This window comes from Eulemur rufifrons, chromosome 8, assembly GCF_041146395.1.
Source record: "Eulemur rufifrons isolate Redbay chromosome 8, OSU_ERuf_1, whole genome shotgun sequence".
Taxonomy (NCBI): domain Eukaryota; kingdom Metazoa; phylum Chordata; class Mammalia; order Primates; family Lemuridae; genus Eulemur; species Eulemur rufifrons.
The window spans coordinates 66,130,072-66,274,250 of record NC_090990.1 but is presented as its reverse complement, the minus strand read 5'-3'; the positions used below and the strand labels follow the sequence as shown (position 1 = coordinate 66,274,250).

The following is a 144,179-nucleotide window of genomic DNA, read 5'->3' as shown; positions in this document are numbered from 1 at the left end:
CTAAGTATTTCATTAGTAAACATATGATAATATTTTGGAGTATAAATTTTTACCACTACAGAACTGAAATGAAGATAAATAAAAATTTGCAAAAGCAATATTGGCAAATAAGGGAGGCAGAAAATGATGCATTATGCTTGCAAGTGAACGTGGGGATTAAGGAGAGTGAATATTTGAAGATTCTAATGAAAACTTGTGGCCTGCGTAGGCCACTTGTCCCTCTCCACTAATGGTCGGCAAACCCCTAGTAGAGAACTCCTGCTTTAGTAAACATCTTCATGACTCTCTGCTACACCTGTTGTATGTGATTCCAAGTGGAGTGGGCCTTTAGGGAATGTTGGTATCTGATTGGACAGTTCTTTGGTTCTTTCATTTATTCAACAATCATTTGTTCAGAACATACCCCTAAAAGCTCACAGACCTGTAGAGAGACAAACATATAAACAAATAATTATAACACAGTAAATAAATAAAAAATAGAGGCATGTGCAAGATATACAGTGGGATACTGAGTTGAAGAAAGGAAGTGGTGGAGGAAAAGTGGTAGAGAGAAAAGGGTACCTGAGAGGCATCCCTAAAAGAGGAGGCGTTTGAGTTGGGTGAGTTCTCCAGGCAGACAAGGAATAGGGAAGAACATTACAAGCAGAAGGAGTAGCACATGCAGAGACTTACGGATATGAAACAGGATAATGTGTCCAAGGAACTGCAAGTCCCTTAATATTGTGGGGACATAGATTCAGAGAAGGAAGGGAATTGAAGATGGAGCTGAATAAGTAGGCAGAGACTAGAAGAATATGAAGGAATTTGGAGCTTTATTGGAAGGATGAACCAATGAATAGCTGTAAGCAGGACAGTGACACAATGAATTTAGTGCTCAGACAAATTGAACCCCAACTTTTTCCAATTTATTATCACACATGAGCAATGTATTAAAAAATAATTAAGCATATGAGATTTTTATATCTCTAAAGTGGCCATGTGTAGTTGGCATGTATTTTTATGCTTGCCTAGCATCCATTCTTTTTTTTTTTTTCTTTTCTTTCTTTTCTCTTTTTCTTTTTTGGTAATAGAACCTGATTTTCTTTGGGGGGATTAGCCATCCCCCAGTGCCTACAGTCTCCTACAACTACCGAACAAATTGTCTTACTTTCCTTGGCTGAAGTTTGGGCAAGGGATCTGAGCCAGGATCCTTCAACTCCTCCAGGAACTTAAATTTTGTGAGGAGTGGCTCAAGAATGGGAAAAGACTGGATGTGATCCATCTGGTATCAGCACACTAAAGGGATGGCCCTGCACTTTCTGTTACCCAGGTTACTAAAGTTACTTCAGTCCTCCACTTTCTGAAGCTAGGTATTCCCAGATAGACTTTGATTCCCTGAGCTTCCCCATAACCTTCCCGTAAATTTCATTTTTGTTTGTGGTAACAATTTCTGTTCAAACCAGGTGCAGTTTGCTTCCAAGCTAAGAATCCTAAGTTATATATCACCTGGGAAGATGATCTTACTTTTAACTACTGAAAGTTGCAGGACATTTTTGTACTAAGGTTTATGTACTCCAACCAGCCTTGACCCAGTTGGCAGCCCGGCAGCCCCTCTCCCTCTGGGTCTTGACACTGTACCAGTGCACTGGCAAGAAATGGGCTCAAGTTTGCCTTGCTCTCAGAACCTACAGAACTTTCTCACTCTCCTTCTCTTCTCCTTTCAGCCACCAACCTGGAAGAGGAGGAATCTCTACTTGTAAAAGCCTTTTTCACTTTATAGTTTTGACTAAGACACTTTTTCTATGTTTAGCATAGAAACATCTCCTTTATATTAATAAAAAACACCTATGTTCTCCTAAGAACTTGGAAGAATAATGAAAAAGACTTGGAGGCTTCTGATTTTCATCTTGCACTCCCACCCCAGCCAAGCTACTAAGAGCATAAACACATAATTATCTATATGCTTGAATTAGAAGGCAGGTTAAAGATAGAACAAAAATGAAAAGGCACAGAGAAGAAAATAAAACAAGTTAAAAATTCCAAATACTCTAGTGCTTTAGTAATAAAATGGTACCTTTCAACATATCATTGCTATCATTCTTTATAGCTTTTTTGTTTTTATTTATTTTTTATTTTATATTTTACTCACAGATGGAGAGTATAGATTTATTATTAGATACATGTATTGGGGTTGTTTTCCTGGGTACAGAGTGGCTCTTTTTAGTCCCTATAATGCCAGCAATGATTGTGCTTGTGTCCAAAGATGAACAATCTTCATGCATTTTCCAAATTATCTGAAGGTGCTGTTGGAAGTCACACTTTCCATCAGAATATATGAGATGTAGCCTGTACATCTTCAACACTGGCTTTTGAGTCACTGGCTAGGTGTTGTTACTTAGTCATCTTTTTCATGCATATCTCTGACTCCTGACATGCAAAGCTTTCTGTATGCTTTTATGTAACATGAAGCCAGATGACAGAACATACCGGAGTGCAATAAATGACTGTGAGTGTTTTAACATGTTTCTTGGTGGAGTTTCTTTCTTAAGTCTCCATCTCTGCTACATTCTGCAATAATTTTCAGCAGGTTAAATAGACACTCTGTTAGAACCAGGGCTCAAGGGAGATAAAATGGTTCCTCCTCTAGTCCTGATCACACTCTCATTCTCCTTCCTCATATCGTTTCTTTCTTTGCTGCAGAAACTTGGAGTTTCACAGTACAGAGAAGATCAACACAATAAGGAGGAGAAAAGGCACGGAAACAGCAAAAAGCCAGTAAAGGAAGCTGGAGAGTAAACTGAAAATTTGAAAAATTGGAAGGAATCAATACCCTTAAAATATTTCAAAAGTATTCCAAAGCAAAGGATTAGAATCAGTCAACAAAAAATACTAAAGAGTGGCACTTATGCCTGCCCCCCTCATACGTCTTACCCCACCCCTCCCCACTCCCCCAATCCACCTCTTCCCCAAGTCTTTCTGAGACAGGTTGTTTCAGCTGCTTATGTTGTGTTAGAAGCCATTTCATTAAAGTCACATGGTCTTGAATATGTTCTTTCAATACAGGTCTTAGAGCTATTGCTCATTATTACAGTACCTTGGATTCCTCTAAGTCAACAGAGAACTGCTTCTGGCGGCTTTGTCAGTACTAAGTAGCGAAGTTCTTTCTCTTCTCAGGGACTGCCTGAGGGGGTAACCAAAGACAGGAATCAAGATTTGAACCCACCTCTTACTGTTATCTTCAGGATGGAGGTAGCTTGTATTCTGGACCTCATAGATCCACTTTCCATTCTTGTTCATGTTTATATTTTGTTTTCTGTGATTTCTTTTTACCTGTATATCCTTGGTAGTAGTGTTTGGCTTCAGTTGAGGTTTTTTTTTTTTTTTGGATATGAATGTAGCTGATAGTAATATAAATGGTAGTTTGCTCAAGCGATGGCAAAGAAAGCCTAGTTCATTCCTTTTATTGTATGTTTGCCTCCTAAGAGGAGGCTACACTGAGATGAATTTAGCATTATTTATGCTAACAAATGCTTGTGCTGCTCTGGTATTTCTTTTCTCTCCCTCTTTTCTTTCAACTTCCTGATATAATAATAAATCCCATTCATCCTTCATCCAATTGGCTTAGACGGGGAATGTGAAAGGTGACTTCAGCCAATGATGATATTTCTTTCCTTGGACATTTGTTTTAATAATTACCCAGGCTTTGATGTCCATAATTCCACATTTGCTGCCATTCCTTGATGCTACAGTTGATTTTCCTCATAATCTTTTATCCTCATAACTTGACTTCCCAGAGGCAAAGGGCATGCTCTGTACCTGACTGTACTGGGAAACACCTGATTTGTCTGACCCACCCCTCCACAGGCTGCACCACCCAGGACACTATGAAAATGAAGTTGCCACTGACTGGAGGTGAGCGATTCTGTACAGGGTCCCGATGAACTTAAGCCAACATGGAACCCCCAAGGACAGGCCCTAGAGGATCATCTCTGAACCTCCTCAAAGTAAGTTTTCAGCTAGGTTATTAAGTATTTTAGTGTTCGTTTTAGATGCCACTTCATTGGGTCTTTAAAAATTTGATGCTTGGCATAGAAGCATAAGGTCTCTAAATGTATGACTTCATAGAATGAGGGTGACCATTAGCAGACTCTCCCTTGTTTACTCTTCATAAGAGCCTCTTCCTCTTTTGCTGATATTGTATATTCTGTGCCGTGGAAGAAACACTTCCCAGGAATTATCTCTATTTTATTTTTTAGCGTTCTGGCCAAAAAGAAAAAGGGGACTTGACAGGGAATGGAAGTGAAATTCAAGGATTAATGAATAAAATATAAAAATATTGTCATAAGTTTTATATGGCTCACAGACCATCTGTATAATATAGTTTGTCTGATTCCCACAGATTACCCCAAATACCATTCATTCATTCAACAAACATTTATTAAATTGGGCACTTTGAAAATAAAGAGGAGAGATTTTCAGACTAGAGTAAGAACAGAATTTTTGTCTATTTTGTTCACTGCTGTATCTCTGGCACTCAGAACAGTGCCTGGCACATAGAATGCACTCCATAAATATTTGCTGATGAATAAATAAATGAATGAATATTAGTGTGATTTTAAAAAAGAAATTCATTTTAGAGTAAGAGGTATATTATGTACATCAGATATGGAATTGTGAATATAATTAAGCCCATCATTTAGAAAAGGGCCCTAGGAAGATTTGAAGCACTTTTACGTTTAGAGTGGGCAGCTATATTATGGTCCAGATTGCTTTTGCCTCAAAGGAGGCATCTGGTTAATTTCATCTTTTTCATTTTCAGAATAAGAAGGTGAAAAGACTCTGATCCATAGAAACAGTGAATTCATTCTAATTATTAGTCTTTTCTGTGCTCATTTATTACCTGTCTCTGAGGAATCCCAAGGTATTGGGCAGGTGATCTTATTAAACCTCACAGTTCAGCATGGAGGTTGTGAGCAGAGCCAGCCCTTGGGGTAGGCAGTGTATACTTCTGCCCAGAGCTCCTTACACAATGCCAACCCTATTTTTACTAGAGTGTCTGTTTTCGAATTTTGTATTTGTTGTTCCTCTATTTCTGTATCCTTCTCAGGGCCAGCAGTAAAGAGACCAGGAATTAAATATGGAAATCTGGAATATTGCTGGAGAACTTAGTTGGCACCCTCTGTCACCCGCCTTCTTTCTTATGTGCCTAGCTCAAAACATCTTTTTCCTCCTTTGCTCCTCTAGTGACAAAGTCAATGTGAGCACCATATGCAGACTTGGCTGAGTGTACTCCCAGGTGGGGAGGGAACCATCACCTCCCTTTTGTAGTCTAAGGAGCCAGGACTTCGGAGTGACCTTTTGGAGGTTATGCTGTGTCTGTGGCAGTGAGATCAAAAGTTCTGTCTGAGGCTTTAGCCATTGCACTGTGCTGTGAAAAACATGTAACATAGTCCAGTACTTTCAGGTTGCAATTGAAGTGTTATGGGATTTTTTTATATAAGAACTTAAATCCAACACGTAAATCTCTCTCAGGTCAGCCAGGCTTTGTGTGTTATTTTTTTTTTTCTCTTATAACTCATTCTGAGTTCATCAAAGGAAAACATTTCCAAACTAGCCAATTAAAAAAGACACTATGGTGTAGCAGGAAAAGCGTAAGATTGCAAATCAGGACTCAGTGCTAGACTGGACTTTGTTGCTAACCAGCTCTTTATCCAGAATGAGTCAAGAGCTAGTGTCTCACTTTCTTGGTTTATAAACTAAGGGAATTGCATGAAATAAACTGTAACACTACTTTCTGCTCTAATTTATTTAAGCTCAAGACCTTTTGTCCCTCCTTTCTACCTTTTAAAACAATGAAATATAAAGAGTTGGAAAGAACCCTAGCATACGGTCAGTAAACATTAGTTAAATCTGAGTTAAATGAAATCTAGCCAATTCACTTACTTAAAAGAGGAGGTAACTCAGTGAGCTCAGAAAAGTCGAGTTACTTGCTTAGGTCACACAACTGATTAATGACAGAAACTTGACATTTTTACCATCAATTCTCAGTTTTTTCTCAGAAAAATTCCCATCATTTCATTTTGGTGAAGTTTGCACAAAAAGGTTAAACTCTTCTGCTAAGCTGGCATTGGGTATTATATTATGATAGTCCCTGAATATCTTATGCCAAAATGTTGGCTATTGTGCAGGAACATGTTTTGGCTGCTTTAGGATTAAACACAGACCAGAAACTCCTGGAGAAAAAGACCACCCTTTTCTTTGAGAAACGAATACCTTTCTTCAATTTTTCCTTCTGATTTTAAATTTTAAAATCATGCTGATTGTTCATATAGTCGAGGAGGTCAGAAAAATCCATTTAGGCAGGCAAGAACCAGGAGCTCCTGTTCAGCCCTGCGCGGGCGGGTTTTGGAGAATCTGGATAGACAAGTGACATAAACGAAAGTGAAAATGGCAGCTCTTGTCTTCGTCTTCCATTTCTCTGCCTAGGAATGAGTGTTGTCCAAGTATGAACTCTTCCTCTCGGAGGCTGGGCTTTTCCTGACTTCTGTATTTCTCTGAACAGCTTCACTATTCTCCAAATGACTCACACTTCAAACCTTAGTCATCTGTGACTCCTCCCCTTTCTTTGATACACTGAAACAGTTGCTAAACTCCATGAATTCCTCCTTTGCAATATGTCTGACATCAGTGTTACTTCTTCATTCTTATTATTTTTCACATACGTCACATAAAGTCATATTTAATGAGTGGTTAAGAACATGGGTCTGAGTCCGGCAGAATTGGGTTTGAGTCCCAGCTCTGCCACTTACTACCTATGTGTCCATGTCTCCCTATGTACCCATACGTCTACCTATGCTTAATCTCTCTGACCTTCAGTTACTTTATATGTAAAATAAGGAAAATAATTGCATTGACCTCAAAGAATTGTGAGAATTAAATGAAAGAATGCATGCAAAATACTCAATAGAGTGCCTAGCATCTAATAAGTGTTTAACGCTTAATGGTAATTATTACTGTTCACCCATCCTAGTCCATCCTACTTCCTGCTAGCAGGTCAGTCCCACTAAAGCCTTGCTCTGACATTGTCTCTTCCTTACCCTCAAAGAAAGGCACCATTGCAGGGTTGTTAAAAGTTGGCTTCTGCAGCTGCACTGCCTGGGTTACCATTTACTGCTTGTGTGATATTGAGCAATTTGTTAAATTCTCTTTTTTTTTTTTTTTTTTTTTTTTTTGAGACAGAGTCACTTTGCTGCCCGGGCTAGAGTGCTGTGGCATCAGCCTAGCTCATAGCAACCTGAAACTCCTTGGCTCAAGTGATCCTCCTGCCTCAGCCTCCCTAGTAGCTGGGACTACAGGCTGACTACAGGCACTCGCCACAATGCCTGGCTAATTTTCTGTTTCTATTTTTAGTTGCCTGGCTAATTTCTTTCTATTTTTAGTAGAGACAGGGGTCTTGCTCTTGCTCAGGCTGGTCTCGAACTCGTGAACTCAAGTGATCCTCCCACCTTGGCCTCCTGGAGTGATAGGATTACAGGTGTGAGCCACCATGCCTGGCCTTCTTAAATTCTCTGTGCCTCAGTTTTCTTATTTGTAGGATAGGGATAAGAGTATTTACCTCAAAGGGTTATTATGAGCTTCATATTATTTAGTATTAATAGTTAATATTTTTAAATGTTTAGTTCCTGGCATAGAGTAAGTCAATATTAGTGTTTGATAAAAAACTTATAATTACTTCTTATTTTTGTTGTTTCATAAATATGTTTGGTATTTCCCTGTATTCTTTCTTTGTTCTTACTGTTTCTTCCACCTACAATGCAGGGTGGGTTAGTTGAAAGAGTACTTCTAGCCATGGAAGAGTAAATAGTAGGCTTTACTTATATGCTAGTTTTGATTTATTAATAGTAGCTACCTGGAGACCTGAGGCTTTATATGGTTCTAATGGGAAAGATTGGCTAATTGTGCTTCTCTTGCGCCCTGGAAGAAGAAGTGGAGACATATCCATATATTTTACCACAATAAAGAAGAACATTTTACCACAATGTTTTCATAATAAAAATAATACAGTTTTAGGGGCACAAGGTAAGTTTTCTTGAGGGTAATAGAAAATACTGAGGGGTTACAGACATTGGCCTAGGCAAAGAATTTATGAAGAAGACCCCTAAGGCAACCACAGCAACAACAAAAATAAATGAATGGGACATGATTAAATTAAAAAGCTTTTGCACAGCCAAAGAAACAGTCATGAGAATAAACAGACCACCTACAGAATGGGAAAAAATTTTCACATACTACACATCAGATAAAGGACTGATAACAAGAATCTATTTAGAACTCAGGAAAATCAGCAAGAAAAAATCAAACAACCCTATCAAGAAGTGGGCAAACGACATGAATAGAAAATTTTCAAAAGAAGATATGAGTGGCTAACAAACATGAAAAAATGCTCAACATCTCTAATCATCAGAGAAATGCAAATCAAAACCACAGTGAGATATCACTTAACCTCAGTGAGAATGGCCTTTATCAAAAAGTCCCAAAACAATACATGTTGGCGTGGATGCAGAGAGACAGGAACACTCATACACTGCTGGTGGGACTGCAAACTAGTGCAACCCCTATGGAAAGCATTATGGAGATACCTTAAACAGCTTCAAATAGACCTACCATTCGATTCAGCAATCCCATTATTGGGCATCTACCCAAAGAAACATAAGTCATTCTATGACAAAGACACCTGTACCTGAATGTTTATAGCAGCACAATTCACAATCGCAAAGATGTGGAAACAACCCAAATGCCCATCAATTCATGATTGGATTAGTAAATTATGGTATATGTATACCATGGAGTATTACTCAGCTATAAGAAATAACAGTGATATGACATCTCTTTGGTTCTCCTGGAGAGAGTTGGAACCCATTCTATTAAGTGAAGTATCCCAAGAATGGAAAAACAAGCATCACATATACTCACCAGAAAATTGGTTTCCCTGATCATCACCTAAATGCACATTTGGGAATGATACCAATTGGATATCAGACTGAAGTGGGGGGTGGGGGGAGGGGATGTGTGTATGCCTACATGATGAGTGCGTTGTGCACCATCTGGGGAATGGTCACGCTTGAAGGTACTGACTCAGGGAGGGGGGTGCGAGGAGGGGATGGGTGTATACCTACATGGTGAGTGCAATGCGCACTGTCTGGGGAATGGACACACCTGGAGCTCTGACTTGGGGGGACAGGAGGTACATGGGCAACGTATGTAACCTGAACTTTTGTACCCCCCCCATAATAAGTTGAAATAAAATAAATAAATAAATAAAACCACAAGAAAAGATGTCAAAAAAAGAAAAAGAAAAAAGAAAATACCGAGGGTTAAAGAAAAGGATTTTCCATGGCTTTTTACATATCATAAATAACATTCTTCTAATTGCTCCATATACTTGAATTCACTAATTCCTTACAGCCTTCTCTGGGGTAGGTACTATTACTGTCTTCATCTCCTTTTTAGAGACAAAGAAGCAAAGGCACAACACAAGGTTAAGTAACTTAGATACAATCATACAATTAATAAAAGATGGAGCTGGGATTTCAAACCTGGGCAGTCTAGCTCCAAAGTCTATATTTTTGGCCCCTATACTAAATATGATTTTAGATGGCACAGGTCCTTGGGTCACTTTTAAGTAAGTTTAATTTAATTTTAAAATAAGGTACCTCAATGCAATTTGAGTAAATTTGATTTGGTATTTTCAGAGAACTAATTCTACAAGGACCCAAATCACTGTTCCAATGTGTACCTCTCTGATGAGTTGGCTTAATCTAGCAACAAAATTAAGAATGTCTCAAGCAGTGAATTCAAACCACTTCCTACAGTGCTCTAGGGTTGGACATAGGTGTTTGTGGGGTTTGAGGGCTAGAAGTGCTGGGTGTGAAAGAGGTCTGAGCCTCCACTCCCACTTCAACCAGGATACCCTTGTTTTATCTATTTAAAAATCAGGGTTCTAAATGGGATTTACTTTGAAGAAAGAGATCTCTGCCTGTAGAAATTTATTTGATCATAGTTTTACTGGACATGGGAACATTCAGAATGAAACCCCAAAGATACAGGGAAAACTATCCATTTTTATGCCTAGGTTCAATGAAATATGGACAGCTGTGTGGAACTGTGATTGGACAAAAAGAGGATGGTCTAATGCTAATAGACTGAGTGGGAAATTTTTTCTTGGCCTCTCTGCAGCATTCCTTCCTTCGGGGTATGGGTTAGGACCTCTCTGGAATGAGGGTTTGAATTTCTTCGTGGCCAGCTGTTACACAGAAAGGTGGGAATGGGAAGGATTAGAGTAGTATTTTTAGGCTTTATGGCTGACTTTGGGGAAAAGTGGAACTGGTTTCTATGACCCATCTTGGGGATGAGGGATTCTAGTTTCTGTGGCTTTCCTAGGGGGAGAATGAGGGGTGACAGACAGGAGGGCAGGGGAAGGCCAGAGAGAGACTTTGCTTCTGAGGCTGCTTCTTAGGCTTTCATTTTGGGGTATTGTTATCTGAGCCCCAACATTAGTCAAGAGCACATGGTTAAGCTTTTTTTTTTTCATGTGTAATAGTACAAAAATACAATATCTGGCTTCAATGGATTTTGAAGTATTTTGAGTTTTCAATTTTTAAAAAAATACTGCTTTTTAATAATAAAGCATGCTCAGGTTATCCTGATATCTGAAAAGTTTCCTGAAATCTACTTTTCATCAAATTCAAATATGTGTCAACATCAATTTGGCACAGAAGGAAGAACTGAAAAAGAGGTGAGATGCAACCATCTAAAGAGTGCTCCATGGATATCGTCTGAGAATCCAGGGAAGGCTCTACACATAATCCTATTCTTCTCTGGAAGCCAGTTTGTAAAACGCAAGCTATTGGGTCACCCAGGCTCCTGGATTAGGCTTTAGGAGTATGCCTAGAAAAATATCATCTCTCTTCAAGAAAGGTCCAATTCTATTAGCAATCAGTGTTTGGTATCATAGGAAGTATTACTAGTACTACGGTGCAAATCATTCAAAACTTTGAGCCAGCAGCTCGTTTGGCCTTGGGATATGTCACATTATTGTCCAGTAGCAGATTTCTCCTCCTAATTATGATTTGCTTTAGGCAAGTGGCATTTAAAATAATTTTACTTTGGGAAGCATGCACCACCTGGAGGTAGGCTGAGTGGGTTTGGGAGAGCACTGATAGCAAGAGAAAGCCAACCTGGTTTTACCCTTCCACATGAAAAATCTATCAAGTGGTAATAATTGAGTGTTGATTTAGCAAGCAAAACTCATTACTCCAGTTGATTTGTGACTTTGTTGAGCTGTATAACTCTAATTTCCATGGCACACCTTGTTAATACCTTTATCTGTAAGAGTGAGTTTGTAAGATAGTGGTGGAGTACCAGAAGGGAAATCCTAAATCCTCAACATTGGTGTTGTTGGTAAAGCCCTGGACACCTGCAGACTCCATTTAAATGAAAACTTGAATTACGGCTGAAACAAGTTTAACGCTTCAAAAGTTGTAAAATTTAAATGGTAGTAGGAAACTAGCTGCTGTTTTACATTTAAAGTTACCTTTTTAAAAAAGCTTTCCTGAAAGAAAATCTTATGGAAGTTCCCGTGGAAGGCAAAATCCTGGTATGAGACAAGGTTGCATTCTGAGTGACTAGTCAAACAGAACACTTCCCAGTGGGGTTTTATAAATGCATCTGTGTTGGGCTTCTTGCGACATCAAGTTTTGTTGAAAAGATAGAAAGTTTTGGAGAAGTTGGACCAGTAGTCATGTGGAAAATTATGCTTTTTTTTTTTTTTCTGCAGTGGTTTTGGGTGTGTGATGATGATTCATATCTGTGACTTAGTTAAGGAAGTAGAATCTTTAGTTTTTCTGCACAACACTGCCTCCTTGTGTAATGAGAATTATTTTCTAGCCTGTGAGTGTGTATACACATATGTGTGTACACACACATATATACAACACACACATATATATACACACACATATGTATATATTGGTAGATCCATTTGAATTTAGTGACTTCAATAACTCAGATCAGATAGGCTGCCTCTTTGCAAAAAATCCCTTTGTGCCCATCTGGAACAGAGTGAACAAGGGGTAGCATTGTAGGGGATGAGGCCAGACAGGATCTTAGAAACCCTGTAAGCATTTGGCATTTTAGGCTATTGTGAAGTTTTCAATAGAAGAATAAAATGTTCTTCTTCTTCTTTTTTTTTAATAGGCTACAGTGTTAAGAATAGAATGAAAGAAGGCAAGGGTGACAATAGAGTCGTTAGCTAGAGGGCTAGATTTTGATTTTATAATCACCCCATCATCTATTCTGGAATAGACATGGCCCTCATGAACTGAGAATTTGTTACTAATGTACAGGGGTATTTGTCATGATCATGGTTTGCTGTTAATAATGAATTACCATATAGTAAAAAAGTTAAACACAAAGCAGGGAATAATTTTTAGAACATTGAACAGTTGGCTCAACAGTAATGATCGGGTTATGAAAACAAATGATCAGATTTTGGAACAGAAATGCAAACATGATTCTAATTAATATTTTATGTTTGTACAAATTTATCCCATTTTATAAAATTGTGACTTACATAGAAAGAAATTTAGGACATTTAGGTGTAAGAGAGCAGCACATCCCTGATTGTGTTAATCTAAGTTCACAAGATTTCAACTAGCAAGATCTTTTGACATGAAATACTATAAAAACTTGCTTTCTTTTCTTTTATATATAGAAACTTAGCTTTCACACCAGTCCTACTTTCCAGCAAAGTCTTTATTTACATTGTGCTGTTTGTGTTTTCCTAGAATTACAAGAAATGCACTGCATTACTATCATAATGTAATAATGATAGTTATTCACTTCATTTTTGTAACTAATGCTAGGAAAACTTCAGCATTATTGCCCCGAAAGCTAGTCCCTGACAGCAGACTGTGGTTTCTATGTATACTGCTAGTAAGCAGCTTAGGAGATTTTTAGATTTCCATGGATTCCTTATAGCACCCTTGCACACAGGTATCGTTAACTTGCATATTAAAGTCTATAATAGTGTTGAAGATGTTTCACTAACACTGATATGAGGACTCCCAAGGATCTACCCTGTCTTCCCACCCCCAAAGACTCTATCAGTTGCCCAAGGTAAGAAAAGCCTTCAATGAGGCCATGGCTTGATACTCACAAAAATCTTTCATTATTTATTCATTCAACATAAAGCTATTGAACACCTACTACATGTGAGCTGCTATGGGAGGATACAGCTATTTAAGAATCAAAAGAAATAGGCTAGTGAATGTATGTATCTTTAATTTATAGTTTTCTACCAGTAACAGCTTTACCCCTGTCCTTCGGCATTATTATTCATAAAATAAAAGCCAATCCTGGCTACATAAAATATTACAAATATGTACAGAACGTCATTGTTTCTTTATTGAGTGTGGATTTTAGTATCACTGTCTTCTCTCCTTCTCAGGCTTACAATAGACAAGGATCTATTTTCACTTTCACTTTCCATCCATTTCCAAAATTCTTAAACATTTATGTCACCTTGTATGATTATAGATTCCGAGTCCCTCTAATGAACCAGACTTGTTTATTTGACACGAACCTGGTAGTTAAGACTTTGTGGAATATCTCTGTCAATTCTAGGAAGGATTATCACCTGTGTACTCTTAATTATATTTCCCTGGATACCAGAAATCCAGATTTTTGCCTACACTGGGTTTAGGGCCAGTTTTAGCTACAGTGTGGAAATTTCTCAAACACCCCAAACTCTTGTTCAAAGTCCTTCTCCCTTGCACGCCCTGAGGTCCTCACCTTGCCCTTTGACTCCTTGATGTTCCCTCAGGGTCACTTGACAGACCCCTTCCTCCTCAGAGCACTCCTAGCTGTCTTTCCTCCTTCAATCCTCCATCCAGAATCTTACAGGATAGATTTTTGAACAAACAGATCCTTATGGATCTTCTCTAACTGCAGCAAATGGCAGCATTCCACCTTTGGGGTAGCTGCTCCATAGAATTATAATCATAGTATATATTTTCAGAACTATAATAGAAAGAGCCTTAAAGCTTATCTGGTTTTGTTTAATAATCAGCATGAGCTTTGCATAAAAGAATCCTTATTTGGAAGCCCAGTTTATAAAATGAGTAAGAGTAGAGCTGTGCTGGGGGTGGGGAGGGAATGGGCAATGAGTCCCCATCGCCCTTGAATTCCCAGAACAGCCTGGAGTCAACATAGGTATTTCACTCCACAGAGGACCTCTGAAAACTGCCTGATTTGCTAGATGAAGATTGCCAAAGAGTTTCACTTTATACTTCCTCCTTCCCTTGGAGGTCTGATCTCTGTTCTCATGAACTTAAAACTATTATCTACCTGCCCCCAACCTACTTGGAAGGTGAGATGTCAGCCCCCCAGATACCCGCAGTCACAGGTTGAACAACACTTTGCATCAGTGAGTATCATGAGGCTACGTTTGATTGATGAGGGTCCTTAAAAATATTCCAAGAGCCTGCACACAAGTGCTAAGTTTTCTCTTATTACAACATAACACTCTTAAAAATATTTAGCAAAAATAGAGACTTGTGAAAATGTTCTCCTTTCCAGTGACTGTGGTGAGAAAGCACTTCCCTGTGAGTTTGCCAAGACACAAAGCATTTCTCATTCTCACTTCAGCTTTTGACCAGCAAAATCCTGCTGAATTTCCCTTCATGTAGATTGTCTCTGTCCTCAGAGGAATCTAAACTCATTTTTATTGCTTTAATGGGAGCAGAGGAAGGATTGGCATGAAGCTGATAGTTGCGACAGTTTTTGGAAAGGTCCATGTTAGAGAAGAACAGATTGCTTTATTTACGTGGCCCATATGACAATTTAGGACAGATAGAGGATAACAGGGAAGGCTTGATAGAGGAAAGTTAATTTAGCTTCTTAGGCTCTGGTTTAAAAATAAAGCCCTGTGTTTAATGATGGGGGAAGAAAAGGGAGCAATTGGAAGGCTCCTTCATGTTTTACAACTGGTAATTAGATTTTGCCTCCTGTTAGACCAGACCCTTTAGTGCATAGAGGAAAGCATGTGGGCTTTCAAGACCTTCCTTCCTTCCTTTCTACATTTTTTGTCATGAATTTATGCTTTGCTTTCCTTCCTTCTTTGACAATTTTTTTCAGCTCCTAAAATGTGCTTGGCATTCTTAGCTGCTGGGGACACAACACTGAACTACATAGTATGGAATTTATAGTCTGGGAAGCATTCACATTCCATTTTTGTCATTTACTGGCTGAGCGACCTTGTACAAATCACTGACTCTCTGAGCTTCAGTTTCAACTTCTGTAAAGTGAGAGTAATACTAACTTCTCATAGGGTGGTAACAAATAAATGAGAATTATAATAAATGAGCATATTACCCCCACAGTGGGAGCCCATTAGAGATCCCCATCTTTATTGTTATTATAACCTGATCTTTAGGTTCATATTCCCACATTCTACAAGGGTTTTGGCATCAGGCTCTTGGTTCGCTGTGCCTCAGGGAGCCACCTGATCATTTTCTCCGCAATCTGCAGACAAAGAACTGCTCCATCTTAGGGATCCTGAATTCTCAAAACCCCTTCCAGATTCCAGCTTCTGTGCTTTAACCTCCCTCTCTCAGGGCACTCTCCCACTGAATTGGCTTTTCAGGTCTCTCTGGTCTCTGGACCCCACCTTAGTTACCTAAACTGGCAGCCTGACCCCTCCACCCTCCACCCAGTTACTAGTTCTTCCTTCTCATACCTTTGGTTTATCTGTTGCTGCTAGAGAAAACCACTGGCTCGCCTCCTTCAGATTTATACTTCCAATCTTACTGTTCCCTCTATACTGCCTAAAGAGGCTTTTACAAATTTTTAGTTGGTTTGATGTTCATTTCCCTCTACAGCAACTTCTCAGCATAAAGCCCTTACCAGTCTCCTGGCCTCATGTCAGTGCTGTCCTCCTGAAATCACCCACTACCAGTCAAAAATAACTTGTACATCTTTTCCTGCTTTCCAGTGGTCCCAGAAGAAAATGTATTCTTACTCTTTTCCAAGACTCAACGTGTGCTCTCAATTCTTTCCTCCCTCCCAACTTCTCTTGAACCTGGTTGAACCAATCGTTTCTTTTCTCATCTGTCTGTCTCTCCCTCTTCATTGGCTTTTCCTCTTATCCTTCAAACATGTTCAAGTCAGTCTAAATAAGTGTTACTTATCCTCATTATTTTTACTTTACCATTTATCATTTAAACTGCCACTAAAATTGAGCTTTCATCCCCACCACTGCACTGAAACTCACTTGGGGTCACCAGGGACCTCCCCAATAACAAAGCCGATGGTTAAGTTCTCATCCGTCTTGGCATCTCTTTGGTTTTTGACACTGTTGACTTCTTTTTTCTTAAAATTCTTTATTCCTTTGGTTTCAATCTGATAATAATTTTTCTTAGTTTTCCTTCAAAATCTCTGAGCATTCTGTCTCAGTTCACATTAATGGTTTCTCTTCTGCCTATTCTTTAAATATTGGCATTATTCTCCAAGTTTGCATGCTCAGCCCTCTTCTCTTCACTTTCTACATTCTCTCTTAGGACGATCTCATTCATACTTATGATTTCACCTCAGACATATAGATTGATAAGTTTCAAATCCATAACTCCATTCCCCAGCCTTTCTCCTGAACTCTACTCCTTCTGGTAATAGCTAACTGGATAGGTTGTAGGCACCTCCCATTCAGTGGGGCTCAGCTGCCCGTCCATAATCTGACCAGGCCACCCCTACTGCTTCTCAGCTTTAGTGTTAGATGCATTAAGTAATTCTCATGGTGCAAGAAACTTAAGACCTGTGTGGAATTCTCTCTTTCCTTTTCCTTCATTTTAAGTAACTCGTGATTAGCAAAAGCCACTAGTTTATATTATAAGCAGTTTTCTGTCCAGGGCCGTTTCAAAACTTCAAATGGCACCCAAAGAGCTTAAATTATCTAGATGAAAAAGGTCTTAGTTACTAGGCTCACCCTGAGTTAAAAGAGAGGAAACAAAGGAATAGCCCCAAGCAGCGAGAAGCCTGGCACTTGGTCAGGATTTGCCTTATGTCTCATCGCATGCAGCAGGAAAGAAAATTTCCTGTACCATTTAAATAGGTTTCTAATATCCTTGGAATACAATTTTTCAGGTAAAGTACAAAGTTATTTGCTAAAGATGTCTAATTGTCTTGTTTATTTTGTTTTAAACTGAAAAAGAGCAAAACAAAGCAAAACAAAGAAACAGCAGCCTGGGCTTCTTGGTCAGCAGGGGGAGCACTGTTGCTTTGCTCTGGGAGATTTTCTCCAAGGCAACAACTATCTTTTAATATAGACCGCATCCTAGCAACAGGGGGGAAAAACAATGATCGATTGATACGTTTGCTCCCACGTGGTTGCAATTTTTAAACACAGCTTCTTTTAGCCTTCGTAATTGAAAAGTGTTTGCTTAGGAAGGGGTCATCTGCTGTCTTTTCATCTTCTCTGTCCTTTCTTTAAGTCACTTACTAATTAGAGAGAGGTGTTTAATCCAGGAGATGGGGTTTAAAATGGGTCGTGGAGGCTGGTGTTACAGCACCTAGTCAGTATTTAGGCTGTGCCTATGTGACACAGAAACAAAGAATGATTTGGCTATTTTATTTAAACTGGCCAATACAGTGAGAGAAATCAGTCAAGCTGGATTTCTGTCTAAAATGACCTTTTGTTTGAGTAAATTGATTCAAGGAGATTGAAATGGGGATGTGGTGTCCTTCTCAGACTCAGCCTATCAAGCGAGGGTGGCAGCATCTTGAAAAGGAAGAGTCAGGCTCTCATCTGGATTCCGCTCTGTGATCTCGGATAGAATATTTAACTTAGCTCTTTGCACCATGATTTCTTCTCTTATAAACGTCACACACTTTTATGAAAAGGAAATGACAAAATGAATTTGAAAACACCTTGAAAGATCAAGAAATATTTATATAATAATTTACACAAAAGACCTAGTATGACTCGTATATATCCAGACATATAAAGGCTATAGAGGCATATCAGGGGTATGTAAACCCTATGTGCGCATATGTACACACATATATATGTGTGTGCATAGCTAATGCATAATTTATATCTATGTTATATATATATGAGAGAAATCTATACACGTACAGGAGGTATAGAAATGAAGACGATTCTTTCTGAAAGTATTATACTATTTATAATAATTACTCCACTTACTCATTGAGAATCATAATAGTTCATAGGCAGAAATAATAAAAAATCCAAGACTGTTTTGATAATCTTTTACTTCCTGAAATTCTTATTTGGTGAGGAGACGTTTATACCACTTATTTCTGATGCACATTTTATAAGGAAAGAATTAGGGATGTTGCTTTAACTAAAGCTCATAATACATACCTATCCTTATCTAATAATATACATGATTAAACACTCTGGCGGTTCACTATGCTCTCATCTCATTTGTACCCTGAATGGGAGCTTGGCATCAAAATATTTTTGTAAGCATTTTAAGAGAAATAAATGAATAAGGAGAAATCTAGTTTGGGACCCAAAAGCATGCATTTTATTCACTCAGCTTCTACAATGGCTGATTTTTTTTCAGTAAATCTTTCTTTTTCCAAATGACAACAAATAATTTAACTTGTAACATTAAGATTTTTATTTTTTAAAGTGATGAGTTTTAAAGAGACCAATGGAATAGCTTTCATTTTTACTCATATATTCTTCCATTATAAAGTGCAATTTGAGGCCGGGCACGGTGGCTCACGCCTGTAATCCTAGCACTCTGGGAGGCCGAGGCGGGTAGATCACTCAAGGTCAGGAGTTCGAGACCAGCCTGAGCAAGAGTGAGACCCCATCGCTACTAAAAATAGAAAGAAATTATCTGGCCAACTAAAATATATATAGAAAAAATTAGCCGGGCATGGTGGCACATGCCTGTAGTCTCAGCTACTCGGGAGGCTGAGGCAGTAGGATCGCTTAAGCCCAGGAGTTTGAGGTTGCTGTGAGCTAGGCTGACGCCATGGCACTCACTCTAGCCAGGGCAACAAAGCGACACTCTGTCTCAAAAAAAATAAATAAATAAAATAAAATAGAGTGCAATTTGATCTATTCGATCTGTGGCTAGAACTCAGAGGTTCAGAGTGAGGTCCTAATGAAGTCAAAGTAATAAGTTTAATTTCTGTGAAGTTTAGGTTTACTCATTACCCTGACCACAGATACATCCTAATCCTAAGTAATCGTTCTTTTTATTAAGACAATTTATTATTGCTACCCAGATCTGAGACCAGGAGATGAAATATCATCTAAATAAGGCCAAACTATTCTATTGATAAAGGCCAACCAAGTTCTTTACTCTACTTCTAAGTGTTTTTGGTATCATCTTGAGACAGTGCATTCATTATTATATTTTATATTTACATAGTGCTTAGGGAAGGTTATAAGTTGGAGAATCCTAGGTATTTTAATTAAATTCTGTGGAAAACTGTGACATCGTACCTGACAAAACGCTGAAGTGCAGTGAAAAATATCCAGGACTGGAACTCAACACACTGTGTTTGAATCCCAACTCTTCCATTTACCAGCTCTTAGCAAATAGACAAGTCACTTAACCTTTCCCAGCTCCCATTTCCTCATGAAAATAGGGAAAGAAATACCTATCTCCCAATTTTTTGTATGGTTTAAGTGACTTAATGTGTGAAAATATATGCTGATATATGTAAATGTGCTAATAACTACTTAGCCTAATGCTTGGCACATAGCAAGTACTCAGCAATTTGTGGTTATCTTTATCCTTCTTATCATTATTATAACTCCCATGTAAGAGATATTATAAGAATTAAATGAATATTGAATATGGACCACATTTTCTTGAGGATATTTTGTTTACCATTAAGCATTAAATTTATGTAAACTATTACTATCTTACTAGGAAAAATGATGTCTTTATTCATTAATTAAAAATTCACATGGCAAGTTATTGTGTATTATGCACAAAATATTGAGATAGGTATCACAAGAAATTCTTAAAAGTGTGAAGATGAAACTGCCACTTCTGGAGTCCATGGAAGGCTAACACTCCCAGTGCAACAACTAGGATAACCTGGATAAATGACAAAAATCACATTTTGAAGGTATCAGTTTTCTGTGGAAGTGCTAAGGAGGATTAGACGAACTAAAATTTCAGAGATGGTAGCACCTTTCCAAGGTGAACTGACACCACGATTTTTTTTTTTTTTCACCAGCTTGTGTGCTGATTCTGAATATGGATTGAAGGGTTTGCCTAGACAGGGAAACCTCTGCTAGGGCAAAGAAAAACCAGTCAAGTTCTTGGCAGTTACAAAGGGATGGTGTGACAAATAGGAAGAAGGAAACTCAAACACATGACTGATTTTCCCGTAACACATGTGCTGACTTCTGGTGCTGCACAGCTAGGAAAAACCTTCTAACAGAGAGTGAAATCTATCTCCCATAGTCTTGCAATGCTTAGAAAACAGGGCCTCTGGAAACCTTGCCTCAAATATATTAATATAATACCTCCAGTCTTTCCTCAAGACATTTGTCAGATATGAAGCTGTGGGGGACAGGAGGCTAAACATCTGGGCTAGAACTTCTGGATCCCCTGCAGTCTTACAGGATTGAGAAGGTGAAGACTCCGAGGCTCACAGTCACAAGCCCAGAAGTACCAGGCCCTGGAAGAGGGGGAGATCAGAGGCAGAACAAGTCTTAGTAAAACTGTAATCCACACCCACCCCACCCCAATTTCTCATGTAATTGAAATGACCAACCCTTTACTCTCTCTGCCTAACAGAGGAAGATGGGAACCCTCTCTGGTAGAAGGTAGCATTTAGAATCGTTATGATATTTTTTTATACCCAATGACTGACATACAATAAAAAATTAGTAGATATATGACAAGACAATAAAATGTGGCTAACAATCAAGAGAAAAGGCAGATAATAGAAGCAGATTCATAGATTACCTAGATATTAAAATTAGCAGATAAGAACTTTAAAATAATTTAGGACATAGGGTGGAGGCCAGAAGAGGAACCAACAATTTTAATACAGAGTGATAATTACTTATGATTGAGCTATGGTTTGTAGAGGGGTGTCCTTCATTAGTAGAAATTTTCCTGTTTTTCTCCCCCTTATTGGGGGAAGGGAGGCCGGTAAGAGTAGAGGTAAAGTGGTCCTTGGGTTGTGCACCAGGACCAGGGCCTCGTGGCCTGGATTGTGAATGAGAAAAATTGTTCTAGAGTTCCAGGACAGTGGTGGTGAGGATTTTATTTTCAAAGTGGGGGAGACTTGAAGCTATGTATACGCTGAAGAGAAAGAACTACTAGAGCAAGTGGCTAAAGATGTGGGAGGAGATAAATAATGGTATCAGGTCCTGGAAGAGGTAGGAAGATATGGGATCTAAAATAACCAGTAGTGGGATATGACTAAATAATACATATATATGTGGGCATGTACAAGTGTGTGTATGTATACATATGTGTATATATTTATATTAATACATATATGTGGGCATGTACAAGTGTGTGTATGCTTATGTATGTGTATATGTATTTATATATCAGAAAGAACATATAGATAAAAATCAATTCTTTCTGGATGGGATTTTTAGTATTGGAGTATATCTAATATTTTAAGTGGAGGTACTATTAATAACCAATATAATATAACCTAAACTTAAATACCAATTAAAAAATTTTATTTTGGAAAGTGATTTTTCCAAAAAATGTTTTACGTAGTATTTTGCCTTCTTAAGCAAAATGTTCTGAATACAATTTGACCTTTTCTTGATGTCTCACTTTGAACATCAATCATTGCCCAATGCTGCGCCACCACCCGTGCCCTCAGGAGTGAGTAAGGCCCACAGGGCTCCACAGGCTGTTAGCCCCATGCTAAATGGCTACAGGCAGCTGTACTTTTAGAGTTCTTCTGTCTCTCCACCATGCCATGTGTTACTTCTCTGCTGTTTTCAATGTGCCTGGAGACTTCCTGCTTCTTATGTGTTGCCTTCACTTTGTATAAACCTTCTCGGTAAGGACCCGAGAGAAGCTCCAGCTATCTCCAAAGTGCAGACGTAGACACAGAGACAGCTTGTTCAGCCACTTAGGTGCCTTTTTGCAGGGCTCGGACCCAAAGTAGCTTGGACCTTCCTGCCTCTAGGTCTCCAGCTAGGCCCAGGAGTGAGCTGAGGTTAATGGCAAAGTCTGATTTCCTGGATATAGGGACACAACTGGCAAGCTCTGCAGCTTGGACCAGTGTCTCCCTGGTCACCAGGCACTCCTCCTTCCCACAGAGGTGTGTAGACCTGAGTCGTCAGCAGACACTGGCCAGTGTTTGGTTTTTGTTTTTGTTTTTCTGTCAGCAGGGCCAAATTATTTTGTCTCTGACAAATGTGACTAGATTTTTACATCTTCTTTTCCCGCTAAGAACCAGTTACCCTAAAGAGAGATTACCCTATGGTTGGAATCTTTGTCTAACTCCCCCAGGAGGAAGTACGACCTCTCTTGGCTGGCTAGCCCACCTGCACACACATGCACACGTACCCACGAGAGCAGAGGCAAGAGCCAGGTGGTAATGCTGCTGTTTTCCCTGCAGTCGGGACTTTAGGCTGACATCAGTATTAATCGCAGGGCTGGTTTTGCCTTAACATCCCCTGGCTCCTTCCTTATTCCTGGGGCATAAGATTGAGCTAGCTCTCAGGGATTCAGAATTACAACCCTCCGAAAATGATAGCTTCGGATGAAGTGGTTAGAATGTTCTGTTGTCCTTTCCTTTTAAGTGTCTGGCAAAACTGCAGATACAGAGGGCTGTGTAACAGGCACAAACATACAGGTGGAATGACATTTTCAGAGGCAGACGTGACGAAGTCAAGGGTATTGGCAGGAGCCACCCGTGGGTTTGTCGGCAGTCAGTTGCCACTAAATTACCCATGGCAAACGTTGCTATACAATGTTTATATAGCAACACTCTGCCTGTTAAGAGTGCAGTGGTTGTTAAATCATCATTAATATGATCCTGGAGGCTGTAAAAGTCAAAATAGCTTCCTGTTTCTCTCTCCCCAAAGCAATTTTCCCCCTTGGGTGTTATGTAATAAGCTTTGTGGGGGCAGCTGCTTTTGGTGGTAAAAGCTTTCAGAAAAGAGAGTGAAAATTGAAATAGGTAAAAACCAGTTACATTTGATCAAAAATGATGCCATTCTTTGTGTAAACACACAAATACATGTACATATAGATGTATAGAAAAACATTTAAAAGAATGTACATAAGAATATTAACAGTAATTTTGTATGGGTGATGACAGAGGCACTTTGAAAAGGAATTAATTGATTTTATAGAGGCATAATTTACATACCACAAAATAGACCCATTTTAACTATATAGTTTTGATGAATTTTGGCAATGTATACACACTTGGAACAACCACCACCACCACGATCAAGACATTAAACATTTGCATCTCACCAAAAAGTTTCTTCATGCTCCTTTTCATCAATTCTACCTGCCCCAACCTCCAGCTCAACTACTGGGCTGCTTTTTTGCAAAAGTACTTTGAATTTTTTTTCTTGTGTTTATCTGTATCCTATTTCCCAGTGAACATATATGTTTAATAAAGAAAAAAGCTATTAATATTTTTAAATTTTAAAATAATATTTAAATTTATATTTAAAAACAAAAAAGAGTAAAAAATTAATTTATGGGATAAAGATTTTCAAAATTAATTTATATTATATATTTCTCACCCATAATACATACATGAAAGGGTGGGATTCCATTTTCCCACTTTGCCCCCTGACTCTAAACTATCCTCTTTGGTCATTTGGCTGATCCAGTTTCTCAGACCAATCCTACCTCCAAAGTCAGCAGTTCTCCATGCCCCTCATGGAGAACTTTTCACCCAAATGGAAAAAAGGGGAACAGCCCCCTTTTCTGAAGATGGTAGGTACATGATACTGATATCAATTTATTGTTTAGGACAATCGTTTACACCTCTCCTTCAATTCTATTTTAAATACCTTCCAGCCATACAGTCATAATTTGAACATTGTGGAAGCTTAACACAGTCCAAATATATCAAAAAGATTGCCTTCTGTGGATAGCTCGCCTGTCAAACCACCTGAAACTTCCTGATACTATGGGAAATGAAGAAAAACAGTGATGAATGAAAGAGACAGGATATTGGGATTAGATTAGGATACTGCGGTGTAGAACTAGGAGACTGGTGGCTTCTGTATCTACAAAGGTTATGAAGAAGGTCCTAGACTGGGTATCAGGTACACAAAGTACGTCCATTAAAGCCAAAACAAACGATCAAATATTTATCGAACACCTGACTGCCTAATATCCAGATACAAAGTCCTCCTTTGTACCAAAGCACCATGTGCTTTACATGTTGCAGCCTAGAAACCCTGATCAGAACACACAGTTTTATTTAGCTAACATTGCCCTAAGGGGTAGGATTGCAATATACACTGCCTGCTCACCTTGTGTAAGAATTTTACATGTATTATTTTTCTTCATTTTCTGCATTTTACAGATGAGAAAACCAAGCCTTTGAGGGAATAAATAAATCATCCGAGACTGCATACCGAAAGTGCCAGAACTGTACTTTAAACCTTCAAAACCCTGCGCTCATGGCCTCAGGCCTGCTTGCTCTGCAAATAATTGCAGCAGCACCCTGTAGTTGGCTCATAAAGGCTGTATCAGGGACTTTCTTTCGTTCTACTGACAGCATTCGAAAAGAACGTTCACGGATGTTTGTAAGGCTTATGCTTGTAGCTGCCTCTTCCTTGAGAATATTTCTTCCATTCATTTCCTCTTGATTCCTCAAGTGTAAGATAAGGCAAAAAGTGACTGGTTTTTATTTATTTGTCTGTTACTGGGGAAGTACTATCACCGTGGAGAAAGGGAACAATTCAAATAAATAGTATTCTCAGCTCTTTATTTACACCAATCTGTGAGACTGATTTCTTCATGGAATCGAGCAGTTGTTAGACTGTGGTACAGACAGAGCATTTGCTTTCCTTCACCCTCTGAATTAATGTGATTAATTGACAGAGTTAATATTTATTATTGTTCTGGCAGTTTAAAATGAAAGACAAAGTTTTTATGTACTAGACATTGAACTAAATGTTTTAATAGACTATCCTATTATTAACATTTTCGTTTTTCAGTTTAAAAGCTGGCTTAGAGAGGTTAAGTAATTTGTTCAAGGTCACACAGCTGGTAATTGCTGAAGGCTGGCAGAGCCAGATTTGCAGCCAGGCTGTATGATTCCAGAGCTGTTATACTGTACTATGCTCCCTTCCAAATTCAACTTGGCTTTCATGGGGTGGCATACTTAATTGATTCAAATAACACTGTTATATATTTAACATTTCCTTCAAGAAGCTTTGCAAAAAATATGGGGAAACAACAAACAAACAAAAAAATCAAGCAATATTAGGAATAAATGGGGCATGTGGAAAGAGAAGAAAAGAGGAGCCAGTTAACAAGGAAGATTGTGGAGGGGTTAGGGATAGCCTGGATCTTGGTCTCTAACCATCACTGCCTAAGGCGGGGAGTTGTGTTGATGCTTTAAAGGGAGCTTGGCAGAGAGTCACATGGCATGGCATTGCCTACAGAGCGATGAGACATTTTTCTTGTTTGGCTGGTTTGTAGCTTCTGACAGCTTTTTCTAAAGAAAAATATCAGAAGTATGGAACGAAGGAGACTAGGGGATGGGCTTTTAAGGTGATTAACAGGAAAGAACTATATCCATATAAGTGCTGGTGAGATGATAAGAAATCATTTGAATTCCTTTATGGTGACGCCTCATACAGGCTTGGTCTGGTTGCATCAGGTTATAACAGCTGGTATGTATGGAACATGATTCTAATAAGATCACAGTCATATATGTCACAGAGGCTGTCTGTTTACAACAAAGGACATCTTTTCCACCTGACTGTGATGAGCTAGTCACCGGCAGGACACTGGTGACAAAGAAATCTGAATGAGAGAGCATATGCCAATCCATTGCTATTCTGACACACAGTCTTGCAGAGAGCTTTCCAGTGTTCAATAACATGATCTTTTAAAGGTAAATAAACCAATATTTATTGAGTACCCGCTGTATGTTGGGTTCCCATTATGGAAATAGCTATAGATATTATTAATTTAGGCATGAAATTTGTACAGCTGTTTTTGGGAAATGTCTCTCACATTGGTCTTTTTCTGTTTCACTTGTTAATAGCCTGGGCCAGGACCTCATCCTCTCTCATCAGGATTGTGGTAAGAGCCTCCTAAAATGGAATAGAATAAAAAAGATTAAAGTGTTTTAGAGCTGAAGAGACATGATGTAGTTCAAATCAATTACAGGGCTCAGACAGACCCTGCCAGAGATTAACTTCCTTAATCATTGCCTTCATCTTGGTATTCCTCTATCCCCTCAAGAATGCTCAGGCTTTGCCCATGGAGTTTAACTCCTTTTTTGACTTTAAGGTCCCACCTTGCTTTGTGGCCCCACTCTACCTGGCCATCTCGTTCTTCTCAATTTCCCAAACCATATCCTCTCCTTTAGTCAAGCCAAGCTCCTTGCAGTTGTCTCCTCTTCATATAGGTACTTAGGTCGCCCCTGAGACTGTGCTCATGCTATTCCTTTCTTCTAGAATGTCTTTCCTTCTATTCCAAAGGTCTAAATTCCACCCATCCTTGAAGAGCCCTCAATTTCCACCTCTTCATTGAGAGCTTCTTGACTGTTCCAGTCTTCATTAATCATATCTCTCTGAACGGATAGCATAATTGTAATGCTTCTCACAATTTTGTACTTTATTATAGAATTTTAGCATTGAAAAGGATTTTAAGATCATCCTCAATCTATACATGAATCCCCTCTACCATAGCCTTCTCAATGAGCTTTGGCTTTGCACTGAAACACTCATGCAGGCAGATCCTGTCATCTTTTACATTCATTCATTCAACCAATATTTACTGAATGACTAATGTTTCAAGAATTGCACTAGGGACTGGGGATTCAACAGTAAACAAGTCACAAAAATCCATGTTCCCTTATGAAGATAATATCAGATAATGGTAAGCGCTAAAAGAAAATAGTGTGTTGTGTTAGAGAGTGACTGGAGATGCTAACTTAAATAGAGTGACCAGGAAAGGCATCTCATGAGTAATTAATTTAACACTGAGGGCCTTAATGATGAGAAGGGGGCAGATATATGCATACCTGGGAGAAAAGACTTTCAGACGAGAACAAGTGCATGATTTTGAGGTGAGGCTGAATTTCGTGAATTTGTGGAATAGGAAGAAGGACGGTGGGTGAAATGTGGGTGGGAGGGCGAGGGATGGAGGTGTAGCTGCAGAGGGGGCCCAGGGTAAGTCCTGTGGTGTTCATAGGTCATGGCAAGAGATTTTAACACAGTTTACACTTAGTTTGAGCTGAATCTGGCTCACTCGATTTTTCATTCCTTTATCCTAGCTCTATTTATAGGCCTCTTATAGAACTAGTGTAGACCCTCTTCCACAGAACCATGTTTTATGCATTTGCAGGCACCCATCCTGTCCCTAATGAGCCTGTTCAGGGATAAATATTTTCATTTCTTTCTACGATTCCTTCCACAGTAGAATGATGTCTCAGGAGCCATCCCCATTCTGGCTAATTCATTCTGTATACTTCCGTTCTTTCTATATTTCTCGTAAAAGTGGTGCCTTGATCACTAACACAGGATGGAATAGGCCTACTTCCTCACTCTTTCTAGTGTATTTTCTGTTTATAAAAGTCAAGATTGTATTAGCTTATTTTTTTCCAGCCAATCACACTGTTTAGTCATGTTGAGTTTTCTGCCAAAATCTCTGGATTATTTTCTATATCATCTGCTACTAAACCATATTTACCTTCAACTTATGTCTTCGTGATGACCATTGTGTTTTGTTTTGCTTTGATTCAAAGGAAGCATCAAGAATCTTATATTAATCTTTATTATATTTAGTATTATTTGATTTAACACATACACCAGCCTTTCAAGATCCCTTGGGATGCCAATTTCATTACCTGCTGGATCTGTTATTTCTCTTACCTGCTTGTCATATACAAATTTAATAAATGTATCTTCCAAATACTCACAAAAATCATCTAAAAATGTTTTTAGAAGAGGGCTAAGGAAAGAGCCAACTATAAGATAAGGACAGAGACCGTCTTGTTCCTTATTGTTCCTGGCTCATTGCAGTGCCTGCTGTGGAGTGTGTTTAATGCATTCAATTGGAAAAAGTGTTTGGGGTGTGCTATTGCTTAAATATCTTCTCCAAAATTCATGTTGAAATTTAACGCCATCGTGATGGTAATAAGAGGTGATTTGGTCATGAGGGCAATGTATTAATGCCATTATTGTGGGAGTGGGTTAGTTATCATGGGAATTTGGTCCCCTTTTTTTCTGTTCTACTCTTAACTTCTATGAGATCATTATTTTAGGTTCCACATATGAGTGGCATCATGTGGTATTTGTTAATATGCCTGGCTTATTTCACTTGGAAAACTGAGTATTCACATGAAAAGAATGAACCTTGACCCCTATCTCTTACCACATACAAAAATCAACTTGAAATGGATTAAACACTTAAAGGTAAGACCCAAAACTATGAAACTATTAGAAGAAAACACAGGAGAAACAGTACATGATGTTGGTCCAAGCAAGGATATTTTTACACAAACGTGAGCAACAAAAGCAAAAAGAAACAAATGAGACTACATCAAACTAAAAAGCTTCTGGACAGGAAAGGAAACAACAACAGAGTAAAGAGACAACGTACAGAGTGGTTGAAAATTGTACATCCGACAAGGGTATAATATGCAGAATTTATAAGGGACTCATTAGCAAAATAACCAAATAATTTAATTACAAAATGAGCAAAAATGCTCATATAGATACTTCTCCAAAGAAGACATACAAAGGGCCAACAGGTATATGAATAAATGCTCAGCATCACTAACCATTAGAAAAATGCCAATCAATACCACAAAGATGTATCACCTTATACTAGTTACAACAGCTATTACCAAAAAGACAAAAAATAGCAAATTCTGACAAGGATATGGAGAAATGGGAATTTCTTTACACTGTTGGTGGGAATGTAAATTAGTGCAGCCATTATGAAAAACAGTATGAGATTTCATCAAAAAATTAAAAATAGATCTGCCATATTATCCAGCAATCCCGCTGCTGTATATAGAGCCAAAGGAAATGAAATCAGTACACTGAAGAGACATCTACACTCCCATGTTTATTGAAGTACTATTCACAATAGTCAAGGTATGGAGTCAACATAAATGCACATCAGTGGATAAATGGGTAAAGAAAATGTGGTTTGTATACACACAATGGAATACCAGTCAGCCACAAAAAGGGATGAAATTCTGTCATTCACAACAATTTGGATGAGCTTGGAGGACATTATGTTAAGTGAAGCAAGTCATTCCAGTATTTTAAACCATGGTTTAAAACTTAGATCTCACTCATTAATATGTCCCATCTTCTTCTCTTTCTCCCAAAGGGAATCAATAAAAACATCCCCTATAGTTTCCTTCCAGTGGTATCATTCCCTAAAGATCCTTTCTCAGTCTCCATGTGGGTATCAGTATGACTGGGTAGCAGTCCTGGGCACATGCTTGAGAAAGATAGTACTACTACCCCTCTTCGGTTTATTGTGGCTGCCTTTAAGCTCCACCATAGGCAATTATCAACACCAAGATATATCCACTCCCCTCCCAGGATTTGGTATTCTTGAACTACTAGGGCTGTTCAGTTTCTTTTCAGCATGTTTCCTCAAGGGGGGGTCCTTGGCCCCCTGAAGACTCACTGAAAACTACTGACATGAGACAGATTGATTAATAAGAAAAACGGCACATAAATTTATTTAACATGTATACCTAGGAACTTTCAAATTATTGAAAGTCTGTAAGCCTCAGTTTTCTTGTCAGTAAAATGAGGATAACAGTTCCCAAGGCACAGATTTGTTATGAAGATTACATAAGAATTTCATTAATTTTGAATTAATTAATGTGGGTTGAATGTTTACTACATAGTAAATGCTCAGTAAATGCTAGCTCTATTTATTGCTGTGATTACTTTTGTTAGATTGTAAGCTTCTTGAAATTGCGAACCATACATGTCTCAAACTTTATTAAGCAATTACTATTTAACACAAGTTTATTGTTATTCATTGTAGGGAACAAGGCCCTTGGCCCCCTAAAGGTTCATTGAAAAATCACTGACATTGAGGCATATTGATTAATAGGAGAAAAGGCATATACAAATTTATTTAGTGTGTATACATGGGAGCCTTCAGAATAAAGACCCCATAAAGATACAGGAGAAATTGACCATTTTTATGCTTAGGTTCAACAGAGTGTGAACGCCATATAGAAATATGATTGGACAAAAAGGGTATGACCTAATGTTAATAGTCTGAGTGGGGAAACCAGCAAGGCCTGTATAGATTCCTCATGTCCTCTCTGAGCATGTATTCCTTCCTTCGGGATGTGGGGCTGGACCCTCACTGGAATGGGGGTCTTATGACCTAGAATCAAACAAAGGAGGTCAGATAATTCCTTTATGGCCAACTTTTATACAGAATAATTTAAGGTTTCATGGCTGACTTTCAGGAAAAGGGGGTTTGGCTTTTATGACCCACCTTGGGGAAAAGGGACGCTAGTTTCTATGGCTAGCCTCATGGAACAATGACACAGAGGCAGGAGGACAGGCAAAGGTCAGAGAAAACTTTTGTTTCTGAGGCCTTCATTTTGGGGTACTGTTTTCTGAGCCCCAACATCATTTATATAATAGTTATGTTTAATGATAAGAATGCCAGAAAAAGAAACATACTGAAATTAACATTATTAGATTTGATTCTAGTGTCATGTGACACTTTATTTCCTTCAAATTTATGAGTTGCGCTACATGCATTTTTTTCTCCTATTCTGACTTTAAAATTTTTCTTTAAAAACATTACTCATTTCTGAAACTTTCTTTTATCTTTTTTTTTTTTTGCTGGGTGGGTGGGATTTAAATTCAAATTCCACCGGTATTTTTAAGTGTCAACTATGTTTTAAGTGTCAAACTATGTGCCAGGCTTTGTGCTAGGTGCTTGAACATACCTAGCTATTATCTCTCTTTCATAGATTAAAAAAACCAACTCAGAGAATCCAAGTGAATGGCCCAAGATTATACAGTTAGTAAATAGCAGCTGCAAGAATGACAAATAAGCCTTAACTGTAAACCAGTGAGAAAGAACTTTAGGTGAAATACGACCAAACGGTATGGAAGTATAGAGAGAGCTGGATTTTTTCTTCAAAAAAGGGTGGGGAGGAAAGCCAGGGAAATACTGAGAAGATGAAATTTAATCTATGAGCAGGCCAATCTATAAACAATTAGAGTTGACTAATCTGGAAAAAATATTTTTTACTTCATTTCCTCTGTTCTCATGTTAGTTATATACAATAGTTTATGTTTATGGTATACAAATGCAAAATAGATAAATTACCACTAACTAGAAGATAAAATGGTAAACATGGGAGAAAAGTATTTTATTTTATAATATGCGGATTATGAGTATATTAACAGGCTTTTAATATATAAAGAATGACTCCCATGGAAGAAAACCAGTTATCAGCGTCTTCAGTGATAGTCCATGTGTCCTTTTACCAAAATTAGTTACACATTTCATAATATAAAACTAATCTTTGAAATGCTCGGTAAATATGCTGATTCTGGGTACAAATGAATCCTCCACTTCTGAAGGCTTGGGATGCGCTCCGATTTATGTCTCCAATGCACGTCCAGTGATTTTTGGTGCCCTTTTGGGAAATACACCACTTGGCATGATCCTGAGAAGAATTGAAATAAGATTGTTGAGACAACTTAATTGCTTTGATATTGTAGACATGGTAAGTAAGGGAGCAGTTTGAAGGAAGCTCTTGTCCTGTTCGTTGCCAGGTTTCTGTTAGCAAGTGTGTCTTCAGCTTTGGAGCCATCCAGGCTGCAAAGATGTCTAGGGTTTAGAAGGAGAAAGATAGGGAGGTTGGTGTTTACAGTTAGATAAGTCCCTGAAAATATCCTCAGGAGTGGAAATCATCATTCACCCCTGATATGTGAATGTCACTAGTACAATAATAACAACATAATTGAGATAGTAGATGAGAAAATTTTTTGTAAATGCTAAAGTGATATGCAAACAAAGTTATCATTACTATGATGATGTTGGTGTCTGCACACATCTTCTGTGCCACACAAATAAGGGAGCGATACATGTTTTTGTCCTGAAAAGACCTTTGGAAAGAATAAGGCTAGGGAAGTAATTAGGGGCCAGTGTCTAGAAATCTTTGTAAGCCATCCTAAAATGTTTGGATTTTCCTGAAATCATTAGGGAATTTGTAAAGGAATGTTAGTGCACGATTAATAGAAACTGATTTCTGATCATAAGTATCAGTTGAGAGGCAATGTGCAGAATGAATTGGGAAGCATGAGTTAGAAAGTAGATAGGAAAAACATAAGGTTGTCACAGTAACTGTGACAATAAGCAAAGGTGTGTGAAGTGGCAGAGAGTTGGGAGATGATAAGATAAATGTGAGTGTTATTAAGGATCTGGAACTGACTGAATTTGATGGGTTGACAGAGGAGTGAGAAAAAGAAGAGATCTAGAACACCTGGGTGACTGTGCAGAGTGTAAGAGAAAGAGTAGGTTTGTGGGGGATGATGACGAGTTGAGCTTGGTGTGTTGAATTTGGTGTGGCTGTACCACTTCCAAGCGGGAATGTCCCACGCACTGCTGAATACATCTGCCAGTGTCTGGGGTAGAGATCCAGACTTGGGGGTCACCCGAGGGCTGACTGCAATTGTCCAGCATGGGTAGGTAGACTGAGAGGAGGGAGGGCAGAGGACCACCTGGCAGCCCAGTCACCTAAGGAGTCGTCAGAGGAGGAGGACCTGGCAGAAGAGACTTAAAAGAAGTGGGAGGAAGACCAAGAGACTGTATACTCCCAAAAATCAGTGAAGGGGAGTGTTTCAGAAAGGAAAGGGTTTCAACAATGCCAAATTCCGCAGAGACTATTTCTATCCTGTTAAGTTTTGGATTTCTAGTGTCTAACACAGGGCTTGGCTAGTGGTAGCATTCAGTAAATTTTATTCAACGTGTAAGAAAGGAAGGAAGCAAATAAGCAAGGAAGACAGCGAGGTGATCTAAAACAGCCATTGGTGATTGGGGAGAGTTTAGAGTGTCTACAGACAGAAGGAAGCCTGCAGTGAAGAAGCACTGAGCAAGTGAGGTCCCTGAAGAGTTTTTGAAAAAGAAATCTGGAAGAAGGGGAACAAATGGAAACATCGAGGCTTTAGAATTGAGGGGGGCAGTGTTGAGGCATGTTTGTATGCTATGAGGAAGGAGTCTGGAGAGTGGGAGAGTTGAAACAGAAGAGGGAGAATAGATCAAATGGACACATCAAAGTATTCGGGGCTGGGATAGGTTCCAGAGCACAGGGGGTGCATCACTTCTTTCGGGATGGGAAGAAATTTGGTAAAAAGGAATGGAAACAGGTAAGATCGTTGGAGGGGTGGGGGTGTGATATCAAAGCAGTTTCTCCCTAGTGATCTTTGTTCTCTTTATGAAGGAGTAAGTGAAGCTATGAGTGAGGGGGTGTAAAGGACCTGAGAGCAAGGAAGGCTTAACGTAGCTGCTTAGGGAATGGGAGAAGAGGAAAGGGCTGTGGCCCCATGCCAAGCAGAGGCTGGGGACTGAGTTTTCACTGGCCCTGGCTGAACAGTTGTGAGAAACTTTCGTGGATGCATCAGTAACCATGCTATTCAAGAGGAGCAGGCAGATGTTTGAATTGGTCCTTGACTTCCTTTTTCTCTTTCCTTCCTCTTTTCTCTCTTCTTTTCTATTTCTCTTCCCCTGAATAATCAGACTATTTCCTCTAAGCAATCCACAGTGAATCCAACAGTGGAGTTATATAGCATATTGTTTGATAATGGGTTTTCATACCATCAAGAAAAGAATTAGACTTTGCAAAATGGAGGAAACTTTCTCCCTGGGCTGACTGAAGCCTGGTGAGGTGCCTGCCAGGGATCTTTGATGAGCTGGACCTGTTGCACAACTGCGACACATGAATGAGCTTCTGGTGAAAGGTGGCTGGGATGGAACAGCTATAGATGTTTGGGTTGCAGACCAAGAGCTGAGAATCTGAATCAAGAAACAATTAAAAAAAAAAAAAAAGAATTAAGACACAAATGGAAATGCCTTTTGACATTATAGATCTTGTTGTGGATTAAAAAACAAAATGAGGCAGGGTGCAGTGGCTCATGCCTATAATCCCAGCACTGTGAGAGGCCAAGGCAGGAGAATTGCTTGAGGCTGGGAGTTTGAGATCAACCTAGGCAACACAGAAAGACCCTGTTTCTACAAAAAATAAAAAATTAGCCGGGCACAGTGTATAGTCCCTGCTACTTGGGAGGCTGAGGCAGGAGGATTGCTTGAGCCCAGGAGTTTGAGGTTGCAGTGAGCTATGATGATACTACTGTACTTTTTAGCCTGAGAGACAGAGTGAGACCTTGTCTCAAAAAAAAAAAAAAAACAAAAAAAACAAAACAAAAAAAAAAACAAAGCAAACCAATAAAATGAAACAAGAACAAAAGCATTCCCTTCTTTAAACCAATGGCCTTCAAATGACTTAGGTTAAAATAACTGACATCTGTTGAGCACTTCCTACTTTCTAGATACTGTTCTATAAGTTTTATGTGGGTTTACTCTTTTAATCCTCATAACAACCTTATTATTAGGTAAGTTCTGTTGTTATCATTATTCTCATTTTATAGATGAATTAACTGAGAATTTATGTTATTACATGTCCAAGGTTATAAAGCTTGTAACTGAGGGAGCTGGCATTCAAACCCAGGCAATCTGGCCTTGGAGACTATATGTTTTTTTCTCCTAAATGTACACATACAAAAATGGAGAACTCCATGCATTGATCACCCAGCTTTGAGAATAATCAGCCCAATCTCTTTTATATTCAGCTCTCTGATCATTACGTGAACTCAGCTGGTAACTAGAGCTTGACTTGGGCAAGAAGCTCAGTGATCCTTGCCGTAAGATGGAAATTCCATGAAAAACATTTTCTAACCTCCTGTATCTAGAGACAAGTCACTCTTCACTGCTATTTAGCAACCAACTTTCTCAGTAAAAAGTGATTGGTAGAGCAGTGTTCCTACTTTTCCTCTCCCACCATGGTTTTCCAAATCTAAGTATTTTTGGCTATTTGAGCTTGAGATCTTAAAGAAAGATTATCTGGCTCAGAGGTGTCATGCTGGCAGCTTATAGGCAACATGTGGTCTGCAAATTAAAAAAAAAAAAAACTAAGATTGAGCCTATATTTAAAAATCAGGAGTTTCTCTCTCTCTCTCTCTCTCTCTCACACACACACACACACACACACACGCACACACACGACATACCCCCTAAGTTTCTGTTTCCTCATGAAAAATATGGAGATCTGTAATCATAAGGTCTATATTCCAATATAGCTGCAACACCACGGACTGAGGCCTTTGAGGGAAGCTAGGGGAGAGTCAACACCCCATTTTGTCACTATCCCCACTGCCCATGTAATATCTGTCTGTTTCACTCATTTTTGTTATCTACCTGGCCCCTGAATATGTTCAAAATTACTGCCCCAATCAAGTTTAACAACTTTATTGGTAGACTAAAAACCAAAGCCCAGTAAGTGAGCCTTACCCAAGGCCTTACCAGGCAAAGTTAGTATTAGAATCTAGCTATCAGTAGGTCTATGAATAGATTAAAAAATGGAATGATACATTCATTAATACATTTCCAAATCCCTTCTTCAACATTGCTATCTCTTTTTTTTTTTTACATACTCTAATTTTACCTATTGCTTCATACTGGTTGTACTTGAATGTTATGCAGATGCCACTTTGTCCATTTCGTCTCCCCGTGGGTGGATAATCATAGCCTTCTTCAGGAACTGGAGGAAACAGGGGAATAGAATGAATCAGCCAGAACCCCTGGACTCTGTTCCACAGCATTACACCTATCAAAGACACATTTAATAAAGACAAATCAGAAAAAAAAAGCGCCTTTTAAAACAGGGTTCAAAGTTGCAACATTTAAGCCCATTTATGCTTTAGGCTAGTGTTCTGTTAGGGCCAAGAATCACAAGGATCATGCTCATTTTTCAAAGATTGCAAAAACAATTCTGCACACATCACATTGCCCCAGAGCTGATAACAAGGCACCACACAAAGGGAGCCAAGGCAGCCATCCTGTGAAGAGTTAAGAGGAATCTCATATTGAAACCACAAGGAAAATTTGTTTGGGCAGAATGCAAATTTGCTAAATTGGAATTTGACCTTGTTAAATTGTACAGTCACCTGGGCAAGATTTAGATAGTATCTTCACCGCTGAGCAGCTAAGCTATTTTCAAAAGCTGGCTAAAAAACAGAGTTGAATGAGAAAATGTCAAATGAAGAAATATACTTGCAGTAATTTGTTGTAAAGAACTGATGGTCATTTATTGGTGGAAGAGTCACCTAATTATATAAGCCCAATAAAAGAGGCAAAGAAAAAAAAAGGATGCCTTGCTAAAGCATCTCAGTTAACTATGTTTAGTAAAAATCTCTAGAGCAAAATAACATGAAGGCCAGAAAGGAAGAAGATAGAAATATTTTATTATCTTGTTACATGCCAAAAAGAATCCTGTTAAACAGGTACCTATGACTATTTCTGTGTTTGTCAATATTAATATATCAGGTAGGTTTGGTATGGTAGCTAGACTTTCCAGTTTGCATTTGACCATGAAAGCATAACATTCATTTATGTTTGCCTTATTGTTAGAGTGGAAGCCAAATGCCTGCTACTTATTTCTTTTTCAAAGAGCACACCTTAAGAAAATGTTCTGTTGCTCTTCCGGTGGAAAAGTAATCAATACCTGTGTCATGCTGGAAAATATTGAAAGTTCTGTTGCCTCATAGAGCAGGATGACCTTCAAGATGAGTGTGCTGTTTTGCTGGAATCCTAACCTCCTAGCACAAATGCCATAGGATGCTAGGGCATCTGTTGGCAAAGGGAGCCCTCCCCACGACATTGGGCCCCACTCCTCTTATAGCCTTTTCTTTAAACCTCTGCAGCAACTAACAGAGTAGAGCAGGAGTAGTGGTGGGAGATTGTTGGAGGATGTGGCATGTTATAAAAACTGTTGGGTTCTCTGTAAATAGGGCCATCAGGAGAGCAACTTGGCTAAAATAAAAAGCTTTTAATGCTCATAACCTTTGACAGACATTACAAATTATATTCTTAATCACAGGCTGCAAAGGCAGCCCATGGGGCAAATCCAGCCTGTACATCCATTTTATTAGGCTTGCAGAATATTTTTGTAAAAAAACTTTGGACTAGTTGCCAACATTTAAAAACTGAGGAGATTTTCCACAAATACTAATTTTCAAATCTCTTGAAAAATTGCATCCCTGTCAGGCAAGCTGAATAGAAACTCTCTCTTATAAACCAAGTTCTAGTTCAGACCACTTGGCTTGCTGACATCACTTGCCTGCTCCCTGAAGCCATTTGCGTTTGGAATCTTTTGAAGAATATTTGTTGCCATGGAAAGTTATTCATAATATATTAAATTGAAAAAAGTTTGAAAAATAGTCATTACAATACTTTTATAAAGATGTTTTAAAATATATATTAATATTTTAGGAAAAATAAAAAAGATTAAATGTATTTATCTAATGGGCACTGGGATTACAGATTTTATGTTTACTTGCATTCTGAATTTTTCTATAATGCATAAACATATATGCATAGTTTACAAATAGAAAAATTATAAAAGTTAGCACAATAAAAATTACTACATATGATAACAATGTATAATAGCAATGTATAACAAAATGTATAATAATAAAATTACTACAATATAAAAAATGATTTAAAAATGCTTTTTCATTGCAAAGGGAAGTCTACATTAAGGAGAGTTAATTTTACTGTATGTAAATTATACCTCAGTAAATTTGACTAAAATGTGTGTGCATATATCCACATATATACATATACATGTACATATATATAGACTCATTGGTGTATATATATACTGTCTGATATTCCCAGTAGTCAGTACTTGCTGTAAAGTGTATATTTAGAAATATATTAGAAATAAAATAGGATTTCTAAAAGTGGAATTGTCAAGTCAAATTATATAATCAATTATAATTTGTTATATTGAAATACACTTAAACAACTCAAAATAAGCAGTTAAGAAGGAAAGCTATTTTTTTTAACATGGAATGTGAGAATGTTCAAGATGAAATGTTTAACAAAATGTTGATTTCCAATAGGAAAGAGAAACAAAGAGCCTTTGTCATACCTTTGGTGTGTCCATACTTTGTGCTATAAGTCACAGATTTAGGGACTCCATCATTGTATATTAGGTAGGCTGTGTTGTTACTCTGCAGGAATATATTAAGGTTACAATGGTGTAAATCTTCCACTCACAAATGCTCACAACATTTCTACCAGCTACCCAGCCTGCAATACAGAGCTTTCATTAATACACATGAGAAGTCATCCGTTCCCCTAATAGGCATCTTCCCCATCAGTATGAATTCTGTGACATGCAAGACAGGGGAAAAGAAGTCCATTCTCAACCACGCACGATTTCGACTCATGTAAAAGGAGCCCTACGCATTGTGATGTGTGTGTGTGAGGGCAATATTCCTATTTCTGTTGGTTATTTTGGAACCAGGTTTCTGATTAAGCAACCGGTGTACGATAAAGAAGTACTGAATTATTTGTTCAGGAAATGAAGTAGGAACAACCAGCCAAGGATTACACCTGGGTTTTTTTCCACTGATATTATAGGCACAGTGGTGCAGAACTGGCTGTCAGGATCTGATTTCCTCTGCCTACTTTGGGTTCACTTCACTTGGTCATAGCTTCGTACTTAATCAGGAGTCCTCATTATCTGCTCTCCTTTCCTCCTCAATATGGGAGCATTTTTCTGCAATCTATTTCTCGCCATCACTTCACCTTTCTAACTTGGTATTTCCCTGCTTAGAAAAAGTGTTGAAATTTCATGTGTGATATTGGATTTCCTCTGGTAAGGCAGAATGTGAGTCAATTGTCTAAACAGCCAAATCTCTGAATCAAAGCTATTATTTTGATAGTGTTTGTTTGTCATGTTTTGGAAACTTGCTAATATTTGTGCTGGGTAGTTCCATTTCATTTGTGTCATAATGCAATGGCTTTTATTGGAGCCAATAATAAGGTTCATATTAAAAAAAAAAAAAAAAAAACCTCAGTGACATAATTAAAAGCAGGGAAGGACAACCAATCTCCTTTTAAAAGACCCTTGCAGGCGCCCAGCTAGCTCAGTTGGTAGACCATGAGACTCTTAAAAGACCCTTGCTTTTCTCTCAGGGAAAAAAGTTGATAATGGAGTCTCTCACAGTTGCTTAATTATTTGATGTAATCAAAAACATTTGAAAAATGCACAACGTATTCTGTGTAGCATTCTTGGCTGCTGTGTTTAGGAATATCCAGGAAAGTAAGCTTTTTCTTACCCTCATTTTCCATAATTGACCATAGCTGCAGAATGGCATTCACATTGTCCTTGTCTGGAGAACTCTAACAGTTAGTTACTCTATGAGCCAACGTTGAATTTGGAAATGAGGCCATTTGTGTGCCTTCGGGCTACAACATGGAGGGACTCTGAGAAGACCCAGCAAGGAACTTCATAATAGATAAAATTTATTATTCTAATCAGGAGTGTAACAGCCAACTAAGGTTAAACGGGTTGTAGACTTAGTGGGAAGAGAGGCTATTGATAAAGGGAAAAGATCATGGGATTTGAGAATGGGTAGATATAGGAGTGTGACTTTGGACAATTTTATTCCTTTAACACATTCTTTGGGTATTGTTTTGACCATTGGATATTAAAAAGTCAGGTACAGTCTCTGCCTTCAGTCTAGCAGGAAATACAGACAGGCAAGTACAGGCCACTGCAATATAGTCTGGTGAGTGCTTATGAAGGTTCTTATTTGCAGAGGCAAAAGAAGGGAAACAATTCCAAATGTACCCAGCTATTGTCCTTGGTCATCTTGACATTTGAGATTTAAAACCAGTTGGTCTGATCTTCATTGCACTCTCTGTCCGAAGTTCAATTCCAGGTCAGGGGGTGGGGAAGTTATGCTCTCACAGTCACTTCTGGCACATAATTCCAGCTTCTAAAGAACACTCAGTCTCACCTGGATATGACCCACTGCTGTTGTTCTCTTCTTTTGGCTCCATGGCAATCAGACAGGGAAATCAGTACCCTCCCCCCTTTTTGGTCATTTTTTCCCCCAGAACCAATCACTCAAGACCATGTGTATGAGCAGATTTTACTGAAGGTAAGAAATTTTGAATGGTTTCACATCACCATTAGGCCATACCCCAGCCTCCGTCGATATTTATTACACTTTTTAATTCCTGGCTCCCTTCCGCCCCTTTTTTTGTTTTGCAGAGCAGTTTAGCTCCTTCTCCTTCCTAGAGTCTGGGGCTACCTTTGAACCTCCACTGATTATTATTGTACTCTGCCAAACTAAGAGCCATCTACTCCAACTAAGGTAAATGACAGAGAATGGTGTTACTCTTTCCTTTTTCCTCTTTCAGCAATCTCTGTGATGGAGATGGGAACAATGTAGGCATTTATTTTCTCACTAATAGGTTATACTCCTGGTCCCCACCCTCAGTCTTGGAAAGCAGAAGCAGCTGCAGGCAGTTTTCATTTTACATAATACAGTTGGCTTTTGAACAACACAGGTTTGAACTGCTTGGGTCCACTCATATGCAATTTTTTTCCAACAAATATATTGGGAAATTTAGGAGGGGAGATTTCCAACAATTTGAAAACACTTGCAGATCAACTCCATATCCTAGAAATATTGAAAAAATTAAGAAAAAGTTAGGTATGTCATGAATGCATAAAATATATGTAGATATTAGTCTTTTTTATAATTTACTACCATAAAATAGATACAAATCAATTATAAAACGTTAAAATTTATCAAAACATATGCACACATTTATAGACTGCACATGGTACTGTTTGCCATAGGCAGTGGAGGGTAATGTAAACAAATGTAAAGATGCAATATTAAATCATAACTGCATAAAATTAATTGTAGTACATTCTATACAACTGTAATAATTTTGTAGCTACTTTCTGTTGCTACTGAAGTGAGCTCAAGTGTTGCAAATATCCCTTTAAAATGCCATGTGACACTAATCATCTTCACATGAGCAGTTCATCTCTCCAGTAAATTGCACATTATAGCAAAAAGTGATCTCTCACGGTTCTTGAGTATTTTTCATCATGTTTAGTGTGATACCATAAACCTTGAATAACAAAGAAGAAGTACCACTAGTGATGCTGGAAATGCTCCCAATAACCAGAGAAAAGTAATGACTTTACAATAAAAGCTGAATTGCTTGATATGTACCATAGGTTGAGGTCTACAGCTGCAGTTGCCCACCGTTTCTAGATAAATGAATCAGTGTAAGGACCATTGTAAAAAAATAAAAGGAAATTTGTAGAGCTGTTGTTGCAGCTATGCCAGCAAGACACGAAAACCTTGTACTTCTTGTGAAATACCTTTTTATCTCATATTGAAAATGCAACCTTTATGTGGGTACAGGATTGTTATAAGAAAGGCTTACTTACAGACTCTAATAGGATTTGAGAAAAAGTGAAATCATGATATGACCACTTAAAGCAAAAGGAATGTGAAGAATCTAAAGCTGGGGAATTTAATGCCAGCAAAGGATGGTTTAATAATTTTAAAAAGTGGTTTGCTTAAAAAAAAGTCAAGATAACAGGAGAAGCACTTTTGCCAACACAGAGGCAGCAGATGAATTCTCAGACACCATTAAGAAAATCACCGAGAATATCTGCCTGAACAGGTTTTTAATGTAGATGAGAGTGCCTTATTCTGGAAAAAAAAGTGCCACAAAGTAAGGAAGAGACATGAACGTCAGGATTTAAAGCAGTGAGGGATAGACTAACTGTACTGTTTTGTGCAAATGCAGTTGGTCTGTGATCAGGACTACCCTTATCTATAAAGCTGCTAACCGTCCAGACTGGAAGGGAAAAGATAAATACCAGCTGCCAGTCTTTTGAGTGTACAAAAAGAAGGCTTGGACAACAAGGACCCTTGTTCTGGATTGCTTCCATTAGTGTTTTGTCCTTGAAGCCAGGAGGTACCTTGCCAGTAAGGAACTGCCTTTTAAAGTTCCTTTGATATTGGATAATGCCCCTGGCCACCCAGCACCCCATTTCAACTCCAGAGACATTGAAGTTATCTACTTGCCCCCAAACACAATGTCTCTAATTCAGCCTCTAGATCAGGAGGTCATAAGGACCTTTAAGGCTCATGTTACACATGATACTCTAGGGAAAGGATTGTCAACACTATGGAAGAAAATCCCGATAGAACATCATGAAAATCAGTAAGGATTATACCATTGAAGATGCCATCATTGTTACAGGAAAAGCCATGAAAGCTCTCAAGCCTGAAACAATACATTCCTACTGAAGAAAACTGTGTCCAGATGTTGTGCATGATTTCACAGGATTTAGAATGGAGCCAAGCAATGAAATCATGAAAGAGATTGTGGATATGGCCAAAAAAGGTGGGAGGTGGTGAAAGGTTTCAAGGTATGGATCTTGGAGAAATTCAAGAGCTAACAGACACCACACCACAGGAATTAACAAAAGATGACTTAATGGAGACAAGTGCTTCTGAACCAATGAGGAAGAAGTTGTAGAAGAAACAATGTCAGAAAACAAACTGACATTAGACAATCTACCAGAAGGGTTCTGATTATTCAAGACTGCTTTTAACTTGTTTTATGACATGGACCCTTATATGAAATGGGCACTGAAACTAAAGCAAATGGTGGAAGAAAGATTGATACTACATAGAAACATTTTTAGAAAAATGGAAAAGCAAAAAGTCAGCTGACAATATGATCTTATATCTAGAAAACCCCAAAGACTCCACCAAGAGTCTCCTGGAATTGATAATTAAATTCAGCAAAGTCTCAGGTTATAAAATCAATGCACACAAATCAGTAACATTCCTATACACCAATAACAGTCAAGCTGAGAGTCACATCAAAGACTCGATACCATTCACAATAGCTACCAAGCAAATAAAATACCTAGGAATATATTTAACCAAGGAGGTGAAAGATCTCTACAAAGAGTACTATGAAATATTGAGGAAAGAAATCACAGACAACACAAACAAATGGAAAAACATATCATGCTCATGGATAGGTAGAATCAACAGTGTTCAAATGTCCATACTACCCAAAGTGATTTACAGATTCAATGCAATGCCTACAAAATGCTAATGTCCTATTTTACAGATCTAGAAAAAAATAATTCTATGCTTCATTTGGAACCAGGAAAGAACCCAAATATCCAAAACAATATTAAGCAAAAAGAACAAATCTGGAGGCATCACATTACCAGACTTCAAACCATACTACAAGGCTATAGTAACTAAAACAGCATGGTATTGGTGCAAAAATAAAGACACAGACCAGTGGAACAGAACAGAGAACCCAGATATAAAAACACCCACATACAACCAACTGATCTTTTACAAAGCAGACACTGGGGAAAAGAAACCCTATTCAATAAGGAAAATTGGATAGCCACATGCAGAAGATCAAAACCAGATCCATATATTTCACCACTCATAAAAATTAATTCAAGATGGATAAAATCCTTAAATGTAAGGCATAAAACCATAAGAATTCTAAACGAAAATATTGGAAAACCTCTTCTAGATATTGGCCTATGCCAAGAATTTATCTAGAAGATCCCAATGGCAATCACATCAAGAATAAAAATAAATAAATGGGACCTGATTAAATTAAAAAGTTTCTGCACAGCAAAGGAAATAATAAACAGAGCAAATAGACAACTTACAGAATGGGAGAAAATATTCGCAAGCTGTACATCCAATAAGGGGCTAATTGCTCGAATCTACAAAGAACTCAAGCAAATAAGCAAGGAAAAAACAACCCCACTAAAAGTGGGCAAAAGACATGAACAGAAGCTTTTCAAAAGAAGATAGACTAACGGCTAACAAACATATGAAAAAAATGCTCAACGGTCACTAATTAGCATAGAAATGCAAATTAAACCCACAATGAGATATCACCTTACCCAAGTTAGAATGGCTTTTATTAAAGAGTCCAAACAATAGATGCTAGCATGGATGCAGAGAGAAAAGAATGCTTATACACTGTTGGTGGGACTGCAAGTTAGTACAACCTCTATGGAAAACAATATGGAGATTCCTCAAAGAACTAAAAGTAGGCCTACCATTTGATCCAGCAATCCCACTCCTGGGTAATCACCCAAAGGAAAATAAGTCATTTTACCAAAAAGATACCTGCACTTGAATGTTTATTGCAGCACAATTCACAATTGCAAAGATGTGGAATCAACCCAAGTGCCTATCAATTCATGAGTGGGTTAACAAAGTGTGGTATATATATGCTATGGAATACTACTCAGCCATGAAGAAAGATGAATTAAGGCCTTTTGCAACAATTTGGATGAACTAGAAACCATATCCTAAGTGAAGTATCTAAAGAATGGAAAAACAAACACCACATGTACTTGCTATTAAACTGGAACTAACCGATGAGCACACATGTGCACAGAGGGAAGTAAAACTTAGTGGAAATCAAGCAGGGGCGAGGGGGAAGGAGGAGATGGGCGAAAACTTATCTAATGAGTACAATGAACATTGCCTTGGTGATGGGCACACTTATAACCCTGATTCAAGCATAACTAAATTGATACATGTAACCAAAAACATTTATACCCTCATAATATTTTAAAATAAAAAAAATTAGGAAACATGTGGTGGTCAGGGTATAAAATGCTAATATGGATTATTGAGTAAAGCTGGGGATATGTAGGACTCTACCAAATTTCATAAAAACATGAAAATCTAAAACAGCATAAATTTCCAAAGTAGAATATGTATTTGTAACCCACTTTTAATAATTATAATTAAAGAATATCATTCTTTAAAAAAAAAAGCAAAAAGTCAGACAGAAATCACAAAGCATTTCCATAAAGTCACACCGATTGTGCCTGCCTCTCCTGCCTCCCCTTCCACCTTCTCCACCTCTTCTGTCTCTGCTACCCCTGAGACAGCAAGAACAACCTCCCCTCTTCCTCCTCCTCCTCAGCCTACTTAACATGAAGATGACAAAGATGAAAACTTTATGATGTTCCATTTCCACTCCATGAATAATAAATATATTTTCTCTTCCCTATGATTTTCTTTTTTTTTTTTTATTTCATCTTATTGTTATGGGGGATACAGAATTGCAGGTTACATACGTTGCCCATGTACCGCCTTTCCCCCCAAGTCAGAGCTCCAGGTGTGTCTGATCCCCAGATAGTGCGCGTTGCACCCATCATGTAGGTATATATCCCTCCCTTCCCCACCCCCCCTTCCCGAGTCAGCACCTTCAAGTGTTACTATTCCCCAAACGGTGCGCAATGCACTCATTGTGTAGGCATACACCCCATCCCCTCCCCCATCCCCCACCTCAGTCTGATATCCGATTGGTGTCGTTCCCAGATGTGTATTTAGGTGATGTTCAGGGAAACCAATTTTCTGGTGAGTACCTGTGATGCTTGTTTTTCCATTCTTGGGATACTTCACTTAATATAATGGGTTCCAACTCTCTCCAGGAGAACCATAGAGATGTCGTATCTTCATTATTTCTTAAAGCTGAGTAATATTCCATGGTATACATATACCACAGCTTACTAATCCAATCATGTATTGATGGGCATTTGGGTTGTTTCCACATCTTTGCTATTGTGAATTGTGCTGCTATAAACATTTGGGCACATGTGTCTTTGTTACAGAATGACCTTTTTTCCTTTGGGTATATGCCCAATAATGGGATTGCTGGATCAAATGGCAGGTCTACTTGAATCTGTTTAAGATACCTCCATAATGCTTTCCACAGGGGTTGCACTAGTTTGCAGTCCCACCAGCAGTGTATGAGTGTTCCTGTCTCTCCACATCCACACCAACATGTGTTGTTTTGGGTTTTTTTGATAAAGGCCATTCTCATTGGAGTTAAGTGATATCTCATTGTGGTTTTGATTTGCATTTCTCTGATGATTAGGGATGTTGAGCATTTTTTCATATGTTTGTTAGCCATTTTTATATCTTCTTTTGAGAAGTTTCTATTCATGTCATTTGCCCACTTTTTGATAGGGTTGTTTGATTTTTTCTTGCTGATTTTCCTGAGTATTTTATTTTCTCTAGATTACTTTATTATAAGAATACAGTATACAATACATATAATGTACAAAATATATGTTCATCAACTGTTTATGTTATCAGTAAGGCTTCCTGTCAATAGTAGGCTATTAGTAGTTAAGTTTTTTGGGGAATCAGAAGTTACATGTGAATTTTCAGCTGCATGGGGCAAGGGGTCATCTCCCCTAACCCCTACATTGTTCATGGGTCAACTGTAGTCTGTTTATTCAAAGTAGGGTTGTTCTTGAGATTAAATAATTTTTAAAAAGCACCTAGAACAGTGCTTCGCACATCACATGTACTCAAACAGCCTACAAATAAGTTTTAACATTGTAATGCGGCTCTGAAGGCTGATCTTAATGTCAGGTGACTAAAGTGAATATTACCACACACAGTGACAGCTCTCTGTACATTTTGAGTAAATACTCAGATACACCTGTGCTGTAGGGCTAGAGGCTAAAACAGTATCGTTGTAGGCATTACATTACTTGACATAGGTAAAGGCCCAGCACAGAGCCCAGCATATTATAGAAACTGAGTCATTTTATATATTTACTTTTCTATAAGTTATTGTTAGGAAATATATACATGAGTGTAATTGGATGTTAATTATTGCTCGATTTTACTTGTGATCCCTGGTTGGAAAGCAGTATCTTGCCACTGAACAACAGATGGTGCCTGGTACATTGGGAGGCTGCCCACATTAAGCCAGCAGGCCTATTTACCTATGTCTTTTTGGCTGGTTAGCTCATTCATTGCCTGATGAAGTCCAGATAGAGGTTTAATCTCCATTCAGGCAAGTTACTTCTAAGGCCTTGAACTACAGACCTACTTCTCAACCTACCATTTTGAAAATAATTAAGTCAAAGGAAGAAGATCTTTACTTAGATCACTACCACTCATTAACACCATGACATAAACAAATCCATAACTCCTAGCATATTGACCATGGATTTCTGTTGCCTTGCAGCAGCAGAGAAGACTCTTCTTCCTACTTCTACCAGATGAATAAAATAACAAGTACTGAGTGAGCTGGCAGAGCTTTTGGCAGCCAGAAGATTTCAATATACAATTAGTTCACACTTTGCCCAGTGATACCATTGGACATGGTGCCAAGTGAACCAACAATATGCCATTGCTGTAGAGTATGATGATATATTTCCCAAAGTTGTGGTCATATTTATTCTGATAGTCGTTTTGGGCTACTTCTGAGCTAGCTTACTTCAATATGCTAGGATTGGGGGTTGGGTGGGTGAGTAGGAAAAATCTTTTGAAAGCTTTGGATTCTGTTCATGAATTTTCTATTATTTAAATGAGTTATTAACCTTAACATACCTTAGAGGCATATGCTTCATATAGCTGGTGTAATGTCCTTCCCAAAACACTCTTTGTGGTATTCATTGGCTGCTTACTCCTCCTCCAGCTTCTAGTTGTAGAGTCTAGGTACAGGTACTCCAACCCACTCCCTTTACTTTCCTTGTCTTGTCTTTTAACTTGTATAGGTAATTTATAAAAGGTAAACCTAACAAAGGAAATAATTATGAATTATTAACATTTGTTGACTGCTTTCCTAGTGGCAGTAACCATTACATACTTTAATATACCTCTCACTTATATGTCACAGAGGGCCTCTAAGGAAAGGGATTGGCTCAAGCCTCTGTCTCTTTCTCTATCTTTCTTTTTGATTCTTTCCAGAGAAGGAAATATAAATCTGACTGGATATCTATGTTCTAAGACATTTATTGGCCTGGTGGGTGGGGTCCCTGAAATGGATGTCCATGGACTTTGAGAGTGGCTCTCTCTGTTGTTGCCTCCACAGTCCATATGGTTGCAGTGGGGAGAAGGCCCAGGCCCAGACCTGGAATGAAGAAGTCTGGGGTTCTCTTGTAAGTGCTTGGCATGATCATCTCTTTGCAGCTGGTTGGCTGGGTATGAGATTTGGGTTTGGGCTTTAGGGTAGGTGGAGGCCTCCTTGATCCTCTGGCCTAAGCTCAACTAAGTAAGTAGGCTCTTTCTTTCCTTTACTATTTTTTTCTATTTATATGTCTCTTTTGGGTATCTCACAGGGAGGAGAGATGCTTGGGCCCATCTAGCATTCAGGCATTCTTGGATTACCCAGCACAAGGTCTCCCAATGTGCTCTATTCACATTGTAAGCCGGATCACTCTTGGGTTGTGGGAGCTGTTCTATGCATTGTAGGATCTCTGGCCTCTACCTATTAGATGCCAGTAGTACTCACAAGTTGTGACAATCAAAATTGTCTCCAGATATTGCACAATTACCCTCAATTGTGAACCACTGCTTTAGCTGAAAGCTTTCTGATAGCACAAGAGCCACAATTAACCCTTAAACATAGTGCTCCAAACTTTATAATATACACACTATTACCATACAACAGTGTCTCACACTGCCTATAAAAGCTTCCCACTCTTCACTTGGTTCTCTTCAGTCTTATACTTTCATTTAAGTGAACTTTTTCCTGGCCCGCCTTATGCTTTCTTATGCACAGGGCCAGATCCTCATGTGTTTGCTCCAAACTTTATAATATACACACTATTACCATACAACAGTGTCTCACACTGCCTATAAAAGCTTCCCACTCTTCACTTGGTTCTCTTCAGTCTTATACTTTCATCTAAGTGAACTTTTTCCTGGCCCGGTTTATGCTTTCTTATGCACAGGGCCAGATCCTCATGTGTGGCAGGAAACGTGAAATTATTCTTCGGTGTTGATTTGATGGCCTCTGCCCTTTAACTCTCTCAGTAAATTGTAGCATCTTGGCAACAAGTTGCTTATATTCTCTCTGACAGATATTGTTAAGTAATATATCATTCATTTGTGCCAAAAATAAATTTTATATATCCATCACAATTTAGTGGTCCACCAGCGAAGAGTTTGTGAACTACCAGTGTGCCATGGCATACCAGTTGACAGCTTTTAAACATTTTTCCTGGATGACCATCTTTAATTATATTCTGAAGATTCCTGAATCTATTTCTAGCCCAGACCTCTATGCTGAGGTCCAGATAAACCTAAACACAAAGATATCCCAGAAACCTCTCACTCTATGTTTTTGAAACAAAGTTTATAATATTTTGCTCCAAGTCTACTCAACCCATATTATTAGGGAACATATCCATGCCATCATAGAAGCCAGAAACCTCAAAGTCATTCCTAACTTCTCCCATTCTCCTGCCCCCTGCAGACCGTCCATTACCAAGTCTTCTCAGAGTGTTCCTCTCTGTTTCACCACAACTTCTTTAACCCAGGTCTACACGTCTTCTCACCTGTAATACTGCAAAAGTCCTAGTCTCTGAGACTCCAGGCTCGTCCTCATCCATCCAGCCTTCACAGTACTGCCAGTGGGCTTCCTAAAATGCAAATCTGACCATATCACGCCCCTGCTTGAAGTCCTTCATTAGCTCCCTTTCTGTGTCAAGTTCAAATCCTGCGGCTCAGCACACAAGCCCTTTGTGACCTGGCCCTCACCTACCTCACTACCCTTGCCTCCCGCCATTTTCCAACATTCTCCTGAAGGTCCAGCAATACCAAACTACTTGCAACTCCAAACTTTCTATGTTGCTTCTTGCCTCTGTATGCTCTCATTGCTCCTTCATTGGCTTGAGATGCCCTTGCATCTCTCTTCTTTTTCTAGCTACTACATAATTGTCCTTTTAAAAAAAAATTTCAGAATATTAAGGGGGTACAAACATTTTGGTTACATGAATTGCTTTTGTATAGTTTGAGTCAAAGTTATAAGTGTGTCCATCACCCATATAGTGTGCATTGTACCTGTTATGTGTGAATTTACCCATTGTCTCCTCCCCCTGCCACCTACTTGATTTCTGTTGAATTTTACTACCATATGTGCACATGAATGTTGATCTATAAGTTTCAATTTAGTAGTGAGTACATGTGGTTTTTGTTCTTCCATTCTTGTGATACTTCACTTAAAAGGATGGTCTCCATTTCCATGCAGGTTTTTAGAAAAGGTATTAATTAGTTCACCATTTTTTATGGCTGAGTAGAACTCCATGGTATACGTATACCACATTTGATTGATCCACTCATGTATTGATGGTCACTTGGGTTGTTTCCACATCTTTGTAATTGTGAATTGTGCTGCTATAAACATTTGAGTGCAAGTGTCTTTTTTTATAAAATGTCTTTTTTTCCTTTGGGTAAATACCCAGTAGTGGGCTTGCTGGGTCAAATAGTACATCTACTTTTAGTTCTCTGTGGTATCTCCATACTACTTTCCATAGAAGTTGTACTAGTTTGGAGTCCCACCAATGGTGTATAATAAGTGTTCCTTCCTCTCTGCATCCACACCAACATCTTTTGTTTTGGGACTGTTTGCTAAAGGCCATTCTCACTGAAGTTAGGTGATATCTCATTGTGGTTTTGATTTGCATTTCCCTGATGATTAGAGACATGGAGCATTTTTCAAATGCTTATTGGCCATTAGTCTATCTTCTTTTGAAAAGCTTCTGTTCATGTCTTTTGCCCACTTTTTAATGGGGTTGTTTGATGTTTTCTTGCCGATTCACTTGAGTTCTTTGTAGTTTCCAGTGATTAGCCCTTTATCAGATATATAGCTGGCATATATTTTCTCCCATTTTGTAGGCTGTCTATTCGCTCTAATGGTAGTTTCCTTGGCTGTGCAGAAGCTTTTTAATTTAACCAGGTCCCATTTATTTGTTTTTGTTGTTGCTGTGATTGCCTTTGGGGTCTTCTGCATAAATTCTTTGCCTAGGTCATTAGCTATAAGAGTTTTTCTGACCTCTTCTTCTAGAATTCTTATAATTTTATGCTTTAGGTTTAAGTCTGTTATCCATAATGGATTAATTTTTTTGAGTGGTGAGAGGTGTGGATCCTGTTTCAGTCTTCTACATGTGGCTATCCAATTGTCCCAGCACCATTTATTGAATAGGAATTCTTTTCCTCAGTGTATGTTTTTGTCTGCTTTGTCAAAGATCAGATGGCAATATGATTATGGTTTTATATCTGGGTTCAGTGTTCTGATCCATTGGTCTAGTTCTCTGTTCTCATGCTAGTAACATGCTGTTTTGGTTACTATAGCCTTGTAGTATAGCTTGAAGTCTGGTAAAGTGATGCCTCTCAATTTGTTCTTTTTGCTTAAGGTTCTTTTGGCTATTCGGGGTCTTTTCTGGTTCCATACAAAGTATAGAATTATTTTTTCTAGACCTTCAAAAAATGACATTGGTACTTTAAAGGGATTGCATTGAATTTGTAAATCACTTTGGGTAGTATAAATATTTTAACAATGTTGATTCTGCTAATCCATAAGCATTATGTGTTTTTCCACCTGTTTACATCCTCTGCAATTTCCTTCCTCAGTGTTTTGTAGTTCTCCCTGTAGAAGTCTTTCACCTCCTTGGTTAGATATATTCCTAGGTATTTTATTTTCTTTGTTGCTATTGTGAAAGGTATTGCATCTTTGATTTGATTCTCAGCTTGACTGTTGTTGGTGTATAGGAATGCTTCTGATTTGTGTACGTTGATTTTGCCAGACTAATATCCCTTACGAATATAGAGTTCAATAAAATCAGCAAACCAAATTCAGCTGCATATCAAAAAAATAATCCAGCATGATCAAGTGGGCTTCATCCCAGAGATGCAAGAATGGTTCAACATATGCAAATCTATTAATGTGATTCACCACATAAATAGAAGCAAAAACAAAGACGAAAGGATCCTCTCAATAGACGCAGAAAACGCATTTGACAAAATTCAGCAAGCTTTTATGATAAGAATTCTTAAGAAAATAGGCATAAAGGGGACATACATCAATATTATAAAAGCTGTATAAGACAAACCCACAGACGATGTCATACTGAATGGGGAAAAACTGAAAGCACTCCTGCTTAGAACTAGAACCAGACAAGGCTGCCCACTGTCACCACTTGAGTTCAACACAGTGCTGGAAGTCCTAGCCAGAGCAATCAGGCAAGAGAAGGAAATCCAGGGTATCCGAATGGGGAAAGAAGAGGTCAAACCATTGCTCTTTGCTGATGGTATGATCTTATATCTAGAAAACCCCAAAGATTCTGCCAAGCGACTCCTGGAATTGATGAATAAATTCAGCAAAGTGTCAGGCTACAAAATCAACGTATACATAATTGTTCTTAAAACTTAGCTCAAAAACTGCTTCCTCAAAGAAGGCTTCTGAGCTCTATGCTCCTCAATGTTCCACCTATGCCCTTAATACATAATTGTGAGCTCCCTGAGGGTAGAAACTATGTTTTGTTCATATTTGTATTTTCACAACTCAGCACAGAGACTGGTATGAGCTCAGCAACTGCTGAAAGACTGGCTGAGTGAGAATATGTATTCTCTAGCCTGCAATTTATACAAAGCCTGACACCAACCACACTGGCAGATGTAAACATCCTAATTAAAGAGTGAAAAAGTGATCAAAGTTTTAGGAGAATCCATGACCATAAAGCAACACTGTGTTTGGTGGCTTTGTACAAGAGGCCAGTGACCTACCACCCACTCCAACAGCTGCTTGTGGTGCCAAACAAACAAAGGTTAGCCGAACAGTGCTATATATGATCAGGTGCTCCTTCTCCTTCTTGTAAGGAGGAGTGCGTGCTCCAGTTTCAGAAAAAAAGTAATCTGCCTTCTCTCCTTGGTCAATCTCTAGAAGGACATTGGAAGAGTTGTTAGAAAAGCTACAGTGTAATTAAAGGAAATTGCCATCTGACAGAAGCTGTCAGCTCAATCCACTTCTGTGGCTACTGGCCTTGCCCTGCTGAGAGCAGTGAATCAGGCCCAAGATGGGGGTGGGGGCTGCTCAGCCCTTTCCAGGAGGGCATTCTCTCACTCAGAAGCCTACCACTGTCTGGGAATTTGGCCCATTTGCACACTTCAACTCTGTTTCTTTTTAACAGGTAGGAAGCAGGATGGAAGTTCCCCTTAGGAACTGCACAGTGAGCCCGTCTGTCTCCCATACTCTGACTTTCTATTTGCATCCACCAATCCTTATATTTCATTTACCTACCAATCCACAGCTTTCCCTTCTTCATTTCTGCATGATATTTTTGTTGCCTCCAGCACCTCAAAAAGGGCAAGGAAGAGCAAAGCAAGGGATGTTTTCAGAAGTCTTGCTGTCATTTTCTGTCTGTCTCCTTTATTCCATGCCACAGCAGGAAACTTTCCCCATAGATTGGGGAGTCTGAGTTTCGGGTCTCTCTCAGGCTGTGCTGGCTTTGACATTTGAGTCCTTTTACCTCTGCTGTTCGCTGTTCGGGCACTTTCAGAATGGGATGAATCGCATGTAATTGTGTGATCTGTCACAACATGCCAGCGTGACTCTGGATGTCTTTGTGCTGAACTGTTGACTGATTTGCAAAGTCATCAGAAGGTTCTGGAGAGAAAACAGAGGATATGTAGTTAACTCTTTGGAGTGAACATTGTGTGTGAAACTCAGTGGACAGGGGAACTTCATGTTGATAAGTAGATGTTAAATTAAATATATTTCATGCTTTTTTCTCTCCTGATTGACTCTCTATGAGTGAGAGCAAATGCATGTGGCTCACTCATTAAATAGAAATGACAAAACCTTATGTCTTAGTAATAATTAGTATCTGTCATTTACAATAATTTCTCTCTTAAGAAAATTGTTGTAAAGCGTACTTCAAAATAAGTGCAATTCAATTGTTTTTTTAACCAAAGATATTTACATATCCTCTCCACCTCCCTGGTTTTAGCCACTCAATGTGGTGCTTTACTTCAAAGAGGCCTTGGTGTCCAATTGGCTGCTAGGCAATCAGGTAAACATATTGATCACCCACTCTTCAGGTTAAATAAAAACTATTTCAAACATCTGTTTTGTCCAAACTATTCTTTCTCATTCTTGAAACTGAATCTGAAGTTGAAGGCCAAGAGAAAATGGCCCATTACAATAACGAGTATAAAAAGGTGAGACCATTCTCTTTTTGAAGGAGGGAAGGAGTAGATAGACATATGAAAAGAATTTCTTTAATGCATGATAATTTTGAACCAATAATTACAGATGCTGTGAGAATAAATAGCAGTTTGTTTCATGCCTGGAAATCATGATGGCTCTAATCTGCTCCTCTGATGATGGATCCAGACCTTGTAAATCAGATCACTTCTCGGGTTGTGCTGGAGTTGGTCAGGATTGTTAGGGTTATAGGACAGGGAGGGCAGGTGGCTATGTTTCTCCTAAAACAGAGTTTTGTAAGGAGTGCTCTAGACCACCTTCCCATGTTGCTTGTGGTGCCTGCAAAACAGGCAGAATACTGGGCGTTATCTCAAACCTGCTAAACCAGAATCTTTCCAGTTGAGCACAAGAATCTATGTTTTTAATAAGCTTATTAGTGATGCTGGTGCACAGCAAATTTTGAAACTTGCTGCCCTGAGGCCAAGGCTATGCTGTATCTGGTAGATTCCCAGCCTTCTACAGGGAGCAGACCAAATTGGCTAAACCAAGAAACATTTTTCTTACCATTTCTCCATGGGTAATAATTTTGTTTTATGTATACTTTTATTTTGTTCAGAAAAAAGAATTTCAACAACCTTAACCTCTTTGGCAATTTAAAAAAAAATTTTATCACGTGAAGTTTACTCTTCTCTGTTAAAATGAAATAAAATTAATTTTATTTATTTATTTACATTTTACCTTGTGAAACTTTTTGTTATTATAATGGGAATAGCTGCACACACCAGAGTAGGATTTATTGACGCATTTAGAGAATATAAGCAACTTGTTTTCAGTTATGTAGACTAAAGACAGTTTTTTGAATAGTATAAAATAATTTTTGTTTTCCTCTCCTTATTACATGCTTAGCATAGTGCCTGGTCATAGTAAATGATTTATTGATTCACAAATGTTAGCTGAGATTATTCTTACTACAACCTGAGCTCTTCCTGTAAGGTGGCTGGGGACATCTGTATTAAGATGGTGTTTGCTAAATCCAATTTTATTTCAAGGTCTGGAAAGACAAGGTTAGGTTGGTTTCTTTCACATGGCTTAACTCCCATTGTTGCAGACCTGATCACGCTGATTGTCAGTCAACAACCTTTCTTAAACAATCACTGCTGTGTCTAACACTGTACCAGACATTGAAGGTCTCCGGGGGTTTCAATGTTACCCTAAAGCCTAGATTCTAGTGTGCCTTGGTTTTCACTAAAAGCAGCAAATTAATTTAGCAAGAAACCCATGAATTTGGCAGGTGAAGAAAATGCAAACTAGACAGAATGTTTTTCACAACATTATTCACTTTTGAAGCCTGAGTAGTACAATATTATGAAAATATCATGGCTCCTGATTACCTCTAGAAATAGAGGAGGTTGATTTTATTGTAACTTGGCCAAGTACTCTAAACGAACAAGTAAGAATTCTTTGAATGGGCTTCTTGTTTTATGGTTGAAGGTTTGCATTCAGTCATCAAATAATTCTGGAAAATCTCAGCCTTGATCTCTTCAAATAGTGCCTCTTCCATATCTCTTTATCATCTCTTTCTAGTACATTTTATGTCTCTTTCATTTACTGTAGCTCCTTGTGTGTCTACATTTTTTTTTTTTTTTTTTTTTTTTTTGTTTTTTTTTTTGTTGAGACAGAGTCTCACTTTGTTGCCCAGGCTAGAGTGAGTGCCGTGGCGTCAGCTTAGCTCACAGCAACCTCAGACTCCTGGGCTTAAGCGATCCTACTGCCTCAGCCTCCCGAGTAGCTGGGACTACAGGCATGCGCCACCATGCCCGGCTAATTTTTTCTATATAGATTTTTAGTTGTCCATATAATGTCTTTCTATTTTTAGTAGAGACGGGGTCTCGCTCAGGCTGGTCTCGAACTCCTGACCTTGAGCAATCCACCCGCCTCGGCCTCCCAGAGTGCTAGGATTACAGGCGTGAGCCACCGCGCCCGGCCTTTGTGTGTCTACATTAATCCTTGATTCTTTATTTGGATCCATCTTCCAGTTCTCTAATTCTCTCTTTGGCAACATTAATTTGCTACTTAATCTATCTCTTTGAAATAATTAATTTTTCCTTATTTTTATAATTTCTTCAACATTTTTTAATTGTCAATTGACAATTTGTGTTTAATCTGTTTCTTAATTTGCTTATTAATGCATTTATAGAAGTTCTATTTTTTTTCCCCAAATTTACTTGGTCTTTTTTATGGTCTCATTTCTTGCTCATATGTTCAATCTTCTTCTTTATTCTGTGAAAATATAAACTATATTATTTTATATTTTTGTATCTAATTCTAACATATGAAGTATTTGCAGGTCAGACTTTGCTATCTGTTATTTCTGCAATTCTTTCTCATGTTACCTTGCTATTGTATGCATGCTTGAGTTTTGGCTGTGAGTTCATATTCCTTGAAGCTTTATCTGTGAGAATTTTTTGAGATTGAGATAAAATTGGGTTTCTCTAGAGCCTGGTCTGTACTGGCTTCACCAAGGTTCAGTCATCCTGTGAGGACTCCTCGGAGTCAGGCTGCTGGCTTTATTTATTTATTTTCAATAGCTTTTTAAAGTATGATTTAGGTACCATAGCATTTATCTGTTAAAGTTTAGCTTTACTTTTGTTCACACTTTTACAAGACTGTTGATGGACTGAGTAAAATCCAGAACTTGACATACTGAAGGAAAATGTTTATGTACTTGTGGGAGAAAGGGGAGAGGACTTGAATTATTTTGATGGAAAGAAATGAGGCAAGCAAATGACTCAGGTATTTGTAGAATAAAGAATTATTCTTTATTCTTTATTCATGGGAAATGTGGTCAAAGGAAAACATAAGTAAATAGGTGGAAGAGGACTAGAAAATTATACTTGGTTGATTCTTTCTTATCCTTCAGGTTGCTTTGAGAATGCCAGTTCTTCCTGGAAGCCATCCTTGACCTCTCGTAATCTGGTTTAGGTGTTCCTGCAATACATTCCCAGAGCTCACTGTATGTTGTCAGTTAGAGTAATTACCACAATGTGTTACTAATTACTTGGTTACTTTTCTGAGTCTTCCTCTAGAGAGCAGGAGTCAGAAAACTCCTGTGGGCCAAACCTAGTCCACTGCCTATTTTTGTAAATAAAGTTTTATTGGAACACAGCAAGACCCATTCATTTATGTATTCTATATAGCTACTGTCATGCTATAATGACAGAGTTGAGTAGTTGCAGCAGAGACCCTACAGCCTGAAGAGCATAACATATGAACCGGTTAGTTCTTTATAGTAGAAGTTTGTTGTAGTATATAATCTCTGTGAAGGCAGGACAGTGTCTGCCTTGTTGCATCTCCGGCATATACCACAGTGCTTGTCTCCTAGTAGGAGCTAAATAAACACAAGTGAATGTGTGGACTGAATGAGAAAGGTTTCAGAGACTTCTATTTTGGGATTATGTGGAATTTTGAATGAGTTAAATCTAATCAGAAAAATAAAGTGGATATGTAGTAGGTAGAAGTCCATTAGAAAGAATTTTTAAATATGTAAATTAACTATTTATTAAACCATAGGAAGGCCATGGACCTTATCAGCAAACTACAGGAAAATTTCCCAGGGGGTTGAATATGGAAAGGGAAGGAACTGAATTAACCCACAACACGAAATAATACACTGTTAACTCAAAAGAGCCTGCACTGTTAGCAGTCCACAAGAGAGGGTTTAGTTTCATCAAAACACCACCATTCATACTGTTAATATTAATTTAAAGTTTATTAGTATTGTAGTTTTATTGTTTTAGAGAAATTATAAGCTTCAGGAGTTTAAACTGAACCTAGTGTGGATTTAAATACATTTTAGAAAATTATAATAAAAATAATTATGTCAACACTTGCGGCGTGTCCTTACTTAGCTTTCTTTTAAGAGAGTTCCATTGCTTCCTAAAGTTTGAGAAACTCCTTTTAGGATCTCTCCCTCCAGCCAAGGGCCTGCTTTACAGGCTGTGGGAATCCATTTTAGTGGACCCCCTGGCTTCCATCTCCCGGGGCTCCCATAGGCCAGATGCACTGGACGTTTTCCGAATTCGGTTTCTACCTGCACTTCCACTTTAACATCAGTGGCGTCTAAATCACTGTCACCAGCCCTCAAGCTTTACAGAACCTTTTCGAACTCAGATCCACGCCACCCATCCCATGCCCTCAGCCCCACGGCACCCCCTCCCCGTGTTTCCCTTCTTGGAGTAGTTTCCCAACCTTGCCTGATCCTAACCACTTGTTAAAAACACAGACTTCCACACTGTTCTTCTGGAAATTCCAGATGTCTAGAGATAGGTAGGGCCCAGGGATCTGCATTTTAACAAATGTCCCAGGAAGGTCTTACCGGCAGGCAAGTTTGAGGAACAGGGCTCTAGGGTTTTCTCGGTTCCCCACGCTTCTTCCCCGAGGGTGCCTCTCCACTCATAGGCTAAGTCGGGTCAGTAACTGGCTTGGTGACCTTCACTGGCGCCAGGTTCCTTGTCTGGTGGCCGCAGGGCAGACCCAGAGTGGAGGCCAGTTAGATTGAAGAGGCCCTGAGGCATTGGTACTTCTCTGTTTAAGTGAACCAAGCCATAGTCAAAACAGTTTTTGGCAGATCACCATTTCCTTGCCATCATCTTTGACCGCTTCAGTGCCCAGTAAACATGTTTTCCCAGTAACCGACCAGGAAAGGAATTGTCAGAATCAAAATACAGCCTGTTCAACATCCTTTACTTGGAGAAAACCCAAACTCCTGAGGGTGGCATTCAAGGCCATTCATCACGTCAGCCTGACTGTTTGCCACTTGCCCTCTATACTCCAGTATTCTCCAGTATGCCCTATTCTAAAAAATTTCCCCTCCCTTCTCCGCCCCAGAAAGAATTTTATCATAATGTTTATAAGTGGGGGGGGGGGGGCAGCTAGGTGTAGTGAAAAGAACCAGGCAGACCTGGGTTCCATGCCTGGCCCTGCCTCTCACTAGGCATGTGGTTTTGATCAAATTATTTAACCGTAGTGAGGTTCAGCTTTCTTTTCTAATGGTGGGACCATGATTTCTACTTTCAGAGGGTGCTGTCAGGATTCAGCAAGAGGCTATGTGCCCATCTCCTGGCACATAACTGATGCTCATTAAATGCTGGGTCCTTCTTACCTTGTTTTCTTTCCTTCCATGACAGAGTCATTTCCTTTTCCTTGCAGAGAGACTAAAAACAGCCCTTTGGTGATACGGTTTTACTAAAAACAGTCCTTTGGTGATATGATTTTAAATAGCCACAAATAAGCCCACATTGCTCATGTTTTCAATAGCCTTTATCCAGATAAAAGTCAATGTTCAACTCAAATGAGTGCCCTGTTGTTGAAGGCATGAAGCTGAACTTTCATCCTGCTCCAAAGGGCAACCACCCTTTGATTCTCCCGCTGCTTTACAGCTTAAACATTCCCATGATAAACACAGAATCCATCTGAGTTCATAATCCCCTGTAGTTTAAAAAAATGAGTGCTAGAAAAAGGGATGATTTCGGCAGGGGTAGCTCTTGGTGTGGGATAGGTTCTACCTAGTACAGTGCTTCTTCAGTCTCAGCAGGACTCTTTCCACTATACCAATCTGCCTGTCAGCTGCGTGGCTTTGGGCAGCTCACTTAACATCTCTGAGCTAGTTTATCTTCAAATAGGATTATCTCTACCAAATCACAGGGTGGTTGTGAGGAACAGAAAAGAATGTAGGTACCAGTGGGTGGAAATGTAAACAGTGGTAAAATGGTATATAAATGCAAGTTTCTGCAGCAGCAGGGCCTATTCCCTCCTTTGTTGGAATCATAATGAATGCTTCCTTTCTCTTCCGAATGAATGGAGGGGCCAGCCATCTAACAGAGTGTAGGGACTGTGGTGAAGTGGGAAAGAGCTTGTCATCTAGGGTATGTGAACTGGGCTCTTATACCGTCTCTATCACCTAGTAACTATGTGACCTTGGTAGGTTCCCTAACCTTAGTGTCTTCCTTTGTCAAGGTTGGATAATAATACTTATATCACAGGACTTGTAAAGGATTAGAGGAAATAATATATGCAAATTTCCCAACACATATCAAACCTTTTAAAAATGGTTGCTGCTGTCACTTTTGTTTTCAAGACTTATATATTAGGAAACAGACATCTTTCAATGCATGCATTTCAGCAAAATTTTATTCCAACTGCATGTTTGGAGATCTTCGGCAATTCTGTATTGTGGGATTTTCTGTTCCCAATCTTAGAAGCTCCTGTGAGCCTGCCCAGACAGATTCCCTGCCCTACGGCTATTGGTGCTAGGGAGAGGCTGGCAAGAAAATTATAATAGCATCTCTACTGGCATTCAGTGATGAATTTTTCTTCCTTGGTAACAGGCAGAAGAAAGTGAGCACCTGTAAATGGAGTCTTTATTAGTTAAAAGGTTACCCTTTCTACCATAATTATGCAGACAAATTGTTTTACTGTTTTTGAAACATCTACTTGACAAATCCCTTTAGAGTCTTCCTTTGAACATAATGCAAATCCTCCTCCTTGATAGCAATAATAAGCCACTCTACTGGTTAAAGCAACATGACATTTTCTACTGGATATCAATATTTTCCTGTCTAACATTTAGTAGATCCTAGGCAGCCAAAAAAATACCAGCTGCCTCTAAGATTATTATTCATCATTATTGTTGTTATTAATACGTGTTGTTAAGATCCACCAAAGTGATATTAAAATTGTTCATATGAACACTCATTTTTCTCCTATTAGTTCAGCATTTTTCTCTGAAATTTTTTTGTTCATGAAGGCCTAAGAAAATAGCAGGCAAAGGAGAAACCTTGGCAAAGCATTGGAAGAAATTTTCCAGCACATTTCCAAGACAAAGAGAGAAGCTGTCTCCATGAATAATTCTTTCCTCTACCATGGCACACTGCAACTGAATTGATATTTATACATGTGTGATAAGTCCTAAATCACTAGCATTTTTGTATTTCTATGTACTATAGAGGGTAGAGTTGATGCTTAGAGAAGCTATTCTAAGACTTTAGAGAAAGTTCTAGTTGTTTAAAATTTAAATTTATCGAACTTTCCCCTTATCTTTCCTAATACTGTTCTAATAGTTTTTCTGTAATTAAAATCTACATATATGAACAAACATTTGGTGAATATACACTTATATAAAATCAAAATTCATATTTTAGTATTGGAAAAAGCAAACATTAAAAACAACAATAACCTTAAATAAAGTATTTTCCTTTGCCAGCAGAGTAGAGAAATTCGGTGGCTGAAGTATGGCATACTAGAATCAGGAACATAAAACTATAGCTAAAAGAAGCCACTAAAAAGAAGAAGTTTTGCACAAAAAATAAAAAAATAAAAAAAATGAATGCATGCTAGAGGTTTATCATCTTGACTGCCATACTAAAAAAAAATTTTTTTTCCGTGGGGCCACGGTGTTTTATTTCGAAAGTAGAATAAAAACTTCAAAAACATAATGATTCTTTCTAATTTAATAAAAAATTTTTATTGTTTTCTGTGCATGAGTTATATGCAACTTGAAAAATAGTTCACACAGCTCCCAAGGTAAAGAGATGTGTAAATTACATGTGCTTCACGAGGCCCCGGGTTCAAAACTAGCATGAGTTAAATACAACCCACATGGCAGTTAATGTGTTAAATAGTTGGAAACTGTGCCAAAATATTACTACTCCTGATAATATTTAATAATATAGAGGCCCATGGGCAGTTTCACAAGGATTTTAATTTTCTGAGAGTAATTTGAGCTCATAAGTGATACAAACAAACTTTATTTCTTTTCCTTGCAAGAGTTCTTGTACAAAAATATAGACTGATGTAGGTTGGGTCTCCCTGTAATCCTCCACCTCATCTTGTAACCAGAAAATATGAACCTGAAGCTGAATTGGTAAGAGTGACTTAGTGCTGAAAACAATGTTTTTCCTACTTAAATAAAAATGACCTAAATTTTCTGAAGTAATCTGCAAAACGAGGGAGCTTGTTCTATGGACAAATGATTTATGACAATTTTCAAAGCACTGTCAAGTGCTGTGATGAATGTAAAGATGATGTGATTTGCCTTTAAGACATTGATACTCAGAATACTGAGACGTGTACACAAATAAGAATAATGAAGAACGTGATCTCAACAGCTAGTAACTGTTCAGGCCGGGAGCAGTGGCTCATGCCTGTAATCCTAGCACTCTAGGAGACCGAGGCGGTTGGTTCATTTGAGCTCAGGAGTTCGAGATCAGCCTGAACAAGAGCGAGACCCGTCCCTACTAAAAATAGAAAGAAATTAGCTGGACAACTAAAAATATATATAGAAAAAATTAGCCAGGCATGATGGCGCATGCCTGTAGTCCCAGCTACTCAGGAGGCTGAGGCAGGAGGATCGCTCGAGCCCAGGAGTTTGAGGTTGCTGTGAGCTAGGCTGACGCCTCAGCACTCACTCTAGCCCGGGCAACAGAGTGAGACTCTGTCGCAAAACAAACAAAACAACAACAACAAAAAACAGCTAGTAACTGTTCACCTAAAGTGCACTGGGAGTTCAAAGGCAAGAGATGTTATTTCCTATTGGGGACATCAGGGAGGTTCAATGCAGGACGACCCATGATACGTGGAGAGGGCATTCTACATAGACGGGGAAAAGTGTTGGTCAGTGGTTTAAAATCACAGAGACTTAAAGTCAAATCCTGGCAGTGAGGTGAAAGAAATGTTCTTCTTTCTGCCTTAGTCCTTATCTAGAAAATGGGCAAATTCATTTGGTATCTGGTATATGAAAGTACAAATATATGAATGTTGTTACTGAAAGAAAGCATGGCTAAATGCACAGAGCTAGAAAGTATGGCATATGGCTGGAGAAGAGTATTAGCTTTATATAAAGATTTGCCCACAATGTGTATAAGCAGCTAGGATTAATTTAAAATATTGTTAATATTTGCAGAGATTTGTTTTATTAATAGCACATCTACAGCACAAAACAATGCACACTGATATGGGGGGATGTCTTCTTTATCACAAAGAAAAGCAAAGCTATCTCCCTATGACTTAGCAATGGAACTGATATCAAATATGCTTTTGGTGAAATTGGCAGGCCAGATAATGATGATAGCTAACATTTACTGACACTTACTATGTGCTAGTCACTGTTCTAAGCATTTACTTTCAACTCCACAACAATTTTAGGAAATAGGTGCAATCATTATCCTATTTTACAGATCAAAATGGGAAGGACAAAAAGATTAGGTAACTTGCATGGGGCCATATGGTTAGCAAGTGGTGGAGCCAGAATTCAAACTCAGGCAGTCAGAGCCTTGAGCCTTAACCTTTACATTGTCGTTCCCTTGTATCCAGGGGGCTGTACACTGAGAAGGACCAAGTCATCTCCCCCTCACTATCTCGTGGCTAGTTGTTAGACCACAGCAAAGTCAGTTTGACCAAAGCAGCCACAGCAATTTGGAGCCCAGTGACACAGAGCAGTGGTTCTTAAACTTTCATTCCTTTTTGGAATCTGATGAAATTCTGCGAACATCCATCCTCCACAAACATAAAATTTCAGTTACAACTTCATGTGGTACACAGTTCTGCCTCAAATCCATCTACTGGGCCTTCTAGAGGTTAACAGATTCCAGGCTAAGAACCCCTAGACCTCTGTCACTTTCAATATGGTCTGGAAATAAGAGGACACTCAGTATCTTGTTGTACAAGTGGACATTCATAAGAGTCATTGAAAATCCCTGAGCGTGCTCTCCAGCATTACTCGCAGAGAAGTAATTATTCTCTATCCCTTTATACTTCAAGACGTGTATTTTTCTTGTGGGAGTCAGGTAAAGATTTATTCCTGCTGATATTTTGTCCAGAGTATTAACGCTAGGAAATTGAGTTTCCTTTTGTAACTTTGTTTCTTCAAGCTACATAAGCCTGAGGAAGCACAGCTGAAAGTGTGGACGTGAGAGATCATGAGAAGTTAAATAAGGCCAAGGTACCTGGAGGAGAGGGGGAGCCAGCAGTCAGCCTCCTCATAGCAGCAGCCCTTTGGTTTTGCCCACGCCAGTTCTGGATTCGTGTGCACCTGAGGCATTTGTTGATAACTGGAAGGATCCTTAATACAAAATTTGATATATAATTGTTATTTATCGATGGTAATTATAGCTAACATTAGCTGAACACTTACTATTTGCCAGGCACTTTTCTAAGTGCTTTATGATTTTTTCTCATGTAATCCTCACGTCAGTCCTGAGGGCTGGACACTACTATTATACTCTACTATTATACACTACTATTATACTCTATTATACTACTACTATACAGATGGAGAAATTTGCCTCCGTGCAGAGCTAACAGGTGGCAGAACAAGGATTCCACCTGGGCTGGGTGACTCTGAAGCCCAAAGCCCATCATTTCAGCCACCTGTCCGCCCTCCAGAAGAGAGCAACCTTCGTATTTCACTGTACAGTTATCCTGGACGTAGATGTCTGCACCATACTCTGCGTTTTACGCTTTGGGGTTCTGACGCCTACTACTAATTTCTGTGACTACAGAACTAGGGGACAACAGCTTCAGTACTGGTCCAGGCCATTATCTGTTGTGTCAAGTCCTGCTAAGAGATTTCTGTAGGTGTCCTACACGGGACTTGTTCCGTCTTGCTCCAGGCTCAGATGCTTAGGTCCTTTTTATTCTGACTCATTGCTCAGTAAGCTTGATTACTCAGGCTTTACTCAAGTGCCAAGCCCTGCTTAGCCAGGGTCCCGCTAGGGGGCGCTGACCTCTCCTGCGTGTGTCTCGTGTGATCTCTGGCCTGGGATGGCTGAGCTGCGCCGGGGCTCTGTCTATTAGCAATGTGAACACTCCGTGCTGCATCACCGACTCTCTATACTCAGTCCTGCCCTTCTGGGCCTTTGTTCTCTGGCCAGCTGTGCCTGTGATCTCCAGGCTGTGGTGATCAGAGGGCATAAGTTCCTTGCCCTGCTTTCCCAGGAAGAGGAACTTCCTGATCGGGGTCTGAGCTGAAGCGGCTCTTCCGGAATTGAGATCTTTCGTGTGTTTTTATTAACTATTCTGTGTCATCACACAAGAAGCGGAGGTGGTGGTGGCACCATCCATTCATTCATGACACATTTATTAAGCACCTATTTATGTTCCGGGCATTGTGCTGAGTGCTGGGGTTGCCATGGTAACCACAATTGAACTTGTTCCTGCTTTCATAGTTTACTGTTTTTGAATGATTCAGACACATGAAGAGGCAATTGCAATACAATTTGATAAAGATTCTGCAAAGGCAATGACAAGTATTTTCAGAGCACCTAAAAGGGGCACCTACTCCAGACTTGAAGAGCTGAGGCAGATTACCTGGGGGAAGTGGCACCTGAGACCTGAAGGATGATGAGAAGAAGTTAGGCAGGTGAACAGCTTGGTGTTTGGATAGCGAGGAAGGGAAAGAGTGTTCCAGAAAGAAGAAATAGCAAATTGAAAGGCCCATAGACAGAAAGCACACAGCAGCCGGGCAGCCACAGTTAGCTCAGCAGAGTTTGCGGTAAGGTGTGGCCAGATGGGAAGCTGGAGAGGCGAACAGGGTGGCTATCATTTAGTCCTTCTGTATGCCATGTAGCTACCACTCGCCTTCCCAGGCTAAGCTACTGTAGCTTGGATATTTAGTGGCAGGAGTGGGGTGATTTGTTGAGTCCTGCTGTGGGTTGGGGATGATGGACAATCTCAGAGACCTTTGGCTCTACACCCTAGCCCAGACCACCCAGGGGCCCCAAGCCAGTCAAATGCTTCCTCCTCCAGGCAGAATCCCTTGTGGCTCAAGACACACTGCAGTGCTCTCCACTCCCAAACCTGGTGCCCTTAATCAAGGTCGCCTCTGCTACCTCTGCTGCTGCTGCTGCTTTCACAGCCAGGCCTGACGTGGCCAGTCTTGCTGGGGTTGACCTCAGTGTACCGCTAGCTACCAGGATCTAGCAGCTGCCTTTCACATTTAAAGGCAGCCCTGCAAGGTAGAGGAGCTTAACTCCATTTGCAAAAATGGGGAAACTGAGGCTCAAAACATTAAATTACTTGTCTTAAGCCACAAAGCTATAAATGGCAAGGTTGAATTTGGACCTGGTCAGGTCACAAAGGTACTACAACAACCCCACAACTTCTCTTTCTGGATCATTGCGGTTCTTATTAGGATCCCTTAAGTCTGCTCTTTTGGTTTTCTTATTGACCCTTTTCTTGAAGACGGGTCCTGCAAAGGTTGGGCCAGAGGCTTTTAGGAGGACTTCCATGAGTTTTTCCTTAAGCTGCCACATAGGAAGGACTGAATCCAGGTACCTCAGCCTCCCAGGGCATGTTAAATGACCCACCCAGCTCCAGCCCCGAGATTGGAGACAGCTTCCCATTCCCCACTTTAATGGAGAATAGCAACAATTTCTGATGTTGGCTAGTAGTTTTGAATTCCCCTCAGAGGATCTGGTGATTTTTATGCAAATAGAGTTTTAGGCAGCCCTTGGTGTATCTGAACATCCTAAGTACGATTTGCAAGTAAGATTCCCTCTTTGTCTCCCTACTAGACTCTCACTGCATGCTGTTTTTTATTTACTTTTACTTTCGTCGCCTTCTTTTATTACCATTTTAGTGTTCAAATTCCATGCTAAATGTTTTTTTGTCCCTCTGTTCCTTCCTTCTGCCTCTTCTCTCAAACACCAGTAAAGCCCAGGGACAAGCCTATGGATTCTACCTGCGGAGATGGACATGTTCGCTAGCTAAGCTCCAGCTTCAGACAAGGGTAGTAATGAATCAATCACTAGGGTTTCATTAAGCGTCTCTTCGCTAAAAGCATAACTCTCCCTGCAGCCAGACAGCCCTGGCTCTGGACTCCTGAAGGTAATCTGGGCCCTGTCGCTAATTACTCTTCTTCCCGGCAGCAAGTAGAAAGGCAATTTTCAAATTGTTTCTATTGATCACAGGGCATTTTTCTTCAGAATATCACTCTCCGTTAAAAAGTGCATGTAATTATTTCCAGTTATTAATAACATAGTCAAGAAATTTTATAGAAGAAAGGCAGTTTACATAGTGGCCACTCTACAGTTTGGAGTCAATAGACTTGAGTGCAAATCCTGGCTGTGTCCTTTACTAGCCATGTGAACTGGGGCACATCACTTCATCTTTTTGAAACTCAGTTTACCCCTCTGTAAAATGGAATTATTAGTTCACAGAGCTGTTACAGGATTAGGTTAGCAGGGATTAAATAAAATAGAGCAAGTTAGCATAATTTTGACCCAGGAGGTTCTTTTATTATTATTTATCATTATTATCAAGAAAGCCATATACCTGTCTGTCTTTAGAGCACTCTGAAATGTTTTCATTTGCTTCTTGGAATTCTTTTTTTCTATACAAGTTCCCATTCTTCTTCAAAGGTAGAATGTGATATTGCTTCCATAAATACTCTGAATCTTGCCTTTTATAATTGTATGATAAAATTAAAGCTTAAAGAAATTGCCGCTGACTTTTTTGCTTTTACGTAGCCTTCTTCAATAAGATGACTATGTTTTCATTGCAGAATGATGAGGTGGAGTTTGTCCGAACTGGCTATGGGAAGGATATGGTAAAAGTTCTCCGTATTCAGCGAGATGGGAAATACCACAGCATTAAAGAGGTGGCAACTTCAGTGCAACTTACTCTGAGTTCCAAAAAAGATTATTTGCATGGAGATAATTCAGACATCATCCCTACAGACACTATCAAGAACACAGTTCATGTCTTGGCAAAATTCAAAGGGGTATGTGTCATTCTTCTCAGATGCTGCCTACCTTGATGTGGAGTTTGCTATCAGATAGCATGGGGGTGGTACTTGCTTATTTCAAGTTCCCTTTACCTTTTAACCTATTTTTATACTTAAGCCATTTTAAAAGTTTTCTGTCTTAAAATGTTCAGGAGTGCAGAAAAGTTTGCATTTATTTATTTAGTTATTTACTTATTTATTAATTTATTTTTTGAGACGGAGTCTTGGTCTGTTGCCCGGGCTAGAGTACTTGCCGGGGCTAGAGTGCCATGGGGTCAGCCTAGCTCACAGCAACCTCAAGCTCCTGGTCTCAAGCAATCCTCTTAGCTTAGCCTCTCCAGTAGCTGGGACTACAGGCGCTCCCCACCACGCCCAGATAATTTTTTGTTTCTATTTTTGTTGCCTAGCTATTTTTTTTCTAATTTTAGTAGAGACGGGGGTCTTGCTTTTGCTCAGGCTGGTCTCGAACTCCTGACCTCCAGCGATTCTCCTGCCTCAGTCTCCCAGAGTGCTAGGATTACAGGCATGAGTCACCTGCGACCGGCCATGCTTTTTTTTTTTTTTTTAAACCCACTTCTTTTTTTTGTTTTTTTTTAGCTCTGATTTCACTACAATCTTTTAAGCAGAGAATCTTATTGGACAAATTTAGCATGTTATCTTTAATCAGGATCATAGCCAGATCAAGGTCCTGAGGTTTCAGAATAGAATTTAAGACCTTTTTGCTGTGCATTTCTTTGAGTCATATCATATATTTTTTTCTTTTAGAATGGAGTGCATTTGTAAAAGAAAATACCATTTCTCCTGTTGTTACTACAGAAGAAAATCTTGAATATAAGACACATTTCTTCTTATTCTTGAAATTTATTTGTCCAAATATTAATGCCTTCCTAACTTTCTCGACTCCATTACCACTTACTATCTGTATATGGTGGTTAATAGCACTTTTCAAGAGGGACTCAAATCTGATTGAATTGATATTTTAACACTTCTACCATTGGTTTCTTTAAGTGTGAGAGACCACCAGCCTATTTCTGGGCAGTTCAAGATAATTTGTTACTTGCCAATAAGTCTAAAAAGACAAGAAATGTGTACTGGAAAGCTTCTTTTCTTATGTTTTTGCATGAAGTCCATACCCATAATGCATTAAATGAATAAACGAATTACAATATAAATTCTGCAAGCCCTATTTCCGCCGTGAACCTTTCTCTTGCTAATCAGAATGGCCCAGCAAATGTATACAGGGCTATGTAAAAAGGAATTGCTTGCTCTCTTAAAAAAAAATTTGAAAATAGGCCTGTACTATGATATAGAAGACGGCCAGGTACCACAGATTATTATATTTCCTATACTGTGTGAGAGATTGCAGAAAAGTGAAGGATGGACCCCAATTTAAAAACAATTTAAATTCATTCATTATAGTTAGAGTGACCATATAATTTCTTATCTAAACCAGGATGCTTTTCAGCGTGAAATAGGACGCTATTAATGATTATTCTGGGACAACAGGTATAAAACAGAACTATGCTGGGAAACCTGTATAAATAGTCCACCTTAATTATAGGCAAAGGCATTAATAATCTGTACACTCGTCTAGGCCATAAAATATTGCCCAGAGATTAATATGCAGGGTTGTATGGAAGTGGGGATTTACTTTATGGGGTTAGAGAGCTGTGAATGATCAATGCAAGGTGAGGAAGGTGAGGTGGCCCTTGGGAAACTGGGAGGCCCGTTTGCAAACCTCATGAAGTGTCCAGAGTATTATGGTGTGCTGTTGTTGGTATAGGTGATGACTAAGCTCACCATGAAGAGAATCTGAATATTGAGTTACTTTTTGCTCAGCGACTGACACGTCCTCTTCTACAAAATGGGTTTCTTGTGAAAACAAGAGGGTCTCACCCAGTGATAGTGATTATTAACTTCACTTAGGAGCTCTAGTGAGAAATTGGGATAAGACCCTTCATCTCTTGAGATTCTTTCTAATTCTGTACTTCTCTCATTCTAAAAAGCAATTAATCAGGAAAGAGAGCTTCGTGAGTATTGTCAAAAGACAAACTTACAACAAATGTAGTTATAAATTTAATTGCTTTTATGTACCATTAGGGGCAGCCTCCATTCTACAAAAGAGAGTGAGAGCTCCCACTGGGCAATGACTGAATGGTGGATTTTATAAGGTGGGAACAAGGAAACGGAACAATAGAAAAAATATAGATTGGTCAACATCAGGTTACTTGAGGTTACTTTCTTGTAGGGCTTAAAGCAGAGGAGACTTCCTTATTATGCTGACTCAGATAGACTGGAATCTCCTGTTTTCAGGAAGAACTAGTCTGTTTAGGGATCTATCTGCTTCCTTAAATTTCAGTTTGATTATGTGGCATGTAGCACGAGTGACTCCATTTTGGCTTGGTCTGGTATGTTGGGGCCTAGTGCAGGAGCTCAGTCCAAAACAATGGCCTCCCATTAATTTTATTTAACAGTATTTAAAAATTATTTGTAAATGGGGTGAATATTTATAATAGCACTGTTTCTTTTTACAGATCAAAAGCATAGAAGACTTTGCTCTCCATATCTGTGAGCATTTCCTTTCGTCTTTTAACCATGTCATCCGAGCTCACGTCCACATGGAAGAAGTTCCTTGGAAGCGTTTTGAAAAGGTTATCTTACTTATTTGTGCTCCCAGTTTAAGTAAAGAAATTGGCTTTATGGCACGTGCTGAAATTTCACTGGAAACATTTTTTTCCCTAATTTTCAGAATGGAGTTAAGCATGTCCATGCATTTATTCACACTCCCACTGGAACACATTTCTGTGAGGTTGAACAGATGAGGAATGGTAAGAACTATTTTTCATGCTTTGATTCTACAATAGTGACTTCAGGATTCTTTTTTCTTTCTTCTCAACAACTCTGTTAACATTGAGGAAAATTACAGAGAATTAAATCTGAGATGGAAATGAACATTGTGACTTTGGATTACATTAAAGAATTATCTACTTTTTATCTTAAAAATATAAAAATGAAATATTTCATTTTGCAACAAAACCTGGGGGTCGAGTGGGGTAGACCATTTTTGTTACAAGATTTTGAGGTAGGCAGAATAAAAAAGGCCCAGGCTGACAAGAACACATATCTCTGAATTTTTTGACCAATATTTTTGGTACCATACTATGCAATAATTATAGTAACCTTTATAGGAAATGTTTACTAAATAACAATCAAGTTGTCCTGAAATTCTATTTGCATAATAAAACCACTAATATTACTATAATTTCTATAAAATGAATCTCACTTAAAGTAGCAATGACAATTATATAATTCTATTTCCAAGAAATTTAAAAATTAACTGTAGCATATAATTACAATATAGACCTTATTAGTACTGATAATTTAACTCAGCAAATATTAAAATTTCCAAAGCTTGTATTTTACTGATTTGTTGAGGTTGTCAGAGCAGAGTTCAATGATTGGCTGAGAGTTAGACAAGAGGACCTCTAAGAACCATAGAGCTAAAGAAGGTAGAAATGTCTTCATCCTAATAAAAAGAAACTTCAATGATCATTATAAAATGAAAGTGTGGATGCTAAACTTTTTTCTTTTTCTATTTTCCTTTCCTCCTCTCCCCTCCACTTTCCTCTTTTTGCTGTTGCTTTATCTCCTCTTTCTTTCTTTTCTAAATCTCCTCAGTAAGAATTTGAGGTGACATCTAATACACATCAGGCATATTATCAGGTATAAAATATAGTCTTTCTCATTCTGAATTCTATTAGATAATGTCCTCCTTAGAAAGTTCTAGTATATTAGTTATTATTTAATGTATGTGACTATCTGTATCAAAGTCTAGACATAGCTAGGCCCTTATCAGTGTTTGATTAATAGTTATAAAATTATTGTCCTATAAGAGAGACTAGTTATTGTATTAAGTTGAAAGATGATTTTTATCCCCCAGATATGTAGCCATATGATATATTAGCACTCTGACTGAGCTGTTTGTTAGTTAAATTGGAACTAACTTCTTTTCTTTCTTCCCTCTTCTCTCTCTCCCTCTCCCTCCCTTATTCCTTCTTTCTTTTCTTCCTTACTTCTTGCCTTAGTTATATGACTTTGGAGGAGAAGGCAAGAAAAGTTTCCTGACTCTTATGCCAGTGTTTTCCTGCCCACACCATACTGAATACCCTCATAAAATTAGAAACTCTAAACCAACTGTCTCCAACTGAAATACAATGCAAGCCATGTATGTAATTTTAAAATTTTCTAGTAGTCACATTAGAAAAGCAAAAAGAAATGAGGGAAATTAATTAATAATTAACATTAATAACATATTTTATTTAATGCAATATAGCCAAAATATTTCAGTATACAGTAAATATAAAAAGTTATTAATGAAATATTTCACATTCTTTTTACAAAATTAAAATTTTGAAATCTTTTATTTTATATTTACAGCACATCTTGAGTCACACTAGCTGTAGTTCAAATGCTCGACAGCCACATGACTAGTGGCTACTGTATTGATTAGCACAGCTCTAAACTGTTTTTCAGTGACTTTTGGAATGCTTAGTACATTCTTCATTCAACTTTCAATTATGTAAAATAATAGCAGGGGCTAGAATTAGACTTCAGGAAAGCTAATTAAAAAAATGAGAGTATTTATGAAAAGTGCTTAGGTCATTCATTCATGTACTATTCATTCAATAATTAGATTTTGAGGACTTATTATACATATAAGGAGCTGTAGATAGAGTTGAATAAGACATCCTCTGACCCTAGTGAGTTTACAATAGATCAATAATAGGAGACAGACTTATAAACAGATTTATTGCAATATGAGGGGCCAGAGGGATTAAAGGCATGCTATAGGAACAGAGAGGTGCAAAAAAACTAACTCTTCCCAGAGCAGTCCAGAAAGCTTGACAGGGGAGGAGGAAATATTTCAATCGGCTTTTGAAAACTGATTGAGAACATGCTGGCATAGAAGGGAGAAAGGGAATTATAGGCAGAAGAGACAGGATACACATGAGTAGGATTCACGGAGGAGGGGAGTGGGGAGGAGAAACATTCTGAGCACCAGCCTCATGCTGAGCACCGTACTGGGCAGGTCTTTACTTAACTGTTGGGAGGGCAAAGCATTTGAGGGACAGTAACAAAACTCAGTGGGTCTGATTTCTAGAATGTAAGAAGTGGAGAGGAAGATGAAGATGAAGAAGTTGGTTTGGGCTGGACTCCAAAGGGGCTCATGTGATGTGCTAACAAGTTTGGTGTCACTTGGACATGGTTTTGGTTAAGTCCAGAGGCCACGGGGTCAGAATGAACAGTATTTGAATCTGAGCTCCACTACTCAATAACTTTGTGATCAAGGGCAAGTGACTTACACTATGTTAGTGAATTTTTATTTGTAAAATGAAGATACCAGTGCCCACCTCAGCAATTGCCCACAGAAATAGAGGAGGTAAATGCTAAATTTATTTTATTAAACATTTAGCACAGTACCTGGCACCATAGGAAGCACTCCTTAAGTGATAGCCATCATTATTATTTAGAATGACAACAGAGACCCAGGGGAAGTCTTTAATGGTCAGGTGGGGGGGGGGGAGAGGGAGAGAGAGAGTAAATGTGTGTATGTGTGTGTGTGTGTGTGTATGTATGTTTGCTCTTTAATTCTGACCAAGGTCTGGTGAACAGGCTAGAGAAACAGGCAGTCGTGAGATATTCAGAGACTTGTTGAAGAGAGGAAGTGCCCAGCTCTGAACTAAGGCAGTAGAAGTAGAGATGGAGGGACTGAGAGGTGAGGGAAGCATTGTGTGGGGCATTTCTGATGTGTGACCAAAAGGGCTTAGCAGCTGAGTAGGGATGGAGAGTTGGAGAAAAGGAGGAGTTAAACTTGACCCTATAGTTGGAAGATTGGGGAATTGACTAAAGAGAACACACAAGGAGCAAGTTTTCAGGGAGGAAGCTGCTAAGTTTGGGAGTATGGAATGAAGATAGATTTGGGGACCATTAACAGATTGATGGTAGGTGAAGCCATAGGGAAGAAGGAGACTATTCTAGAAAAAAATATAAAGTGAGAAGAGGAAAGATGAGAGGGCTCAGGAAAAGTCCTCAGTTTAAGGGTTGGGAGCAGTTTAAAGAGACTGAAAAATGGTCAGAGAGACAGAAGAAGGAGTGGGGACATTGGTGTCATGGAAGCAGAAGAAAATTATGTTTCAAGAAGTCAGGGATGTGGGGGATAGACAGACTTGAAGCTCTGACTCAGGTGGGGCAAAGGCAATATATGTAACCTAAACATTTATACCCTCGTAATAGGCTGAAGTAAAAAATAAATAAATTGGAAACAAAAAAGAAATCAAGGATAGTTATCGAGGTAACAGGATGCGTAACAAATAGGCCCATATGTAGTGGCCCAGCACAGGAAGTTTACTTCTTTTTGTCCAAGTCCAACTCAGTGTTTGTGTGGAGGAAGTGTCCGTTCCAAGAAGTTATTTGGGAGCCCAGGTTGATGGCAACCTTACACTTCTAGTCCTTACTTTTAGGTGTCACCTTGAGAGTAGATCCCCATATCAGACAACCAGGAGAGGGAAAGAGCTTGGAGGAGCAAAAGGAGAGGGCAAGACCCCTCCAACAGAAGCTCCAGGCCTGAAAACAGCACATAGTGCTTCTACAGGGAGACCTCAACCATGTGGCCACACCTAACAGCATGGCGGCTGCAGAATATAGTCCCGTGGCGTACCCAGGAGGAAGTGGAAATAGATTTAGCCTCTGCACCAGGAGGGTTAGGAAGTTTGGATTAAAAGAGGCCTGAAGAGGAACTGTGTCATTGTCAAATAGGTGTTATTGGCGACTTCCACCAGAATATTTTTAGCACAGCTCTGGAGGTGGACGTGAAGTGGCCAGGTATAGGGTTCTGCTGATCATAAAATGAAAACAGGCTTCCATTTACACTCTGTTCTTTCCAGGCGTTACCAGGAGTTAGTGCCAACCTAAATTCTAATCACCTGGCTGCTGCAGAGTGGAAAAAACTAGCCACCATAATCAGGTTGAAGCTTTTTCTTTCTGCAGAAAGCTCCAAAGCTTCAGGGTGCTGAGATCGTTGTGGCGGTGTTCCCGGAAGCTCCAGCTTGACTCATTTAGAGTCCAGCCCTGCACTGATATCATGCAGGGCTGGCAGGGATTGGGGTAGGGAAGAGACATCTGTTGCCTTACGTGTATGCAGGTATGTGTGTGCACATATATTATGAGTGAGTGTGTCTTCCAGGGTTGTGTAAAGGAAGATGACATTTCTATTCTACTCTGTCCCTCTCTGGAGACAAGGGTTGTGTGCTTTTTTGGTAGCAAAGCTTAATTCTTTGTTTGCTTATTATTCAAGAGCTAAAAATGCAGAAATTATGATGCGAATCAATGTTACAAACATTGTCATAAGAAACGCCCTTGCATAGGTTTAACAAAAGAAAACAATCATTTTCTCTCCCCCCCCCCACACAAATTCACATGGTGAAAGCTGTTGTTATAAACCCCTGAGTAGTGCCTTTGGTGGGGGCTGGCTAGAATGGTTAAGAATTCTGTCCCCTCAAGCACTTATACTTAATCACACATTCAGTCATGCCACTCCCCAAAGGGACTCTTCCCAGCAGGACATGTGATCGGGTTTCTCCTGGTGGGCCATATTAACTCCTACTTATCAGTTCAACAAACATTTATAAAAAGCCTACTGAATCTCAAGCACCACTTTTAGTCCCCAGGAATTGTTCTAAAACTCCCATTACACTGTTTCTTCCTCCTGGATCTTTTAAAGCTTCATCGTGGAGCTGACTTTCCGGTGTTTCAAAGTCTGCTGCTTCCATGGGAGAATCTGGAACAGAAAAAGAAATCTTTTTACCCAAAGGGATGAGGGCTGGTGTTATTTTGGGGACTTTCCAATCCCTGGGAGGAAAACTAGGCTGTGTGTGTCTGATGCAGACCGTTGGTGTAGGTGCTATACGCAACCTGGATCTTCCGAACTCTTTCTCTTGTGTGTCTCTGTTGAACTATGAGCTTAGCTGAGCCTTGAAATCACTGGGGTGGCTGAGTCACTAATTTGAATCAAATTGGCTCCAAATCTCTGCACTACTTGAATTATAACTTGCAATTCTTTAAGCATCAAATTTCTCCCATGCTGACACTAATTATAAAAATCAGCTAAAGCATAGTTAAATAGAGGAATGGGAGACGAAGAAGAGGTGGAAACAATAGATACTGTTTTCTGGTAGTGAAAAACAGCCCCAAAACATCTATCGCCATGAAGGCTATTGAGAGTAGGAGGATGGTTTTAAGGAAGGCAGCTGATGAAATTGAAGTCCTGGAGAAGAACAGATTTAAGAGGTGACAGGCTGGGCAGATGGAAGAGGTGAGATGAGAGAAGTGGGAGAACCAGGACAGAGATGGCTGCTGCCAAGAAGGCTGTTTATGTCCTTTCGATATTGAGACTAAAATGCTTTCAGTTCTTCTGTAAGAAAAGTTCTTGGCAGACACATGGTCTTTTAAAAATCACCTTGATCATCACCTGGTTGTACAAAAGCCCAATTAACTTTCCACCATCTGGATGATGTCATCTCTCCCCATCCAGAATTGCACACAGGGAGCCTTCACTCTCCCTGCGTGAGCTAAATGGCCTCTTCAAGGCAAATATTTAATTGATCTTCACTTTTTCTAGCACTTACAAGTTTGAGATTTTCTACTAGAATGATTTAATGTAGTTTTAAATATCCTCCTTTCAGCTATTTGTGTTCTTTTAGGAGGTGTTAAATGTGGAAGCAATTATCCTCTTATGACAGGATTTTTTCTTGGCTCAGTAAAGCTTTGTGCTTTGTGACACCTGATGCGTAGGTAAGGGATTGGGCTTATTTTGTATTAATTCGCAGTGAGTCTCTTTCCCTTAGATAGCTAAAGGGTAGGATGTACGCTTCTCGGAGAGATAAACCACAATCTGCTAAGTGTGTAGGAGGACACTAAAAGCTAGAAAAGATTATGTTCTAGCAAAGAAAAATGTGAAAAATCTTTCTTTTGCATTACTCCATAACGATGGCAAAAACCCAAAACAAAACAAAAACCAAAAAAAGCTGATTAAGTGGTTTCATGGGAAGTAACCTAGAAAAAGACGGTCTTTGGGGTTGATTTACTTCTTGTTAGTCTAAATTGGAATCTTTTTTAGAGTGTGTGAGGCATCATATTTTTAGTTGATGGGCCCATGAATTTGAAAGCTTCAGGTTCTTACCAGTGTTCAGAAAGCTGGGGCACTGCCAACAGAGAAGATAAAATAAGCTCTCTGATTTCATCCAGCATGTCTAATGTGTGCCAAGGAAAAAATTCTTTTAACATTCAAAGAGAATAGTTGTTGTTGTTGTTGTTGTTGTTCATGAAATGATGAGAGCCCCAGAGTAGATGGTCTGCATTCTGCCAAAACTGTGGCAATAGGTAATTGTCTTTGGGAACATGCGACATCTTATCCTATGTAAAACTGATGCCAAAACACATTTAAAAAATGCAACTACTTTCTCCATTTTTAGATTCTAGCAAGAAAGTAGATCATTTCAAAGTGGTCCGGCAGGACTGATACTCCTTAAGGTCAGTAAATCTCACCCTAGAGCTAGAGGTGGATGGGATGGGACAGTAGCAGTTGTCAGGACCCAGTGAGACTTTGTGAAACAGGGCAAATATTTACAGGTGGTTGAAGTCAATAAGAAAAAGTCAATTATGGCAAAACCATCATCATCCCTTTTATAGAGCATTTCCTGTGAGCCCTTTCTGTGCATTATCTTAGACATGTATTGACTCTAGGAAACAGGTATAATTATTGTCTCCATTTCACAGATGAGAAAATCAAGGTAGGGAGAGGTTAAATAATTTCCTCAGGGGAATAGAGCTCATAAAAACGGGGTATGGGGAGGCAGGGAAAGCACTGGGATTTGAATTCAGGGAATCTGGTTCCCAGAGCTATGGATTTACCACTATGCAACACTGTATCCAGGAAACCTTTTATGGTTAAGACCACTGGAGGTGGCTCACGCCTGTAATCCTAGCACTCTGGGAGGCCAAGGTGGGTGGATCATTTGAGCTCAGGAGTTCGAGACCAGCCTGAGCAAGAGCGAGACCCTGTCTCTACTAAAAATAGAAAGAAATTATCTGGACAACTAAAAACATATATAGAAAAAATTAGCTGGGCATGGTGGCGCATGCCTATAGTCTCAGCTACTCGGGAGGCTGAGGCAGGAGGATTGCTTGAGCCCAGGAGTTTGAGGTTGCTGCGAGCTAGGCTCACGCCACGGCACTCTAGCCTGGGCAACAGAGTGAGACTGTCAAAAAAAAAAAAAAAAGGACCATTGGAGGAGACAAAGTTGATTGGCTTATGTGGATGCTGGTGATCAAGACCAGCTATACAGGAAAAGATGAAGTAGGTGAAATTTGCCTTTGATTCTCTTTCATCTTTGTATTGCCTTTCAAGAGTTTCTACTGCTTATTTTAACCCCACTCCTGATTGCAAACCTGTGTTTCATTTCTATAGGATTTTGCTTTCTGGAAGGGATTTCCCTTTGGAAGTAGATTACCATATTCACATAGAAAGGTTTAAGGAGTCACTCCTTTAAGGGATCTTTGCATTTTGATAGCAAATTTTTAAGGAATAAAAAATTTTTAGATACACAGGAGCCATTTCTAAAAGTGATCCTTCAATCTCCATTTCAGACCAATGGAGATGGTATTTCTCAGGTGGGGGGTTCTGTCTGAGGCCCTCAAGGCACACTGTGGAATGGGAAGTGGCAACCTTCTCATCTCCTGGGAAGGCCTCTTACAGTGCAGACATGGGGAAAGAGTCAAAGGAAGGAGGAAACATTGCATAGATGGGGGTGATCAAAAAAAGGGGAAGAAAACCATGGAATCTCATAATGTGGTGCTGAGTTTAAATTCCACCTCTGCCAGTTTCTAGCCATGTGACTATGGGCAAATGATTAAAAGTCACCTGTATAAAAATACCTACTTTATAGAGTTTTGAGTATTAAGTAAGATAAAGACTGAAAAAGGCATCAGCGAAAGGCAGGCCTGCAGACAGGAGGTTCTCAGCTGAGGTTGCTGCCCTACCCCTGGCTCCCTGCCACACTGTATGTGAGAGTCAGAGGCCATGAGGAAGACAAATGGCAAAGATTGATGGAGGTGAACTGTCTAGAAGAGAAAGAGACTGAGTTGTGAGATATTCTTTGATGTGAATCAATCTTGTTATTCATTCATTCATTCATTCATTCAACAGATGCCTGATTATTTCTGCAGTTCTCTTGGGTTCGGGACTTATATTCACTGCATTTGGAAATGCTGATTTTGTGAGATCATGTCTTTTTTTTTTTTTTTTTTTTTTTTGAGACAGTCTCACTCTGTTGCCTGGGCTAGAGTGCCATGGTGTCAGCCTAGCTCACAGCAACTTCAAATTCCTGGGCTCAAGCGATCCTCCTGCCTCAGCCTCCCGAGTAGCTGAGACTATAGGCATGCACCACCATGCCTGGCTAATTTTTTATATATATATTTTTAGCTGTCCATATAACTTCTTTCTATTTTTAGTAGAGACAGGGTCTCGCTCTTGCTCAGGCTGGTCTCAAACTCCTGAGCTCAAACGATCCACCCATCTCGGCCTCCCAGAGTGCTAGGATTACAGGCGTGAGCCACCACGCCCGGCCGAGATCATGTCTTTATACATTTAGAATCTGACAAACCCAGCCAACTGAAGGCATTAAGGCCTTGCTGGTGTCTTTCTTTCGATCCTTATTCAGATATAGCTTCCAATGAGAACCTAGGAAAGTTAGACGATTATCATTTTCTGTTTTACCACATTATCCCGGAACACTCTGCACAGAACACCTTATTTAATCAGAACGTTTTAAATCAGCAGATCTACCATTATCCACCAGTCATTGCTCCCTATGGTAGGTGCACACATGTGGCATGGTGGCATGGAAAATATCAAAATACAGTCATTATTTACCTGCTTCTGAAACTCCACAGCTCCTGAGTTGACTGCAGCAATTGACACTACACAGGTGATGTAAACCATTGGATTTTTAAGAGCTTCTGTGGATTTTAATTGAGGATCGTGGGCTACATTCTTGTTATTTAACTAAGACCATATATGTAGTGATGCCTGAATACCTCTGGCTCTTGATTTTTAGACTAAACAGACTGAGAAAGATAGATATTAGGCAGCAGTAACTTAGAGACTGAAAAGAGGTGATCGTAGTAATCCTACCATAACAGTTTGCTATCGGGATTTGCCAAGTGCTCCCTGAATGTCCCCTGTCCTCAGCAGCCTGTGCGTACAAATAAGGTCATGGTAACAATGTTCATGTTATTTTCCTGGTCTTGCAGCTTTCTCACTGTAAAACTGCTGGACCTCCCCAGCCAAACTTTTCCACCGTCTGACAGCATTGAAGGGCTGTCTCTCAGGTGCTTGGGAAGAGGTTTGCACCCGCTGGGTAAAATTGCTGCCTCACTGGCTCTGCTGAGTGTTTGCTGTGTCAGCTGCCACTGCTCCTTGGGCAAAACGCCACTCTCCACAGAGTGTTATACCCTGGGCTTTCCTGTTGTGTCACCAGGCTTCCCTAAGCTGCTGGAGCCACAGTGTGTTCCCTGTAGAAAGAGAAAGACTCTTCCCCTCTCTCAATCTGTGCCCCACCTGTCATGGGGCCCTGGCACACAACTAAACAGCTTCTTCAGATTATGCCTGTCACCCCTCTGCCTGCCTGGTTACCTTAGGAATGGGCAGCAGGGACAGCAGGAGAGCCATATCATCCTTTCACTGTGTTCACCTCTCCCTACCCCCCCCCAGAACCCATGAACCAACTTTGTCCCTTCTCCTTCAGCCAAAAAACAAAAGCTTTTATAGACATCAACTTCCAAAGAGCTATATCTTGTGAGTCACCAGCCTCCCCCAGTCTTTATTTAGGCTCAGCCAGGCCCACGCTGCTACCCATTCATGAAGTTATCTGGTTGCACTGACCTCATAGGCATGAGGGAACTGAGATGCCAGCAGGGCCTAGTGGTGACCGGAGTCCCCAGCCTCTATAGATGATCAATAAGAGCACTGGCCCAGTAAAGGGATCACAGTAGCAAAGGGAAGAACTGCGCTCGAGGAACTTCCTGACTCACTGCAGCATGGTTATCTGTTGAATGAGATGGAGCTCAAAACGTGTAAGGTAATTTGGCTGAGAAGGCACCCTGCATGTAGGTGAGAGGAAGGTGTTCATTTCTGTGGCCTTTGACACGATGTGGAGGTTTGTTCTCAGGCCTTCAGTTTTCCTAGGGCAGGAGAGGGCAGGGAGTCGTGGAATCCGGATAGAAGGAAAGGGACACTACCCTCATCACTCGGACTTCAGAGGAGACAGGAAGACAGAAAACTTGGTCAGTGATGTGGTTTTTTGCACATAGTGTGTCATGTTTTAGTGACCAGGACCCTCTGTGCTAAGTGTCAGTAAGAAGGCATTGCTTTGTTTATAACCTCATCCCTTCCTGCCTTTGTGATCGAAACAGAACCCCCAGTCATTCATTCTGGAATCAAAGACCTCAAGGTCTTGAAAACAACCCAGTCTGGATTTGAAGGATTCATCAAGGACCAGTTCACCACCCTCCCTGAGGTGAAGGACCGGTGCTTTGCCACCCAAGTGTACTGCAAGTGGCGCTACCACCCAGGCAGGAGCGTGGATTTTGATGCTACTTGGTATGAATGTGTGCTAGCACCTGGCACTGGGCACATACTGTCCACCTTCTTCCCAGGGGCCCAGAGTTTGTAGAGTCTTAGATCTGAGGGAAGCTTACAGGCCATTCAACTCAATCTTCCCACTATTCAGAAATCTCTTCTCTTTTTAAATTTATTAAATTGGTGGTTCTCAAACCTTAGTGTGTATCAGAATTGCCTGAGGGCTTGTTAAAATGGAGCTCTCTGGACCCACCCCCAGGGGTCTGATTCTGTAGGTCTGAGGTAGGGCCCAAGAATTTGCATTTCTAACAGACTCCAGGGGATGCAGATGCTTGCATTTTAAGAACAGCTGCATCGGATGAAGATGCTGTCTGGCCTTATGACCTGGCTAGTACAGAGAGGGCTGAACTAGGGTGACCAACCTGTTGCAGTTTGCCAGGGACTTTCCTCGTTTTAACACTGAAAATCTTGTCTCAGGAAACCTTGGTCCTAGGAAAATTGGGACAATTGGTCACACTAGGCTGAACTCAAAATGATATAATATTTGTAGAAGCATTTCGTAAATGATAAATGCTTTAAACTATTGTCAGCCTAAATAAGAAACAGTGATTCTCCAAAGATATTTATTCAGGAATGTGCAGGGGGTTTGCAAATCTGGGATATGCAGGTGAAGGGAACCATAGACACATCCAAAAAGATTGGGGAGGCTTATAAACAGCAGAAGGGAAAAGTACACATAATTTGTTTTGAGATAGAACACTGGTTACAGTGGCTTATTGCAGGAGTTGACGCCAGTTCATTAGTGGAGACAGTGTGTCAGGCAGTGTAAGGTCTTGTACATCTGGCTAGCTATCCTTGTGACTCATGTAGCAAGATGCAGTTTGTGAAGTCCTTGGCAAAAGTTCTTATTACAGGTATAGGTATGTAGAAGCCCTTCAGAGAGTCTTTGTATTAGTTCTTATAGGTGTGTGTGCTTGAGGGCCCTCCCTTGTCGGCCTCCCAGGTTAATTAAGTAATTTATTTTGTTAAAGTTTGACACAAGTGATTCCATTTTGATTCTACAACTTTCACCATCTAAAGCTATGGTTATTATTATAATTTTTTTTTTTATTTTTGAGACAGTCTCACTCTGTTGCCTGGACTAGAGTGCAGTGGCATCAGCCTTGCTCATAGAAACCTCAAACTCCTGGGCTCAAGTGATTCTCCTGCCTCAGCCTCCTGACTAGCTGAGACTACAGGCGCATGCCATCATGCCTGGCTAATTTTTTCTATTCTTAGTTGCCTGGCCATTGTTTTGTATTTTTAGTAGAGATGGGGTCTCGTTCTTGCTCAGGCTGGTCTCAAACTCCTGACCTCAAGTGATCCTCCTGCCTCAGCTTCCCAGGGTGCTAGGATTACAGGTGTGAGCCACCGTGCCTGGCCATTATAATATCTTTGATAAAGAGTAATAAGGCCTCTGAACTACCAGAGCTTGCTTTTTGACTAGGTATCTGATTCCTTTGCTGAAGCTCTAAATGTTGGAAATTTCTACTGTATGATGAGCTGGAATCTGCACACACACCCCACCCCACCCCACGTAGCTTCCTCCCACTGGTATAGTTTCTCTCTGCTCCTTTTATTATGCAATAGGTGTTAAAACGCTTAGCAAAAACCTCACCTGGGTCTTCTTTCCCTTTTGTTTCAAGTATTCTCCATGGGCAGCAGCCTGATGTATTTATGTTGAAAAGAGCACGAAATTAAACATGCCAGAGTCAGGGTAATACTGTAGGCCGGGCTGGCCTCCCACTAAAGAGAGGGACGTGGAGCAGATCGTTCAACTTTTAAGCTCAGAATCCTCCTCTCTAAATTGGAGATAATAATAGTACCTACTTCAGTTATACTGAGAGAATTCAGTGACATAGTCACATAAAATGCTTAGCACAGAGTCTGGCACAGCATAAAACCCCTACTGTAACAATGCAAGGGACCAGCCAAGCAGAGCAGACAGACAGACAGAATACTCGGAGTCCTCCTCACAGGCCCCTCAAACATGGAGGCAGATCTACCCCGAAATGCCCGTTGGCCCTGGTGCCAAACTGCGAAGACAGCCTAGTGATGTTTTTATGGTTGTTGAATGGTGAGTGTGTGTGTGTGTGTGTGTGTGTGTGTGTGTGTGTATAGGGGAACAGGAAATGAGGATTTTATTATTTTTGGCATTGCAAGATATTCTCTTCTAAAGCCATCAATAAAACTCTTTTCTGAGGAACAGAAAGGTCACTACTTCTTAGCTTTATAATACATTCCTAAAATTCCATCCTGTCAGGATTCCCAGTTACCTTCTCTGTGTTTTAGGGATACAGTTCGGGACATTGTCCTGGAGAAGTTTGCTGGGCCCTGTGACAAAGGCGAGTACTCGCCCTCTGTCCAGAAGACCCTCTACGACATCCAGGTGCTCTCCCTGGGGCGCGTCCCCGAGGTATGTTTTGCTGGTTGCCATTCTGAGGATTGAGAGAATGTGTGTCTTCTGTCAGCTCTGCGAAAGAGTTGAGAGTTAAAATAAGAAAGTGGAAGACACATGAAAAATGACATCTGTTGTTCAAAAGCTTGTTATAGCAAGTGAGAAGAGAGCAAAAAATGGAAAAATCTGTCCAACCTGAAACACAGGCCACTGCTGCAGTTCTTCAGTTTTGTTGAAAATTCTTTGAGTCCCTTCAACCTGCCAGTGATTTAAGCCTCATATTCAGGACACTTGAATGCCTGGAGGGAAAGGTAATTAGATGAAGGTTCTATGTTTCAGGGCAGCCAGAAAATGAACGACAGATATAGGGAGACTCATCCATCCATCTATCCATTCATTCATCCATCCGCCCACCCATCCATTTATTTGATATTATTGAATGGTTGTTATATCTCTGGCAGCACACAAAGAATACAAAGATAAATTAGACATAAATCTCAAAGCACTTATCATTTAGTAAAGGAAGAAAACAAGTAAACTAACAATACAATAGAGAATGGAGTGTTACAGAAATACAGAGGAAAGCACCTAACTCAGGTATAGGGGATAGGGCTCCAGGCTCATCCAGGTTTTCTAGAGGGAGAGGTGTTTAAGTGAAGTCTTTAGGGACAAATAGAGGTTATCTGGGTTTACACTCAAGGGTGGGGGAGCAGGGAGGTACGGAAACAGGCGATAGCCTGACTCAGTCATTTACTGTTGAGGGTCTACCATATGTGAAGCTCTAGAAGAGAAAGTCTTTCCGTGGGCCTAGAGATGAGGCAGGAACCAGTCAAGAGGAGCTTTGTGGCTTATGTATAGAGTCTGTACTTTATCATGAAAGCTTTTAGGGGCCACTGAGGGCTTTAAGCAGGGTGTGGTGTGATCAGATTTGTACTCTAGAAAGATCACTTTGATAGAATTATGATGAATTAAAAGGATTGTGGTCTGCAGGCAAGGAGACTGGTTGGGACACTATTGCAGAAACCTGGCAAGGAGAACCTGGGCCAAGGTCATGGTGGGGATGAAGAGGAGGAGTGCCACCCTTAGACCCGGACAGAGGGACTCCTGCCACAGCCCAGCACCTTAGAGGACCCCTTAAGGCCTTCCTCTGGCTCTACCTTCTTCCACTGGGTTAAAGTCAGCGGGGCCAAGGCAACAAACCTCTCAGGGGCCCATACATCCCCCAGAATTTCCTTTTCCAAGACTTTCTTGAGATCTGTCCTCCTGAGAACAGCTCGTGCTGTTGGCATGTGCCCTCAGGCCTGAGAGTGGGCAGAGGGGCCGCTGTTTGCAGGAGGTGTGGATGGGAGCTGACCTGCAAGCTGGACTGACGACCCCATGTGAGTCCAAGAGAGAAGGTACCGGAGGCTGCAGGGGCTGCAGGCTGGCTCTTCTCATGCTGCCGTGTCCTGGCAGAGCCCTCAAAGAGTCAGAAAATTGTATATTAAAACCTGGCCTTCCGTGTTGTTATGAAGTTATGTTTGTCAAGTTAGGAGACTAGAACATATTTCACTTAAATGGTTTATAGCTTGATTTATAACTTTTAAATCTTTATACATACGGTGTATGGGTCTCCAATTACACTCTTACCCCAAGGCCTGTAAATGTTAGAAACAGGCCTGGAGAGGAAGGAATGGGATGAGAATTAGGAGGTGGACCAGCCAGTACCTGGCAACCAGCTGGATGCCAAAGAGATCTGCCAGGTTTCTGACCAAGGAGCCCTTTCTTTTCAGAGAAGCAGGTTTTGTACACTGAAGAAAGAAGAGTGGGCCCACCATCAAATCATAGGACTAGCAGGAGAGAACAGTGTCAGGCAGGGCAAGAACATCAAAGGGTATCTCCAAGACAGAGATGCAACCTGGGTAACGGGCAAGTGGGTAGTTGGGGTGAGGGTGACAGGAGTGACAGAGAGACAGATTCACAGTCGAGTTGCCCAGTGTGATACATGCTATTGTGGATTCCAGATAGAAGACATGGAAATCAGCCTGCCAAACATTCACTACTTTAACATAGACATGTCCAAAATGGGACTGATCAACAAGGAAGAGGTAAGAGAACTTTCAAAATATTTAAAACACCTCTCTGCCCCACCCCCTTAAGCCTCTTTATAAACTTGGGATGATATTATCCCTGACTAAAACTCTTAACAGCTGTTGCTTTGGGGAATATTTATAGTTGCCACTGATTAGAGTCCTCCTAGACTCTGGGCCTTTCAGTGCCTGAGGCTGGAGTGCACTAGAAGTGGATGAATGATTACGGAGGGTTGCAAGTTGCAGAGGAAAAGACAAAGAAGGAACAGAGTGTGCCCAAGGAAACAGCTCTGAGATCTACTTCTCTGAAAAGTGCCACACAAGGTCACAGCTTCATTATTCTTCCATCGTGAGGCAAGGAGGAGGAAAAAAAAGATTCTATTTTCATTTTCTTCCATCATCTCTACCTTTTGATTAAATAGTCAATTCAGTAGCATGTAATACACACAGGAAAAGATGAAAGAGTATTTGTGTTTCTAATTGCAATTACAGAAGGCAAGATGAGGAAATTCATGTTTTGAAAGGAAACCTTTGTCTTAGAAAAAGAGCACTTACCCTGACTTGTTTTTAGCCAGGGCAGAAGGTTAAACCATTCACTGTGTCTGACTAAACAGCCCAGAGTTCTGACTGGTAGCCTATTGTGATCAGTTCTTGGGAGATCAGAACTGTCTCTTCCTCTTGGACCACTTTCAAAATAATAGTATTTCTCGGCCGGGCGTGGTGGCTCACGCCTGTAATCCTAGCACTCTGGGAGGCCGAGGCGGGTGGATTGCTCGAGGTCAGGAGTTCGAGACCAGCCTGAGCAAGAGCGAGACCCCGTCTCTACTAAAAATAGAAAGAAATTATATGGACAACTAAAAACATATATAGAAAAAATTAGCCGGGCATGGTGGCGCATGCCTGTAGTCCCAGCTACTCGGGAGGCTGAGGCACTAGGATCGCTTAAGCCCAGGAGTTTGAGGTTGCTGTGAGCTAGGCTGATGCCACGGCACTCACTCTAGCCCGGGCAACAGAGCGAGACTCTGACTCAAAAAAAAAAAAAAAACAAAAAACAAACAAAAAAAAATAATAGTATTTCTCAATTTGATCCATCCTCCCACAGGTTTCTAGAATTTGAAAAACACCATTTTGGGTAACTTCTTTTAGCATGTGTAGGGGAGTGAGGTAGATAGAGAAGGGGCCATGTATTAGCATGGCTCTGCTCTCATAGAATCATGTGCTTTGGTGGATAAAGGCTAATGAAGGGGTCTCCACAAGGTCCCACATTCTGGGCCTGCTGACCCAGGAGCCTCATGATCCCTCTGCCCAGGAACCTTGTTTCTGTTCTGCAAATAATGTCCACCAGGCTTTGCACCACCATCGGCTGCAGGTGGAGGCTGGTGGGGGATGGTGTTGGGAACCAAAGGTTGTGCTTAGGTGCCCGGTATAGGTGATCTAGGGTCCTGAGTTGCCGAGGAGAACAACCTGGGTCCCTTGTGCTGTCCATTCAGCTGCAAGGAGGAGCAGCATTATTTACATCAGAGGAAGGAAAGGATGGTAACTACCAGAATGCCATTAATTAGAATTAATTAATTAGAATATAAAGGCTTTTTAAAGCCCTTTAAAGGGCAGGAGAGGGATCTGAAAGTAGTCCTGGTCATGTCTACCAGAGGCAAAACAAATGGACCTTCAACAGAAAAAGAGTCAGGTGTCATGACTGCAGCAGTGCTTAGCTCAGAATGCCAGGCAGGAAGAGGAGGGTCTCCTTAGGGCCCCCGATGCTTCTGGCCTGCACTAATCCCAGCTTGACATCGTGGGCTGAGGCCACAGTGTCCCTCCCTCTAAGAAATCAGACTCATAGCTCCCTCCTGGAACCAGCTGGGGACCTGTAGGGCTCTGCATAAAGGTACCTGAGTGGCTGAACAAGCTGTTCCTGTGTCTGTGTCTGCACTTTGGGGATGGCTGGAGCTGCTCTTGGACTCTCACCCGGCAGATGTGTACAAAGTGAATGTAACACATGAGAAGCAGGAAGTTGGACACATTGACAATAGCAGAGAAGTGACAAGTGACAGAGTGGGAAGATGGAAGAACTCTAACAGCACAGCTGTCTGGAGCCATTTAACAGTGAGCTAACAGCCCTGCAGACCTCAGACGCTCCTGAGGGCATGGCAGTACTATAGCATAGGACAATGATTGATGTCCAACGTGAGTCACCAAGAAAGGTCAAATTGTGTTCACTACACTCTACTTAAAAAGCAGGGATATGTAATGCATTTTAGAAACATTTATATCTCAATGATTAAAATTTTTCAAAAACTCAAATTTTCTGGGAAATCAACTCATTTCTCAACTATTGGCAGAAAAATAAGGTATTACCATGCTTGCAGTAACTTTACTGTAGGGCACATGCGTTTTCCTGTTTAACAAGTTGTTTTTGTTGTGTTTTCAATATTGATTCATAGAACAAGAGAGCTATTTTAATGTTTCTGAAGTCACCATGTGGGTTTTGTTATAGGTCCTGCTTCCATTAGACAATCCGTGTGGCAGAATTACTGGCACAGTCAAGAGGAAGCTGTCTTCAAGGCTGTGACATTGTGGCCACCAATAAGAGCCTGCTTTCATCTGAGGAATTCCTTAAAGTCATTTGTGAGGCTGGAGAGTATATCGTGTAGCCATGCACATTTTCAACCTAGTACATTCATTTATAGTGTTCATTTTCCTCCTGTATGAAATAATCTATTTCTTCTATACCTAGATCAGCAAGGCATTTTGTGGATTACCTTATTAATAATTATAACATGCTTTGTGGCTATAGTTTATTTTAAAAATGCTGAGCCGTATTAAAACAGTCATAAATCAGTATTTCGTTTTGGTTGTCTTGTGCCTTCCTGTCTTAGAGAAGCTTTAGAATCAATTCATTAATAAAATAATCATGAATTAATGGGGGCATCACATCAATTAATTTGTCACAAATTTAAAAGCAAAATATTGTTTTCATCCTCCTGATGTTTCTGGGTAATGCAAAAAATGTAATAAAATCTTATTGAAAAATATCACCATTGTGACTTCAGTTAACTGAATATTTGAATTTTTTTAAGAATGCTCTAGCATGTATATCACTGATAGTTTATTTCTACTCTGATAGCACTTTTGTGATTTTAATGTATTGATTTTATGACTTTTATAACCCTTATTTAGTACATATTAGGGCACTGAAAAAGAGGGTAAATTGCTTTTCTTTGAATAATGTGTTCCTTATTGCACAAAGAGCCACATTTAATAAATGTTGAGACAATATACAGATGGACGAATATACAGATAGAAAGAAGACTAGAGCAAAGATGATTTCTCGATGATGGGATTATGAGTGATTTTTATTTTCCACCATGTACTTTCCCAAATCTTCCAAATATGAACATTCATTACTTTTATAATCAGAGAAATAAATATAACTGATGATTTAAGGATATATATAGGTTTGAAGGCTGATTATATAAACTGATCAATTGACTAACACTGCCATTGTACATATACCATAAATCTTCATAAATTACAATTTTAGAAACCCCTGATGAAAACCTGTCCACATGGACATTCTAGATAATGTTCTTCCATTTTTAAATGTTCATTTGTCTTTTTAAATCTCCATTTTTTAGAAATGCTTACATATAAGCCCTTAGTATTATTTGATAATGCTGGTTCATTCACCATTATGATACTCCTACTTAAGGTAGCATGATATAGTGCTTCATTGCACAAACTCATTGAAATCCTGGCTCCACCTCTCATTATTAATATAAGTTTCTTCATCGGTAAAATAGAGGTGGAAGTCTACCTCATAGGTCTTTTGAAGAGTAAATGGGTTAGTGTTTCTAAAGTGCTATGGCAGTATTTGTGCCTGACACTAGAAATGTCTATGTGTTTGTTGAATGTAATAAATATCCTGCCTTCTTTTCATTTGTTATTAGACTCATGTAGAAAGTCATCGTTGGCTTCTTTGGGACAGGTGGGATGGGAGGTCTTGAGAGCAGCGGGCTTTGCAGGGTGCTGGAGGTCACTCACAAGCTAGAGCCTGTTTGGAAAGAACAGGGGAAAGAACATTTTCCCTGAAATATCGAACAATTTTCCCTGAACAATTTCCATGAAATATTTTGATAAGGAAAGTTTTGTGCTACATTGAATACTCTTGTTACAAAATGTGCTTCTATATCATGTAACTTGCATGGCCTAATGGCTGGTACATTTTATTTCTCTTCTAATTTGATAATTCTGTTCCAAGAGGAAAGAGTCTAACATGACTTTTCCTAAAAACAAACAAAAAACTTAATTAGGCCTTTCTTACTTGTCAGGGAAACACAATAACCACTACACTGTGGAAACACATGGCCTTTCCTACTTGATTTTCTCTGTTCATGTAAGTTTTAAAAACACTGTATTTGCTTCAGAGAAGAAACCCACGTTAGAGCAGAATCCTTAGACAGAAATGCACTTTGCTTCTCCTGAACTCTTAACACATTCACGGTAACGGACTGCAAATGAGTTTTGGATGTTATATCCCAGGTGTGTGGCAGGAAAGCCTGTATGTGGCCTGTGAAATTTTCAAGGCCCAGTTTCTGTTTTGTGAAGGATTTTTTCTTATGGTTAGAATTGTGACCTATGTGCGGAAAACCAGCTTTGGGTTCCACCTGCTCTTTTCAGAGCTGGCGGACGGGCAGGCAGATCTGAACTGTAAACACCTGTGAGGTCATGTGTGTTGAAACACTTCATGATTTTGCTATGAAGGCCATAGAGGTTCTGTTCCAATGTTCTGGGAAGTAGAGCTGCAATCACAACCCCCTCTTCACACTCCCTCTCCTTCCCCTAACCCCATCTCAAGTACCTCATAGAGGAATAGTACAGGTGATTCCAAGCCCTTGTGCTTGGGGGGCAGTTTCCATGGTATTCAAAGGAGTAGGCTATCATTTGGGGCTTGTGATTTTGGCAGCCAAGATTCTGGCTAAGGTTTGTTCCATATCCTCTAAATTTCATCTTATAACTTTCATGGCGACAGACTCAGAAAATATATCCCATTCCGTTTCCTTTTTAGAGACAGACTTAAGTTCATACCATGCCTTATTTTTAGAAACTGATTTTTCTCCTTTTTTCCCTCCCTTGATATAGCAAAAGCCTTTTGAGACAGCATTTTACTTATTTGTCATTGAAACAGAATTTACCTTTTTCAATCACTGGCAGGTTTTAACTATAGACTTTTGAAGTTTTTTCTCAGCTTTTTACACTTTGTCTAGAAACAGATCTTCTTTCCTTCCGACTTTGAACTGTGTGGAGTTTGGCCTTTGTAGTTGCCGCTGTTAACTTCTGCTTCTTACCTGCACTTCCGAGGAAGCCAGAGCTTGTGTCTAAGGACGTGGATTTCGAGTCTTCTAACCAGACATTCTTCCTGCATCCAAATACTTGGAACTTAATTTCTTTGTATTTTTCACACTCTTTGTTAGTGCTTCTCCAGAGCTCAGCTGCCACCCATTCTTCCATTTGCTCCCCTTCAGAAACTCTTCAAGTTTTTTGGAGCCTGTTAAGACTCTTTTGAGAACATAATGGCTACAGACCTTCTTCCCAGAAAAGTGCTCATTCATGTCTCTACAGGTGCCTCAGCCTCTACTAAGGAAGTAGTTTACACCCTATCCCTAAAGTATAAAGGATATAAACTTCTAATAGAAATTTACCGCTTTGGGAATATATTCAACTGGTCTTAGAAGAAAGGTATATTGCTCACTTTTACATGAGAAAGAGAAATAAGTGTATTTAGAATAAAAAGAAGGATCCCAGGTGTATTAATTCTCTGAGGCTGCCATGACAAATTACCATAAACTTGGTGGGGTAAAACAAGAGAGGTTTATTCCCTCACGGTCCTGGATGCCCTAAGTTCAAAATCAAGGTGTTGGCAGTGTCATGCTCCCTCCAAAGACTCTAAGGGAACTTTTGTCTCTTCCAGCTTCTCGTGCCTTCAGGGGATTCTTGGGTCATGGCTGCATCACTCCAGTCTCTGCCTCCATGATCACATTGCCTCCTCCTCTTCCGTCTGTCACATCTCTTCTGTGTGACTCTTACAAGTGCCCTTGTCATTTGATTTAGGGCCCTCCTGGGTAGCCCAGGGGGATCTCTTCATCTCAAGATCCTTAATTTAATGACAGCTACGAAGACCTTTTCCTCCACATAAGGCCCCATTTGCAGTTCCGGCAATGAGGACATGGACTTCTGTTTAGGGGGGCCACCATTCAACCCACTACACCTAGCGAGGGGACAGTGAGCTTCTTGAGGGAGGCTTTTCTGGTATATATGGATCTTCAGCTACACACAGGCTTCAGATCTGGGGGATGGTCCCATCCCCCTTCCAGTCTGATCAGCTTTCACATAGATGTTCATAAAAGGACGAAGTGTATGGACTTTGGGTCCAGGTAAGGCTAAGGTTTAGGTTGGGCTCAACCAATTTCTAGCTGTGTGACCCTGAGCAGTTATACTCTCTAAGCTTCACTTCTCTCATTCATGTAATGGGAATGATACTACCTCACAGTGCACAGGGGAACTGAGGATTAATTGAGATCGTGCATGAGTTAAAATGCTTTTGGTTGCAAGTGACTGAATACCCAAGAGTGTCTTAAATGGAAAGAACATCTTGTTTACTTAAGAAATTTAGAGGTAGTCTAGCCCAAGATTGAATTGACAACTCAGTGATGGCATCAAGACTCAGGCTCATTCCGTCCTTTGCTCTGCCATCCTCAGCGTGTGGCAATGTTTTCCCTGCAGCCACAAAATGGAGATAAAGCTCCTGTCAAAGACACTGTGGCACACTACCCAGATCTGCCCTGGGGCCAAAGCATTCATTCCCCAGATGCCACAGGTGTTGGCCTCTGATGGCTTATCCTTGGGCCCTCTACAGGAATTGCTTTGGGCGGAGGGAAGCAGTCTCTCTCAGGTTTACACAGCTCCCTGGGAGCAGCTCACACCCAGTGTCTAGTCAACATGGGAGACATTGATACAAAGTCCTGACTCCTTTGCCTCAACTGGGACAACTCTGCAGCGCCACTCTGGCTCCAGAGCTCCTGATTGGCTGAAGCCTCTATGCAACTGTTCAACTTTTCCTCTGCCCAAACCTGTTCCCCTCACTCCACCCCCTCCCCCCACCAGTGAACCTCCTGCATGACAATCTCAGGGTCTCACTGTATTTTTCTTGGAGAAGGTAACTTGTGATAACAGGAGTGGTTCTGGAAAGGAGCCTGTACAATGGAATTCTGGAGCTGGGTCACTCACAGGCTAGCTGGCAGTGAGTCCCTGGAGTGCTGTAGTCATGCAATTGTGAAAACTTTCCCCAGAGGGAAATGGGGATGGGATACTGGAGAAAAGAAATACACTGGAAAGGGAAATATCTTCAATGCTTGAGAGGTTTGGAGGAAATAGTTATTAGAAGGACTATGGAATTTGGATGGGTGCTTCTGGGGACCATTAAAGCATCAAGAAAGACAATGCGAAGCTGAGGATGATTAATAACTAGTATAAAGCAAAGTGTGAAAGCCAGAGGGCCCCCTGGCAGCATATAAAGAGACTGTATATCCAGATGGCAGAAAAAGCTCCAGGATAAGGCCCAGGATTTAATTATAAGAATTGCAGAGCTCCAAGGAAAATTGAATTCTCAACCCTAACAGGTCTATCACACCAAGGTCAGGGTCCTGATTGCTGCACTTGAGATCTAGAATCCTCAGGTTTCCCTGAACTCTCTGGGCCTGCAGAACTGGCCTCCTTCTCCATGTTAAAAGCTAGCACTGCTCCTCTTGCTTGAAGACAATGCAGAGGCTTCTGCTCAAAGGAAACACATGCCCCCTTGGGATCTATCCCCACCTCCTGACCACCAGACCTAGAAAGAGGGGAAAGTCACATCATAAAACAGCCAGAGACATGCTAGGCTTGCTAAGGGAGGAAAGGGACCACAGGCCAAAAGGTCAGCAAAGGCCCAAACAATATGTATAGGAGCTGGACGATTGTATGTGGGTGCCGGATAAAACTCATCAAATTTTCAAATCAAGAAGGAAGAAGAGAAGTACTTTCCATTTACATGGGATGAACATTTGCATGCATTTATGGTCTCGCCCGGGGACTACATTAACTCTTTCTAGCCTTTGTATATAGGACCTGGACCATCTGGACATTCCACAGAACATCACATTGGTCCATTGTATACATAATATCATATTAATTGGACTGAATGATCAAGAAGTGACACTTGTACTCTGGAGAATAGTAGAGAAATCCATCAGGGGCTCATCACATTATTGAAGGTTTTAGGAGTCCAGTGGTCTAGGACAGGAATGGGCAAAGTCTGTCCAGCCACCTGTTTTTGTAAATAATGTTTTATTGGAACAAGCCATTCCCATTGCTTATGTATAGTCTGTGGTTGCTTTCACATTATAACAGCAGAATTGGGTAGTTGCAATAGAGACTATTTGGTTCACAAAGCCTAAGGTATATAATTTCTGGCCGTTTAAAGAAAAAGTTTGCTGATCCCTGGTCTGGGGTACTATAGTACATCCTTTCCAAAATAAAAGACACATCGATGCATCTCAAACTTTCTATTACTAAGAATAAAGCACACTGACTCATAATTCTCTTCCAGTTTTGGGCAAATCATATTCCACACTTGAGAACTGCTCTAACCCATTTACTGGGTGACAAGGAAGGCTTCCAGCTTTGTGTGGGACCCAGAGCAGTAAAACGTTTTACAGCAGGTCCAGACTAGGTACAAAAATTCCTTCTGCTTGAGCCATATGAATGAGCAGACTCTACGTTATCAGAGGTATCTCTGACTGGAAAAAATGCTGTGTGGGGCTGTGAGTGAAAAAAAACCATGCAAAAGTATTTTTTTTAATTCTCTTAACAATTATAATCTACACAAAAGACTTCTGTGACCAAATGTGTAGGGATTTCTTCCCATCAACAAGCAAGCAATCAATTCTGTAGCAGATACCAGCTGGGTGTCTTCTAATTCAGTTGTATCCTGATGCTGTCTACCTGGAGATTGTGTCAGATCCCACAGGTTAAGGACTCAGTCCCCAAGACTGCACCTTCCCCCTTCAGATGCCAGTCACAAGCTCCAGGTTGTTTTACCTGTGCTTGTAAATTGGGGATCCCAAGACCCTCTCCTTGGGTTCAATTAATTTGCTAGAGCAGCTCCTAGAACTCAGGGAAACGTACTTGCCAGTTTATTATGAAGGATATTATAAGGGATACAGATGTATAAGGTGAGATATGTGGGAAGTGGTGCAGAGCTCCAGGAAACTCCGAGCCCTGTTCAGCCACCTGGAAGCTCTCTGAGCCCCGTCCTTTTGGGGTTTTATGGAGGCATCATTACATGGGCTTGATTGATTACATGATTGGCCATTGGTGACCAACTTAACCTTCAGCCTCTCTCCCCTCCCTGGAGGTGGGAGGTGAGCCGAAAGTCCCAACCCGCTAATCTTGCCTTGGTCCTTCTTGCCCCCATCCTGAAGCTATCTAGGGGCTTCCTGCCATCAGTCAATCATTAGCAGACAAAATGACATCACTTTGGAGATTCTAAGGATTTTAGCAATTGTGTGCCAGGAAACAAGTGGAAGGCCGAATACATTTCTCACAGTGTCACAGGGACTTACACCAAAACCTAATAGGAAAATTACAGTATAGACTCCTGGGGTTCTGAAGCAAGGCTATGCTGTCTGTAGTAGAGAATTATTTGTCATTTGAAAAATAGCTCCTGGTGTGTTACTAGGTCTTGGTAAAGATAAATGCCTGACCATGGGACATCAATGACTTTGTGGCCAGAGCTGCCCAATGTGAGTTGGGTTCTATTGAACCTACCAAGTATCAGGGGCTGGCAGGCCCAGCAGCAATCCATTGAAAGATGGAAATGAGAGATCCAGGATTAGGCACAAGTAGGAACAGAGGGCACAAGACAGGCACAGGAGCAGGTGGCCCAGACTCCCATGTTGCCTACCGCTGTTTCTCCAGCACCTCTTATACTTAAGGCCATAAGGGGAGGGCAGCTCTTACGACAATGGTGAAGGAACATCTTCCCAATGGATACATCTTTAGGAAATATACAAAAGAGTCAGCCACTTTGTGTGTAATGTGTCCCTAGGTGAGACTATATACAAACTCATGGGCAGTGGCAAATGGCTTGGTTGGCTTGTTAGGTATCTGCAATGAGAAAGATTGGGAGATTGGGCAGAAGGAAGAGGCTTGTAAATGGACATGTGGGAGTGGAAAGGAAATGTGAAGATCTTTGCTTTGCGTCTTAATGTCCACCAAAGAGCATCAATCATGAACGAGGCACTAAACAACCAAGCAGACAGAACAACTTGGCCAGTGGATTTCAGTCAGCCTCTGTCATTGGCAATCCCAGTGCTGCACAATGAACTCATGAATAGAATAGCCATGGTGGCAGGAGTGGAGGCCATACATGGGCCCAAAAGCATGGGATCTGGCTTTCCATTACTAATAATAACTGTTGCTAATAAATATCCAAACTTTCAGCAGTAGAGACCAATATTGAATGAGACCTTGATATGGCACCAATCTTTGAGAAGACTAGCCAGCTACTTGGCAGCAAGTTAAATACATTGGACCCCTTCTACTCTGAAAGGGGCAGTGATTCATCTTGATTAGAATATTCATTCTGGGTATGTGTTTGCCTTTCCTGCCCACAGGGACTCAGCTGGCACGACTATTCAAGGGCTTACAGAATTTCACATAATGTCACTCAGACCAAGGGATCAAGAGACCCACTTTAAAGTAAAGAAGATGTGGCAGTCTGTAAGTGACCATATAATCCACTGGTCCTATCACATACTGCAGCATCCCAAAGCTGCTGGCCTGAGAGTGATGGAACGATCTGTTAAAGGCACACCGAGGTGTCAGCTTGGGGATGCTACCCTGCAATGATGGGGTATTGTCCTCAGGATGCAGTATATTCCCTAAATACTTAGCTCTTACATGGTGCTATGTCCCCAATAGGTAGAACACATGGGTCTGGTAACCAAGGGGCGGAAATAGGAATGGTCCCACTTACCATCATTCCTAATGACCCACTTGGGAAATTTGTGCTTCCCCATCCCCTCAACTCTAGGCTCTAACTGTGTCAAGGTCCTATTCCTAGGGGGATACTTCCACCAGGGGACACAGTGAGAGTGATTTAAACCTAAAGCTATAGGGTTGTACAATCAGCAAACTTGACAATTCTCAAGAAAAACAGCTGTTCCCAGCCCACTGCACTGAGAACCATAATCAGACCAAAATCTTAGAACATTTATGAAAGGGAAATGACGTTGTAGAATGTGACAATATTGTGAGTTTTAATTGAATGGTGGAGGGGAACAGTGACACATATAACTCAGATCATTGCATTTTTAGAAAATCACAGAAATTGAGTGCTGAAATAAGCTTCTAGTTGGCCTTGTTTATTTTAGATGGGTGGCAATTGAAGCAAGAGAGGTTAAGAGACTTGCACAAGATCTTGCAGAGAAGTCAGTAGCAGATCTGGGATCAGAACCCAGGTCTCTGACGCCTAGTCCAGTATTCCCTTCCTCCTCCAGTGTGGATTCGTAGCACCAGTGTTCCTTTTTAACTATGTGTGAATTGGGTCAATGTTAACTTACTCTGCATTCTGCATACACACTACAGAGAAGGCTGATGAATAACGCACAGACATTAGGGTGGCTAGGAGAAGTCACCTTAGCATTAAAAATTTATTGTAGAAATCTGCCCAAATAGACAATTAAGCAGGCTGGTGTCAACCTAATTGGCTCAAATTAATGAATGCAGCTCCACTCAGATTCTTTTTAATTTTTTTAAAATATTTTTTGCTGTTTGTTATTGACCCTTATACACCTTCATTAAAATCATAAAGGTATCATAAGTTTCCCTTTCATTAGTTTCACCAAACCATTTTGAATGTCATTGAATGCTCATTTTGGATTAGGAACAAGATATATTTAGAATTCACCAATGCCTCAAACTAACTTCTCTAGGTCTTTGGGGACCAATAAAAACTTCTGTGCATTTTGCTCGGCACATTTCCCTTAACTCAGCATACCATTTTTCAAGGAGCTTAAATAATGCAAGTGTTTTGTTGTTGTTTTGATTTTGGTTTTTGTGCCCTTATGAAGACAAAGCATCTAGAACCACCCAATATCCAAGGACCTAAGGAAATGATTTTATTTTGTTTTTTAGCAATATTAGCATGCATCAGATGAACAGTATTTGGGTTCAGCATACATTTATTCTGTGACTGTACTAGGCTCGAAGTGGAATGAGATCATAGTAATAAAACCATATTTTTAATATACTTTTTAGGTAATACCAATGACTGTACAATATACTCTTATTCAATCTCCCATCAACCTTACGAGACTGGCATGATAGGAGGACTGCAAGCTTCCACAGTGTCCACCCTCCTGTCCTTATTTAGCTGGTACTTGGCTTCCTGAAAAAAGACCGCAGTTCCCAACCTCCCTTGCTGCTGGGTATCGCCACATGACTTTCTCATTAAAGGGGTGCGGTGGAAATGCTGTACGCAACTTTTCATAACAAGTGCCTGTCCTTTCCTCTTCATCTTCTTGGCTGAAATGCAGCTGTGGTAACTGAAGCCCAAGCAGCCATCTTGGACCAGGTCAGAACCTGTGTGTTGAGGATGGTGGGACAACACAGCAGGAGAAGACTGGGCTGCAGCCATTAGGGGGCAGCCATACCTACCCTGAACTGCTTACCTTCAAACCTCCTGTACACCATAGAGAAATTCCACCTTGTTTAAGTTACTGTTAATTTGGGTTTTCAACTGAAACTAATCCTGAATGATACATTTGAGCTACACTGTTCTAATTGAGATGTGCTGTAAATTTAAAATATGCCCTGTATTTCAATAGCTAAGAAAAAAAATTGTATAGTATATCACTAATTTTTTACATTGATTATATATTAAAATGATAACATTTTGTATATAGTGGCTTTAAAATCATATTATTTAAATTATGTCTCCTGATTCTCTTTACTTTTTAAAATATGACTACTAGAAAATTTTAAATTATGTACGTGGCTCACATTATATTTCTGTTGGATGGTGCTAGGCTAGTGCTGCTGTGTTTTGTCTCTGTGTCTGCCCTGTAGAATACAGGAAGTACCTGAGGCTAAGAGAAGCCACACGACTTAGCCAAGTTCCCTTCTCATGTAAATGGTGGGGCTAGATCACGCTCAGGTCTACGTAGTGCAACCCCAGTGCCTTCACCCACTGCCTACAGTGCCTCTCGACTGGTGTCATTGAGTTCAGGCCCAGAGGAGAGAATACTATCCCAAATACTAATTACTGAAGGCAGGAGCTGCTGGCAGCTTGAAGAGTTTTACTGACTTTTCCCTCAAAATATGTCTATAATCTGATGAGTTCTGTAGTGTTATTTTCAAATCACACATTTCCCAGCATATAAAAGTATAATGTAATCTATTGAAAAAGGAAATGAAACACAATTTTCTGAATGCTTCTGCTGCCTTTGATTCAGAAAGAAGACATTTAACTTGGGAAATTTTTCCATAGATTATCCACAGACGACAGAGCTGGAGGCCCTTGTGGCAAAACTTTCCTTGGTTGCGTTCCCTCACTTTCCTGGAAGCTCAAGGCCTCTGACCTTTGTGAGCAAAGAGCCCGGTGGGTGGTGCCTGGGTGACAGCATCAACTGTCCTGCAGCACATTTCCCCTTATCTGGTTGGTTGTAGGTCTGGCTGCCTGGGCCACCGCATCGTCCTCAGGTAGTGAGCATGTTCAGTATTATTGACACCTTTTCCCACCTCTGCTATGGTAAAGGCCCATGTGCTTGTTCTGTGGAAGAGGGATGCATTTTCTGTTGGGAGATGGCCTGGCATTTCCAGCCTTCCTGATTTCTCCCTAAAGACAATTAGGAATACCCTGACCTAACCGAGGTGAAAAGACATCAACTTAGCTACGTACTTGTGGGTAGGCAAAGATTTCTCTTGATTTACTCACAGGATCCTCCATTATTCTGCTCCAGTGCTAGGCTAGACACAACTCTTCTTTGAGGCTCACCACTTCCAAGTGATTCTAAGACATAAGACAGCCACAGTCACTGAATGAACTTGGATGCAATCCTTTTAATTTCTTTCTCATCTATAGTACTGCCATGACTGGCCAGAAATGGTACCCAGACTATTTAATTGCCTATGGAGCTACAGCGTGAAACTAACAAGCTGTTCATTAATGCACCCATTGATCGCTCTCTCCTTCCTGTGGCTTCTGTTCCTGGTTTAGAAGCAGAATTAACAAGTTTTCTCCTAAGAGGTATATCTGTGCTGCAGCAGTCAGCTCTTTGAACATTTAACTTCATCCTCCAAATCATTCCAGAAAACACTAATGGCTCTGGGCCCAGACCTGACCCCTGCAGATCCCATTTACAAGGACCGTCAAAGGCAGATAAATCACCACCAATAAGTACTTTTTGCATTTGGCTTCCAAATACAGGGGTGGCTGGGCAACTGTGGGTCATTAGACTTTTGCAAATTAAATTCCCCCAAAGATATTTTTCACTAATGCAATTGAAGGACAGTGTTTGCTCCTGACAGCATATGCTAATCTCACAGGGACAAAAACCTGTATTCGTGTAGGATATTTGTTGAGGGCAGAATGAAGAGACTGTCGCTGATTGGCTTCTTTTTCTTCATAGTCATCATTCCCACTAACTATCAAAAATGATGCTCAAATCTGCTGCATATTTCAATGCAATATGCCAGCTTGTTTTATTTTCAGCTGAATCTACTTGCAATCTCCAGTTCCTGAATTCACTTACTCAAAGGAGGCTCTCTGTGTGTTTTTTTGCTTTAGAACCAGGAGAGGAAGGGGGTGTCTAAAACTCAAAGGCCTTCAGGGTCCAGACAGTTAATGTAAAAGTGTGAAGTTGCTGGTGTAAGACATTAGGGAATGGAAGAGACTGTGACAAATTGGAGCTTTCGGTCTCACTAGAAGTGTGCAGATGTTTTAAAAACTCCCACATACTGCATTGGCCAAAGGAGAACATGTCAGTTTAGATTCCACTGAAAAGTGGACAGTTTGTGAACTCGCTTTTAAATCCATTCATACGGTCTTCTTTGCAGGGTCTGAATCAGAAGTTCGAATGTGGGGTGGGGAGGGCAGGGGATATGGAGTGGCAATTACTGTCTTAAATTCCTTGTGAGTCTAATATCCTGTCTGCCTCTCTGGTTGAGAATAATCAAATTCAACATTAATCGGTTCTCATGTAAACCTTTGTTGTAAAATATATTGCCATCAGGCCATGCTCATTCTCACATTCATGAAGTGCTTCCCCTCACAGCACGTGTGTTTGCTACTAGCTGCAGATCCAGATCATACTAATAGAAATCTAGTGTGATGTGGAAAGGAATCAGCCATCTCTCATTTTTACAGCTGTCTGGAGACAAAGGCTACCCACCCGCTGAATTTCAAGTACTTCTAGCCTCTGTGTGTGGCCTAATTTGATCCCACTGCTTTTCCCCTGGAGGGAGGCGGGTGGAAGCACCTTCAGTTATTGCCAAGGTGTGCAGGCCTATCTGTCCTGTCTGTCGCAGCCCTTTATTCTGGGGGTAAGGAAGACAGACTATCTTTAATTTGCTAATTTTTCCTGAAAGCTGTCATCAGAGGCTGAGGGAGGATTTTATATTTTTCTGTTTGCTTTTAAATTATTTTCCTCCCCTCCCCTCCCCCATCCATCAAGTATATAGAGCAGTTCAGGCCCAAAGTGTAGCTTAGTTGAGCCCAAGTTCAAATCTGGAGAAAAATACAGCTAAAGACACACTTTTAGTGTCATTTACTCTGAGTGTTTAGTGGTCAGCTGACAGTGGTAAGAACAAGTTGTCCCTCAATATCCCTTCTCCCTTACCTACAGGGACTTTGAATTTCAGCTGGGCCCATGGTTTCCAAGAAAAGAAAAGGGAAATATTTCAAGCTCCCTTGCAGCTTAGGTGTGGCAATGTGACTGAATTCTGGTCAGCAGCATATAAGAAGAAGTACGCTTAGAGGAAGAAGGTCTGTTCCTTTCCTCTTTTCTTCTCCCTGTTGGTTGGAAATCAAATGGCAATGGTGAGGCTGAAGCAGCATTTTGGGCTATGACATGATTCTGGGAATGGATGTCATGCGTGATGGAACAAAACCATAGGAGGAATCTGTACCCCTAAGATCATGGAGGGCCATACCACCCCTGGCCCCGCTATCTGGGCATTTCCATGGGAGGGAAGTAGCATCTATCTTGTTTATATACCTGGTGTGGGGGCAGGTCAGGGAGACAGTCACCATCACTCGCAGCCAGAAGTATTCCAAACTAATACAGAAGGTATCAGGTGGGCGGACAGAAGCAGGGCTCAGATACATCTCACGCTGCCCCTTTGAGGTAAAGAGGGGTCAGCATCACCACCATTCTATACTGCGGGAAACTGTTTCAGAAAGGTGTCAATCAAGGTCCTCACTCCATCTTCCTTCTCCTTGACCCAGGAGTCCTTTCTTTCCCACCCAGGTCTCCAGAGCTGCAATTCTCACCTTTTGTCTCCATCACTCCTCGTAGCGCTTAACCATATTCTGCCTTTTGCTGGTTTTGTGTTTGCTGCCTCAGGCAGACTGTGGAAACTCATGGATAGAAAATATCTCTTTTGTAATCGCCTTTCCCACTTACAGTGCAAAACAAAGCATTATTAAGTTTCAGGTACTCCATAAGCTCTATAATTAAATTAATTTGGAATGCATTTTTGAACCCCACCTACTATCTATACCATTTCCTGTTTTTTCATTCTTGTCTTCATACTATCTATTCTTTACAGAAATTATCTCCACAGGGGACACTCTCTAAAAGAGGGGCTCTTCCCTTGAGAGGCAGCAGAGGGAAATTCAGAGAGTCTATCAATTCTCTGCAAAGTTTTATATGTGGGAATATGAGCTTTTGTCTGGACGGAAGGTCGGTATCTTTCATTAGAATTTCAAAAAAAGTCATGACCCCCAACTGGCCGACAGCAAACAAAAAACCTTTGGCTAAAATGGTACCTAAAATTGGTTGTTGCGTGAGGGTAACAGAAGGAATGAGATCTACTTGGATGATTCACTTTATAAAGATGGTAAATCCACACGTAGATCTATGTAATTTCTACATCTAAAGTTTTGGTTAGTTTTAAAAGACTTAATTTTCTCTCCATGGTTTCCAGGAGACCTTAATCCTTAATCTTAACTGAAGAAACAACAGAAAAGATCAAAGATACACTGGGCATAAACTGAAGCAATGCTTTATTGCAACCACAAAGCACCAATTCAACAAGGCATTGACACACAGAGATTGAACAAATGTCTCTTTGAACAGAGATGCAGCAAGCCCACTTTTTCAAGTTCTTAAAAACAAGTACTCAGACCAGGAATCAAACAAAGCATAGGACAATTAAAAAAATATTACACCATCATGAGGGAATATGTATAAAAATATTCTGTACTAGTAACAAGGCTTTTTGATCTATAACTCTTGGCAAATTTCTTCAGAAACAAATTATTATAAATACAAACCATAAAGTAAAAAAAAAAAAATGCTGTCTTCAGAAACAAAGAACCAATTTAAAAGCAAATCAATGCAGAAATACCATTACCCCCCTGTGAAAGCGAGCTGAATGTGGATGGATATCCCCAGTACACAACGGAGTTTCTCTTTTCAGAGCTACGATTCTGCTCCTGAAGGGGCCATGGTGCATGTTCATTTCAAACATTGCAGCATATCCCAATAAAACCTTAATAAGGTCAAGTGGAGGACCCTCTATAAAAAAGGGTGTCGGCAATTCCATCCAAGTAACACGAGCTCTAAGGAGCAGAGGAATTCAAGGGAGACAGCAATCTCTTTCTCTTTTCTCCCCCTCCCCATGTTTTCTTATTTTTACTCTTCCTAAGTCTCACCCAAAAGATGCTCATTCCATTACATTCTTTTTTATTTTTTTAAGGATTTGAGGAAAGCAATCTATGAAGAAATGAAGAAAATCATCATGATTTCAAAGCCTTTGTGGGGAGGAGGGCCTAAACCTGTCAAAGAACATTCTATTTTGACAGACTCCAAAAGGAAAACCATCCTGTGCACATCTTGTCCTTGCCCCTCCTGGCTGAATTCAGGTCAGCCGATGAATTGCCTAGTCTATCCAATAGGATAACGTTTCATTTAATTGAAAGTCTTTACATATACACATGTATGTATTCTGTTTACAAAGTTTCATCACATGAAACCAAATTATGTCATTATGTATTTCTTGAGGTCTAAGACCCCAATTGGATTGTACTATGAAGAGTTGTTCTTTAAATGCTTTGTCTGCAGAGGTTTTACATGATACTCGTAGATTTTCAGAGCAGGCCCCAATTTTAACTGAAGTCCTGTCAACACATCATTTCTCGTCATCAATAGCAGGGATTTCCCATCGATTTCCTATAATGGAAGCAGAAGGTAAAGCCAACATGTGAGTGCAAAAGCTTGAGGATAATGAAGAAAAAAGGAAGTTCAAAGGCAAAAGTCATACTAATTGTCCCCAAGCAAAAAACATTACTTTAGTAGTGCCAAAATGGAAGAAAATGGAATCTTCTATTTTTATCTTCCATCTTTTACTTAAATATTTTGGTATTAAACACAATCCATAGCTGATCTATTCAAGATCATATCATAAACATCACATCTTAAAAAACTTGATGGCAAGCTTAGAGCATGTACCCTTAAGGATCAAAGATATTGCTTCTGAAAGGAATAATGACACTTTACATTTATAAAATATATTAACATTTATGCAGAATTTTTGGTGTACTTAGTTTCTAAAACAACTCTATAAATTAGAACAGGCAGAAATTATCATCTTTAGTTTATAGGCAAGCCAAAGATCAAGCAAGAAGTTAACCTAAGATTAAGAAGTTAAGAAAGGGAGCATAGGATTTGAACTTTCATCTATCTACAGTCAAAGCCCATGTTCTCTTATAATCCCCTTGTGCTTCTCTTGACATTTAAATATGTTTTTTAGATGGTTCAATGGGAACTAGAGTCTTCAGTTTCCTGGAGTCTTGTCTATCATAACAATGGCATTAGAAAAATGACTCACCCTCTGGAAGACAATTTCCTGCCCTTTAAAAGGAGAACCATCCTGCCTCAACCTGAAAGTCAACCTCTCCATCCACATTGAGGGCCTCTACTGCACTCACTCCCAATGGATCCTCAAAATTCCAAATAAGGGAGTGAGGGCTAGGGCCCTCCCAGCTGCAAATCCCTTTCTTGTTCTGCTCAGAGTCCATTCCCCACCCACTTCCGGCACAAAATTACTCCAGATATTTTGGAGACTTCAAAGATTTAGGGTAAAATAAAATGGGCTTCAACAAAAGAGATGAGGACCCTAAATAGATAAAGTGGCTCGAAACTTTTGGAAAGAAAGCCCTGAGAAGAATGTCGAATGCCACCTTATTTTTGTTATTGTTTATTGTGGGAACCTTATGCCTCTTAAGAATCTGAGCTGTTTCTTAGGAGACTTGGGTTCAAGAGATGGACCAGCTGTGCATGGCTGGTGAATCTCAACATTTCTGTTCATGATCTTACTCACTCCTGTACCTACCCACCCCCAACCCCACACCCCCCACTGACCAACAGACTAGGGGACACAGTGTGTAACTACAACTACATAAAACTGTGACTCCCTCCTACACGGTTCCCCGGGGGCTGTTCCTCCAAACTCTCTCATGATCCTTGCCAGCTTACTAAGAGAAAGTGCTCTGCATGCCTGAGGGTATGGGCGAGACAGCACCAGGCTAGGGGCTGAAGAAACACCCATTTTGTGACCTCAGACAAGAATCTTGCTCCTCTGTCTTCTGGCTTGGTGGGGTCTCTGATGGAATTCCATGAGAAACTGCTCTTGCAAATGCTCCCTGAGCTATGAGTTACTCAATCACTTGTCATCATCTGTTCCATCATTCTCGACAGGACCACAGTCCTCATTTCACTTGTCAACCGCCTAACACGCACCAGAGCAGCACAAAGAATTACTTCTAACTGCTCCACTGTGTTTTTGAGATTTGGAAACCTTTATTTTGTCAGCTACTAGAAGAAAACTGTCTCACATTAATTTGTGAGAGACCACTATTCAAAACCATAATACACAAAGAAGCAGTTGGTTGATAGGGCAAGAGCAGAAAATTACGTAAGGACACAGGAATGGATTCTCTAATCCTGAAGTTGTGGGGGTTTTCGTTTTTTTTTTTTTTTTTTTTTTCTATTTAGGCAACGAGTAATCCTAAAGACTGCTCATTAGTAAAACCTGCAAGTTGGAGAGTCCGCAGAGGAGCTTCTGGCACCTGGAAATCAGCCACCGGTGCTGAAGACATTCTCTGCGCTGTCACAGGAGTGTGAACATCGGTCCCCTCAGGGCTCAGGCTCTACTTTGCACAGGGAGATGAATGTGGACTGGCGGCTTTACCAAATGGCGAAGCCCTTCCTGCTCTCCCTCTTTCCTCTGCTGCTGTTTGCTCACACCTAACTTGCTGCATAGTTTAAACAGGCATCAGGAAGAGATAACACTGCTTTCATTTTTATAGGAGAAAACTTCCTAGACTAATTCAAAATGAATTTTAAAAGAACCTTTGCTGGCAGAAAAGTCCTTCTACAACTCAGCATTTCTGTCAAAAGCCAAGTATGTCTGTGAAAAATGCTGAAATTTGGATTTTACTTAAGACAAAATGGAAAAATCACGTTTCATGCTGCGATTTGATTTTCCCTTTGTTCAGTAGACATACTGCAGTTCACCTCAAACCAGGGTTAGTAAAAGAAAGCTCCATCTGGAAATCCTCATTTTAGAAATATTGAAATGAATATACATCCATACAACAAAAATTTCCTCTTAAACCACGCACGACTACAGCAGCCCAAACGCTGAGGGTGGGCACAGCGTCATGGAAACCAAGCTTCAGGTCTCACAAGTGGTCTGGATCCACAACTCACTGTGTGACCCTGAGTAAGGGACTTAATCTCCCCGAGCCTCAGCTTCCTCACTTGTAAAATGGAAATAACCCCCTGAAGGTCTCTGAAGATTAGAAATGATTGATGTAAAGCACCTAGCACAGTGCCTGGCATGTAGGAGGTTCTCAGTGACTACTAAGTGGAAATGTATAGTCTTTGAAAGAAATGGGATGTGTTCTGATTCCAAATCCACCTTCTGCTTCCTTTCTGCAAGTGTGTTACACTTTGCCAGAGGGATGCAGGCATATTCTTGTTCAAGTTCAGAAAATTTACTGAGATTAAAAAGTTCAAAGACTACAAAAAACATTTGTCTCATAAAAATTGCACACACAGGGAAATTCCTTGATTAAGAAAGCTAATAATTGGTTACATAACTTCTGTTTGCGATGCAAATGAAATCCAAATTTTGCCAATCAGCATGGTGTACCAGAATGAACTTGGGAGGAGAAACTGACAGACAGAGGTTCTAATGCAGACTCTACCAGTAAATTTCCATAAGGAACAGCTCGTTTGGATCCCAGCCTGTTTATTAATATAAATGAAGGGGTTGGAGTGTGACCAGCTCCAGCTAAACAAACAAAACAAAACAAACTCAAGACTTTGCATATACATCAAGATTAAAGCCAAAACAAAAAGATAATTCACATCTTGGGGATTCTGTGTTAACAGATAATCATTTGTTAGCTTCAGTGAAACTTTTTACGTTGATTCGGTCTTCATGTAAATGTAACCTTCAAGTTCCTGTTGGGCAATAAAATTCAAAATGTTTGCATACTTAATAAGTTCCAGCAAGTACTCAAGCATTGAAGTAAGGTTCAGAGATGATAGGTTTACATTTCCAAGGAGGGCAAGACCCTAGATTTAAAAACAAATGAGTAGGATCCATAGATGTTATAGCTCAGTAGATAAGCATGTGCTTTAGATTAAGACACCATTTTATGGCTTATTAGGTGGGGCCTGGGGCATGTTACTTAATCTTTCTAAGCTTCATTTTCTTACCTATATGAGGGGGGGAAAGTAGCTACTATATTTCACTGCTAAAAATATTACTGAGATAGAATTCCTGATATCTACTGAGCACTCAATAAGTGCTAGCTATTTTTAAAATCATATCAAATCTGGGCATGGTAGCATGCATCTATAGTCCAGGCTACTTGGGAGGCTGAGGCAAGAGGACTGTTTGAGCCCAGGAGTTCAAGGCCAGACTGGGCAACATAGCAAGACCCTGTCTCTAAAAACTAATAATCAAAAAAAAAAAAAAACAAATAAATTAAAAAGCACATAAAGATTTTAACCAATTTACTTTTCACTCTTTCTCCCTGCTAGCATTAATCTATATGGAGGCAACTCTTTGAATTGAGCTTAATTGTGATATGGTCCATGGGACATGTATAGGAAGAAAGAAAATGAGGTGGGAAGAGAAGCATCAAAGAGAAAGAGGCTAGGAAGAGAAGAGTAGCCGTCAGGAAAGTGGCAACTTAGGAACTGCAGGGTAGGGCAGGAAGAAAGTCGGAGAAGTCAATGGGATTTCTGAAGGTAGGGGCTCTCAGCTGACTCAGATGGCCGTATGTGTGGTGGTCTCTACTGTCCTAGATAGTGTGTTAGGGAAAGGAGGCTCAACTTAGAATGAGAAGACTTGGGCTGAAAGCTCTGCTCTGCTGCTTAGTAGTTTCCTGTGTCAACATCTTGCCCATGATCCCCCTTCTCTGCGAAATGAGAGGTTTGGACTAAGCTGTCCTCTGTCCATTCAAGTTCAACACACTCTCAGATTCCAATTCTCCTGTCTTTGGTAAGCATCAAGACAGCCCAGCCTCACATGAAAGTTTCCCTGTTAAAGAACATAGCAGCAACTCCTTACCGATAAGGTAGAGGAATCCGACAAAATAGTCTTTCTTTTTCCCATTCAGTCTTCCCCCTCACATTTTCTATCACTTTCTTTGTAACAATTCTCTTGCCATTCACTGTCTGGCTACAAGTGGTGACCAGTCTGAAGTTTCCCATTCCACTGCTGACAAAGGGTACAAATGTCTCAGAGGTACGGGGACTCGATCTGGATCCCAGAGATACAAAAGTGGAAAATCCTGTGTCCAAGATGGGAGTCACATCAAAGATGGAGTAGCAGAATCTCCTGTCCCTGTCCCTGTGGCCGATGGAAAAATAATCTCCTGAGAAGAGGTCTTCATCTTCTAAGACATCCTGAAAGGAATGGTGTGGCCTCTCAAAGCACCATTCCTCCTCCAAATGTTTTTTGTCTCTGCCATCTCGTCTGTTTTCCCTTTTGGTGTGGTTCCCTCTGGACTTGTCATAGTCGTTTCGTTTCTTGGCATCAGACAAGACTGCATAGGCCTTTGCTACTTGTTTGAATTTCTCCTCAGCTGCCTCCTTGTTCTCTGGGTTCTTGTCTGGATGTACCTGCAGAGCCAACTGGTGATAAGCCTTCTTGATGTCAGAGGAGGAAGCATTTTGAGGCACCCCTAGTACTTCATAGTAATTCACCATGTTTCTTTAAACAGCCTTTCCCCACTGAGACAAGAGTTTGTTTTCTGAAGAATTTCCATATAATGTTGGAAAGGAAGATGGTGAACTATTATTTTTAGGTTACACCAAGACCCTTTGAATCTTATCACATGGCTCTTGGGACAAAGTCTCTTGGGGGGGAGAAATTCCTCTTTGAGGCATGGGCCCTCTACCAGCTCCTCCCCCACGCTCTGCATCTGCAGCTCATTGTGGGTGGAGTGACTATGAGCTCAACATTCTCAGCCAATGGCTGCGCTTGCCTCATCTTCCCTATTGGTGGAAAATTTGGGGTGGATCATATGCCTATTGGAGAGGCTTCACCTTATTTAAAAATTAACACCGAGAAGTTGTTAACAGAGAGAAACTATATGTGTGGCTCTAAAGTCTTGACCTCATTTGTTAAAGTACCAGTCATAAGTAAAATGGGTCTTGTATTTAAATCAAACACAAAATCCATTTTGGACCATTGTCAGGGCTAATGCTTTCAGTGACTTCATGGGTATCTCCTAGTGTTATTTAATATTTGCTGCTGGCACAAGGTGGGTGATAAAGGGGCTTTATTACAAAAAAATGTATATTATATACATTTCAGATGAAGGAAAATGAATAAAATTCATTTCATCAAATGAGGAAATTGGGTCACAGAGATTAATCTAGGCAGATTTTAAAAAGGACAGACTTAGAATATAGAATTAGAAGTGAAGACTTCTCATGTATTGTTAGATAAATCTTCTTCAGATGATCTTTTAATCTTAGCCTTTTTGAAATTTATCTCTGACTTAAGAACTAAACCAAGTAGCAGAATCAAAAGAGCAAATGCTTTAAAAAATGGCTTTGAAGTCCCAGTGTAGCAGGGGCTGCTGGTTGCTCTTCTTCCAGGATATACAACTTCACTTTTCCCAGGCTTCCTTGTAATTTGGCGTGGCCATGTGACTAAACTCTGGCCAATGAGGTGTGAAGGGATGATGCGTACCTCTTTCAGGTCTGGCCCATAAAACCACCTACATGGGCTCATCCTTGCTCTTCTTCCTTACACTAACTGGATGTCAATATCCAGATGATCTTGAAAGCTGTCAGTTGAAGATGACAAGACCTCCATTGGCCTGTGTCTTTGAATTACAATGAAGCAGGACATCCCCACCAACCACCTTGGAGTATTTATATGAGCAAGCAATAAACTTCTGCTATCATTAAGCTATTATACATGTTTTCATCTACTTGTGATGTCAGTTAGTCTACTCTAATATACGAATCATTTCTACAATTTCACCTTCACTTTTTGAGCCTACTCCTATAATGCCATCAACCAGAAGAGATCTACCTCTGCAACACTGAAAGCCCAATATCCAATTTTATCTCTCACTCCTCACTCCCATTAAACCCACTTTTTCATTTCAATTCTACTTTCTCCAGGGTTATGAGCCCCCTTTAGACTCCTCTTTTATAATAAGTCTGAACCCCTTGGTTGACCATAGGGAGCTCCCCTTGGGAGCCATTCATTTATTGGCCTCTAAAATAGTCCTCTTAAGAGGCTTAAGCTATTAGCCTTCCACTGTGTCCATCCCACAAACACCCCATCCAGGAAAAGTCCAGCAATCCAGCTTCTCTAACTCCTATACTTGGTGTAGGCGGAAAAAAAAAAAAAATCAAGAAACCATGAAGATGAAAGACTATGCATTTGCATTGTATCAATGTCAGCTGGGTCAGTAGAATACTTCAACAGTTTTTACTTATCCTCGGTCATACCCCTCTCCATTCCCTTTGGTGGCCATTCTTAACCTTCACTGTTCTCCTCTAGCTCCTTATTAACCTCTACCCAGCTCTGTCCACTTTAAGCAGAGGAACTTGCCTCTTGATTAGCAAAGGAAATAGAGGTTGTCAGGAACTCCTTTAATGTCCCTGAAGACAAGATGTATTAGTCAGGGTTCTCTGCAGAAACAGTATCAATAGGATATTGGTTAGACATAACTGAGCTGTAAGCTGGGAAACCAGGAAAGCCAGTGGTGTAATTCAGCCCAAGTCCAAAGACCTGGGAAGGGCAGGATGGGTGAGGCTAATGGTGTAAGTTCTGGTCAGAGTGGGAAAACCCAAGAACCAGGAGCTCCAATGTCCAAGAGCAGAAGAAGATGGATGTCCCAGCTTAAACAGAGAGAGGGGATTCACCTTTCCTCCACCTTTTTGCTCTATTAGGGCAATCATGGGATTGGATGATGCCCACCCACACTGGTGAGGGTGGATCTTCTTTACTCAGTCCACTGATTCACACACTAATCCTCTCCATAAACACCCTCACAGACACACCCAGAAATAATGTTTTACCAGCTATCTGGGCATCCCTTAGCCCAGTCAAGTTGACACATAAAATTAACTGTCACACAAGGGCAATCTTAGTTACATCTGCACACATCTCACCTATGCCCCCAATTCAGAGGAAGAGATCTTTGTTTTGCTCAGTACTAATTCCTTCTTATTTTTTAAAAATAAAAACCTTGAATATTTTACTGACTAAATTGATCTATCATGTATATTATGGCTGACATTACATTTTTAAAGTTTTGTCATAAAATGCATATAGCACAAAATATGCCATTTTAACCATTTTAAATATACAATAGCATTGATTACATTTACAGTGTTATGCAAACATTGCCACTATTTTTAAAAATCTTCCATTGCCCCAAAGGGAAACTCTATAATCATTAATTAATAACTCTGCCCTCCCCTGAGCCTCTGTATAAGTGGAGTTTATATTTGTCTGGCTTATTTAAGTTAGCATAATGTTTTCAAGGTTAATCCATGTTATAGCATATATCAGAACTTCATTTCTTTTTATGGCTGATTAATATTCCATTATATGTATATAACACATTTTGTTTATCTATTCATCTGTTCATGGACACTTGGACTGCTTCCACTTTGGGTTATTATGAATAATGCTGCAATGATCTTTACACAAGTACAAGTATCTGTTTGAATCCCTCATTTCACTTCTTTTGGGTGGAATTGTAGGTCATACAGTAATTCAATGCATATTAACTTTTTGAAGAACTGCCAAATCTTTTTCCACGGCAGCTGCACCATTTTCTAGTCCCACTAGCAAGGTACAGAGGGTCTGATTCCTCTACGTCTTCACCCCTCTGTACTCCTTTGATCTCATCCCTTCCTATATCCTCAGGGAGTTTGCTTCATCTAACTGTCCTCAATTTCTTGAGGTTTTAACCTGGCCAATTCTTTTGACAACTTTCCTGCATGTAAGTCAGTCTGGATGTCTCCTCTTTTAGAAAGAGCCCTCATGCTCATATGATACTCCACCTGCTGTCTCTCCTGCCACTGGCCTGCCTCCCACTTACTCCCCAACTTGGAGGAAAGGGTCCTCCACACTCCTGCCCACCGACTCCACTGAAATTCCACTGGCAAACTTCACTATCACTCCCAGACACCATTGGACTTCATCATTTTGAGGTATGTGACCTTGTTGATCATTTCATTTTTGTTGAAACTTAGAACACAGGGTTCAGTCCTGTGGCTACGGCAGAGAATGAGGCTCAACAAATCCTCACCTTCCATTGGCAAAGATTCACTAGATTCTTTTGATCTTCTTCCCCATACTGTCTCATCAGTGACTCCCTCTCCTTCCCCAGTGGGACTGTTCAGCAGCTCTCCCTAGTTTGGTCTCCTTGTCCTCCAAGCCACTCTCCTCACTGCCACTAGGTGCATCTTTCAGAAGCACAAATCTCATCATGGTGCTCCCCACCTAGCCTTCAGCAGCTCCCTGGTACCTCTCAGGTAAGGTCTGTCTCCTGCCAGGCAAACCAGACTCTGTTATCTGGCCCCCCCGTTACCTTCCAGTCCCATCCCTCGGCATTCCCTGCCCCACACCTCCATTCCAAGGTACTTGAAGTTGTCAAGATAAACCATGTTGTTTCATGTCACCATGCCTTTCTACTGGATTCTCCCTCTGCCTGGAATCGTCTGTGTTGTCCTCAGATGGTTCTCATACCTGTCATGATTTCAGGTGGCTTTATTAAGGGAAAATTATGCTCATAGTAATAAACATTATTACTTTATTTACTTTATTTATTTACATTATTTACTTTAAAAGTTTGATGTTTATTTTAATGAGTGTTAGAAAAAGCTGTAACAACTATGAAAATAACTGAACAAGTAAATAAGCCAAAGAAGCACCACATACCTGGCTGTCTTATAATGTCTTATAACTGTTCTGATTTCAAATGAATTATTTAAACAACCATTTGGGTACTTTAGTTTATAGAAATCTATTGTTTCAATCAAAAATTCAAAAGTTTCCTTCCTTATCAGTTTTGCTTTCAATTCTCTCTGCTACTTTCTTATTGCTAGCACTACTCCTTTGCTTGCTATTTAAACTCTTTTCTAAGTTTAAATAAAGGACACTTCAGCAGAGTATGAGTTGCCACTTCCCCTGTTCATTATGCTATAAAATATTTTAACCATTTTAGTAGCCTTTAATTGTCAATTAATACCAGATGTCAAAGCACCTTGAATATTTTCAGTACTTGGTATTATCAAATGCTGACAAACTAATTAAAATTATTTCCAATGTGTGGGGTTTTAATTGGTCCAATTCAGAGTTGGATTTACCATGAAGCTAATGAAGCTTAAGTTTTGCCTCAGGAATTTTGTATTCATAATTTTGTAACTTTTTCCCCAAGGAAGGCTCTTAGAATTGTATAAATTTTAGGCTCCATGAAACCTGGATTTGTCCCTGGTCTACTTAGAAATATACATCTAGAATCACCACAGTTTAATCAACCTCACTGTGATTTAGGACACGGTGCTCTTGGTCACTCTGATTCTCCTCCCATTTTACTACTCCATACCTACTGGAGGTATGTTACTTGACAATTTGTAGCAATAAGAAATTTTATTCAGTGACTTTAGAAACTTATGAAAAGTTAGTAATAAAGCAACTAAAAAGAAATGCTAATCTTTGTGTTTCAAATGAATGACTTAAATAACAACTGGGCATTTCAAAGTAAAATACTATTCTTACTCATGTGGCTTGGGGAAAATGAGGAGAAAATAGAGTAAAATTAATTTGTCTCCTTGAGTTGCATACTATTTTGTCACAATACTCTGAGAAAAAATTATCTCAGAGATACATATTGTTCTAGAAATAAAATCACTGATGTCATTCACTCATAAGTTTGAGAAATCTGAAAAATATGAACTATGTGACATTGATTGAACGGCAGATCTCTGTCTTCCATTTTCTTCATATATATTCTGGGAATGTGAATCAAATAGATAAAGACAATGAAAGGAAGTGACCACAAAACAACACAACACACAGAACTGTCTTTGTGGCTTGAAATTAGGGTCCAATTTGAGTGGTGAAGTTGCTGTACTAGACCACCAGAGTTCCTAACTGGCAGCTAAAAGCACTGTTTATAAGGTGGCTTTACACCAGAGAACGTTGCTCATTTAGCTTTCAGAGTCTGACAAAGTAAACCTTAGCCTCTGTTCTCTGTGAGGAAGGTAGAGATGCCTTTGAATGAGATTAGTCAAAATTGTCTCTTAAAAACCAAAGCTCTTAGAAAAGTACAGTTCCTGAGGTACCTTTGACTCTTGAAAACCAGGCAACTCATATCCATGGGAAAGTGACAATTGTTTATCATCTATTCAAAAAAATCCAACTGTGTCTCAAGTGGTTTTGTGCTCTATATTGTGTACTGAAAGCATACTTCGTAAGGATCAGTAGTTCCAACATTATACCTTTTGACTCTTAAAGCAGAACTTGAGCAATATTCTGTTTGTTTAACTCAACATTCACTTTATAGAAATTCTGGAAAGTCCTTTAGAAGTCCTAGAAAGCTAAACTTTCCAGGATCATCCAGTGACCTTGAGTCAATTAGGAGAAAATAAAACAGGAGTTGTTTTTCTCACTCATCCCCTTCACCACAGCTTGAAAGCTTTGTCTGCTAGAAGGCACTTGGGAAAATAGTCACCACCCTGTGGTGTCTGTGGGACAGAGAGATGGCACTGACAGTGCTATAGTCACTGCCCTCTCTGTGAAGGTCTCCCAGTGCCTCCTGCTTTGGGAGCACTAGTGAACCCTTGGGAGCACTGGGTCAATGAGTCTAGGGGGACAGACTCCCCACATGGTGACAGCTGCAGCCCTGACAACACAAACCACATGCCAAGCCAAGGGGCAGCAACACCACTGACCATAAATGGGGACTGGCCAGAATAGCAGCATAGCCCAAGACACACACACACTATTGACATTGGCTCATTGGTGGTGGGGTAGGCAGGGACTCAGGCCTTCCATCAAGAGTTCTTTTGGCTTGTAATTGTGGCTAACACAGAAAGCTCAAAAGAGGATTGCCAGAAGAAAATTTGATGGAGATAGCTGTTATGTGGCAGCAGGTTGCCAACAAAGGGAAAAGGAGGTTAGGCAAAGGTCACCAGGTTAATCTGGCTGCCTCACCAGGCCACAGGAACACAGCACACCATTCCGCCCTTGGACAAATCTTGCTCAATGGCCTGACATCTTCCAAGGGGGCATGCTGTTACAAAGCCACGTCGGAGTCTGGTTGCTACAGCAACACAGTATCCAGTAATGCACTGTGAGTCCATAACATGAAGACAGATACTCTCTTGAAAGTCAGCCCATCCAATGGTGGACATGTTTGGCATAATATCAGTAACTTATTCAGCTTGGGCTGCTATAACAAGATACCATAGACTGGGTGACATAAAAACCAGAATTTATTGCCCACAGTTCTGAAGGCTGCAAGTTCAAGATCAGGTGCCAGCATGGTTAGGTCTTGGTGGGGGCTCTCTTCCTGGGTTGCAAAAGGCCACCTTCTCGCCGTATCCTGGGAGATCAAGCTCTCAGGTGTCTCTTCCTCTTCTTATAAGGACACTAATCCCATTGTGGGGTCTCTACCCTCATGACCTCATCTAAACCTAATTATCTCTCAAAGGCCCTACTTCCTATTAATAATACCCTGATATTGGGGGTTAGGTTTTCAGCATATGAGTTTTGGGGGGACACAAACATTCAGCTCACAATAGTCAGCCATGAAACGAGAAGCTCCCCACATCACTGGCAACGCTGCTGCCCTTTCTGGACCTGCCCTTCTCCAGGGTGGTTTAGGGGATGCTCTCCATCCCTGCCTTGCTTCCATCAAATGGCAGGGCAAAGCCTTCCCTGAGGAGGCTTATGGATGCAGCTGTTCTATTGTTTCTCAGCTGCTGTGACCTAAAGATGTGCCTGGAAGGGCTGCATGTTGGGCTGGAGGCAGCCTGTAGTCTTCCCGTCAGGATGCACTTGGTGAGTGAGTGCTGACTGCTGGAGGTTCATTGCCAGGAATGAGGTGAAATGCTGATGGCCTCTGCGGCAGGATGATGGAAGAGGTGGGTTAACATGCCAGAGGACCCAACCCTCAGTCCTCAGGAAAATCACAGTGGCTACTTGTCTTGCCAGCCTCAGCCTGGCCAGTGATTCCCTCCCTGCCCTCCACCTCCTTTAATGGGAAGAAGAAAAACAAGAATTTCAGAGCAGAAGAAAGATTTGGATCATTGCCAGAGAATAATTCAAGGCAGACTCCTCCCCCAGCCAGTTACCCTTCCATGAGAATGAAGGAACTCGAGTTCTGGACCATGCTTGCAAAACTCCAGTCCTCTGAGAATCCATTTCTCAGGCTCCCGGGTTGGCAGGCTCAACGCAGTAGCAAGATGATGCTCATTTCTCCCTTGAAGGATTTCTGAATGAAATGCTTTAGGAGAGTTTGTTCCCTTTTTGCTTCCCAGTGTCGCTGGTGCCAGAATGAGGTCATCCGTGGAGAAAGGGCTTGCTCCTGGGCTAAGCTCAGAGCTGGCCAGTCCCATTTCTGAGGCCCTGCAGAGAATCTGGAAGGCCCAGAAAGCACTGTACCCCCACTCCCCCACCAACCTAGGATGTCTGCCTCAGAGGAGTCTGAGCAAAAGCTTAACATCAAAAGTGCTTTTGGTCAGCTGGGAATCTGGCCAAGAGACCTTTTAGCTAAGTACTTTTTTTGTTAACCTTTTACAATATTGTTTAAATTTAATTTTAGAATTAAACTGTAACTGCAATGACATAAATTGACATCATACCATTAAAAACCAAAATAAAATATGTTTCAGCTGATCAACCGCCTTCTACTTTCCAACCTGAGCTGTTATTTTCCACCATGATTTTATTATAAAAATTTTCAAACATAAAATTGTCAGAGTTTTATGGCAAACACCCATATTCCTACAACCTAGATTCACAATCAACATTTTCTATATTCAATCATATATCTTTCCATCTCATCATCTCTCTACTTGTCAATCCATATTTTTTGTGTATTTCAAAGGAAGTTGTGGTTATCAGTATACTCTCCACCCAGTACTTCTGTTTGCATATCATTGTTTAATATTTTTTTATAGTTCTATTCTCTTTGAGGTAAAATTTATATGCTATATAATGCACAAATCCAAGTCATTTGCATATGCCTTATCAAGATAGAGAATGCTACCATCACCCAGAAAGTTCCCTCATATCATACCCCTTCCTAGTCATTCTCCACTCCTACCTGGCCAGAGGCAACTACTGATTCATTTTCCTGTTCTGAAATTTTATCAAAATGGAACCATTCAGTTGTGTAAGGCTTTTCTCACTCAGCATGATGTTTCTGAGGCTCATCCAAACTGTTGTGTAGATCAGTAGTTCATTCCTTTTTATTACTGTGCAGTATTCCATTGTGTAAATATACCACAGTTTACACATTCATTCTCCTATCGATATACACCTAGTCTTCCAATTTTTGACCATTATGACAAAAGCTATTGAGAACAATTTTGTACAAATATTTTTTTATGGACATATGTTTTCATTAACCCTGGGTAAATACCCAGGAGTGAAATTGCTGGCTTATGGGGTAGATGTGTGAATGTTTATTCTACATTCCCATCAACAGTGGAAGAGAGTTCCAGTTGCTCCACATCCTCATGAACATTTGGTGTTATCAGTCTTTCTAATGTTAGCTCTTCTGATGGGTGTGAAGTGATTTAAGCTGCCATTTTGGTAAATTTTCCAAACTAGAAAAAAATACGTATGTACAAGCATCAAGTGTGAAGGAAATATTGTTTGAAAGAAGTCTAGAGATTGGCAGATGTGACATTAGAAAAGTGTACCTTATCCAAACTCAGGCCATACAATCAACAGCTTGAGGGAATAAGCAATGGCTGAAGGGATGGGGAACAAGCAGCCAGATGTATTCCTCAGTTTCTAATTCTCCCAACTATATTATAATGTTAGAAAAGTGAATGTAATGCTTAGAAAGCTGTAGCCTTCATTGACTGAGAAAAAGGAACTCTGTGTTTCCCTGCAGACCTGGCCCAGCCTGCAAAATGGAGTCAGGAATCACCTAGATAATTGGGAGAGACCCTGCTCCTCCTGCCCTCTTTCCAATACTGACCCCCGACCTGAGGGCAGGGAATTAACTGTTTTTGAGCATCAGCATGGTGTCAGGACCTATCCTGGCACTCTGCATATATTGCCCTTTAATCCTCACAACAAAATCCCTATAAAGTTGGGTACTGAGAGCCTCATGCTATAGGTGTGAAACCAAGATTCAGAGAGACACAGTAACTAGCCTAGAGATAGAAGAGATAGAAGAACCAGAATTTGACTCTAAATCCTGTGCTCTTTCCACTCTACCTTGCTAAGTACTTAGAAAGCAAGTTGCAGGGGGGTTAATAGTTTAGTGGGTGCTGAGGCCAGTAGTAGAAGGTGTGTGTCTCTCAGTCAGATTTGTCCCTCCTTTTTCTTTCTTTTCTGCTTTCCGCTTTCTAGCATGTCTGCATTGAAGGCAGGGCAGATCCACTCCCCCCACCCCCCAAACACAATCAGTCTTCCTGAAGAGGCTGATGTAAAGGAACTTTGGGCATCCTCTCTGCAGCTGCCACTGTGTCTCAGGCCTTGGGTTTTCCTCTTGCAGGAAGGAATCATCAGCCTGTCACTTTCATCTCAGTATCTTAGAGCCTCATGGTCTCTCACTAACCTTGGTCCTCTTGCTCCTCACTCCTTTCTGCTCACTGTGGGAAAGGGAGGTAATTGTGTCTATGATGTGTTTCCCCAGACTGAGTTACCTGTTCCTGAAAAGCACTAGCTTGTTCCTCAAATCCTGCTGTCCGGAAATAATTGACGACATCCATCACGGCCCAGTCTGCAGGATCAGGTGGTCTCCCATTTTCCATGGAACTGCAAAACACAAATCCAGACAGTTGTCATGGCAGTGCCTGCACGAGGGTGTGGCCAGGCTCACTCATCGGTCAGACCTGGGCCAGCTCACTGGGAACAAGGCCCTCTCTTCCCTCTGAGGCCCACATCTCAGTCTACCTCCCACAGGGCCATAATCCTTATCACGTTTCTTGGGTTCAGACGAACATTACTCCCATTGGCTTAGTCACTGCTTTCCTAATAAATCATTTGATCTTTAATTTAAATTATTCCCTTACATACTGTTTTTTAATTCAGAGACACTGAGAATGGGCCAGTGCCTTCTGGTGGCCCACAGTATGAGATTCATACTCCTGAGTTAAGAACGCCAGGGCCTTTACAATACGACCCCAACATAGCTCTCTCTTCCCATCTTCCTACCACCTTCCTCACTCCCATCCCCACGAATCCAGGGATAAAGCCATTCCTCAACAGGCCACGCCCTTTCACAGATCTGGACCTTTGCACATTCTGACCCAGCCACTTACAATGCCCTCACCTGTCTCTACCTCACAAAACTCTAGCATTCCTACCAGTTCAAAGGCCAACTCTTCCATGAGGCATTCTCTGGCTCTGCTAGAAAAGTGTTTTAGTTATAAACTCTTCTGAGTTCTAGAACTCCATTCAAACTCCCACTGGAGCACCCTCCAAACTCTCTGTTTATTGGACAGTGTCTCCGATTAGAGTGGGAGATGCGGGCTAGAGATACACAACTGCGTCTGGACCATATTTCACGTTATTACTCCTAGTGTCAAGCATGTACTTACAAACTCAATATTGTCCAAATGAATAAACAGATGACCATCAAGCATTTGCCTGAGAAGGTCCATGGGTAACCCTTCTCATTGGATTTAGAGAGGAGGGATAGAAGAAGTGGATTAGAGAAAGAATGGCAATGACCCACAACACTGTGACTCTGCCTCATGTCTATGTTTTGGGAGTATTTATCTGGATCCCTCAATACTTCACTCAAGGTGATTCTCCCAGAATGTACATCTAATCACATTGTTCCTCTGCTTAAAAATCCCTCAAATGCCTCCCATTGCTCTTAGGATAAATTCCAAATAGCTTAAACTTGGCTCAGGAGGTCCTTCAAGACAAAGTCCCTCCCACCTCTTCAGCCATCAGGGAGTGAAACAGACACAGCCCTTGTTCTTATGGGCCACTGTCTTGTGGGGGGTGGACATGATCAATAATCCTACAAGTAAATGTACAGCTGCAAGTTGTGCTAAATGATAGGATGGACAGGTACATGGCACTATGACAGTTTAAGGGGTAGGGGAGGCTTTCCTGTGGAAGTTTCTTTTGAGGTAAGGTCTAAAAAGCAGCTGGAAGTTAATCATATGAAGAAGTCAGGTGAAGACTGCACCAGGCTCTGTGGCAGGGATACCTTCAGCCAAGGGAGCCATGCAGATCTCAGAGGCCTCACTGAAGATTCTGGATTTTTGCTAAGAGCAATGGAAAGTTGTTGGATGTTCTTATGTAAAGGGGGTGACCTGAGCAGATTCATATTTTGAAAAAGGAGGCTATTGGAGAAGAGCCAGAGGGAAAGAAGGGTCCCAATGAGAGGTGTATTATAGTCATCCAAGCAGGAGATCACAGTGACTCAGACTAGGGTGGTGGACTAGACACAGAGAATGAAGGGGATGGAAGTGTCATGGAAGTGGACGGATGGTGATCACTTCATGAGATAGCACCCCTAGGATTAGTTGGACATGCTGAATTTGGGGTACCATCTATACCCAAGTGGAGATTTAAGCGGGATGGAGCCTAGAACTTAAATCAGAAGGGTGGGCTAGAGACACACATTTGGGAGACAGAGGCATTTAGATGGTAACTGAAACCTCAAAAGAGGATGAGAAGAAAATTGGGCCTAGAATTAAGCTTGAGAGGTTCAACATTCAGTGAAAGTTGAAAAGATTCACGTTACTGTTAAGTGAGATGAAACTGCCCAGACTGGGGGATTACCGAAAATCTTTATACATCTACAAGTCAAGGGTCTAGTTGTCTCACCACTGGCATAATGTTTTGCTCACAGCAGGAACCTGAAATATTTGACAGGTGGGGATACTTACCACTATACTAATAAGGATAGTGGTGAACCAAAAATATCTGATTAAAAAAAATCAAACCAACTTCTGTGCCAGTGAAAGAAAAGGGAGTCACTGATCAATGGCACATGTGATCACTCATTTTTCACCAGTACTTAATTTAAAAACATTTAGAGCCAGTGCTTACTAGTTAGGAGTGTTTTCCCTTTTGGGCTTAGAAATGGTGAATCTATACATACTACATGCTTATTTACACATATGCCCATGCGTGCACATACACCACACACCACATACCAAGCACACACACATACACACGCCCCTTCCTACCATTTAACAGGCAACATACATTGGGAGATTTTTCACTCTAACATTGTCAAACATTAACTATGTATTTTAAAATTAATGATAAATATATTTAGCATTTTATTTATCCATTTGCTGGGATTTCCTGTCATACCATTAACATAAGCAACCATGAACTGACACTGGGGACCCTCTTCAAGGTACCAGTTTCCTTCCCTCTCTTGCTTAAGGGGGGCTTAAAGAATGGAAAGGAGTTCATTGTCCTAGCAAATCTATTAAGTTTTCTAACGAGCTCACTTCTAGCAGTGAGGACAGAGTCCCACTGAACATACTTTTAAGTGCCCCAGAAAACATCTGAATTTACTCTCTCTGTGGTTGACTTCAATTAGCTGCCTCTATTCAGAAAGAATAGTTATTCAATTATAATAATGAAGTATGCTACATTCATTTTTTAAGACAGAAGGCTTTCCTCATTCTTATTGTGGTGGGATGTAATCATCACTTCAACAATTCTGAAATATTCTTGAGTACCAGAGATGCCGCAGAGAATAAAGAGTTTGTAAAACTGCTGCAGTGTACCACGAAGAACAGGAACAATGTGGAACCGGGCACTCTCTCATACACAGGGTGAGGGAACCCACCCAGAAGAAACAGGGATTAGAAACGAATCAATAGATTTAATGACTGATCTACCTAAGTGTAAGTCTGATAGTCCCCAAAAAACAAAATAACTTGGAAAAAAATCATAACATTGGATTACTCATACGTTGAGAAGAAAAACTTGTCTATCTTCATCTCTGTAGCTCACCAGCAACTAGTACGGTCTGACTGGTGCATACTTGATACACCGCTAAGATCTGTTATGTTAAATGTATTAACAACCAGAGAGCACTTACAGTCTACAATATACTTTTCACATATTACCTAATGTCAGTCTCCCGCCTTCTTGTGAACTGGCTACTGTAACCTTCTTTGAGGAAAGTAAGGCTCAGAAAGGTTAAGAAACTCATCCAAAATCACACAGTAAAGCCAAGGTTGGATTCCAGATATGCTCCACTACAAACCTATGCTTTTCCCACTATATTTATTCATTGATACAACAGATACTTACCAAAGGCTTACTGTCTTTATTGTGCTAGACGCAGGGTTACAGGACAGAGAATGAGCAGCCCCGTTCAGAAGGAGCTGGCAATCGGTGATGGAAAGCAGGCAGGGAAACAGCTAACTCTAAGTAATACTAGAATTTGAGGGAGGAACAAAGGCTCATGTGAGGCCTCATGCAAGAGAGGGCCTGGTTAGTCTGGCCTGCCTAGAATACTCGAGGATTTCCAGTGGCAATTTAAAAAGGATTTATTGCGCCAAACACACCCTAAGCTGAGCCCCGAAGGAGGAATGGCTTGCAGAGGCCCGTACGTGCAGGCGCACATCACCTCTTCTAGGCCACTTATGTGAATGCACAAGGATGATTTCATTGGGCTCTTCCAGTGGTTTTAGTGACAGTTTTAAGGGGAAAGCTGGAGATGATCCAAGGTAACATGAAGGGCTGGGGTAGGGTTGAGGGGGAGAAGCCAGAGTGCCCAGGCTGAATAATATCTGACCTGAGAACACTTTGGAGGCTACATATAAGTGGCACCTTTCCCTGCTGGGAATGCAATACATGTCCTCAAAGACTGATGTTTGTGGCCAAACTGAGACACTTAACTTTGTTTCCTTATAAATGGACCATTCTCTCCACATCTTCTAACATGTGTGTGTCAAATTCCAGATGAAATTTAACCAATGCTGCTTAAAACACCTCCCAGATGGTGGTTCCATTATGGCTGCTAATTTTGCAGTGATGAAATGAGATGGCAGATATAAAAGTGCCATTGTCATCTGATATTTATTATTCACTACAACCATAACAAAATGTTTCTCAGAAAATAACACAAATTTAGATGATAAATTTATGAGTATTTTTCCAGGCACAGAATCTTTAAAAGAAAAAATATGTACACATTTGCCTTACTAAAAAAAATTAGCAAGAAATCCCATCACTTAATCAAATCAACATTTCCATTTAACCCAGTCACCTTTTAGTTCTTGTGTATATGGGTGGGTACATCACGTATTGATAAAAATCATATCATGCATCAGTAACTCATACTAGGAAATGACCATCCCTTAATTAAACCATCACCTTACTTTTAAAGAAAACCAGAGAGACACAATCATAGGGACAGGAATGCAATAAATAATAAATTTGGCAGATATATGCAGATTAAACTGAGTCCTTATTATGAGCTTTTTCATGTTGGCAGATGATATTAAAATAATTTTAAGCGTTGGCACAGAAGTCTCCATTTCCATTTATAAGAAGGCAGGTGGAAAATAGTTGAAACTTTTTCTGAATCTAGCACATATACATTTTATGGTACTTACGATATTATATATTCTGAGGGTTGGTCAGGCCAAAAAGGATACTCTGGAAAAATACAATCTATATGTGATTTCACAACTCCATTATATTCATCAATTGCATTTCTAATTCAAAGTTCAGAGCAAAAGTTACTTTAGACAATGGTTAACATATTATTATGACATATTTGTCACATTACTCCTTTTATAAATCTAATTCTGTATGTTACTTATTATTATACCCAGAAATGCATTCTAATTTTGTATTTCCTTGATATTTATAACTTACTTTCAAAATTAAATTAACCTAGTCTTCGCTCATGTCTTAAAAAAGTCTTTGGCTAAAAGCAATTTAATTCTGATTCTAATAAATTAATATTGATTTTTCTGCCTATGACATATCTAAGAATGAAGCAACTAAATGAGCCTCAGTTTTATCTCTATTCCTTTCTCCTTTCTCCCTTCATGCCAACAAACAGGGATCTAGCTAAATGGCAGGCCCAAAAAGAAAATAGGATGATTCAAAGATTCTTGACAGGATATTTTTTATTTTTTAATATTCATATAAATAAGAGTTGACTGCATTTAGCTGTAGCATACCCAAGTGATGAAAACATGGAAAAAGCAAATAATTCATCAAGCCTTCCATATATTCCAAATTCTTTAGCTTAGCATTCAGAGGCCTGATTCAAACATAACTTTCTAGTTTGTACTGAGACCTAACTGGGCAACATCCTAGACTTACCCATACCTATGGCTTTTGCTTATATCACTCAAACCCTTTCTGTTCAACTTCTAGGGGTTAGAGTCCACTCATTTTTTTTAAAGGTATCAGTTAAATTTCTCCTTCTAAATATCTCCAACCAAAATTTTATTCTAATGATTAATTAATTTTAACTTGTCTATTAAGAGCCAGGCCCTCAATAAGCACTGGAAACTCACGGTCTAATCAAAAGGATAATCTCAAGTCATCTGTGGGTCATGTTTGTTCTCTGCCTTATTCCAAAAAGGGGTTAAGGAACTGGGTGAAAGGATGGATGGAGGAAGGATGGAAAGTCAACATGGCAGCGTAAGTCAGGCTGTGCCAGGTGTGTGGATGAGAGGCCGTGGAACCATGGATCAGCAGCAAGACCAGGAGCAGGCAGCCAGGACAGACAGAGCTCCTCTCTGCATAATTTCTTTCCTCTGTAATACGTATCTGCCCTCAGGCAATAGCTTTCCTCTGAAATCACACAGTGCTCTGTCCTTGGCATAACTCTGCCTGGAATATCTCCTCAGTCCATCTTCTGGAAAACAAAAGATCCTATAAACAGCCTCTCTTCCTACCTCTTCTTAACTTTCTAGTCCAAATAAAATCCTCTGAACTAGTGTAAATAAGGACACTCCTTTTAAGTGGACTCCATGAACATTTTTTTACTCATTATCAGATACAATTCATGCCAAACACAAACATACGAATGTTTCATATCCTAATCATTACTACCAAAGGGAACAGCCTAGAGACTGCTTGAAGAACTTTCCCTCCCTACTCTGAGCCTACTCTCAGCACAGCGGTGACTATTCCAAAGGACTTAGGTGTGGCTTTATCACTTACACAAACTTGGTTTTCCTTCTAGAGGGATCTCAGTAGCAAGATAGAAACCATGTAGAAAACAGCAGCTCTTCAGGGCGGCTAATGTATAAAAGATATATGGTGAATGTCTGTGAGTTCTGCTAGCCTTGACTGAAACTCTTGTTGTTCTCACATTTAAAATGTGATGTCTCAATGTGTTTAGCTGACTTTTTAGTTTTATGCATTTAACTCTTTTGAAATGTACACTTCTTTAAGGTAGTTGTTTCCAATGGATACAATGGTATAAATCAAAATAATAAACAGACTCAATTCTTTACCCAAATTATCATTTAATTAAAGGGAATAATCAAACAGTTATTTATCATAAGACCATATATCAGAATGAACTATAAAATATTAAGGAATGAATATTAGCTTCTGTAAGAAAAATAAAACTGTAACAGTTACAAGTACCACTATTAACACCCATATATTATCCCTATTCAAGAAACCATTCAACAAAGAAACAGTAGACTTGAACACCACCATAGGCCAAATGGACCTAACAGACATATAAAGAATAGGAGGGAATACTTCTGAACTCATGAGACCAGCATTACCTGTATACCAAAGCCAGATAAAGACACTACAGGAAAAGAAAATTACAGTAGAGGGAAATTACCTTAACATAATAAAGGCAACATATGAAAACGCTATAGCTAACATCATGCTCAATGACGAAAAACTGAAAGCTTTTCCATTAAGATCAAGAACAAGGCAAGGATGCCCATTCTTGCCACTTCTATTCCACATAGTAATAGAAGTCTGAGCCAGAACAGTTAGGCAAGAAAAAGAAACAAAAGACATCCAAATTGGAAAGGAGGAAGTATAACCGTCCCTATTTACAGAGGATATGATGTTATATACAGAAAACCCTAAAGACTCCACAAAAAACCTGTTAGAATACATAAATTCAGTAAAGTTACAGGATACAAAATCAACGTACAAAAATCAGTTGCATTCCTATATGCTAATATGAACTATCTGAAAAGGAAACTAGGAAAACAATCCTATCTACAATAGCATCAAAAAGAGTAAAATACATAGGAATAATCTTAACTAAGGAAGTGAAAGGCTTGTATACTAAAAACTGTAAAAAATTATGAAAGGAATTAAAGGAGACACAAACAAATAGAAAGACATCCCAAGTTCATGGATGGAAAACTTAATATTGTTAAAATGTCTATAGTACCCCAAACAATCTACAGATTCAATGTAATCCCTATCAAAATACCAACAGCATTTTTTATAGAAATAGAAAAAAAGTTGTAGTATTCATATGGAACCGGAAAAGATCCTGACTAATTAAAATAATTTTGAAAAACAACAAAGCTGGTGGCATCACACTTCCTGATTTCAAAATATATTACAAAGCTACAGTGATTTAAACAGTATGGCACTGGCATAAAGACATACAGACCAATGGAAGAGAATAGAAAGTTCCCCCAAAATATACATGCACATGGTCAAGTGACCTTTGACAAGGGTGCCAATAATACAAAATGGGGAAAGAACAGTCTCTTCAACTAATGGTGCTGGGAAAACTGGAGATCCATGTGTAAAAGAATGAAATTGGATCTTATCTTATACTAAACATAAAAATCAACTCAAAATGGATTAAAAACTTAAATATAAGGCTTGAAACTGTAAAATTCCCAGAAGAAAACTTAGTGAAAAAGCTTCAAGACATTGGTTTTGGCAATGATTTCATGGATATTGCCCAAAAGCACAAACAAAAGAAAAAACAGACAAGTGGGCCTACATAAAACTAAAAAGCTTCTGTATGGCAAAAGAAACAATCAATGGACTGAAAAGGTAACCTACAGAATGGGAGAAAGTGTTTGAAAACTATATATCTGATAAGAGGTTTATTTCCAGAATATATAAGGAACTCCTGGCAAAAAAAACCGAATAACCCAACGAAAAAACAGTCTAAGTACTTGGACAGATATCTCTCAAAAGAAGACACACGAATGAAAAGAGGATCAAAGTTACTAATCATCAGAGAAATGCAAATTATAGCTACAACGAGATAGTATCTTACACCTGTTAGGATGCTATTATCAAAACAACAAAGATGTGTTGGCAAGGATAGAGATAAATTGTAAGCTTTTTTGTACATTGTTGGTGGGAATACAGAATGGTGCAGCCACCGTAGAAAACAGTATATGGGTTCCTCAAAAAATTAAAAATAGAACTACTTTGTGGTCTAGTAATCTCAGTTCAAGGTACTTATCCAAAAGAGTTGAAAGCAGGATCTGAAAGAGATATGAGCACTCTCATGTTCATTGCAGCCCTATTCACAATAGCCAAGATGGGAAAACAACTGAAATGTCTATTTACAGATGAATGGATAAAAAAATAAGTACATACATACAATGGAATATTATTCATCCTTAAAAAGGAAAGAAATCTTTTCATTTGTGACAGAATGGATGAATCTTGAGGACATTATTCTACATGAAATAAACCAGTCACAGAAGGAAAAATACTACATGATTCCACTTATATGAGGTATCTAAAATAATCAAACTCATACAAACAAAGAATAGAATGGTGGTTGGCAGAGGCTAAGGGAAGTAGGAAAGGGAAAGTTAATAAACAACAGGTGTAAAATTTCAGCTTGCAATGTAAGTTTTAGAGATCTGCTGTACAACATTGTGCCTACAGATAACAATACTGTATTGTACACTTAAAAGTCTGTTAAGAGTGTAGATCTCATAGTAAATGTTCTTACCTCATTAAAAAAGAAAGAAAGAAACAAACAAACAAACAAACCATATCATACTCTAACTTACCCCTTATACATATCTGCAGAAAAGTTACAACATCAGATACTGTTTAGAAAGGTAACTTTCACGTTTGAATTATTGGCTCAGCTTGCTTCCTTTTTTTCTTTTCCTAAAAGACTATCTGTTAAGAGGTACTTAATATTTAGTAATTTAAAATATCTTGGGAGTTTTAGTTTCCCTGGCTTTCAGGATACAATGTCTTGCAATGATGATCACCCTTCATTCCAGATCGCTGTTCCCTGGGAAGAAGAGCAGCTCAGGGACCACGACATCATTGCATTCAGGTAGAGGCAGGGCAGTGTGATTGTAAAGGCGGACAGAACAGATGAGAGTGGGCATGATACAGAGAGAGTGCCCAGGAACTACCCAGCAAGCTGGATAAAATCCCCTCATTGTTTCCCAAGAACACACATCTAAGTCTTGATGACTATTTACGTGATGCTGCAAGAGGATAGGATTGGGAGTAAATAAAAGCTGAAGCCAGTAATCAGGCTCACAATTACTTCTATTAGTTTCCCATATCTCCTTCTCTGAGAAGCCAGACCAGGCTTTAAGTGTCCAAAGAAACACTTTAAAGAGATTTAAAACAGAGTCTGAGCTTTTAACTTTGTTCAGCTATAAATGGCTTGCATTCTTGCACAAAAAAGAAAACAATTTTTCAATGGACATATGGCTATTTCAGTTACAGAAGTTTTGTTAGAATATTATGAGAAAAAACTAAAAAGGTACTTCACAAAAAGTGAAAGATTTTCCAATTAAACCACCAAACAATTCCCTGAAAAATACAAGGTCTTTCTAACAAAACCTAAGACCAACTAATTCAAAATTTGAAAAACCACAAGAACTTTTTTTTAACTTCAGATGAAAGTACAACATAAAAGACACTGCCCAATTAATATTTGAGGTATGTTTTATCTTAAAAGACTTCAGATCTATGAAGAAACATCAATGTATGGAAACTAAGCTCATGGTTTAGATATTTTTAAACCTTTTATGTCCGTCAAAGAAGAATTTCAGCTAGATATAAAAAAATTAAATTTTATCTAGATGGATGGTGCTTCAGCAATGTTAGTTTTTTAAAAAAAAATCTACATTTATTGTAATTTTAAAATAAGAGACCATTGTTTCCTTATTGCTTCATTCCACTGTATGATGTCTATGTTCAGTTTTCTGAAGCAGACTCTTGAAAAGTGTCATAGATACCATTGTCAAATTGTTCAGTGTATATTTCCAAATATTCTAGATCAATACCAGTTAATGGAACTGTTAAAAGAAATAAAAGACAATAAATTTCCAATGAAAATTTTGTGTCCAAATTGATATATGTGTGAAATACACAACAGGGTCTTAAAATTTAGTACAAAAATGTCAAATATCTCATTAATAATGTTATGTTGATTACATGTAAAAATAACTTGTAGTATATTAAGTTAAATAAAATATATTAAAATTTATTTCACTTGTTTCACCACTAGAAAATTTTAAATTATGGGTGTGGCTCAGGTTTTATTTCTGTTGGGCAGTAATGATATATATCCAGAAATGGAATTGCTAAGTTATAAAATATCTGATTGACACTAGAAAATAATGCTAAATTGTTTTGCATAGCTGCCATATACATTAACACCCCCACTAGTACTCTATCTTATAAATTCGAATCTTCTCTAATGATTGGTATTGCCATATTTTAAAATTTTTGCCAAGTGAATGGGTATGTCATTGTGATCCCCATTTGCATTTTCTTGGTCACTAATGGCACCGAACATCTCTTCATATGTTAATTGGCCATATGTATTTCCTCTTCTATGGAATGTCTGCTCATGTTTTGGCCATTTCTCTATGGGATTTTTCTGTTTGTGTTTTTCTTATTGATTTTTTTGGTTATTACTATTGAAGACCCTGAACATAAAATTAAATATAAAATTCAACTACTCTTGTATTTCAGAATGAGTTCAAGTAGAATCTAAGCCTTGGTAATTGTCATGCCAAAACCATATTGACTCATAATATACAGAATAATAGAAACCTGAACAAGAATCCACATTAGAGATCTAAGAGTTTTGTTGGTCAAGGCTGAGAGATTTTAGCAGGAATAAATGAATGAAGGGAAAAAGGCAGGAAAGGAAGTCCAGCATGATGTTTGTTTAAAATTGTCAAGGTAGCATTTATCACATCACCGTCATTTAGGACAACAAGTTTGATAAATCAGAAGGCCTGAAAAATGGGTTTCAATCATGCTTTTCTTCCTCTTGCAGCAATGAATGACACAAGAATCCAGGGTCCAGACTTGGAATAAGCCTGCCCCAAGACTGCCTAAAACCAGACTCACTTCAGTTTATGGGATTGAATGAGGACAGTTACAGGACAAAACTTACATGGAGAAAAAAAGAATTATCTTGGAGTCAGAAGAGCTGGGTTCAAACCTCAGACTTGCCTCTTTCTCATGTGATTGTTAAACAGTCACTTCTCTGAGTTCCAGTCTACTTACTTTTTTTTTTAAAAAGGCTGCAATATATTCACCATATCAAATGTCACAATGATTAAATGACATAACATTTGTGAAGACAATTAGCACAATGCACGGTTCACAGTAAGCACTCTGATGCTTTTTGAATTGGAAAATAAAGACTTTGACTGCTGTATCACTACAGTGTAGAAGTACTTTCTTTCAAACTCCATAACAACTTTCCATTTTTATTTTGCATTCAAGAGAGCTAACGCAGAGAGAAATTAGGTGATTTATTTACTAAATATTCTTCTGCTAGTTAAGAAATGAAAGCAAAGTCAAACTCAAGTCTGCTGAACCAAAGACTTGACAAAGTCAAAAGCTTTTTCTATTGCAAGGCCATGCTTAACTGCTCCCTGGTTTCCAAATCCAAGGTAAGAGTGTTGCTTCTTTCCTAAAGGAAGAAAAGTTTTCTCTCCCAATTAATAAACTGGCTTTATTTTGTAAAATTAAAAAAAAAATTTCAGACTTACAGAAAGGTTGCAAGAATAGCACAAAAATCCCATATGCCCAGATTCCCCAAAATGTTAATATTTTACCACATTTGCTTTATTTTTCCTCTCTCCCCCCTCCTCTCTTCTATGATATATAAAGCAAGAGGCAGAAGAAGGAAGGCAGAGGAAGCTCCAGATTGAAATATTTAAAAATTCATGGTCTTTTTAGAGTTTTAAGCAGAAAGAACCAGTACAAATATGTAAACTAGTTTCTGATACCGAGAAGCCACCCTGTTACACATTCCTCATGTGGAAGTTAGTGCAGAGCAGTGGTTCTCAACTGAGGATGATTGTGCCCCTTAGAGAACATTTGGCAATGTCTGGAGACATTTTTGATTGCCAAGACTGGAGAGGGGTACCACTGGCATTTAGTTTAGAAGCCAGAGATGCTTCTAAACTATGACAATGCATAGAACTGCCCCTTCCACAACACAGCCTTAAGACTCTATGTTTTATGCCTTTAGGGATTCTGCATTATAATCTAACTCTGACCTTTCCAACATGTTAGCCACTAGCCACTTGTGGCTGTATAAACTAACCGGAACTTCTACTTCTAGTCAAGATGGAGTAACAGGAGCTGTATTTTACCCTGCTGCCTAAAACAACTGAAAAAAACATACACAATATAGGAAACAATGGCACTCAAGACATTGGTCATAGGCAGTAAAGGACAGCAATTTCTGAGAGATGGGAAGCAAGTGAGGCAAGTCCTGAGGAAGGTTTTTAGGCTGTGCGCAGGGCAGTCCTGGAGAGGAGAGAGCTGTATAAAAAGAGAACTCTGGAGGTCTGCAAAGGGTTCCCCTTGAGTGTTCAGCAGAGTCCTGACCAGCAACTGCATGTGAGGAAACTACCTGACATGGGGAACAGACCTGGGAGGTTTAGAGGGAACAATCCTTGGAGATCATGCAGGGATGGACATAGTATCTTTTCCCATCTGCCAGAGAACAAAATCTCCTAATTCAGGAGCATTGGTTAAAGTACATCTAAGTAAAATAGGGAAAAAAATATCCCGTAGACCAAATGCAGCTGTGGTCCTGCCTAACAAAACTTAAAAGCAAGACTTAAAAGGATAAAACTGTTTCCAAGTAACCTAACAGCATCCCAGTAAATATCAAGCATATTTGTAGCAGTACAAAAATATCTAGCACCCAAAAAGGTAAAATTCACAATGTCTGACATTCAGTCAAAAATTACCAGCCATGCAAAGAAGCAGGAAAATACAACCCATAATGAGAAGAAAAATCAATTAATTGAAACTGACCAAGAAATGACACAAATGACAGAATTAGTAAACAAGGACACTGAAAAAGTTATTATGGCCAAATTCTGTATGTTCAAGAAGCCAGAGGAAATAATAAATACATTAAGTAGAGACATGGAAGATATAAAAAAAGACCCAAGTTGAACTTCTAGAGAGGAAAACTACATCGTCTGAAATGAAAAATATAATGGGTGGGATTAACAACAGATTAGATATTTTAGAAGAAAAGATCAGTGAACCAGAATGCAAAGCAATAAAAGCTATCCAAAGTGAAACACAGAGAAAAAATTTTTTAAAATGAACAGGGCATCAGTGAATTATGGAACAACATCAAATGATGAAATACACATATAATTGGAGGTCTCAAAGGAGAATGGGGAGGAACAAAAATATCTAGAAAAAAATCGTTGACAATTTTCCAAACTTGATGAAAACTAGACCCACACATAGATCCAAGAAACAAAACCAACTTCAAGCACAAGAAACATGAAGAAAACCGCACCAAGTCTCACAATCAAATTGCTTAAAATACCGATGATAAAGAGAAAACCTTAAAAGCATACAGAAAAAAGTGACACATACATACAGAAGAACAAAGATGAGCAAAATACTAAGATGAGGAACAAAACAAGGATGTCTGCTCTCACCACTTTTTTCAACTTTTCACTGGGGATTCTAGTCAGTATGAAATAGGAAAGGAGAAAGAAATAAAGGGCATCCAGATTGGGAAGGAAGACATAAAACTATCTTTATTCATAAGATATAATTGTGTATATTAAAAAATATGATAGAATATACAAAAAAGCTACTAGAAGTAATAGGTGAGTTTAGTAAGGTTGAGCAATACAAGATCAAGAGATACAAAAATCAACTGTATTTCTATGCACTAAAATAAACAATTGGAAATTCAAGTTAAAAAAGCAATATCATTTAAAACAGCATCAAAAACATGAAACGCATAGAGATGCATTTGACAAAAATATGCAGGACCTACACACTGAAAACTACACATTATTGCTGAAAGAAATTAAAGACCTAAGCAACTTGAGAAAAATACCGTGTTCATTTGTTGGAAGATATGATATTGCTAAAATGTCAACTCTCTCCAAATTGATTTATAATTCAATGAATGCAATGCCAATTGAAATGTCAGCAGGTTTGGAGATTTTTTTTTTTTTTTGGTGGAAATTGACAAGCTGATTCTAAGATTCATGTAGAAATGTAAAGAATCAAAACAATCTTGAACAAGAAGATCAAAGTTGGATAGCTAACGCTACATGATTTCAAGTTACAATTATCAAAAGTGTTATATTTGCATATAAATATATGCAAAAAGATGAATGGCATAGAATAGAGATTCTAAAAATAGAACCACAGATATTTTTCAACAAAGTTGCAGATGTGTTTGAACAAATGATGCTAGAAAAATTGGATATTCATAGACAAAAAACCAACACCACTACCACCAACACCAACAAACATTTCAACCCTTATCTCACACCACCAGCAAAAATTAACTCAAAAATCATAATCCTAAGTCCTGAAACTTAAAAGTATAAAACTTCTAGAAGAAAACATAGGAGAAAATCATTGAGATCTTGGGTTAGACAAAGATTTCTTAAATATCATACCCAAAGCACTATCCACTGAAGAAAAAATAGATAAATAGGACTTCATAAAAACTAAAAAATGTTTGCACTTTGAAAGACATTATAGAAAGAATGAAAAGATAAGCCACATGCTGGGAAAAAATATTTCCAAATCATATATATAATCAAGAACTTATATTCTAAATGTATCAAAACTCTCTATCCAACAAATATAAAAAAAAACCTAACCAATAAAAATATCGGCAAAATATTTGAACAATGCTTCACCTAAGAAGATACATGGATGGCCAATAAGCACAGGAAAATATGCTTAACACATCAGTGGTCATTAGGGAAATGAAAATTAAAACCACATCTAATATAATGTCTAATATAAAAAAGATTGATTATACTAAGTTAGTGAGGACATAGAACAATTAGAACACTCACACACTCTCACACACTGGTCACAGGAATGTAAAAGGGACAACCAGTTTGGAAAATAGTTTGGCAGTTTCTTAAAAAGATAAACATACACCTATCATATAGCCTAGCCAATCCCATTTCTAAGTATTTATGGAAGAGAAATGAAGGCACATGTCCACACAGAGACTTGTACACAAATGATCAAAGCAACTTTATTTGTAATACCTAAGAAATGGAAACAATCCAAATGTCTATCATCATGTAAATGATAAACAGTAAACAATTTGTTGTATATCTATACCATGAAGTATTATTCAGTAATAAAAAATAATGAGCTATTGATACACACAACATGGATAAATTTCAAATTACTTAAACTGAGAAGAAACCATACACACTCACAAACACACACACATTCATTTCTATAAAATTCTAGAAAAAGCAAACTAATTTATAGTGACAGCATATCAATGGTTGCCTGGGGATAAGGAGACAGGAAAGGACAGAAGGGAGAAATTACAAAAGGTTATAAGGAAATTGGGGGTGATGGATATATTCATTATCTTAATTGTGGCAGCAGTTTCATGGGTGTATGCAAATATCAAAAGTTACCAAATTTTATATTTTAAACATGCAATTTATTATATGTCAATTATACTTCAATAAAGATGTTAATTTTAAAATTGATTAAAATTAAGTAAAATTTCAGTTCATCAATTACATTAGTCACATTTCAAGATCTTAGGAGCCTTGTATGGCTAGTGGCTACCATCATAGCGCAAATACAGAACATTTCCATCATTGCTGAAAATACTGTCAGACAGCACTGATCTAACTCATACATAAAAAAGCATCCGTTTCTTTAATTCCTCCTTACATCTACCTACCCCAAACTTCAAGAATGGTAATAAGCACGGCAGTATAGCACTGATATATAAATTACTTGAGAAATTTAAAAAGCAGATTTTATTAAGTTAATTTTAATGTAACTTTGCTATGAAGCAAAATATATCCTCTGTTCATAAACATATAGCACACTGTCTCCTCATTTAGATATCACAGCTTCTATGGATTACATTTAATTAGTTTCCTCCAAAGCTCAAGTTGATGGCAATTTTAAACTAAATGACACGGAAAGAAACACCCTCTTGGTACTTCCTTTCTCCTTGTAATCAAAGTAGTTATTACTTTGATATAACTCTGAAATGAGATTATTCATTTTTTTCTTATACTCACAGATTTTTGTTTTATTTCAGAATATTATACTACATAACGCAACTGAATTTTCCTACTTAAAAGAATCAAACATATAACTCTTACACAACACAATCAGAAGTTTCAAATGTGAGAACAGACATTAAAATAGAACACCATGATATGCACTGAAATGTTTCATATTCAATGAACATTTCATAAAATTAGGATAGAGAAGTTGTTCAACTTAGTATTCCTGTTGAAGCTTTTTCCCTTCCTGTACTATAGCTTAGTTTTGAGAGTTAGAGGCTATTTTATTAAAACAAACAAACAAACTCGAACTCCGTTTTCTGCCCCCACCCTTGTAACCTATAGGCTTGGAAGGCAGAGGCTATGCTTGCTCTGAGTTTTTGTTTCAATATACAGAATGCAGGGCTGAAATCCTCATCCGCCCTTGTTCCAAAGCCTGATACACAAACCCTTCATGCGCATTTTGATGTCTTAGTCATCTCTGTCTTAGAAATGGAATACAGAAAAAGGTAATTGGGGTTGGGTTAGAAGGGAGGCTGGTGGCCGGTGTAGACAAACCAAGACAACCCCCCAACTGTGGTATTGTAGTATATAAGCAAGAACTATAAAAATAGAAACCAAGTCCCTCTGTTGTTTGCAGAAGCAGAACTCAGAAGCCAGCTTCACTTACTTTTTTACACCGACAGAGCCATTTTCCTTGTTTTCCATGTCAACAGATAGCATGGGAAGGCTGCAGGGTTCCTTTACTTCAGCAACTAATCAATAAGGGAGAAAAGCTTGTGTTTAATTCTTAGAAAGTGAGAGAAGAATATATATTCTGAATCGGAAACATAATGGTCCCTTTTACAGCTTCACACCAGTTCACGTATGTTTGTTTAAATCTCCAGTTCCCTCAGCGATTGGAGAGATGTGATTAAACCTAAAGAACTGGAGGAGACGGAGACGGATTGGGGTGCTTTCATCTGTACTGGCACTCCCTGCCTTGACAATAAGCATTTGCAAATGAAATTGAATCCGCGTTCAAAACAAGTGTTGTGTGAACTGGCACAGCTTCCTCTGGGTGCCAAGCTCTCACTTAAGACATTGCAACTCATAAATGAGTCAAAGTAGAGAAAAACAATCCCCTTTTTCCTGCCCCCTCCCACTATGGGCTGTGATTTTCTTTCTTATTGCATTTGTTTTTTTGTCCACTCCCCCTGTTCCTAGATTTTTTTCATTGCAATGCAGAAGGGCACTTAAAGCTTTTGTCAGCAAGTATTCCCCTACCTCACATATTCTCAAAGAAAGCCTCAAAAACCCGACTGTGAGATGGCCATGCTGTGGTAAAGCAGGAAGCTCACAAAAATGCCAGATAGCCCGTAAGCACAGAAAGGTGGTGCTGGTGTGTGCGTGTGTGTGTGTGTGTGTGTGTGTGTGTAAGAGAGAGTAGCAGCAGCTCATTAGATTTATGAAAAATCATCAAAACATTTAAGGAGATATAGTAGCATCCATCACTATGTCTTTTTGTTTAGTAGGATGAGGACTGTAAAAAAAAATAAAAACCCTCCACAATTAATATGCAATTAGCAAGATGAAAAAGCTATGAACAAAACTGCTTTAAGAAAAAAAGAAAAAAAAAAAAAAAAACAGTCCTGAAACGTGTTTGCTCTTATTCAGCTGAAGCCATAAATTAAATACATTTCCTCTCAAATCACTTTATACTTCGGCACTCCTTCTCTAGGGATTACTCTGACATGGCAAGTGCATCATTTAGTATATTCACAAGATTTTATCACTGTTAGAGAAGTAGATGATTAACAAATAACACTGTAAGTGTGGGATAATCTTCACTCTTGACACACACACACACACACACACACACACAAACTTCCAGTTGCTAAACCACTTAGATCATTGCTAGAGAAATCCAACATTTAATATACATATAGATATTAGCATACATTCACACACCGTTACAGAGTAGACAGGAAGATAGTGCTGCTGCTTCATGCTAAAAGAATGATTTCACTTCAGTTGGAAACTGTTACACATTCACCATTTTCTAAGCATCTCAGAAAACAAAACAAAACAAAACAAAACACTCACAATGATACTCTGCAACATCATACTACATTATTATTATTACTATTATTTTCTTTTTTTTTGTGGAAGAGTAAAAAGAAAACCTACCTATAAGCAACTAAAACATATCATTTTTTATAGGCTTATCAAGAACAGCCAAAGAAACCCCAATGTTTTCTTTCACAAAGTAGGCTGGCAAAGGAATTCAATAAGGAGGTACAATTTGACACAGTGAAATAAAACCAGGCTGGCTCTCAGCCAACATGACGTTAGGAATCACACACAAGCTGCACCAACTGCCTTCTGGTTCATGGCTGACTTTTTAAAGCTACAGTGTGCCTGTTCACTTTTGCTAACTACCTTCAGCACAATTAAGTGGAAGTGAATGAATCACGAGTCCAAAACCTGCAGAATTCTCCCTATACCTGTCTTGTACAAAGAAAAACAAGCTGTCTCAATAGCCTCTTATTTTTTCCCTCCCCTTCATTGTTGCTGCATGATATGGCTTTGCTGTTGTTTTGAGCATGAATGTCATGTTTCAAACTATTTGTTTTTCTCCCCTGTGGGAAAAATAAGAAAAAGAACCCAGTGCTTATGGGTTACAACCAGTGAACACACAGAAGCTGCAGTCCTGTGTCATTCTTTTTCCCTAATAGAGATTCGTGGACAAAGTTCCCAGGGCTGGCTTTTAAGTAATCTCTTTGTGAGAATAAGCAAAGCTCTGCCCAGCGGCAAATCCTTTTACTTCATTATGCGGGAAGTAACATATTTCAGAGAGGATGCAAAATAGATGACCACATCTTCTGAAAACACCCACATTCTTTTATTTTGGCATTCATCCTACCAAATGAAGCCAGCAAAAATCCCAACTGAAACAAACAAAACTTTATTCTACAAAATGAAAACAATTAGTTCTGGGAGGTTTAATTTTAACTGTTTATCCCTGTTGCACAAAAAGCATAATTCAACAAATTCAACCAACACTTATACCCTATGAGTACCTGGTACTATATTAGTACATCTAAATAAGAAGATAATTCAGTCTTTCCCACCACCACCCTAAATCCCAATTCAGAAAATTGGGAAGTGGAGTAGAGAGACTGGGTAATAAAATCTCTTCATTAGTTATCCCTGCTCAATCTCAGTTCCCTTGCTTGGCTGGGAACCCACTGCACGGGGAGACAATACCATCCCATAAACGTTCTGCAAATACACAAAAAACCTATATGGTTGCCTCTTCATTGAAATAAACACCAGTCAACATTTGTGTACTTTTAGGTCAAGATGTCAACAAAACCATTCAAGATAGTGCAGAAGATACAGGTTGCCCAGAAGAATCTTGGGAAAAGTTACCTGCTGCTGAAATACGAGTAGATTCAGGCAGAATGGAGGAGAAAGCTGCCTGTCTCCATTTTCTTCAATAATTCTTAAGGGCATTAAATCAGCAACTAAGATCTAAATTTGGAACCTGAAATTCAAGTTCAAAATTTTTTTCCCTTATTTCAGGAATGATTATTAGAAATCTTCAACTTCCTGAAAGATCATGACTAACAAAGATTTCAAGTGTTCTCGCCACTTATCTTTTATCATTGCCCCCTTGAAAAAACAAACAATAATCTAGGAACCAATTCCAAGTGTTCAAATATTATTGAGTGCCATTTTTTGAGGTGGGTCAGGCATGTGGACCTTTTACCACTGCTGATCAAAATGATGGACTCTTACGGAGATAAAGAGCTCTTCCCGCAACAGATTCCATAAAGCTTTTGGACTTCATCTGAAATTCCTGAACTATTCTTCAACCAAATCCAAATAGAAGAGTGCTGGACTGTGAATCCTGTCCACAGGGCAGGGGGAAGAGGGCGTCCTGACAGCACTGCTCAGAACAAAAGCATGTTCACCTCACATGGGAAAGAGGAAAAGAAAATGTAGTTACACCCAATTCTTCCTTAGGCACGCTCACAGGAGAAAGGATTCTGTGACGTTTTTCCAAGCATTTCTTCCTATATGTAAAGGACATTCCCTCCCATCTTGCCTGCTGTGATCGAAAGTCTGCCAGTTAGACAAGTGTAAGGTTTCAGAAGGTGGTGTAGGAAATCAATTCCATTTTAAAAAAAAATGAACCACATAGACATTCTAAATTATGACAACAGGAGGTTTCACTTACCAGCTAGTTTCTAACTTTGGTAATAAACTGACATTTCTGAATATAAATATATATACTAGTACTCACCCACGCCCTCCAACAAACTGACATTAACCCTCTACTGTTGATAAAATGATGTGTGTGTATGTGTAATGTGTGTGTGGTGTGTGTGTTATGTGGCGTGTGTCTGTGGTGTAGTGTATGGTGTGTGTGGTTGTAGAACGTGTGTAGTGTGCCTGGGTGTGTGTGGGAGAGAGAGGGGACATTCTGGGGGAAAGGCCAAACAACCTTCTTATCCAGCACATTATGGGATGTGCTAAAATGACTTTGGAGACCCTTGCACAGGATTCTGGAGCAGAACTTTAGGACACACTTGGAAGTGGGCTCAGATGGGGGAGGGGAGGCGGGTCAGTTAGGGCGGGAAACTGGTGCCTCCAATTGGCTTCTTTTATTGATCAGTACTCATCCACCAGGCAGAGCAGACCGGTCCAGAGAGCTATAGCGCTGTCCCAAAAGACCCGCCACCAAGCACCACCAGCCCAAAGTCGCCGGAGGGCAGGGCCGGGCTCCACGCGTCCCAAAGGTTGTCCGATGGGAGAGTGAGGAGCAGCCAAGAGAGGGGACCGTGAGGACAAGACCGAGCACGCCAGGCTGCCTCTGGGACGAGCAGCGCCAGCCGAGAGCCAACGACTCGTTGCGGCACCGGTGGCAGAGATGGGAAAGTTTCTGGCTAAAACTTTGAAGGAGAAACAGTTCGCTGGTCTTTAGTTTGGGGGCTCCCGGGGGAAGCCCGTCTTTGGAAAAGGGTGTGTGGGGGTGTGGCGCTCGCGGTGCGCCTTGCCGAGCCAAGCCACCACCCCGGCCCGGCCCGCGAGCTCTGTCCCGCAGCCCCGGGCGCGCCCCTGCTCTCCGCAGGGCCGGGCGCGCTTCTGCCCTCAGTTCCACTCCAGGGTGACAGACTCCGCGCCCGTGGGTGCAACAAGCTGCAGGAGCACCGGACACACGGCAGAGACGAGGGAGGGCAGAGCGGTTCTCATGGTGGCATTCTTCGTTTCCTTCCATCCTGGAGAGGGGACGGGGCAGGCGCGCTCCCACGCCCCGGCCGCACGAGCGGATCACTTACCTCCCCGCATGGCCGCACCGGGGGCTTGCCCCGCAAGGAGCCGGGCGGCCGCCACGCGCCGAGCCGGAGCACCGGCCGGACGCGCGCGGCACGCCGGGAGTTGTAGTCCACTGCGTGCGGGCGGGGGCCGGGAGGCGGGGACCCTGCGAGGGGGAGGCCAAAGGAGACCCCGCGCGACAGAGCAGGGCCTTGAAGGTGGAAGGGAGGACGTTTGCAAAAACGTAAAACTTCCAGGGAGCTGGGGGGAGGAAAGCCCTCCTAGAGAGATTTTTCAAGTGGGGGGTTTCAGGTTTATACCATTTTCTTCCTGTCTTTCTCCCTCTTGACAACCCCGATGAAGTTTTAAGCGGGACTTTGGCAGTAATGGTAAGTAGAGATTTCCCGGGCCAAGTTCGCGTTATCCAGGGCTATACTCTCCCTTCACCCGGAACACACATGTGGCATTCTCCGCTTGGAGCATCTATTCTGTTTCTCACAGAATAATTCAGCTGAAGCCCTGCGCAAGTATAACAAAAAGAGGTTGAGTGATTGCACCTGACATGTGTAGGGGCGCTCTACAGCGCTCTTTCAAAGCACTTTTTGCTTAATTGGTTCATTATATTAGAACCATAAAGGAACACTTTATTAGGCTTTACTAGGGAGTTAGGCAGAGTAAAGCTAGAGACGCAGAGAGTTTTGCGTATCTGCATCTGCAGGGGTTGGAGCCACCCGGCACAAATACTCATTTCTTTCTCCAACCCTTCTCTTAGCAGCTGGGAAGAGAGAGGAGGGAGAAGGAGGGCTGGGGACAGATGTGGACACAGTGAAAGAAAAGGAGCCTGCTGCGAAGGACTTCCTTGAAGTGGCTGAAGGAATCCTCACTAAATAAGGAGATAAGTAAAACCAAAAGAAAGACCTATGGATTGGAAGAAGGCAGGAGAAGGAAGGCAGATGGGATAGGGATGCATGGAGACCGAAGAGAAGATTTGTGATGAAGCTAGCAGCAGAGAAAGCAAAAATGAGCAGGGTTTTTAGAAGCCAGACAGACCTGGATTCCTGGTGGTGTCACTTCTGAGCTAGCTCTATGGCCTTTGGTAAGTTGTATAACCTCCCCAAACTTCTTTTGCCTCATCTTTAAAATTTAAATAATAAGAGTTCCGACTTTATGATGTGACTGTGCACATTAAAAGAAATGGGAAGCACTTGGTATAGTGCCTGGTATATGAGAGGCAATTAATGTTAGCTACTATTATTATCTGTGGAAATTCCTTTTGTGGAAGTATTAAAAGATAAATTAGAGTGGAAGTACTAGTTAGGAGGCTGTGACAATACTCTAATAAGCTACAGGTAATGCTAGCTTTAACCATGGTGATAGAAAGGAAGCAGATATGAGACACTTTGGAGAGAAAATGGACAGAGCAGTGCAATCCATTGGATGTAGAAAGAGAGCAACAGGAATCAAATTGGTTGTGATTTCTAGATTAAGTGGATGATGTTGCCATTCACATAAATAGTTACAACTGATGGAATAACATGTTTTGGAGGAAGATGACTACTGGCATTCCTCATTTTATTGCATTCTGCTTTATTGCGCTTTGTAAATATTGTGTTTTTTACAAATTGAAGATTTGTGATGATCCTGCATTCAGCAAGTCTGTTGGTGCTATTTTTCCAACAGCATGTGCCCACTTTGTGTCTCTGTATCACATTTTGGTCATTCTCCCAATATTTCAAACTTTTTCATCATTATTATATCTGTTATGGTGATCTGTGATCAGTGATCTTTGATATTACCATTGTAATTATTTTGGAGTTTCATGAACCACTCCCATTAGTTGATAAATACTCTGCGTGTTCTAAGTGCTCCACCAACTAGCTGTTCGCTGTCCCCTTCTCCTGGGGCCTCCCTAGTACCTGAGAAACAATGGTATTGAATTAGGCCAATTAACTACCCCACAATGACCTTTACGTGTTCAAATGAAAGGAACACTCACATTTCTCTCACTTAAATCAAAAGCTAGAAATGATTAAGCT

The 144,179-nt window shown here is 39.8% G+C and overlaps 3 protein-coding genes across 5 annotated transcripts; 1 reads left to right on the top strand and 2 right to left on the bottom strand.

Annotated features, from left to right (window-relative positions):
• Window positions 1-31,572: 31,572 nt before the first annotated feature.
• Window positions 31,573-59,634, bottom strand: DNASE2B (deoxyribonuclease 2 beta). The gene is made up of 8 exons (XM_069480165.1): window positions 59,524-59,634; window positions 58,738-58,946; window positions 53,457-53,822; window positions 47,765-47,951; window positions 38,443-38,524; window positions 35,953-36,114; window positions 34,050-34,247; window positions 31,573-32,063 (listed from the first exon to the last, which is right to left on the bottom strand). Exons 3-8 carry the CDS (start codon window positions 53,669-53,671, stop codon window positions 31,723-31,725), a joined length of 1,185 nt encoding a protein of 394 aa, XP_069336266.1. The 5' UTR covers window positions 53,672-53,822; window positions 58,738-58,946; window positions 59,524-59,634; the 3' UTR covers window positions 31,573-31,722.
• On the top strand, window positions 54,303-89,376 carry LOC138390698 (uricase). The gene is made up of 8 exons (XM_069480166.1): window positions 54,303-54,376; window positions 67,921-68,139; window positions 70,677-70,793; window positions 70,892-70,970; window positions 81,673-81,859; window positions 84,170-84,293; window positions 86,279-86,362; window positions 88,839-89,376. The coding sequence occupies exons 1-8, from the start codon at window positions 54,347-54,349 to the stop codon at window positions 88,911-88,913; spliced, it is 915 nt and encodes a 304-aa protein (XP_069336267.1). The 5' UTR covers window positions 54,303-54,346; the 3' UTR covers window positions 88,914-89,376.
• A 14,274-nt stretch (window positions 89,377-103,650) lies between these two features.
• SAMD13 (sterile alpha motif domain containing 13) lies at window positions 103,651-142,195 on the bottom strand. Of its 3 annotated transcripts, none has more exons than XM_069478137.1 (4): window positions 142,167-142,195; window positions 137,510-137,594; window positions 120,055-120,166; window positions 103,651-104,835 (listed from the first exon to the last, which is right to left on the bottom strand). In XM_069478137.1, exons 1-4 carry the CDS (start codon window positions 142,174-142,176, stop codon window positions 104,692-104,694), a joined length of 351 nt encoding a protein of 116 aa, XP_069334238.1. In that variant the 5' UTR covers window positions 142,177-142,195; the 3' UTR covers window positions 103,651-104,691. The 3 variants fall into 3 exon arrangements, with proteins under 3 accessions (XP_069334238.1, XP_069334239.1, XP_069334240.1); XM_069478138.1 differs by lacking the exon at window positions 142,167-142,195 and adding an exon at window positions 139,009-139,102; XM_069478139.1 differs by lacking the exon at window positions 142,167-142,195 and adding an exon at window positions 138,106-138,147.
• Between the last annotated feature and the right edge of the window lie 1,984 nt (window positions 142,196-144,179).

Coding starts and splice junctions, on each gene's coding strand:
- DNASE2B (XM_069480165.1), bottom strand. CDS start 53,671: ATGTCAAAGCCAGCACAGCCTGAGAGAGACCCGAAACTCAGACTCCCC. Junction 36,115..38,442: donor AAAGTATGGACACACCAAAG/GTATGACAAAGG, acceptor TGTCTTTGATAG/GTGTAATGCTGTGGAACAGA. Junction 34,248..35,952: donor CAACCAGTATGAAGCAATAG/GTAAAATTAGAG, acceptor TTCTTGATTCAG/ATTCTCAGCTCTTGGTCTGC.
- LOC138390698 (XM_069480166.1), top strand. CDS start 54,347: ATGGCCCATTACAATAACGAGTATAAAAAG. Junction 68,140..70,676: donor TCTTGGCAAAATTCAAAGGG/GTATGTGTCATT, acceptor TTCTTTTTACAG/ATCAAAAGCATAGAAGACTT. Junction 84,294..86,278: donor CCCTGGGGCGCGTCCCCGAG/GTATGTTTTGCT, acceptor TGTGGATTCCAG/ATAGAAGACATGGAAATCAG.
- SAMD13 (XM_069478137.1), bottom strand. Junction 120,167..137,509: donor GGCTCTGTCGGTGTAAAAAA/GTAAGTGAAGCT, acceptor TGTGTTTTGCAG/TTCCATGGAAAATGGGAGAC. Junction 104,836..120,054: donor CTAGTGCTTTTCAGGAACAG/GTAACTCAGTCT, acceptor CTTCCATTATAG/GAAATCGATGGGAAATCCCT.